Source organism: Mchenga conophoros, linkage group LG15 (assembly GCF_057382185.1).
Source record: "Mchenga conophoros isolate Kocher_MC1m ecotype Shallow Benthic linkage group LG15, M_conophoros_male_GT1.1, whole genome shotgun sequence".
Classification (NCBI taxonomy): Eukaryota; Metazoa; Chordata; class Actinopteri; order Cichliformes; family Cichlidae; genus Mchenga; species Mchenga conophoros.
In genome coordinates this window covers 38,803,926-38,905,692 of record NC_140540.1, presented here as the reverse complement: position 1 = coordinate 38,905,692, position 101,767 = coordinate 38,803,926, and the positions used below count along the sequence as shown (strand labels likewise).

Here is a 101,767-nt window from a genome sequence, read left to right as displayed (position 1 = left end):
GCCCGGAGCTTGTCTGTCCTCTCCATCATTCAGCAGACCTCCGTCCATCTGCCTGCTGTGAAGCTTTATGAAATAAAAGTTACTAGAGGCATTTTTAACTAAAGGGACTTCCTAAGGCCTGATTATGGAACAATTACATTTTTACTCCTCCCTGTTACATTTCCTCAAGTGACAGGTCTCAGACTAATGACTGGGAAACAACTAATGAGATGTAACAAAGCAATTGCTGATATCAGCAGTGGATATTAATGTCCTCAACAACTGGCTCTGTCTGTGGAAATGGCTGGGAAATGTTTATTGAATTTTATTTGATCTGACAGTGTTGATGTTCAGGCCATGTGATTTATCTACTTTGTTGTTTGTTTTTTAATAATAATGAAGGTAATAATATTGTAATAATAATAATATTGTAAACGACCCTATTGCTCAGCTATACTGATGCTAGTATTCATGATTACACAAGTGCTAAATATGCTAATGCTAAATATACACTCACTGGCTGACTTATTAGGTACACTTTGCTTGTGCTTTTGCTTTAATTCTTTGTGGCATAGATTCAACAAGGTGCTGAAAACATTGATCAGACATTTTGATCCATGTGATGACATCATACAGTTGCTGCACATTTGTCAGCTGTACATCAATGATGAGTCTCCCACTCCACCACATCCCAAAAGTGGATTAACTGTGGAGGCCACTTGAGGACAGCATATTTTATGTCACGTTTTAAGAAACCAGCTTGGCAGGATCTGAGCTTTTTGGCATGGTGCCTTATCCAGCTGGAAGCATCCACTAGAAGATTGGTACAGTTGATCACAAAGGGATGAGTATGGTAAGCAACAGTATTCAGGTAGGCTGTGATGTTTAAACAATGCTCAGTTGGTATTAATTGTCCCAAAATGTGCCACACCATTACTCCCAGCCCACCAGCCTGAACCACTGATGTAAGGTACATTTTTCCACTCTTCTATTGCCCATGACAATTCTAGACTCAGTTTCCTCATGCTAGCTGACAGGAGGAGAACCTGGTGTGGTCCTCTGCTGCTGTAGCTCATCTACTTAAAGGTTCAGCGATACCTTGGTTTTAACAAGTGGTTACTTGAGGTAAAGTTGCCTTACTTTCAGCTTGAAACACCCTGGCCACTCTCCTCTTGCTTCTGGCATAAACAAGTCATTTTCATCTGCAGAGCTGGCTATTTTCTCTTTTTCAGACTATTCTCTGTGAACCATAGAGATTGTTGTGGGGGAAAGTGCCCCCACAATCATTCCAGAATTTCTACAAATGCTCAGACCAGTTCATCTTGCAGCAACAACTGTGCCACGTTCGAAGTCACTTAAATTATTTTATCTCCATTCTGTTGCTCAGTTTGAACTCGAGCAGGTTGTCTTGACTGTGTCTACATGCCTACATGCATTGATTTGCTGCCATGTGATTGGCTGATTAACGAAGATTTAAGCAGGTGTGCTTAAGAAGATGGTTTATGCATTTATATTAGAGATGGCACGATACCACTTTTTTATCAGCAATTTCCTAATGTTGTAAACCTGCTCAACATTTGGCAATAAACCCCTTTCTGATTCTGATTCTGATTATGTCTGATACCGATATCATAAATTTGGATATCTGCCGATACCGATATGAATCCGATATAGTGGTTTTTAATCGATAAAACTGTTTTTTTAATATCTTGCTGCTTTTTGTACAAGTTCATACTCAAGTTAAAAAAAACAAAAACACTAAAGCTATTCTGTTATACCTGTATGTAAAAAAAAATACACTGCACCCAAAATATTTCATAGTTCAGCAATACTGATCAATCTAATAAACTTAAACCTACTCCATCCTCCCTATTCTGGTATTTTAAAGAGTACTTAGCAGAAATATTAAGCAACCTAACTAATAGGGCTCTAAAACTCCCAGCAAAAAAAAAAATAAAAAAAATAAATAGGGAACCACCCCGCACCCTCCACCTCGTGATGCTTAATCGACGTAATCAACTTTAATTTGATGCAGTGTGAAAAAAATGCACAAAAATAAATTATTTTTCAAGAATAATTAAATAGATTCAACAGAATTGCAGACTGCACAGATGGTATCTTCCCAAAGGAAAAAGTACTATAGCTTACTAGGGTATATTAGACCTAATAGTTACTATATACAGTAATGGACTTCTATACATTTTACATCAGATTAAAACTTTGGGTGTAAGATTCGGATAATTTTTTATTAAAAGCTAGACATTTAAAATGAGAATAAGAAAGAAAAGTATGTCTTTGTGCCCCCTTTTCCCTGTTAATGCCCTATCGGCCCCCCTGACTAAACTTTGCTAGATCCGCCCCTGCACAGTTACCAGCCATCAGCTGCGTAGAAAAAGATCCTGGTGTAGAAAGTAATATTAAATAAGTTCTAACAACAGCTGATCAAGGTTAAAAGTGCTGCTGTTGTTCAGCCGCTGGTTTCCTCTTTCTGGCGCAAAGTGGGCCAAAAACAAAGAAGAGAGATGGACTAGCGACAGAAAAGCTGATCAGCTGATCATTGATCAGTTTCATGATTGAAGTAGCAGCAGGAGAGAGAGAGAGAGAGAGAAGAGGCCATCGCTCCATAAATCGGTTGTTAAGCTTAACGCGGGAATGCTTTACAAACATTCAGAGATGAACTTACACACTTGCTTTACTTCTCTCTGGGATCACTTCCTCGGAGATGAAATGCTGGTTTGGTAGCGAGGCTACAAATCAGAGGCGGAGCCAGACATTTGAAACACCTGGGGCTTAGCCCTAAAGGGTAGTATGCATGTGGGATTTTTTTTTTTTTTTTTTTTTTTGGGGGGGGGGGGGTGTTTAGAAATGACTGAAAGATTAATAGGCTCTGTTTTGAGTTTTGTTCAATAATGAATGACTTCATATAGGGAAAAATATATATCACATGTGCAGGACACCTTAAACTAGTTTTTTAATTAAGCAGCAAGGCAGAACAAAGTCGGGGGTGTATCAAGACACGAAGACTAAACCCCAATTCAACCAGACCCAGAACTGATCCGGAATTAAAACAAGACTACAAGAGTTCAAAATCAGGACTACTTAGGACTTAACAAAGACAGAACCAGAATCAGAACTAGATGATAGTAGCACTAAAAATCATCATAGACCTGCACTACACTTATTTTTTTAATTCTACCAAAGTCCACTATTTAGATTCACAAAAGTTTATATAATTATTTAGCCTTGTTGTGCAAAAAAGCCTGCATAACTTAATAAATATAGAATTTGAAAAATAACAAACCTAAAAAGAAACACTAGGTACGAGATACACGAGTACCTATGATACGGTGATACTTTTGGTAAACAACCATTTGACTAACATGTGTGTCTCACCTGCTCTTCTTCATCTCTGTTCTGTCCTCATTCTCCATCTCCCTCTCTGTTCCTCTCTCTCCCTCTTTGTGCTGACAATCATCAAATATACAGTTGAAACCACATATTTATGTACTCTTCAGATCAAAACACAAACACTTTTTTAATTGTAAGATCAAATCAAACTAAATGTTTATTTTTTTAGATTGATAAATATAAAAAACATATTTGTTAACTTTAAGGGTAAAGAGAGAAACTATCTGTATTTCTTAATTGCAAATGGCACCAAATTGTATTCAAACTTGAGCCACATTTATGGAGCTCCACAATTCTTTTCCTGGTGTTTTGGTTGACATCTCTTGATTTTCCCATTTCAAAGAAACAGGCTCTGTGTTTTGCCTTATATGCATCCACAGGTGTGCCACCAATTTACTCACATGGACTCTACTAACCTATCAGAAGCTTCTTCAGCTCAGAATGGAATCGTCTGGAGTTTCTTATTAATTAACAAACTTAGTGTACATGTACTCCTAAATTGGATCAAAGTGATAAAAAAACAGAAAGTTCTGTCTCTCTTTATTCTGACATTAAACTAATTCAAAAGATATTTCAATATTTATCTAACAAAAGTTTACTCTAAATTGATGTTGTACAGTAAAAAAATTTCTCCCTAAAGTGTAAATATCTGGTTACAAATGTGAATATCCTGCTGTGTACTGAAACCCCTCTTGTTTTGCATAGAAATATACTGAACAACATACAAAGCATAATATATAAAATAACATTTACCAGAGTTTTTTCTTTGAAAGAAGCCTCTAATGTCCATTCTTATATTTCAGTACATAACTGAAACCGATTTAGTCGGGGAGGGTAAGAACTGAAAATATGAAATAAACACATGTAAGCTAAGACTCTTAAAAAAATTGCATTTGTTCGCTTTTCATTTCGCCATTTGTTGATTCACTTGAAGAGCAAGTAACGTAATATGGGTCAAGTGATCAGTTTGATATCAATCTTTCGTGATTCACCGTCATATTTACATTATTTATACGGTACGAATGATTTGCTTTGGTACCTGGTCAAACTTAAGCTCTCCTTAGTATGGCTGGCTCAGTTTCTCCAACAGCGCACTCACAGGCAGCAGCTGCCCCGCCCCCTCGCTCAGTCGCTTAGTGCCTGAGCTCGGATCATACCAATATCAGGGGGGATTCACGCACAGTCGTAAATTCCCACAGTGTGCACTATGTGCTTCGAATATTGTGTGTACTTTTTCTTTTATACAGTTGTCAGCCAGACATCTAACTATGAAAAATTACACTCCAAAAGACCCCGGGCTTCTGACAAAACAACCCGGGCTTAAGCCCAGTAAGCCACCCCCAGGCTCCGCCCCTGCTACAAATACACACAGCCGCTCTATCATGTGACCACACTGCTGCAACGTGCTACGGTTATGAGCCGAGTTACGCCATGTCACAAGTTTTGTGAGGTGCTTTTTTGATATTTAATGGATCGATTACATTTTTTATTTGTCTCCGATATCCGATCCAGTAATTTACGTCAGTATCGGACCGATACCGATCCGTAATATCAGATCGGTCCATCTCTAATTTATATATCTGCAATAGATTTGTCTTAACTACCTTTGAAAAGTGAATGCACAAAAGCTTATCGAATATTGATGAATATGGAGATATCCCATGTATGTAGCTGTATAAGTCTTCAGATCAGTCATTGCAACCATAGTAACAGATTGACTTTAATTCTATATTGAAAAAAATCTGTCCTGAACCTTTCTGTTGGAGACTTGGCAATTAAAACTTTTTACCATCTTAAAAATAGACCCAAAGACAAATTGTCATTTAGGGGTCTGATGCCATTACAAACGCTGAGCTAGCATGGCTTGATCTGGGCCTCATGTCAGTCCCTTCTGAGGCCAAAAGAAAACAACCCGTGTGTCCCATATAAAAAGGTGGAATTTTGTTTGCAAAAGTGATGAAGAGCCTGGATTAGCACATCTGAAGCTGCAGTGGGGAGAGGATCTTTCTGTTTTTCTTGGCCCTTTGTCAGCGACCACTCCACTGCAGAGCATGCAAGGCACTGAGTGATTCGATCCTGCAGAACATTTTGTTCTTTGAGAGGTAAAATAATTTCTTTCTCATCACATAAAAAGAAAAAAGAAAACAAAAATATTCAGGAATTAGAAAAAAACATCAAATCACTAGAAGAAGCCTACGCGTCCCACCAAGATCAGGAAACATTGAACAAAATACGCAAAACTAAACTAGAATGAAATGAGATAATTGATAAAAAAACAAAATTCTTAGTACAAAGACTACGCCTACAAAATTATGAACATGGTAATAAATCCGGTCAATTTCTAGCAAACCAGCTAAAAACAAATAAAGAAAAAACAACTATATGTGCTGTTCAAGATTCATCTGGGAACACAATATATGAACCGATACAAATAAACAACATTTTCAGGGATTTCTATAAAACGTTGTATTCACCACAAATAAACCCATCTAAAAAAGAAATTGATCAGTTTTTGGACAACATAACTCTTCCAAAATTATTGGACACTCAAGCAATGGCACTGGATTCACCACTGACACCAGGTGAACTCCAGGAAGCCCTGATAAGTATGCCCAATAATAAGGCTCCAGGTCCAGACGGCTTTCCTGCAGAATTCTACAAAGAATTCTGGTCGATTCTAGCACCAGTTTTCTACAGAACGTTGTTGGAAATTAAAGAAAAGGGCAGACTTCCATCAAATATGAATTCTGCAAACATTAATCTCCTGCTAAAACCAGGCAAAGACCCTGTATATCCCTCAAGCTATCGTCCAATATCCCTTATAAATGTAGACCTTAAAATAATCTGCAAAGCTCTCTCAAAGAGACTGGAGAAAATAACCCCCCTCTTAATTCATCCTGACCAAACTGGTTTCATAAAAGGTAGGCACTCATCAACAAATACACGTAGATTACTTAATTTGATAGACTACTCATACAGTAAAAACCTAGAAACTACAATATTCTCTTTAGACGCAGAAAAAGCATTTGACAGAGTTAACTGGAAATTTCTATTTGCAACTTTACACAAATTTGGTTTTGGATCCTCTTTCATAAACTGGTTAAAAATATTACATAATTCCCCAACAGCTTGTGTTAGAACAAATGACCAGACATCCTCCAGCTTCTGTCTCTTGAGGGGCACCAGGCAGGGATGCCCACTCTCCCCTTCACTGTTTGCAATTTTTATTGAACCACTAGCAGCAGCAATTAGACAGAATTCAGTAATTAAGGGCATAAAATGCAAGAACGTGGAACATAAAATCAGCCTTTATGCGGATGATGTGTTACTCTTTCTCCAAAATTCACAAACCAATATCTCTGGGGTGATTGAATTGATAAACTCTTTTGCAAGAATATCAGATTACTCAATTAACTGGTCAAAATCTACAGTCCTACCGATTAATTGCTCCTTCCATAATTCCTCTTCTACACCACTGCAATCGGGAAATATAAAATATTTAGGTATTAATGTTTCTCCCAAGCTTGCAGATCTAACTAAATTAAACCATATCCCACTTTTAAAGAAGGTAGAAGATGATCTGGCTAGATGGAAATGTCTACCCATATCACTCATAGGAAGGGTTGCCGCTATAAAAATGATGGTCTTACCAAAAATAAATTATTTATTCTCAATGATCCCAACTAAACCGCCACAAGATTGGTTCAGATCTCTAGATTCATGTATGTCCAAATTCCTTTGGAAAAATAAACCCCCACGTATAAGCTTAAAAACACTACAAAAGACCAAGGATAAAGGAGGACTAGAACTGCCTAACTTTCAGCACTACTTCTTAGCCAACAGGCTTCAGTTTATCTCAGGATGGCTAAAACATACCCTCTTAGATGAACCTTGGCTAGATGTAGAACAAGCACTCTGCAATAATCTAGAGATCTCAGACCTACCATTTATCAGCTCAAACATCCAATGACATGAATGCTTTAAAAGCATCAACATCAGCTCTTCTCTGACAGCATGGTGGGAGTTTCTAAAATTGACGGCGTCTTCATTAATCCCATGCAAACGTACACCTATCTGGAACAACCCTGACATATTACAAAACAATAATATGATAAACTTTTCAGATTGGAGTGGTAAAGGAATCAAATATTTAGAACATATACTAGAAGGAACAGAATTTATTTCATTTGACGGACTAGTTACACAATATGGGATCAACAAGAAAAGATTTTTAGAATATCAACAAATTAAATCCATAGTAAAAAAGAAATTTAAACCGGGTCAAGTTGAACTACAAACACCACCAAGTGTGGTTCAATTTCTTACTCTTAAAACCCCCAAATTACTATCCAAAATATACAGAATGCTTTCTAAAACAGACGAATCAATATCACTTCCTATTGCAAAATGGGAAGCGGATTTATCAGCTAACTTAGACCTAAACTTCTGGTCTCAGATTTGCTTAAAAACCTTTCATCTAATCAGAAATCCCAGTCTTCAATTAATTCAATACAAAATATTACATAGAGTGCACTATACAGGTCATCGGATGTTCAAGATGGGCTTTACGTCTACCAACAACTGCTCACACTGCCAAACCAATTCACCGGACAATTATATCCACGCTCTTTGGTTCTGTCCACCAGTTCAGAAGTTTTGGTGCGAGATATGTGAAGACTTATCGAAGTGTCTGAAATGTAACATTCCAACTTCCCCCTTAGTGTGTTTGTTGGGCAGCTTAGATAATGTCACTTCAGAAAAGAATATCGCCCATATGGTTTTCACTGCCCTATGCATAGCCAAGAAAACAGTCCTCATGAACTGGAAAAATAAAAATAATCTTAATTCTAACCAATATAGAAATTCTCTATTAGATTACATTAGTCTTGACACAGCCTCTGCCACCACATCAGATCAATTGCTCTGGGCTCCTTTGATCAGCTCCATCACCTAGTGGGGGTGGGGGGTCATAGTTTGGTCCCGCCTTCACTGTTGTGATTGGTGTGGGGGTAGGGACAGGCTTAGGGCGTCGGGGGGTTCCCCGGAGGCATCTTCCTTGGGGGGCTCAACCCGGGGTAGCGGTCATGTCCGGTTAGTGGCTCTGTTGGCTCTCAGGTGACTGTTTCCTCGTGGCCGCGTGCAGCGGGGCTAGGGGAGGGTCTGTGCTGACGGACGTGGGTTACTGACCTGGTAGCCTGGCTGCCCCTGGGTGGGTCCGGGATGGGCGTGAGGTTCTGGGGGCGCTCCGTCTCTGGGCTGGGACCCGGACTGGGCCTCGGGGGCTTGGGTCCTGGTTGGTGTGTTGCCGGGGTTGTGGGCGGGTGGGTGCATGGGGGCCCAGCCCTGGAGCAGGGTGCCGCCGGTGCATCGAGCCACCTGGGGGGCTCTTCAACTGGTGGGGGAGATTGTCACAGCTTTCCTCTCCTCAGGAGCTCCCTCTGCAGGAGGGGGAGATACAGGAGAGGTGGAGGAAGATCTCAGCCTGGGTGTTTATTGTCTTATGTAGTCTGGAAGATGAGTGGATGGTGGGGTGGGTGCAGTTTTCTCTGTGGTGGGGTTGGGTGGACTGTCCCGGGCTCTGTGGGGCCAGGAGGCGCTGCTGCACTGGGCCCCGGTCTGGATGGGCCTGGGCCCCCTTTCCCTGGCGGGTCGCGGAGTATGGGGGTGCCTACTGGGGTCAGCGGGGGAGCTGACCCCCTCCCCATCTCCAGCTGCCTCCCTCTTCCCGCTCCACCACAACCACCCACACATGCAGGACCTTGGAGTAGGGGTATGTCACCAGGGTGCAGAGGAGGCTACCCCCCCCCCCCCCCCCCCCCCCGCCCTCTGTCCCCTTCTGGCTGCCTCTGCCTCAATTTTATCCCACAACTTAGACATTCACATTACTCACACTCTCATTACACATACATATAGGATCTTGGGGGTGGGCACGATACACGGAATCCAAAGTACCATCAGGGTGTACACCCCACCCCTGGCGTCGTTGCCCACCTCTCAATTTTGAATACACGTAGACATTGAGGGCTAGCAGGAGGGACCATGCGCTTACCTGCTGCTCTCTGGCAGGTAGCTCCATGCCCCCCTGGGTTTTAAATGCACCTTAGAACACACATGCATCAACACTACAATGAGCGGGTGGAGGGAGGTTTGGAGTCTTCTCTCACCCCCATTCTCTGCGACCTGCTGGAGCGGGGGGGCTAGGAGGAGGAGTTGGCCGTCCGACTGCGGTCTGGAGTGTGGGGCCTTCCTGCTGCTGCGGAGTCGGGGCGGTCTGCCTCCCCCCACCGCAGGAAAAAGGGTAACACCACCTGGGTCTGGGTGCAGTTCCCCCCTCCAGGGGCAAGGGTACCTAGACCCGGTTTGTAGAGTACGCTTGGGGAGTGTGATCGTGTGTACAGCGTCTCTTTATGTCTGTCTCCACGTTGGTTGAGTGTGGAGTAAGTGCATATGAGAGCATGAGGGTGGGAATGGATGTTTGTATCTGTGTGTGCCTGTATTTCTGTGTCTATATGTCAGGTTGGGTGTCAGGCGCCACCTCTCTGGGGACATCTCAGGCCCTCCAAGGTTTGGAGGCCTATCTCCCCCTACCACCACTTCCCCTGCCAGTGGCGGACTCCCTCAGACATCGGTGCGTTGGTGGTTCTTTGTGTCCGGGGATGGGCGTCCAGGTAAACACCGGCTCACTCCTTGGCGGCCGCTTATCGGGGCCTGGAGCCTGAGGCTCGCTCGGGCCACTTCGGAGGTGGGGTGCCCCCGGCCTCTCGGCCTGGGGCTCGGTCACTCAGGCACGGCTGGCTGCCGGCGGAGCTCACGGGTGCGTCACTGCAACTCCCCCTGGCTTCTGCTCCGCGGCTGCTGAGTGAGCCCTCATCTGGGACTCTCCTCAGCTCTTTCTGGGACAGTGGCGCGGCTGCCCCTCTGTTGGTCTTCCTTGGTCTCTTGTGTTCTGGGGGCCTCTGGATGTCTGGAGTTTTGATCTCCTCCATACCTGCTTCATGCCCTGGAGGACGGGGCTGTGGCCCCCCCACACCCTCTAGCAGATCATTAGATGAAGGAACCTTTTTAAAAACAAGCGCGTCCATGCTCACAGGTGTACACAAGGGTGATCACACCCACAAACTACACCCTTTTTGGCTCCTACCTCAAAGCACACTGTGTTCTGTTGATCTTATGTGCTGCACAATAATGTTTAATATTTGGTATTTACTGTCATATTCCCATATATCATTGTGATGTTGTTTATTCTATTACTCTTGTTCTCTTCTGCTTGTTTTCTTTTTTCTTTCTCAGCAGGTGATCCAGGTGATTGATATATGCATTTTTTTTTCTCTCTGCCCGTTCTGTTGGTTTTTGTCTTTTGCCCTTCTCCCCGTCCCTCTTCTCAGCTGTTTCTTTCCCTCTTTCTTTCTCCCCTTCTTTCCCCCAGTCAAGTCTGTCCCGTATTCAGTAAGTGAAGATAAAATAAACAATAAAAGGTCAATCAAATGGACCATTACGGCAAGGCTGGGATGGTCAATTTGGTAAAGTAAATCCGTTAGGCATCTTTGTTTGCCTTTAGACAACAATTCTGATGGCAAAAGAGCCAAACGGGACAGGCAAAAAAAAAAAAAAAAAGAACATTTTTTTTACCTTGAAATTTGGCTAGCAAAGGGGGGAGGTGAATTGCACAGGAGTGACACAATAGTTGAAGTGCACAAGTGAGGAATAAATCAGAAACTAAATCTTCACTCATGAATACATGGTTGTTACTGAATAAAGGATTATATAATCGTGGGTTGCTGAATTTCTTTGTCAAAGGAGCAACTGATTTGGTATGTGTTTTACAAATGGGGTATATGAACTTAAGTTGTGTGTTCACTGCTTTTGGCAGGAGAAAGAATTATCTAGTTTTTATGAAGCTTGGCTGAATTAGGGATTAAATATGTCAAGTTTGGATATCTTAATTTATTTTGATCAGTTCTTTGTAAGCCCCCAAGATTTATGAAGTTGCAAAAAGCAGAAAGCATTCAACATGTGCTCAATAAACACAGTGAAATAACTATATTTGTGGCTCTCACCTGGTTTAGTGTGCGCTACTATTCATGACAATATCATGGTGAAGTTTAGTGCTAGACTAAAGTGTTAATGCTATCTTATTTTAATAAACAACACTGCCACACTGTCATATGCGAAAAACTAGGGTGGCACTAGGGGTGGCACATGCCACCCCACGCCACCCCACACTGTCATATGCAAAACTAGGGTGGCACTAGGGGTGGCACATGCCACCCCCCGCCACCCCACACTGTCATATGCAAAACTAGGGTGGCACTTGCCACCCCATGCCACCCCTTTAGATCCGCCCCTGATCCACAGAGCCTTTATACTCTCTTCTTACTCAAAACTGACCAAAGCAAAAATACTTTAAACAATGAAAGCTGGAATAAGCAAACCTGCTCTGAAAACTATGTAGAACGTAAAACAAACAAGCAAAAAATACAACGAAAAAGGACGATGAACAGCTGACAGAGCAGATATTTGATACCCCGAATCTCGGGAAACTCTAAAACTCTTACTCTATTTAGCAATAAAGCGTTTGATGGTGTTGGGATTCAGAGATTCTTTTATTGCTACCATATAATTTGCCTTATGAAGAATGTATTAATAAAATGTTTCACAGTATCATTTATCAGTAATATCTCTTACAGGGTTTATATTGCATTGAATATGTCTGTCATCACATTGACCTTTCTATTTTTACAGGTTGAGTTCATTTTATACACAATGCATAAATGTGCTTGGTTAAGAGTTGATGTTCCATTCTAGAAGGTTTTAAGCTTCACTGGTGAGAGTGTCCAGATGATACATGTTGAGAGAAGATGAGAACATAGCAGGTTAATTGCATGCATGCTTACAATACACATATTAATCTAGTAGCAGGTTTGAGTGAAGGCCTAAGCGTCTTCTACTTCAGTTTGAGACTGGCTGCAAAAGTACTCTACTTAGGGATTAATGACGAGGGTCCATTATTAGCTCTCAGAAATGCTAAGACCTGAAGTTATTACCTTGAAAGGCAAGTAATGTAGAAAGGAGAAGTTATATGTCGGTGTAAGGTTATATGTACGTGATGAACCCTTGTCTGCACGAATTGAACTTTTGCCCGTCTGTCACCATGTATTTTTGAACTGTATTGACGTAGGTGTGATATTTTGTCCTATAAAACCAGAACCCAATGTATTCTTGTCAGAGCAACCCATTCCGTATGCTGACGGTTGGTTGTTCTCCTGTGATAATAAAACTCATCGTTTGATTGCACTTTTCCGGAGCCTCCGTCGTTTGTTGTCTGGTCTAAAGTTGATCGATCTTGCAACAATGGCTTTCGTCATCGCTTCTTCTTGAGAAACTCTAAAACATTTTCGTAAATAACCAATAAAAAATCTGTACTTCCTCCTTACACTGATATTGTGCGTACACTGTGCTGTGTTAGAGGCATCACTGACTCCTTGCTAGCCCAGCATTATTTTATTTATTTATTTATTGCGTTCAAGGCTATAGCATGAGGCAGCGTTCCCTTTGCAGCTGTTATAATATTTTCTCTAAGGGAAAAGTGCTCGTCGCTTACTTACGTGACGTCACGCGAAAAGATGGACGTCACTTCCTGCAGTCAGACAGCCAGTTCAGGCCAGTTCATCGTTGCTGTAGTACTCGGTCTATCCCATTGAGCTGTCAACACACTGCAAGCCTCCTCTGCCGCGACAACATTTTTCTAATCAACTTAGCCCGTTTTCTCCGTCAGCGACGTTTTTCATCAGATAACAGCTACTTTCTTCTCAATATGACTCGAAGGTGATCTTCAGCGTGTCCAGGTGGTTCTGGGTGAGTGTCTTATAATGAAATATCTGTGCGGTTTTGCCTTCATCGCTGTCACCACCATCATCATCATCACCCATGTGTCTTTCGTTATCAAGCGCGGCTAAATGCTAAAAGCGGTATGGTTCTAGCTGATGCGTGTGGAGACGTCAGCCTCATCCTTCTAGCAGCACGGGTGGAGAATCACCACGGTTGCCTCTGAGATACAGTTTTCCTTTTGGCAGCGATTAAATTGGGAAAACAGCTCAACAGTGGAGGATACCTGGACGTTGTTTTTAAGCTAGTCAGGCTAACAATGCAACTTGGCTAATGTTAGCCAGCTAGCAAACATTCAATCATGTCTTCTTATCTGCCCAGACCCACCTAAGTGGATACCTGGGATTGTAGCCAGGATTGTTCCCCCGGAGTAATTTTTCCATTTTTAATACAGATCAGTTTTGCTGGACAGCATCCGGTCATATCCTTTATGATACTGACAGTACGTAGTGACAGAAAATCAAGAATTTTCACCCTTCAAGTTGTAAACATGTGCATGCCAGTTGCGCAGTTGTGATGAGCCTTTTGATCTGCAGAAGGCTTTTTTTCTTATCCAGTTATCATTTCGTTGGCATAAAAAGTAAATCTGAAGACGCTTTAAACTGTTGGGCGTACAGTTTAATCTAACACACCTGCTACATTTCATCCTCGAGTAATTTGTAGGATTGGAAAAGTTAATACACCTGCAATAACTACAGCGTATGAAAACATGCTAATAAAATAACTTTGACTAATGTTTGATAGCATTTAATCACAGGTCTTGTGAAAGGCTTCTCGTGGTAGCTGCATTGAGTAATATATATATATATATATATATATATATATATATATATATATATATATATATATATATATATATATATAAATATTTGTAAATATTTGTAAATATTTGTAAATATTTGATGTCTTTTCACTTTAACAGAGCCAGTGTTATCTTCAGTATCACTACAGTTAGTGACAATATGAACGTTGAGTTGAGTGGAGTAATATCCATTCCTCTAGATCTTCTTTCACGTGAGACCTTGAGCAATATGGGATTCAGATGTAAGATGAATTGCATTTATTCATAAAATTTGACACTATTGGTCTGTAAATAAGATAGGTCTGTTCAGCACTTAAAACTATTTTTTGTTTTAAACTGGATAAAGAAGAATTGAAGAACTAAGAAGCTAACTTGCCCTTTTACCCTTGGACTTGGCTCTTCTCTGTGAGGGAGCTTGAGGTCTTGTCGAGCTGAGCACTTGAAAGCGGTTTAAATTAAGAAGTTTGGTGCCAGTATTCCACTGTCCTTTGAGCCAGTGCCTGTAGGGCTTTTACAGGTGAGCTTGAACACATCAACCTGTGATGGAAGGCCTGCCAGTGTTAATTCAGAGCAGAGATGTCAAATATCCTGACATGGTAAAAGTCCTCTCAGCAGCCCAGCGCTGTTTGATGTGGGAGCCTCGGAGCAGTGTGATAGAGAAACGCAGCTTTCTACTGCTGGTATCACAGTTTGCCTTCAGTAAGACCAGAACACTCAAGTTCTCAGCAAAAGTGAGAATGCTTTCAATGAAAATAGGAACAACTGCAAAATTTAACAGACCAGTGCAAACCTGAGATTGCAGTGTCATGTTGATTAAGACTTTTTAAGGCTTTAGGTAGCAAAGTGAGGTCATAAAAACACCGAAAACATCTTGACAAACATGCGCTGTACGACCTTAGAGCATTGTTTATCAGGTGTTATTAGGCTTATATGGCAGAGCTTATTTGCAGATCGTGACTGTTGCTTGCTCTTATCAGCACCCGTCGGGCTCTTTCAGCATAATCAATTGTTACAAGTGATATGAGTGGAATCTAGATACAGTCTAGTAGAGTAGGTCTTCTACTAAGTTATAAGTTGCTCTTTGATGCATCTATTGGAGTATGAATGTGTGTGAATGTTAGATAAAAAGCACTTGTTGACTGAGTTGAGTAAACCATAGATAAAAGTGCTTGTATGAATCGGTGTGAATGGGTAATGAGGGAAGTTATATAAAGCACTTTGATTACTCAGAGTAGAATAGCTCTATAAAAGAACCAGTCTGTTTATTCAAGAGGCATCTTCTAATGATAATTAGATCATTGGTTATATTAAAAGAATATATAAACTTTTTTTTTAACTTTCCTTATACTGGGTTAAAATACGTAATGCATGTTAACAGCACAGTTGTACCACTAATCCACCTTGCAGTAGCGGAGCCACGCACTTATATTGACACAGGGGAAGTTTTGGGTTTCCTAAACTGATGTTTCATAATAAGAAACAACTGCTGAAGTCGAGCTTTACTACCATTACATGGATGAAATGCTGAATGACACTTGGCTCCTTTGCTGCTGACACACTGTAGCTTTAAAAATGACCTGTAATTCTACCTTTTACTCTGTTAGCTTGTAGCATGTAATCAGAGTACCTACTGAATATACCAGACGTTGGCAGTCCAGCCCTGTGACTTGGCAGACTGTGGCTACTGTTTGGGTTATTTTCCTCACTCGTTTCTCATATGAGGATAGGAAAGTGTAAAAAAGCTGTCTTGGTGTTACGACCGTGTTGAAAGAGTTAATACCTAATTGAAATTGTGTACTAGTACACACCTCTGTAAAGTGAAAAGCACAGTTTCAAAAAATTTTCCTGTTAATCCAAGATCATGCGGTCAGACTTGAACTTTAGCATACTTTTGATCTTGAGGATTAAAGTTTTTCCCAGGCTTTTCCCTCTAGTATTTTCTTTCCATAGGAAAGGAAACCAAGCTCTCTGTCTTCTTTTCTTTTTTGTCTTTCACCGTCTGGAGTCATCCCTTGAAGTCCGTTTTCACCTGACACAGATGACGATGGCACATCATTTCAGCAGCTCTCTTCACAGTTTTGTGTTTTTGTTATATTTGTTTCTGCAGTAAGGTGCAAGAGTATATGATGTAAGGTGATCTCACCTTTAACTACCTTTAAACTAAGCCAGTTTTCCTAGTTTGTCTTGAGACCAGTTTTTCAAGCTCCTCGGCTGGACTTTTCTTCGAATAACATGGAGAAGTTGTAACAGTTCTTCTGTGAGTTTTAGGTTCTGTGACTTAGGTAATTCCTGACAGAATTCATGATGTTGAGATAAACAGATACCATCTTTTGCAGGACTTTTTTTCATGTATTTTTTAAAACAACTTAAGCTGTGTGTTTCTGGTTGATGTCTTGCAGCTGAATAAATTTGACATGGCTTTCTGGTGTGATTGTTGCGATTATAACCATAACTAATGTTTGGATTTCTTCAGATTCCTTACACAGCTATCATTATTAATTCTGTTGTTCATACATGGGGAGACTCCTGATCTTTCTTTAATCGCATTAAAATTGAATATGAGCACGGCAGGTATGAGATAGAAGAGTTACTGTTAACATTTTGCAACTAGTGATCAGAGTTGGTGTTACTGTGTCGTGGTTATACTGATGCCTTTATACGTGCCGATGAACACACTGAAATCATTTCAAGATTTGTATTGAATAAATGAAGCATTTAACCACTCAAATCCTTCTTATTTTCGATAAGTTTTAGCTTCAGCACTTCAGACAAATTGGATTCCCGTTCTTAATTGCATGTCGGCCCACGTTTGAGAGTCCGAGTTTCTTTTTAAAGGTCGGGTTTAAAGATTTGAAGATTGGAATGCTCAACACAGCCTCAGCCTTGCAGTTCTTTCTTATTTTCTGTTTGTGTAGGTTTAGGGTTCATGTGGTTTGTGGTTGTGCGTTATAATCGTTATGCCATTGTGATGCTCCCCCAGATTGACAAAATATATCGGATGACAACTTTGTCTATCGTTTTATGTTATACTCTATTGTTTATTTCATGCTGCAGGAAATGCACTGTTTACTGCAATAGTTTTTTCGTTGCTTTAGGTGACAGTTTGCAACAGTCACCGTGGCATCCCAGAGAGACCAGCCAAAACAAGTTGAGGCGCTTGTTCCTAAATTTGGGGCTACCTCTGTAACAAAGTCTGACACCGACTTTGTCAGATGTAAAAAAATAAATAAATAGTACTTCCCATGTGATGATTACATAAATTATTCACTGAATTTACAGAAAAAGTGTTTAGATTGTTTGTTTGTTTTTATCCCAATAACAATATATATCACAAACTGATTAACTATAACCAACAAGTCAACACTTTACATCATTGTTTTTTTTCCATATCTGTGTATGTACCTAAACCCAAAGGATGCAGTAGATGCTCTATGTGCATGAATGGAACATACATTTTAGGTAAAACAAGCAAGTTAAAATTGTATTCAATTATTTATAAACTTATGTTATGTGGTGGAGAACTTTGAAGGCTGTCTCAGGAACTCATTTTAGTCTACACAGGCGAGGAAGGGCAGGTAGTTAAAAGATTTTATTTATTTATTTTTTTAAAGTGAACCCAGAAGCTATAATGATAAACAACATGACTGGCTCATGATGGGAAACATAGTTTGGCTTTAATACCCAATGAGTAGGAGGGGAAGTGATAAAGAAAGCGCATTGAGTTCAGAGTATGATGGCAACAAAACACTTTTTCCTCCAAATGCTTCCATGAATTATAGACTTATGTCATTAGGTCATGGCTCATTGTTCACTTTTTCCTTTTTGTCTTGTGTGTTGTAGAACAGGACAGAAAGGGAAAGGAGTATATGTCTACTCTCATTATTTATTTGTCTCTTTGCTAAGATAAAAATCTACAAAGTGCCCGAGCATTATGTGCAAGCAGTATTTTTAATTAAATCCCACATGCTAAGTGAATCTTTGACCGCTAATCATTTGTTATTGTTAAAAAAGAAAAGAATGGAGAACAAGAACGGTTCTCTGGACGCTTCTTGTATGCCGTGTAAATTTTATGTAAGTGGATATACTTGCATCAAAGAATTTTGATGACATATTTTAGTGTTTTCTAACAATTTTTGTAGTTGGTACAGTAACTAAAAAATATTTCACAGAATAAAAATCCAGAAACATTGGTAGCCCACTTTGGTAGAATTTGTTTCCATACTGGCCATATGTAATGTTCCACTTGCTGACTTTAATGATTGTTTGTATATTAAAGCCATAAACTCCGCAATCAAATACATGCTGACAATATTGTGGTTATATAAGGCACTGGGCTGTGTAAAAGCTGTACAGGATCATAGATGCTTTAGGACTCAAATAGGTGTTCATGATTGAGCCTCTGAGGTTTTATAAATTTATATTAAGTGGATTTTTTTTTTCATCTTACAGAGTTTTTGCAGGAACTCGGATGATTGCAATGTTTTCTCTTGTTTGGGGAAAAAAGATCAACAGCTGCTTAATGTTTTATTTTTTCCCCAAGCAAACATTGCTTATTAATGGCAGATTGATTAGTCTAAGGCCACATTGTTGTCTCTTATTTGATTAGATAAGAGACAACAATGTGGCCTTAGGCTGGGCTCAAGCGATCTATAAATATCTGTGAAGTCATGTTGGCTCCTGGAGGCCTCACACAAGGTCCTCAGTGTTCCAGTGTGAATACTAGTTCCTCCTGTCACTCTTGTATTCAAAGCAGGAGGCATACCTTATCTGCTGAGCAATTGGCTGGTGTAATTCTAAACTTTGGAGTGAAGTGGAAACAATTTCTTATCATCTTGGCACCTGAAGTACTGAGATTCTGAAGTCCCTGGGAAGATGTAAAACTGGAACCTGTTTCATCCTCAACATTTAGTTTGGAGGCCACAACATGCTTGTATATTCTCAGTAATGAATAAATAACAAAACCAAATGAACAGTTTGTCACACAGTAAATCTTTTAATAATTTCAGGTGTAAAATAGGTCAAAAGCTTTTATTAAGATAGGTACAACATCATAATGAATAATTTAAGTTTTGAAACCCAACAGATCCATCTTATATGAACAGACTTCTTATTCCACAGTGGTGGCAGTTTAGGTTTTGGACTAAACTCACATTTAACCCATTTTTATTTATTTATTTATTTAATTCTTTAGATACTTAACTTTAAAAAAAAAAAGAAGAAGAATTGAAGTGTTGTTGGAAAAGGTGGCAATAGGACCAAATCAAATGATCAACTACAATCAAATTCTGAAGCAATCTTTCTGTATCTTGATGAAGTGACAATTAAGGAGAAACTCTGAACAGTTTTGGCTATTTGGTAATATTGGTTTGTAAATGTGTATCCTCAGTTAACCTTCAACCTACCTAAGACTCAGAATATTTGGAAATCAATTGTAATGTAGATTGTGTGATGTAATTTTTAATGTTTTTTTTCTCTTGGATTTTTCCATCCAGGGTTCCAGGTTAGTGTGGTTAGAGAGCAAGCTAACTGTGGGGAAGAGGACCGCCTGGGGCATTTTGTCCCTGGCTCTCAAGGTAGGTGCACAGAAACCTTCAAAAAACATAATTTTGTTAAAAGACTTGTGATATACTCACTCAGTTATGTTGCTGAAATCTGCCGAGGCATGCTTTAATATTAGTCAGTTGAACATTCACGTTAAGCAGTAATTTAGTTATGTTCAACTGTTTGTGGTTTTCAATATCTAATTTATCCACATATCTGAAAAAAATCTTCATTTTAATTACCAGACAAGCAAAGTGTTAATAATTTCCCCTAGGGATCAATAAAGTATTCTGATTCTGATTAATCCCCAAGGGGTCAATTGCACAGCAAATATGATGGCCAGCTGCTGTTTTACTTCATGAATTAAGTAAAAGGAAGGCAACAACGAATACTATATTTTTCTTCTCTCTGTTATGATGCAAAATGTTCTATTGTTACGGCATTTTAGCAAACTTTTAACCATACCCAATTTTCTTATTATGTTGCAATATTTCCATACACCTTATTTATTTACTTTGTAACCATTCCTAACCTGGCAGACAGGAAAAAAAATTTGACTCGACTTTTTCTTAGCTTCAGTTAAGTTGTCACATAGTGGTACTTGAATCATAAATGGGGTCATAAGTCTGGTAAGGTTTCAACTGCTGTTGTCTGTTTGGAACCTGTAATTAGAGGTCACCACCCTCTGTTATCTGGATAGACTACGTAACAGTCTTGGTTTCAGTAACCACATAAACTTGATACTCTGTAATCCTTTTTAGCTGCAATCTATATTTGGATGTTGTGTCATGTAGGGCTGCTCGATTATGGCAAAAATGATAATCACGATTATTTTCACTGAAATTGAGATCTCGATTATTTGACGATATTTATTTAACCCTTTAAGACCTACCATAGAACCAAGTCCGAAGATCGTTGAAAGCCCAGATCGTAATCGTGATTAAAATTCGATTAATTGAGCAGCCCTAGTGTCATGTTATGTCATTGAGGTCATTTTTAACATAGTACTCTATTTTAAAATGTGTCATTTATTTGTCATTCTTCTGTTTGGGGTACAAAACAGTACCTGATTATATTTAGTCATTGATCTAAGGCTTTTGATACTCTTTATCGTGACTGTCTTATGAGGCATCTTTTTTTGGTTTTGGTGGCAAATTGTCTCAGCTGTGTTATACAAGCTGTGGGGTCTGATGGCTTACAGTCCAGCCTCATTAGTGTCAACAGAGGTGTGCCACAGGGTTCTATTGTAGTACCACTTTAATACAAAATAGTTAATGACTCAGGTGTAACCTTTAACGGTCCAAAGCATATAACACCACTCTCTGTTACCAGAGTTTTATGTACAAAAATCTTTGATTAACCTTAAATTGTTGTCAAGCTAAATGCATTAAATAGTTTTAATGCATTCCATTTCCATAAATAGTTTTATGGAAAGATTGCCAAGCATGCTTTCTGCCTATAAATCCTCCTTGATGCTAACTATTGTCGCATTAATTTCTTTTTTCCATTTATTTCAAACTTTGTCTTGGCAAATTTTCTGGGTGTCTCATGAGTATTTTTTTTCCCCACTGTATACATCTTCACCTACACCAGATCCCAAGACTGTTTGGTCCTTGAAGAGAAGGATGTTAATACTGAAATGGGAAAAATGGGTTGTAATTATTAAGCTGTATGTGGGAGAATCTGTACAAGCTTTTAAAATAAGATGAAATGATTCCCGTTAATAAATTAAAATCCATTTGGTCCATGGTAATCACTGGAACTAATTACCTGAGCTTTTTCAAGTCAAGTCAAGTCGGCTTTATTGTCACTTCAACCATATACAGTTAGTACACAGTGAAGCGAAACAACGTTCCTCCAGGACCAAGGTGGTACATGCAACATAAATTTACAACATAAATTAACAGAAAACACTAAACTAGCTAACTAAGAGGCCTAGTTAGCTGGCTAGCAGAGACAAGACAGACTGACCTAACATAAATGACAACATAAATTAACAAAATCTAACTATCTAAAGAAGACTTTTTTTTTTTGTTAACAGACAGCAGACAACAAAGTGCACGTGCAAATGTGCGAACAAGAGCAACAAAGTGACAGTGTGAGAAAAAAACACAACGTAACATAATAATAAGGTTTTGTGATGATGAGTTGAGGTAGTGGAGGAACAGTAAACATTCCTTAGTGTAGCAGCAAAAATTAGGAAGTAAAGAAGTTAGTGCAAAAAGTCCAGTAATAATATTGTGCAAAAGAGCATTTACAGGTTGGTGTGTACGATAGTTTGGTGGTGTAGGTCAGTGTGTTTGCGCTTGTGTTGATTAGTCAGTCCAGTCTCAATGTTTTGAGTAGTTGAGTTAAGCTGAGTGATTTGTGTGTGTGTGTGTGTGTGTGTGTGTGTGTGTGTGTGTGTGTGTGTGTGTGTGTGTGTGTGTGTGTGTGTGTGTGTGTGTGTGTGTGTGTGTTTATCAGTCCAGTCCCTTTAGCTTAAATGTTTCTGTAATGCAATCGGGTTGTGCTTGTGCCTTCCCAATGCATTTCTGGACAGTCATGTGGGTGCTTGTGTCCATGATGTACTTGGGTTGGCATTTCCAGTTATAGCAGAAATTTAGGAGGGAATGTTCTTGTTGTTATGCAGCCACCGCTGAGCGCTGGCTAGGGGGGCTGCTATTGAAAAATACAAGGAAGGGCTTGGTCCTAAGCAAAATATCCCGCAGTATGCCAGAGAAAAAGTCCACCCGGGTGCAGCAGGCAAGATAAGATCTGAGTGTGCGAGGCAGTGATATAGGATAATTGGGTTATACAGGGCGTTGGATGCAGTAGAAGGGTGGCCCTATTGGCACTCTGTCCTGACATATCATACCAGAACTCTCCAGTGATAATTGCTGTCAGAGAGGGTATCCTAACCATTTGCCTGACTTAATACCTCGTTGGATTTGCTTATCTTTGTGTGTACTGATGTATTTTGCTATTTAATATTCAGGCTTGTAACCTGAGTCTAACTTCAGTTAACTTTGACTCCTGTCTATACTGACCTGTATAAGGCTAGCACAGTGGAAGGTAAAGGTCAAGCAGTCCTTGGTTTTTCTTGACTTGATTTTCTTGACTTTCAGAGCTACACCTTCAGTTACTCCACACCCCACCAGTGGTGCCTGATGTAATCAGAGAAGCTGGATTCTCTGATTTCTCCGATTTCTTTTTTACTTTCTCTTGTCTTTTGTGGAATGTAGAAATGGTCAAATGCGGCACTGTTTTAATGTCTGGGCCTTACTTCTTGAAACATTAATTTGCATCTTTGTGTGCCATGTTTCCCCAAGTAGCCCCATTTAGCCCCTCTGGAGTGAACCTGATCAACTGTCTGTAATATTACTTTTTTTTTTTTTTTTTTTACCTGTCCCGTTTGGCTCTTTTGCCATCAGAATTGTTGTCTAAAGGCAAAGAAAGATGCCCAACGGATTTACTTTACCAAACTGACCATCCCAGCCTTGCCGTAATGGTCCATTTGATTCACCTTTTATTGTTTATTTTATTTTCACTTACTGAACATGGGACAGACTTGACTGGGGGAAAGAAGGGGAGAAAGAAAGAGGGAAAGAGAAACAGCTGAGAAGAGGGACGGGGAGAAGGGCAAAAACCAAAAACCAACAGAATGAGCAGAAAAAGAAAAAAAAGAAGAAAAAAAGAAAAAAAATGCATATATCAATCACCTGGGTCACCTGCTGAGAAAGAAAAAAGAAAACAAGCAGAAGAGAACAAGAGTAATAGAATAAACAACATCACAATGATATATGGGAATATGACAGTAAATACTAAATATTAAACATTATTGTGCAGCACATAAGATCAACAGAACACAGTGTGCTTTGAGGTAGGAGCCAAAAAGGGTGTAGTTTGTGGGTGTGATCACCCGTGTGTACACCTGTGAGCATGGACGCGCTTGTTTTTTTAAAAGGTTCCTTCATGTAATGATCTGCTAGAGGGTGTGGGGGGGGCCACAGCCCCGTCCTCCAGGGCATGAAGCAGGTATGGAGGAGATCAAAACTCCAGACATCCAGAGGCCCCCAGAACACAAGAGACCAAGGAAGACCAACAGAGGGGCAGCTGCGCCACTGTCCCGGAAAGAGCTGAGGAGAGTCCCAGATGAGGGGTCACTCAGCAGCCGCGGAGCAGAAGCCAGGGGGGGTTGCAGTGACGCGCCCGTGAGCTCCGCCGGCCGTGCCTGAGTGACCGAGCCCCAGGCCGAGAGGCCGGGGGCACCCCACCTCCGAAGTGGCCCGAGCAAGCCCCAGGCTCCAGGCCCCGATAAGCGGCCGCCAAGGAGTGAGCCGGTGTGTACCTGGACGCCCATCCCCGGACACAAAGAACCACCAACGCACCGACGTCTGAGGGAGTCCGCCACTGGCAGGGGAAGTGGTGGTAGGGGGAGATAGGCCTCCAAACCTTGGAGGGCCTAAGATGTCCCCAGAGAGGTGGCGCCTGACACCCAACCTGACATATAGACACAGAAATACAGGCACACACATATACAAACATCCATTCCCACCCTCATGCTCTCATATACACTTACTCCACACTCAACCAACGTGGAGACAGACATAAAGAGACGCTGTACACACGATCACACTCCCCAAGCGTACTCTAAGCCCCGGGTCTAGGTACCCTTGCCCCTGGAGGGGGGGGAACTGCACCCAGACCCAGGTGGTGTTACCCTTTTCCCTGCAGTGGGGGGAGGCAGACCGCCCCGACTCCGCAGCAGCAGGGAGGCCCCACACTCCAGACCGCAGTCGGACGGCCAACTCCTCCTCCTAGCCGCCCCGCTCCAGCAGGTCGCAGAGAACGGGGGTGAGAGAAGACTCCAAACCTCCCTCCACCCGCTCATATGTAGTGTTGATGCATGTGTGTTCTAAGGTGCATTTAAAACCCAGGAGGGCATGGAGCTACCTGCCAGAGAGCAGCAGGTAAGCGCATGGTCCCTCCTGCTGGCCCTCAATGTCTACGTGTATTTAACATTGAGAGGTGGGCAACGACGCTAGGGGTGGGGTGTACACCCTGATGGTACTTTGGATTCCGTGTATCGTGCCCACCCCCAAGATCCTATATGTATGTGTAATGAGAGTGTGAGTAATGTGAATGTCTAAGTTGTGGGATAAAATTGAGGCAGGGGCAGCCAGAAGGGGACAGGGGGGGGGGGGTGGCCTCCTCTGCACCCTGGTGACATACCCCTACTCCAAGGTCCTGCATGTGTGGGTGGTTGTGATGGAGCGGGAAGAGGGAGGCAGCTGGAGATGGGGAGGGAAGGAAGGGAGGGGCAAGTGACCCCTCCCTGGGGCCGGCTCCCCCGCTGACCCCAGTAGGCACCCCCATACTCCGCGACCCACCAGGGAAAGGGGCCCAGGCCCATCCAGACCGGGGCCCAGCGCAGCAGCGCCTCCTGGCCCCACAGAGCCCAGGACAGTCCACCCAACCCCACCACAGAGAAAACTGCACCCACCCCACCATCCACTCATCTTCCAGACTACATAAGACAATAAACACCCAGGCTGAGATCTTCCTCCACCTCTCCTGTATCTCCCCCTCCTGTAGAGAAAGCTCCCGAGGAGAGGAAAGCTCCTGCAAGATGTGACAATCTTCCCCACCAGTTGGAGAGCCCCCCAGGTGGCTCGATGCACCGGCGGCACCCTGCTCCAGGGCTGGGCCCCCATGCACCCACCCGCCCACAACCCCGGCAACACACCAACCAGGACCCAAGCCCCCGAGGCCCGGCCCGGGCCCCAGCCCAGAGACGGAGTGCCCCCAGAACCTCACGCCCATCCCGGACCCACCCAGGGGCAGCCAGGCTACCAGGTCAGTAACCCACGTCCGTCAGCACAGACCCTCCCCTAGTCCCGCTGCACGCAGCCGCGAGGAAACAGTCACCTGAGAGCCAACAGAGCCCCTAACCGGACATGACCGCTACCCCGGGTTGAGCCCCCCAAGGAAAATGCCTCCGGGGAACCCCCCGACGCCCTAAGCCTGTCCCTACCCCCACACCAATCACAACAGTGAAGGCGGGACCAAACTATGACCCCCCACCCCCACTAGGTGATGGAGCTGATCAAAGGAGCCCAGAGCAATTGATCTGATGTGGTGGCAGAGGCTGTATCAAGACTAATGTAATCTAATAGATAATTTCTATATTGGTTAGAATTAAGATTATTTTTATTTTTCCAGTTCATGAGGACTGTTTTCTTGGCTATGCATAGGGCAGTGAAAACCATATGGGCGATATTCTTTTCTGAAGTGACATTATCTAAGCTGCCCAACAAACACACTAAGGGGGAAGTTGGAATGTTACATTTCAGACACTTTGATAAGTCTTCACATATCTCGCGCCAAAACTTCTGAACTGGTGGACAGAACCAAAGAGCGTGGATATAATTGTCCGGTGAATTGGTTTGGCAGTGTGAGCAGTTGTTGGTAGACGTAAAGCCCATCTTGAACATCCGATGACCTGTATAGTGCACTCTATGTAATATTTTGTATTGAATTAATTGAAGACTGGGATTTCTAATTAGATGAAAGGTTTTTAAGCAAATCTGAGACCAGAAGTTTAGGTCTAAGTTAACTGATAAATCCGCTTCCCATTTTGCAATAGGAAGTGATATTGATTCATCTGTTTTAGAAAGCATTCTGTATATTTTGGATAGTAATTTGGGGGTTTTAAGAGTAAGAAATTGAACCACACTTGGTGGTGTTTGTAGTTCAACTTGACCCGGTTTAAATTTCTTTTTTACTATGGATTTAATTTGTTGATATTCTAAAAATCTTTTCTTGTTGATCCCATATTGTGTAACTAGTCCGTCAAATGAAATAAATTCTGTTCCTTCTAGTATATGTTCTAAATATTTGATTCCTTTACCACTCCATATGAAAAGTTTATCATATTATTGTTTTGTAATATGTCAGGGTTGTTCCAGATAGGTGTACGTTTGCATGGGATTAATGAAGACGCCGTCAATTTTAGAAACTCCCACCATGCTGTCAGAGAAGAGCTGATGTTGATGCTTTTAAAGCATTCATGTCGTTGGATGTTTGAGCTGATAAATGGTAGGTCTGAGATCTCTAGATTATTGCAAAGTGCTTGTTCTACATCTAGCCAAGGTTCATCTAAGAGGGTATGTTTTAGCCATCCTGAGATAAACTGAAGCCTGTTGGCTAAGAAGTAGTGCTGAAAGTTAGGCAGTTCTAATCCTCCTTTATCCTTGGTCTTTTGTAGTGTTTTTAAGCTTATACATGGGGGTTTATTTTTCCAAAGGAATTTGGACATACATGAATCTAGAGATCTGAACCAATCTTGTGGCGGTTTAGTTGGGATCATTGAGAATAAATAATTTATTTTTGGTAAGACCATCATTTTTATAGCGGCAACCCTTCCCATGAGTGATATGGGTAGACATTTCCATCTAGCCAGATCATCTTCTACCTTCTTTAAAAGTGGGATATGGTTTAATTTAGTTAGATCTGCAAGCTTGGGAGAAACATTAATACCTAAATATTTTATATTTCCCGATTGCAGTGGTATAGAAGAGGAATTATGGAGGGAGCAATTAATCGGTAGAACTGTAGATTTTGACCAGTTAATTGAGTAATCTGATATTCTTGCAAAAGAGTTTATCAATTCAATCACCCCAGAGATATTGGTTTGTGAATTTTGGAGAAAGAGTAACACATCATCCGCATAAAGGCTGATTTTATGTTCCACGTTCTTGCATTTTATGCCCTTAATTACTGAATTCTGTCTAATTGCTGCTGCTAGTGGTTCAATAAAAATTGCAAACAGTGAAGGGGAGAGTGGGCATCCCTGCCTGGTGCCCCTCAAGAGACAGAAGCTGGAGGATGTCTGGTCATTTGTTCTAACCCAAGCTGTTGGGGAATTATATAATATTTTTAACCAGTTTATGAAAGAGGATCCAAAACCAAATTTGTGTAAAGTTGCAAATAGAAATTTCCAGTTAACTCTGTCGAATGCCTTTTCTGCGTCTAAAGAGAATATTGTAGTTTCTAGGTTTTTACTGTATGAGTAGTCTATCAAATTAAGTAATCTACGTGTATTTGTTGATGAGTGCCTACCTTTTATGAAACCAGTTTGGTCAGGATGAATTAAGAGGGGGGTTATTTTCTCCAGTCTCTTTGAGAGAGCTTTGCAGATTATTTTAAGGTCTACGTTTATAAGGGATATTGGACGATAGCTTGAGGGATATACAGGGTCTTTGCCTGGTTTTAGCAGGAGATTAATGTTTGCAGAATTCATATTTGATGGAAGTCTGCCCTTTTCTTTAATTTCCAACAACGTTCTGTAGAAAACTGGTGCTAGAATCGACCAGAATTCTTTGTAGAATTCTGCAGGAAAGCCGTCTGGACCTGGAGCCTTATTATTGGGCATACTTATCAGGGCTTCCTGGAGTTCACCTGGTGTCAATGGTGAATCCAGTGCCATTGCTTGAGTGTCCAATAATTTTGGAAGAGTTATGTTGTCCAAAAACTGATCAATTTCTTTTTTAGATGGGTTTATTTGTGGTGAATACAACGTTTTATAGAAATCCCTGAAAATGTTGTTTATTTGTATCGGATCATATATTGTGTTCCCAGATGAATCTTGAACAGCACATATAGTTGTTTTTTCTTTATTTGTTTTTAGCTGGTTTGCTAGAAATTGACCAGATTTATTACCATGTTCATAATTTTGTAGGCGTAGTCTTTGTACTAAGAATTTTGTTTTTTTTATCAATTATCTCATTTAATTCTAGTTTTGTTTTGCGTATTTTGTTCAATGTTTCCTGATCTTGGTGGGACGCGTAGGCTTCTTCTAGTGATTTGATGTTTTTTTCTAATTCCTGAATATTTTTGTTTTCTTTTTTCTTTTTATGTGATGAGAAAGAAATTATTTTACCTCTCATCACAGCTTTCCCTGCTTCCCATAGAACAGAAGCTGATGTTTCGGGAGTGTCATTATAGTCTAAATATGAAGTCCACTCTTTTTTAAAATATTTAATAAAGTCTTCATCTTTAAGTAGTGATGTATTAAATCTCCAGTTTTTTCTTGGCGTAGTATTATTCTTGTGCATTAGTGTTAAAGATACAGGACCATGATCGCTGACAGCTATAGGATGAATCTCAGTGTCTGAAATGTCGTTCAGCAGTGAGCTGCTGACCAAAAAATAATCCAGACGAGAGTAGGAGTGATGGACATGTGAGAAAAAAGTATATTCCTTACTGGTGGGGTGAAGGGAGCGCCATGCATCGCAAAGACCAAAGTCGCTCATATACTGTTTGATTATATTTGTGGACTGCCAATTACGCTGAGTTCCCGCTGTATTGAGCCTATCCATGTCTTCATTTAGTCCAAGGTTGAGGTCACCTCCAAGAACAAGTGTGCCATCTAAGTGTTCAGAGAGTGCACTGAAAAAACCGTGAAAGAATGAGGGATCATCAACATTTGGACCATATACACTTGCAATACATAGCTTTTTATCACGTATAGATAGTTTAATGATTAAGAATCTGCCCTCTGGATCTATAACTGTATCGAGTACTGTGAAATTAATATTTTTATGTATTAAAATTGCTGCTCCCCTTTGTCTAGAATTATAACAAGCTGAGAACACATTAGGAAACTCAGGTGTTTTAAGTTCATTCGAACCTCTAAGAGGTCTGTGGGTCTCTTGTAAAAGGACAACATCTGCCTGTAGTTTTTTGAGTTGGTTAAATATTTTTAACCTCTTTACTCTGGAGCCAGCTCCATTTATATTCCATGTAATGAACCTCAGTGTACCCATAGATGTTTGTGTATAACTAGGGATGTATGCTGTGTGCGTCGCTTAGCCAGGTGGAGAGAATACGTCACTTGTTCATAAATAAAGAGAAGGAGAGAGAGAAAAAATGTGTGGCGAGATGCTCCCTGAGTCGGACTTTGTGTATGCATAGTTACTAATATGAGTAGGCTTGGCTTAAGTGTGTGTATCCTAAACGACTGTGTGCGCTGTCTGACTGATGTAAATGTGCTGCCGTTGAGCGCATGGTGCGTATGTGTCGAAATAAAGGATGTTTGTGGATGAGTATCGAAGCAGGTGATCGAGGCAGTGAAAGGAATAAAGAAAGAAACCAAGGACAGGGGTGAGCAGCATAAAACCAAGAGGGGGAAAAGAGAGGAGGAAAAAACAAAACAAAACAAAAAACAGAAACAAAACGTAAACATTCCAATTAAATCACTGACGGAGAGTGACGGTGTTAATTCTGCTATGAAATCACACTTTAAGATGCGATTTGTTAAACAGATGTTAATGCAAGTTAGTGTGAGTGGATAGGGAAATGGTGCAGCTGATTCTTATCTGGTGTGAGGTTAATACAGCCACGGAGTGATGTTGGGGTCGCGGTGGAGCTGTCCGTCCACGTACAGCCGGTCCACAGCGATGACAGCGCGGGAGCCCTTCTGGATGAAGCCCCGTCGGATTGGGAAGAGGACCCTGCGTCGTTCCAAGATCTCTTTGGGGAACTGGTCGTTCACGCTGAAGTCCGTTCCTTTTAATTCCCTGCCGCGGCTTTTCACATGTTGCTTTTGTTTGAAGTGGCCGAATTTGGCCACGATAGGACGTGGTCTCCCGGCCGTAGCCCGAATGGGGCCGAGGCGATGTACCCGATCGAAGACGATGTTCTTCACAGTGTCCTCCGGCAGCTTCAGGTGGGTTTTGATGAAGCTTTTTACCGTGGTCTCCGCGTCCTCTCCAGCGGCTTCTGGAATACCAGAAAATACCAGATTATCACGCATGCTACGAGCTTGTAGATCGATAACTGTTTCTTTTATTTTTTTATTTTCTCTATTGAGCTGGGTAACATTATCTGTGAGACATTTCACCGACTCCCTTAGCGTGGCATTTTCAGCAGCAAGCGTTTCCACCTGCTGCTGGCTGTACTCCAGGGATTCTCGCAAGCATTTAAATTCTCGGTGAAGAATCTCCACCAAGGACACCCTTGCGTCGAAACTGGACAATCGCTTGTCGATTGACTCCAATATGTCGGCAATATCTTTGCCGGCTGGCGATGTTGAGCCGGGGGAATCTGCCGGGCGTTGTCTTTTCGACGACGGCGTCTCAGGTTTGGCCGGGGAAGCTGCACACGGGGTCTTCTTCATCACGAGATCCTGAAAGCACTGATCGATGTAATCTTGGAGAGTCTCTAAACTCTCCTCGTTGTTCTCCAGGGTGTTGGAGATTATTTAGACAAATAGTGTTAGTTATAAGACTATTGATAAGTGTATTTGGTAATGCTGAAGCTTAAATGAATTTGTTCAAATCTAAACTACCATTTGCTTTAATTTTCCGCCAAAATCTCCGGCGTCTGACGTCAGTTACAACATGAGTCGCTTACCTTGTCCGTCACTTCCGTCACTTACCTCCTCACTCCTTTCCCTGTCTGGGAAATCTTCAAGTAGTCGGAAATCTTCAAGTAGTCTTGAATATCTTTGAGAGGCCAAAAAAAAATGTAATATATCTGTAATATTACTTAGTGACGGTTTGCTGGGGTTTTAAGTAAAAAGTGAAACTGTCTATAGCCTAACTTGTGTTTACAAGCACCTTAGGAATCATTTGACAAAGATTGTTCAGTGGATAATACAGCAAAATTCACATGCACGTCCAAACACACTGGCAATTTTCCTTCTGTACGGGATGTGTAGTCCTCTTGGGAATTGAGAGAGGAATGGAGCAACAAGTTTGATATGGAGTAATGCATGAGTTTGATGAGTCATTCAGACTGTGTGGGTGTATTGACTTAAGAGATAGTCTCAGGTGTACTAAGGTTGAGCAGCTTTTTGGGGAGTGCTGTTCATTGCTGCTGGGCCATGTTTTGTGTGCTACAGTCTACATCTGAATTTGTAATTTGCTAAAATCTCTTTAACCCAATGTAAATGCTGCACGACTGTATGTGGACAGAGATAGGAAAAACAAAACGGTTCACTAATGTATCCATAGACATGTTCTTAACTTTATGTCCATAATGTTTTAATTTATATTTTATTCCAATTTTATCCTTACCAAGTGAAATTAGTTAATGGGAACTATTCTAAACTGACTGGCACATGCCTGCAGTTTACAATTGGCATACGGCGATGCTTTCATTTACATTTGTCTAAAGTGTATTCTGCCACAAAGTGATTCATAATAAGAGAGAGCCACAGAAATAAAGACAGTATTGTTTGAAGTGGCAGCCAGAAAAGAATAGAATAGAATAGAATTCAACTTTATTGTCATTGCACATGTCACAGGTACAGGGCAATGTAGTTTGCATCCATCCAGAAGTGCTTTAGCCATGATATAGATATATTACAATATATATTAGCAATAATATAGATATGTAAGTATATTACAGAAATGGGTCTATTACGGTATGTAATATGTACACGGTATGAAGTATGTTATGAACAGTGTTGGTCAAGTTACTTGAAAAAAGTAATCAGTAACTAATTACTGATTACTCCCCCAAAAAAGTTATCCCGTTACTTTACTGATTACTTATTTTCAAAAGTAATTAATTACTTAGTTACTTAGTTACTTAGTTACTTTTTAAAAACACGATTTACAACCTGAAGAGGTGATAAAGTGATAGATCTTTCAGCCCAATTCTACTTTTTCTACATAATCCATCATACAAAATGTAATCAAATGGAAAAGTCTCTTTTTTTAACTTGTTTTATCAGTTTTAATCTTTTAACTTCATGCATCAAGCAAAACATTTAATTATATGCAACATTCTCTGACTTGAATAAATTAGTTTAACATTTAAACCTATTTTCTACACATTCCAGCACATAAAATAAAATATTTTTTGTGTTTTCACTCACTCTTTCAAACAGATGCAAGTAAAACACAGCAGAAAATAAATAAAGTCAAAGACTCAGCGGTCCTTTTGCTCTATTTTCACCTGTAAAGCAGGAGCAGGGTAGGCGGAGGGTTACCCTGGTGCAGGTGTGCTGCGGTCAGTTGAAGAATCCGCGCGAGTGTCTCTGTGAGTTTCCCATCACGTCGTAGCTACTCGGTGCTTGCTCGGAAGTTTAGGGGTTTTTTTCGCTGTAAAAAGAAGTTTTCTTCCCACGCACGATGGACGCTAATGTTTTTGTCACTTTTTATGGAATCAAATTCAAAGTAAGGTCAGTACTTCCACACTTTAAACGCTGCACGCTCATACTCTCTCCCGCACTCGATATATTATCCATTGTTGATCTGCACACAGCTGCTGTCACCAACGTCGCACTTGCTTACGTCACTGTCATGAGACATTCTCGCAAAAAAATCACGGTTTTAGTAACGCAGTAACGCAGCGTTCCTACGGGAAAGTAACGGTAATCTAATTACTGATTTTGCAATAGTAATCCCTTACTTTACTCGTTACTTGAAAAAAGTAATCAGATTACAGTAACGCGTTACAAGTAACGCGTTACTGCCCATCTCTGGTTATGAATATGCTATAACTATAAGTATGTACAGGCTGTAGTGAGTACAAGCTATGAACAGGATATATATATGAAAAAAACTATACAGAATATGAAATAATGAACTTATACACTTATACAGAAATGGGAACTATGCAAGTTGTAAACAGTTATAGAATTAAAAATTATCGTATGATTATTTACACAGAACTATACAGTAGTGCAGTTAAGAGGCTATATAAAGTGCTAGTGGTTGTGAGTGGTGGTTCAGTCCATGTTATTATTGTGTGTTTGAGGGTACAGTTGTCCATAGTGTGTGTGTGTGTGTGTGTGTGTGTGTGTAGGTGGTTGGTGTGTGTGTGTGTGTGTGTGTGTGTGTGTGTGTGTGTGTGTGTGGGTGGTTGTGTGTGTGTGTGTGGGTGGTTGTGTGTGTGTGTGTGTGGGTGGTTGTGTGTGTGTGTGTGTGGGTGGTTGTGTGTGTGTGTGTGTGGGTGGTTGTGTGTGTGTGTGTGTAGGTGGTTGTGGGTGTGTGTATGTTCAGTCCATGAGTTTAATGTGGGTCAGATGTCAGGAGGCAGAGTTCAGGAGTCTGACAGCTGTGGGGAAGAAGCTGTTCCGGTACCTGGTGGTCTTAGTCCGGAGGCTCCTGTAGCGCCTCCCAGAGGGCAGGAGGGTGAAGAGTCCATGTGATGGGTGACTGGGGTCTTTGATGATTTTCCCAGCCCTTTTCAGACACCGCTTCCTGTAGATGTCTTTTATGGCAGGAAGTGGTGCTCTGGCAATGCGCTGGGTAGTTTTCACGACCCTCTGCAACGCCTTCCGGTCCGAGGCAGAGCAGTTCCCGTACCAGACTGTTATACAGTTGGTCAGGATGCTCTCGATGGTGCAGCGATAGAAGTTCACCAGGATGTCTGAGTACAGGTGGTTCTTCCTCAGAGTCCTCAAGAAGAAGAGGCGCTGGTGAGCCTTCTTGACCAGCTTGGAGCAGTTGGTCGTCCAGATGAGATCCTCGGAGATGTGGACTCCCAGGAACTTGAAGCTGCTCACACGGTCCACAGCCGTCCCCTTAATGTAGATGGGTGGATGTGGGTCAGCATTCCTCCTGTAGTCCACGATGAGCTCCTTGGTCTTCTCGGTGTTAAGCAGCAGGTTGTTTGTGTCGCACCACTCAGCCAGACGATCCACCTCCTCCCTGTAGGCGGCCTCATCGTTGTCACTGATGAGGCCAATCACCGTGGTGTCATCTGCAAACTTAATGATGGTGTTGGAACCATTGGCAGGTCTGCAGTCGTGGGTGAAGAGGGAGGTGGGGGGGTGAGGATTTGTCACTTCAAACTTTATTGGGGGAAAAAAATCCACAAGTGAGATTTCTTTCAATAAATCTAAAAATTAAATATATAGCATGCTCGCAGGGTTAGCGAGTATAACATGTGTATGATCTGCTAGCTAAAAATATATATTCTATAGATTATATGTGTGACTATATGTGTTATAGATTAAAACCCTCCTGTAGTTGCCGTTACTTCCACTGGTCCAAACCTCTTTGGCTTAAAGTGCATACTTTGAGTGCTGGTAAATGTTTTTTTGATCTTGTGAATGATGCAGAAAATCAGCTTCCTTCCTAAGCAATATCCGACCTGCCACGTGGAGCTTAAATACAAAATCCCTGGTCACTTCAGTCAAGAAGATTGCGTTAAGAATATTGATTAAAAAGACAGAAACTTGCTTTCCAAAGTTGTAATTTGCTTTTGACATTTGTCTTTGACATTTGACATTGTTAAGCACTTTACAGGGCTTTGATTAATCAATCTTTAATTTAAACAAATAATGTGGTGTTATCTTGTGACTTGTTCCGACACTGTGCTGTTGAGCTCTCGGTTTCAAAGCCTGCTGTGAAGCTTAAGCTGGGCAGAGACTGTGCGATTTTTTTTTTTCCCAGTCGCGCGATTCAGCTCCTGCTCAAACTGTACGATTGACTCGCAAGGGTTAGAAGTTCATAGGTCACGATGCAGGGTCTCACACTATACGGCCCGATGCTCTGATGTGACCCGAGTGCTCACAGTGTGCGTCCATAAAATGAAGGTTATAACAGAAATTCTGTCGCTCGCTCTCCCTCTCTGTCTTTCACACACAGACACGCACACCACCGCCATCAACTTTGCTAAATTGCTAAAAACATTGATCAGGCAGCTGTGATTGAGCAGCAGTGTAGATCCAACTATTTTCACGGTTGTTGTGGTCGTGATAATTTTGTGAGGCCACATCGAAAAGGCTCGGATCAGCTTGCCATAGTTCTACAAGTTGTGCCTCCGTCGCTTGTGTCCAGATCACACGCTGCACTGCCGTGCTGCGCCATCTTTTTCGCTGACATTTGTGTTTGCGCGTGCGCAGTGTGAGAAACTGCGGTGACACCCTCACGACGGTCGCGAGGATTTCAAACAGGTTTGAAATCCTCGCGACCAAGCGATTGATGATCGGGAGCTGGTCGTGAGGTGTTAATCGCGTCTCGTTACCCCACGTATACTACACGATGCACGACGCACGATGAAGGCCAAAATCGGGCCGATCGCCAAAACGGTCGCACGACTCAAAAATCGGCTCAAAATGGGCCAAAAAATCGCACAGTGTAAGCCCAGCATTAAATGTTTCCCGCACTGTTCACCGTTGACATTTTGTCTGATCTGTTTGCAGTGACTAAGGAAGGGGCTTGGCACACTGTTCTGCAGCATGGAGAAGGAAGACCTCAAGATTGTCAACAAGGGGGAAGAGGAGGAGATGGTATTTTTCATTTCACATATACGCATATTGAAAAAATACCAGAATTGACGTGATCCTGAAGGATCCAGAATCTAATGTGCCCATCAGTGACTTCTTGATGGCTTGCAATTTCTTCTCACTGCTTACTGAGTGTTTCCCTAATGGTACCATAACCACCCTGGCTGTGAAACTGGAGTCTGTTCCCAGCCTGAACCCCAGTGAGCTCACGCTGCTCGACCCCACCTGCGGTCCAGTCTACAGTGATGACCGCTACGCTTACTTTGTCTTCACTGCTAACTCCTGTGGGACTACCAGAAAGTTACATACTGTGTTACCTAACGTGCCATACTGTGCTCCTGTTTTCTCTTTTTTTTTTTGTTAAGGAGCTGCAGGGCTACCGTCTGTGTCGTTGGCGGCTGGCCCTGGTGGGCCTCGGGGTGCTGTGTACAGGGGGCTTCCTTCTCCTGGTGCTCTACTGGATGCCAGAATGGTGCGTCAAGTCCACCTGCACTCGTACCACAGCCCGTGAGGCCAAAGTGGTGTTGCTGCGCTCCACGGTAAGTAGCAAGTAAAGCAGCAGTGAGTCATTATTATTCAAAAAAGAGAAAAATTATTTACTTAGAAAATAAGTTTTTCTATTTTTTTCTCTCTTTCTTCGTATTAAATGGGTTTTTAATATTTGGTTGGAAAAAATCTAATCAAGAAAGGAAGTGGTGGATTTTAGAGATTAAACATTTTATCAACAAACTAATCAAAACATATTAAAACAATTTTGGCTTCTTTTTTATTTATTATTTGGTGTTGCCAATTCATGAAAAAAATGGTAAAGACGTAATTAGAAGTAACTATTTTGAAGACTAGTAAATAATAATAATAATAATTAACATTTAATTTTAATATGTGCAAACACAGTTGTGGGCTTTTTCTTTGTTGTTTTTTTTGTTGATTTCTGTATGTCTACATTATTATTAGGGCCCGAGCACTAAAAGTGCGAAGGCCCTTTTGTATCTGCCCCGTTTCTTCTTATTATTATTATTATTATTCAGGCAAAACAAGGGCCTTTTTGAGGGCCTAAACATGCTCAAAAACTCATGAAATTTTGCACACATGCCAGGTCTGGTGAAAAATGTTGTATTTTAATGGTTTTAAATATGAGCACTGGGAAATGGCTCTACAGCGCCACCTATGCCTTGTTAAATGCAGCCCTACGACCACATCATTTCAGCTACATGTATGAAATTTGACACACATGTGTATCATGCCAAGACGAACAAAAAAGTCTGTGGGCACATTGACACAAACCCAACAGGAAGTCCGGCATTTGGACGTAAAGATGACATTTTGGCTCTAAATTTTGCCATTTCCATGCCTCGAACTTTTTCGAACTCCTCCTTGGGATTTGGTCGTATAAGCTTCATCTTTGGTCAGTGTCAACTACACACCTGGGCCATGTTAAATTGTGGAGCTTTTGAATTTTCGTGATATGGTGAGGCCGTGGCGCCACGGCGAATTTCGATGACTCGCCATGAAAATCTTATTGCCTCTCATTCTGTCATACATTGTCCGATCTGGACCAAAGAGCACACATATGAGCCTCCACCCCTGAACATATTTCAACTGCCACATTTGACATCAAGGACAGCGCCACCTAGTGGGAACAGGAAATGTCATGTTTTACACTTTGGGGTACAGTATTGTGATGGGTGACATCTGCAGCTTCAAATTTCTCCTGGAAAGCCTTAAGGAGTTGGTCTTGGGTTACAGTGAAAACTGAGTTTTCGCGAAAGGGTGTGACCCCGAGAGCATGGCGAACTTTGATGTCTCGCCATGAAGAAACAAATTAGTATAACTCAATGAAATCCAGTCTGATCAGCACCAGACATGATGTCATACCCGCCCTGAATAGATTGATATTCCCATTGTCAGGAATACGCAGCGCGCCACCTAGTGGCAACAGGAAATGTCATGTGTACTTTGTTGTACTGATTTTCACAGGTTCATCGTGGACACCTCAAAAGCGGTGAATATCACCATCAGTCCCTCATGATGCTTCAGTGCGAAAACTGTGACTTTAAACTCAACGGCGCACCCTGGTGGCAGCGCGGTTCACCATTAACAATGAAGTGGCTTTTGAGGGGCTTGGAAAGTTTAAAAAGTCTTGAAATTTGGCGCACACCTCCAATGTGATGAATGCTTTGTTGTTATGTGATCACTTTCCTTGAATAGCGCAAAATGGCTCCACAGCGCCCCCTACAAAATTTCAAATCATTTAACGAACTCCTCCAAAGATTTTCATCAGATTGACGTGATCTGCAGTGCGTGGAATCTGAAGACCTTTGTGATGTTAAATTGCGAAGCTTTTTACGTTGAGGGAAACGGGGTGGTCATTACGGCACGTGGAGTTTCAAACACTCGCCAAAAAGCAGTAATCTGCTGTCACTCAAAAACACAATGTCCAATCTCACACAAAGGTCGCAGGCACGATGAGACTCGAGCTCAGAAATAGTTGTTGTTATGCCATTTGTCAGTAATGTTTAGAGCGCCACCTAGTGGGACGACTATAATCATGATCGAATGAGATGAAATGTTAGCTGGTGGTTAAATGCATGAATTCCATCAATTTGACATCAGATCGGACGTGCTGGTTGTAGGTGTTGGGCGTGGCTCGACGTGCCGGGGTGCGAGGGCCCTCATAACGCTGCTTGCAGCTTTAATTATTATTATTATTATTATTTTAATAAAAAATTTCACATCTGTATTTTTCCGTTATATTAATGGAAATATAGTTATGAGCTCTCACCCCACTTCCCAGTGACTAAAAATGGAGACTGACATATAGAATAATGTTGTTCCTCCTCATAAACGTTGCACTTAATAGGGGGAAATTTGTTGTTACTTAATGAAGCTTCTCAGAAATTCACTAGATTAACTTTGTTTGGGTGGTTTAGGATGAGTTCCGGCGCTGGTTCCTGGCCAGGGTGCGAGTGATGCTTGCCCCAGGGAGAAACCCCTTCCACAGCCTGGAGACCCAGACCACCTCCCCCTCCTCCCCTTCCTCTCCTTCCTCCCTCTCCTACCCCTTCTCCTCCTCTGCTTCCCCACCTCAGGCCAACGGACACACCATTCATCCCTCCGATGGCAGCCCTGCTCAGGAGCTCATCAGAAAATTTGCAGACTACCAGCCCACGCAGGTAGGCACAACACTTGTCTCAACATAAATCTGTAGTATAAACTGGAAATGCACTAAGCACATAAATGAATGTGACTGTCGTTTTTCAAAGTTCATAGAAGGGTTGTTTTATGGACAACAATACAAATATGATTACTTTTGCCAAATAAATCTGTCTCTTATTTTGGTCCCTTCGCTCTTTTTTTCCCCTCAGATTCGCTACTTTACCTTTCATAGCACAAAGTATTATTGGAACGACGAGAAGCAGAACTTTGAGGTTTTAACGTAAGCATTCTTTTATAACTATATAACTTTCAATTTTCACTGCAGAATCCTCTTAAGTAAACTCTTCAAAGGTTGCACACAGCAGTAATGACAAGTAAATATATGACTCTTGCTCTGTATGTTGACTAACAAAAAAAACTTGAGGGGGAGAAGATTTTCATTTTATAGCAACTTGCATGCTTGTTTTGCTTTTGCTGTTGCGGTTATGTGGAATTAAAGTATCTCCTCCAATGTTCCTATTACAGTGGCCTGGAGGATCTGCAGGTCAGCTGCTCCACCCTCCACTCGGAGCACAGCACAGGCCTGACTATGAACCAGCAGGAGTACAGGTAACATTCAATCAAAAGACAAAGTCACTCAAGTTTGTACGGCACTGTAGGTGCAAGGAGTTGTTGTTGTTCAGTTGTTGGGGTTAAAAACTATAAGCCCTGATATTGTAACTGGAGTTAATGAACAGTGGAGGAGGAATATCCACAGTCTCTGGTATTTACACACAAACTAAATACAATTTTTCTTCCTGTCTTTTAGGAGACTGTTCTTCGGAGTGAATGAAATTGCAGTGAAAGTGCCTTCTGTTTTCAAGCTGCTTATCAAAGAGGTAAAAGCAAAGTTTGAGTTTCTGTATATGCAGCATGAATGTGTGTGAGACATCTTTTCATCTTGTGGGTTTATTGACACCTTGCACCAAATATTAGTGAATTAGTTTATTGTGTGGCACACGTATAATAATTTGAGAACAGAAATCCTTTTCTTCTGTCAGAACAGAGTCGTGCTTATGTACTGCTGTCTTGCTACTTTTTCATGTTAATGCGATTAGCTGAAGTAGGTTGTTAATCATTTCAGCGCATTATGAATGAAACTGTGTTTAAAATTTTTCTTTTCTTTTTTTTTTATATTTAAGGAAATTGTACTGGTTCAACATTTTCAAATATTTCTGTTTTCTTGTGATTTCTGGATCTTTCTCCGTTTTTCTCTCTTTGTTTTGTTTTGTTTTATTTTATTTGACCTCTTTGCTTGCCATACCGATTCCTCTCTAAATCCTTCTGCAGGTCCTCAACCCTTTCTACATCTTCCAACTCTTCAGTGTGATCCTGTGGAGTGCCGATGAGTATTACTACTATGCTGCGGCCATTGTTTTAATGTCGGTCATATCCATAGCTACCTCTTTGTACACCATCAAAAAGGTAAGCTCTACAACATCATGAGATTGAATTGAACTCGTATTTCTGTCAGGAGCAATTTAAAGTCAGTGGGTTGAAAATTAGTTCACTTTGTTTTTCTGTAATACTTAGATTTTGTTTAATGAAACTAAATTTTAGCACAGAGCTCTATTAATACAGAATTAATCAGCAAATGTGTGAAAGAAGAAACAGGTTGATTCTTTTTTTCTAATATAAACACTTGTTTTGAAAATCTTCAGCATCCTTGGAATAACTTAAACTATTCAAGTATTTATGTCATATCAGCCACTGATAACGTATCCTTAGATTTACTTATTGTATCATTATGTCAAAACACAATGATGACGGCTTACTTAGCTTTTGCTTTTTTCCCACCTCATTAGCAATGGGGCCTAAGCCCAGTTTGTCCAGCTGTGTTTTTGCCTGATGGCGTTCCCACGATTGTTTTTGTTTTCAGTCTCAGATAAACGTCTTCAAAGGCTGACTCATTTATATGGAACATTACATTAAGTACCACAGAATCAGACGACTGCCTGTTGAAGACCTTTTTCCCCCTCTTATTTCCTTCTACCATTATGATTTATACCAGTGACTAAACTGAGTATCTAATCTAGCGTTTTCAGTCCAACGCATGCACGTGGTTTACTGGCTCATGGTTGACTAACTCAAATGAAAACATCCTTGCAATTCACAGATGTTCATGGGAATTAAAAAGGTTTTTTAATCATTGTTATTTTTCTTCTCTTTCTCCAGCAATACGTCATGCTTCATGACATGGTGGCAGCTCACAGTATTGTTCGTGTGTCCGTATGCCGAGCCAATAATGGTTTGTAAAACTTTTTCTTTGATTTTATCTTTTGTTTGAGATTCAAAAATTATTTTCATAGGAAAAATGCATCAGGTATTCTATATTCAGCTAGTTTCAAAAAGGGATTTCCAATCCAAATCTGACAACGGGGATTTTTCTGCATTTATGCCGAGCCAGACCCTGCACTGGCTGCCCTCTAAATGTCCTCTGCTGTGAAACACTGCAACGTTAGAGTCTATATGACAATAAGGATGGACAGTTTGGTCTGTTATTCTGCACAAAAGGTTCTGTTTGTGTTTGCAGAAGTGATGACAATACCATCACCATCTCAAAATGCATGTCATTAGTTGTCCAAAGGAGGGTGGTTGAACTTGGGTTTAGAGTTGTCAGACATAGCTGTGGGGGCACATAAGCTGTAAGGTACTGCTTATGATGCCTCAGCTTTTTCCACTGCTGCGTAGAGAGGCATTATTAATGAGAGAAGTGCTGAACAAGACTATGAGGCTCTTAAACACAAAATATCTCTGTGGCGGGGCTGCTGCAGGGGAGGCAGACACACCTGCACGGCATCTGCAACTCTGTGCTGACTGACTGTTGTTGTTGTGTGTGTCTGTAAAGGACGACAACAATATGTTGAAAAGAATGAGCGAGTGGTCGGGTCTGCCTTGGGTTTATTACAATCTCCTCATCCCTGTTGCCTATCATGTCCACTGTCTACACTTGGAATACATTTCTCACCTCTCCTGTTTTAGGTATGATGTCTGTATCTGATTGCACACATTCACTCACTTTGTTTCTACCACATATTTCCTGGCAGATATCGAGGAAATTTTGTCTACTGATCTGGTGCCCGGTGACGTGATAGTCATCCCCAGCAATGGGACCATCATGCCATGTGACGCCGTGTTGGTCAGTGGCACCTGTATCGTCAATGAAAGCATGCTTACAGGTTGGTAGAGAAGCACATGTAAAGACTTCTTTCTTCAAATTTTATGTCTTTGCAAGTTCCAAACAGTCTGGTTTTCCTCTTATGTATTTCTGGACGCAGTGCTAATGTCTTTTAATCTTCATTAGGTGAGAGCGTTCCAGTGACAAAGACCAACCTCCCAAACCCAGTGCCAGGGGACAGGGGGGAGGAGGCTGGTAGTGCCTACAACACAGAGGAGCATAAGAGACACACACTCTTCTGTGGCACCAATGTAATCCAGACCCGCTTCTACACAGGCGAACTGGTCAAGGCTGTAGTGGTGCGCACAGGTTAGTTTGGGGGTCTGGATTCAAGTGCTTTAATGATTAATGTGATTGTAATAATCCAGATCTTTTAAAATGAAATGGGGTACTGTTACAGTATAACAGTGAGATTTAGCCTATATGGAGCGATCGTGGCTCAAGAGTTGGCAGTTCGTCTTGTAATCGGAAGGTTGCTGGTTCGAGCTCCGACAGTCTCGGTCGTTGTGTCCTTGGGCAAGACTCTTCACCCGTTGCCTACTGGTGGTGGTCAGAGACCCCGGTGGCGCCAGTGTCCGGCAGCCTCGCCTCTGTCAGTGCGCCCCAGGGTGGCTGTGGCTACAATGTAGCTTGCCATCACCAGTATGTGAGTGTGTGTGTGTGAATGGGTGGATGACTGAATGTAGTGTAAAGCGCTTTGGGGTCCATAGGGACTAAGTAAAGCACTATACAAATACAGGACATTTACCATTTACCATATGTTTAAGTTAGTGACATAGTCTCTAATGAAATCCTTTACTTTACTGCAAAGTGGGAGCTTGATAAAGTTGGCTGGAATAAAATGGTTTGTCAATTTAGAACAACAAGCTTGCTGTTTGATCTATAAAAGTCCGTTTGGTCAGAACATTTTGCCTCAGTTCAAATGACAGAATGAAAGAAAGTAAGGGCCTGTCTCAATATGCGTACTTGCGTTCTCGTGTACTCGTGATACGTCATCAGTCGGAGAGCAAGTACTGTTCCAATTCAAAGTACGCATCAAGCCGAGAAAGCGAAAAATTCCCGGATGTGTTCTCGCTCCGCCCGTTTTATCGCGCATGCATTGGGGCGACCGTGGCTCAGGGGGTTGGGAAGCGTATCTGTAACCGGAAGGTCGCCGGTTCGATCCCCGGGCTCTCTGTCCTGGTCGTTGTGTCCTTGGGCAAGACACTTTACCCTACTTGCCTACTGGTGTTGGCCAGAGGGGCCGATGGCGCGATATGGCAGCCTCGCTTCTGTCAGTCTGCCCCAGGGCAGCTGTGGCTACAACCGTAGCTGCCTCCACCAGTGTGTGAATGTGAGAGTGAATGAATAGTGGCATTGTAAAGCGCTTTGGGTGCCTTGAAAAGCGCTATATAAATCCAATCCATTATTATTATTATTATTGTGTGGACTTGGTACAGCTAAATAACCCAGAATGCATTTCGTCCAAAACGCAGCAATGGCGGACGAGCGCGGCTAAAAACTTTTAAATATTACTCTTTCTGGGTCACAAAATAAACTTTTAAGTTATTTTCAAGCGAGAATGTAGCTGTGTAAACTTCAAATATCTGCTCGATTTATCAAGATATTATATATTTCCAAACGTGCTCTGACGTTTTCGGAGACGTCTGTGACCCGCCAGCTCCATAGCAGACCGCGAGGTCGAGGATCACTAGAGCCGGCGAGAACAGCGGACTCCCGGCACATCGTTTTCAACCCCCCCGCGGTCTTTTCGCTACTCAGGTTAAACAAACCCCAGCAGCTGTCTATTGTATTGAGTGTCCACTAAAATAAAAATAAAAACATTCTAACATCTCACCTGCTTGTTTTTATTAAGTCACACATGTACACTATTTTTATTAATAGATATTTCGCTACTGAGGTTAAACATGATATATAAGTCACTTCGTTCACTTCTAAATGTTAATGTTTGGTTTATTTCAGTGTTTTATTTGTTCCTGAGTAAACCGGTTTGGCTGTGATTAAAGTTAAGCTTCATAACATATTACTCACAGCTAAATTAAGAGGGGACGGCAGTAAAAACTCCGGACCTGTGACATCATCAAGCACGCTGGTGTTCCAGTTGTACAAATCGCGAGTCCGTGCTCGCATTCTCGGCAAGTCCGGACTCGCCGAGAACGCGAGCACGGACTCGCGTACTTGAGAATTGAGAAAGGGCCTAAGACTTAAAAATGACCAAAGATTAATTTTCTTCACTCAGGTTTCAGCACAGCTAAAGGCCAGCTGGTGCGCTCCATCCTTTATCCCAAACCCACCGACTTCAAGCTGTACCGCGATGCCTACCTCTTCCTGTTGTGTCTGGTGGCTGTGGCTGGAATCGGCTTTGTTTACTCCATTGTACTCAGTATCATGAACGAGGTAATGCAGAAAGTTAAAGGAGAATGATCGGTCTCCTCTTTCAGTTTTTCTTTTTCTCCAAAAAATCTTGTAAGATGATTACGTTTTCAGATGGTTTCCCTTTTTAATGCAATACAATTTAATCGGGTTGGTTGAAATGCCTGAGGCAGCTGTTCTAAGAGTGAGTCATCCTCTGTGGCCAGTAGAAACAAATATTTTGTTCTCCAGAAAACTGACAGTCTTCTCATACATTTGTGTATCTCTTAGCACTGAAGAACATGGGCTCTTTGTGAGTTGTCGAGAATCAGGGTTGTCAAACATGCAAACATCTGCAGTTTTTTGTTTGTTTGTTAGGTGCCAGCTAAGACCATCATCATTGAGTCCCTGGACATTGTCACCATAACAGTACCACCAGCGCTGCCAGCCGCTATGACAGCCGGCATTGTGTATGCACAGCGACGCCTAAAACATATTGGCATTTTCTGCATCAGCCCACAGAGAATTAATATCTGCGGCCAGATCAATCTGGTGTGCTTTGACAAAGTGAGTCTCTAATTTATTCAGATTATCAGTTGTAAAAGACGGTGCTTAAGTCACTCTGTAGAATTTTAGTGCCATGTCATATGTAGAAGCAACTGGTAGCAAAGATCACCCCGTGTTGATTCAGTTGAATTTCATTATCTTTTATCTTTAAAGACTGGAACTCTGACAGAAGATGGGTTAGACCTGTGGGGAGTCCAGAGGGTTGAGAATGGCAGGTAAGATGCTCTGTGCCCTAAATTAGTAAACGTGAGCCTATTTTACTGCATGTTGTAGCCTAAAGAAACTAAAAATCTGAAGGTGTCATTTATTTCAGCCACTGATAAACTGTTAAAAAGAGCTTAGAATATACTGGAGTGTATCTGTGTAACATTTCATATCCCTCTAAATCAGGGATGTCAGACTCATTTTACATTGTGGGCCACATGCTGCCCACTTTGATCTTAAATGGGTCAGAACAGTAAAACTCTGATAAATGTGTAAAATTCAGTAACTACAAAATATAAAGTTTTCATTTCATTTTTCAAAGATTTCCAGTGGGCTGGAGTGGAGTCTTTGCTGGGCTGATTCTGGCTCCCAGACCTTATGTTTGACACAGTTGCTGTAAATGCACAAATTACACTGAGGATCTGGGGTGTTAACATTAAATTACATAGACATTTACTAGTCTTTTAATCAACTCGGATGTGTTGTTCCTGTCATGGTTGTTTCAAACAGCTCAGAAGAAATTTGGATACGAGCAGAAACCAAGAAATCTGCTTGTCTCTGAGATTCCCAGTGATGCCTAAAACTGATCATGCATTGTAATAAGCAGTGGCTGGATGATATGTCTTTTTTCTAGTACTAAGGTTATCGTTAGAAAACTGAATTGTAATAGCTCTGAATTTTAAAGGCCTAATCATTTATTTACCAGATAGATTAAAAGTTTTTATCTTGCAAATGCTCATTTCTCAATCAATTTCTTGCACGATCTGATATCCTCGTGTTGGTGTTGTTCCCACATCATCATAATAAATGTTGTTCCAGGTTCAACATTGCAAGTGACCAATCACATTGTTGTGACGTCATACTGTTGCGACTTCGGAAAAAAAACAGCCGTGAAAAGAAAAGTACTTAACTTGCGAGAAACCCCCTCTGTCCTCCGATCCAGCGATTTGAATTCTTTGCATTTCAGGATACTGTTCTTTAATGAACGGTAAGCATTATACATATTGTTCTTGCAACATTGGAATTTCATAATTGAACGAATCGCTTGGCTTGCAGAAGTGTTATGTCACAAGAAGGTGATTGGTCACTTGCAATGTTGAACCTGGAACAACATTTATTATGATGATGTGGGAACAACACCAACACGACGATATCAGATCATCCCAATTTCTTATGACTCCCACAATGTAGTTAAAGGAGTATAATTTAATCTCTCTTCACCGCCCACTTCTTCTGCCTCTCCAGCTTCCACCTGTCAGAAGAAAATGCCTACAAGGAAAATCTTGTCAAGTCCCAGTTTGTGGCTTGCATGGCCACATGCCACTCACTTACCAAAATAGAAGGCCAGCTGTCTGGGGACCCGCTGGACCTCAAAATGTTTGAGGCTACAGGCTGGGTGAGTTCATCTGTATCTATCCACGAGCTAAATGTCTGTAAGGGCAGGCTAGAGTTATGAGACTCATGAATCCATTTTGTGATGCAGTGTCCCCTTTATTCTCCCTTCTGTCAGTATTTAGGCTGGATACAATTTTGCTAAACTGGGCATTAACGCATTATTGCTTTATAACCTGCCACAAAAACATCTGCATGATTCCAATCATGTTGATGGCTCGAGATTAGAAAGGTCCTCTTCTTTTGTACTAATCTAGTGTACGAGTTTTAGATTATATACAAAAGCTGCGCTGTTCTGATTTTTAGTATGTCTTTGGCATGTCTGGATAAGATTATTCAAAGTAAATGTTACCTCTGCCTAAAAGACATGTAAGCATTATTTCAATGTCTTAATGTTGCACATCTAAAAAGCTTCTTGGTATGAAATGTAAACATTTACTTATATTTACCTGCCCAGATCCTGGAAGAGGCTACCGAGGAGGAAACGTCTCTTCATAATCGTATCATGCCCACTGTCGTTCGACCGCCTAAGCAGCTGTTGCCCCCGGAGCCTGCTGTAACACCAGAGCAGGACATGGTATGTACAGCAACCCGGTTGTTAGCAGGACACCACAGGCCTTCAGAGTCTAGAAAAAGTATAAAATTATATGAATATATCTGTCCAGCATCTAAACGTGCATTTTTTTGTGTGTGTGTCCATGTTATTATAACATTAAAAAGAACAGTGTATTTTTACTCTTAATGACTGGTTTATTTGTTGTTGTGTGTTTTTGTTTTTGTTTTTATAGGAACTCTATGAGCTCTCGGTAAGTAGTAGTTGTATTTCTTTTCATGCCTGTCAAAGTTAACTGTTCATTTCATTTTATTTTTAAAAAGAGTAATTTGGTAATGTGAGTATTTGTGTTTTATTCATTTCTATTGTGCCTTTGTGTATAACTGGTATACTTTTAACTCGATTTTAGCATTTCATCTTTCTCTTTCTAATAAACAAATAATTTTATTTTGTTTGTCTTTACGTGTGCATATGCAGGCAGCCTATGAGATTGGTATTGTGCGCCAGTTCCCTTTTTCTTCAGCGCTCCAGAGAATGAGTGTAGTAGCTCGTCTCCTCGGGGAGAAACGTATGGATGCCTACATGAAAGGTGCACCAGAGGTTGTGACTAGTCTCTGCAGAAGAGAGACGGGTGAGGTGTCCAAAATGTAGAGATGTGCATGTTGTCTTACAATTTGTTTTATTTTTTCTTTTATACATTTTTCTACAAATGTATCTTTGACCTGGTATATCCATGATTTTGTCCCAAAAGTAGATTCTGTTCATCTGGAAACTGTTTTCTGATGAGCAGAATCAACTTTTTGGGACTTTCTTCCCTGGATGATTGAGCATACTTCAAGATAATGATTTTGTTGCTCCAAAATTAGTATTTAGTGTTGTTGTTAGTGTTGGTGCTTGCACTGTGAATCTATAATTCTTGGGTTTCTGTCTTCTTTTCTTGCTGTTTGTTACTGATGAATCACTGATTGGCTCTCTTGTTATTGTATTCATTTCTTTGCAGTGCCAGAAAACTTTGCAGCGGTTTTGGAAGGCTACACGAAGCAGGGTTTCAGAGTCATTGCTCTCGCTCATCGGCGGCTCGAATCAAAACTTACTTGGCACAAGGTCCAGAACATCAACAGGTAGTGTACTTTGCATTGATGTAATACATGCATTCTGTGATCTGAATAAGAAAATAAAGGGAAGTGGCTCTGTGTGGAACAAAAAAATATTTTAATGAGAGATAATTTACTGGGAAGAAATGTATGTTTAATATGGGGATTTTGTTAGACACAAACACATTCATATGTCTTTCGTTGAATTAGGGATCACATAGAAGCAAACATGGAGTTCCTGGGTCTCATCATCATGCAGAACAAGCTGAAGCCAGAAACTCCAGGGGTGCTGCAGGACCTTCATCAAGCCAACATTCGCACAGTCATGGTTACTGGTGAGAACATGCTGGTATTTTCCATCATTGCATAACAAATGAGAGGTCACAGGTATGCCAGCAATAGTTTACTCTGCGTGTATACTTTAACCAGGTGTTCCTGTCTAGACTCACTGTACTTGGCTGTGAATCAAATTCAACTTTGAGCCTTAAAAAGAATTGATTGTTTCACAATTGATCCATGGTTTGCACGTACTCTGGCTCACTTTTAACCTGTTTTTTGCAAGCTCATCCATCTCCATTAGCCCCCAAACTCTACTGTGGTGTCACTTAGGGTGAGGTGACACTGAGCTTGTATTTCATCATTCATAATTCATCATCTATCATCAGTCACAGCCAAGCAAACCCTTGGGTAACTTATTTATAACCCAAGGCTGAAGATGAAAACATGACAAGCAAATGACTGAATTGTGGGATGTTATAGCAAAATTAATATCGTAATCACTTTGCAGGTGACAACATGCTGACGGCCATCTCTGTGGCCCGCGACTGCGGAATGATCCCTCCCCAGGACACAGTCATAATTGCCGATGCCCTCCCTCCACACGATGGACAAGCCGCCAAGATCACCTGGAGATACGCTGACAAACCTCGCAGTGCATCCCGACTTCAGGTGAATCGATGGGTCTAATTCTAACACTGGTACAACACACAGGCAGCTGAACATACTTCAGCTAAACATAGCTCGTAATGTCACATATAAATTGAGCAGTATCTTGTCTACTAAAGGAAATGTAAAGGTTTTCAGCAGATCAAATACAAAACAAAGGTGTGTGATCAGATCATCCAAAACCCATTACCTGTTATTTGATTAACATCGATTACAAGTTATAGAAGTTATTTATTGATTAGATAAAATGCAGCAGATTTTAACATTCAATAGTGAATTTCTGTGTGGGTTCAGAACCTTTGTTAAATAATATAAAGATGTCTTTGTTGATTGTTAAAACAGTTCAAAGACTTGAATGTTCCTGTTTTTGTTTTTTTAAATCTCGATGCATTTCTTAAAATTTCTCATACTTTGGAACAGGAAGTGAACATAAGCCTGGAGGATGTCTGTCACATAGATGATCCCAAAAGCCAAGAGCTCTACCACTTTGCTATGAACGGAAAATCATTTGCTGTAATCGATGAACATTTCCCAGATATGCTTCAAAAGGTAAGAAACTGCTCAAACGAAAATGGAACAGAAGTTGCATCAAATACGTCTTTGTTTCTGACTCCTGATTGCGTGCTCTGCTTTATAGCTCGTGTTGCGCGGCACAGTGTTTGCCAGAATGGCACCTGACCAGAAAACCCAGCTGATTGAGACGCTGCAGGGTGTCGAGTGAGTATTTAGTCAAATATGGGATGTAGCTTTGAACTTGTCAAAAATGAGATTTCAACATTCTGTTATTTAACATTCCCATCGTGTGCTGCTGGACAGTTTGTCATTAATGAGCAGCAGAATCAGCTTTTAAGTCAAAACTGAAAGTTTGTGGCATCGTAGCTTTGATCTTGCAACGACTTTAAAAAGCATTACACTGAGTAAAGATTTACTGTTTGTTCTCATGTGCTCGCAGCTACTTTGTTGGAATGTGTGGCGATGGCGCGAATGACTGTGGGGTATGTACACCTTCATCATTTGGACAACAGCTCTCTGTAATGGACACAATCTGACAGCAGTATGTATATAATGCTAACTTATCTCACCCAGGCTTTGAAGAGGGCTCATAGTGGGATCTCTCTGTCGGAGCTCGAAGCCTCAGTAGCATCTCCCTTCACCTCAAGGACCCCCAACATCTCCTGTGTCCCTAACCTCATCAGGTCTGTATTTTTATTTACATGCTGATCCATAAATGAATAAAACGGTATTAAGAATAAGTATCTTATAGGCTGAATTTGCAGTCTGGCAAATATACACAGTGTTGCGACTTTCATCCGTAAATAAAGCCGCGGCCGGCTGAGTTGGTTGTGTCCCTGTGACGCGCCTCCAATAATCCATAATGAGTCGAACTTGTACTTTGCGCATTTATTTTAAGAACAAAACAAAAACAAACATTTGCACTTTCAATCAATTTACAACTAGCGCATGGATTAACTGGTGTGCCAAAAAATGACGTTCAACAGAAAAGTTTGCCCACAAACCACTCACCCAACACACCTGCTGCGTACACCGACATCAGGTAAATAGACTGTGACCACACCCACATACCATCACCTGAGACGCAGGTAAAGCTATACACCTGTGCCACCAGAACAAAAAAGGAAAAACATAAACATTGACTTTGGCTCTTACACACAGTGTCACACTATTATTCAAATGTTTTGAGGAGTTGAATTTGTTGTTCCGGGAGCAATTTTTTCCCCCAGTTATGTTGTTAAGACACAGTTTGCTTTGTTTTTGCAGGGAGGGCCGTGCTGCTCTTATCACCTCCTTCTGTGTGTTTAAGTTTATGGCCCTCTACAGCATCATCCAGTACATCAGCGTCACTCTCCTCTACTCTGTACGTAAAACTGCCTGCTTAGTTAGATGAGAAATCCAGTGAATTCAGATTTTTGTCATCTGTACCGTGTTGTTTTTGGTTTTTAGATTTTAAGTAACCTTGGCGATTTCCAGTTCCTCTTCATCGACATTGCTATCATCCTCCTCATTGTCTTTACCAGTAAGTACAACTAAAGTATCAAGGATAAGCGATATGTGTGTTTATTTGTTCTGAATGTAATAATCCTCACTATTCACTCTGCCCCTTATCAGTGAGTCTGAACCCAGCGTGGAAAGAGCTGGTGTCCCGTCGTCCTCCATCAGGTCTGATCTCAGGGCCTCTGCTGTTCTCTGTGCTGACCCAGATCCTCATCTGCTTGGGCTTCCAGATCTGGACATTCCTTTGGGTCAAACAGCAGCCCTGGTACAAAGTTTGGACGCCACTTACCGAGTGAGCACTGACTATTACTTCTAATGTGTAGCAGACAAATACCCAAATCAAATAATAACTTGGTTTCATTATAAGTTTTAAACGTTGTCATGTTATTGTGTTCCACATTTTGTTACATGATGGATTAAATTCTGCACACAATAGAATTTAATCCACCACAATGAAATTCTTGCAAATGTATTAAAAATCGAAACAAATATATAACCTGTGCATAAGTATTCACAGCCTTTCCCGTGACACTCAGAATTGATCTTATTGTTTCCACTGATCATGTGAGATGAGCTTCAACTTGATTGAAGGCCACTTGTGGCGAATTCAGTTGATTGGGGATGATTTGGAAAGGCACACATGTCAATTAATAAGATCCCATGTGTCAAAGCGCAAAGCAAGCCAGGATGTCCGAGGAATTATTTGTAGACCTCTGAGATGGGATTGTATCAAGGCACAGATCTGGTGAAGGGTACAGGAACATTTCTCCAGCACTGAAACCCAGTGAGCACAGCGGCCTCCATCATCCATAAACTGAAGAACTTTGAACCACCAGGGCCTTAGTCAGGGAGGTGACCAGATTTGCACGAATTTCAAGTAACGTTTTTTACTTTGTAACTGTGGGATTTGTGTGTATAATTTTTGTGTTGAAAAATGAATTTAATCCATTTTGGAAAAGGCTATAAGATTCTGAACATGTGAAGCGCTGTGATTACTTTCTAGATGCAGTATAAAAGGACCACAGAGTGAAAATGTTCTTAATGACTTCTCTGTCTTCACACAGTGTCTGCAACCTCACATCACACATTGAAATGGACTTTGAAAATGAGACAGAAGAGGACGAGCACAACATCCAAAACTATGAGAACACCAGCCTCTTCTACGTCTCTTCCTTCCAGTATCTCATTGTTGCTATTGTTTTCTCCAAAGGCAAACCTTTCAGGCAGCCGAGCTATAAGAATTGTAAGAAACTTTTCCCTAACGTGTGTGTGTGTGTGTGTGTGTGTGTACGTGTGTGTGTGTACGTGTGTGTGTGTACGTGTGTGTGTGTACGTGTGTGTGTGTACGTGTGTGTGTGTACACATATATATATGCCCTAAAAAGTAAACTCTACAATTTTATTTGCGTGTTTTCTTCACAGGGCCTTTTGTGCTGTCTGCTGGGAGTTTATATGTTTTCCTGCTGTTCATCTTGTTCTACCGAGTAGACGTCATTAATGGGTTTATGGAGGTGGGAAGACATTAAATGCACACTTTATATTCTTTAATGTAGGATACAGCTTTATTTATCACCTCAGGCTCCATCTTTTCTTGGTATTTATTCATGTAAATGGAGATTCTGACTTTGTTTTTGACTTACTGTAGTATTGCGCGTGCATAAAGCTTTAAGGCAGGGCTGTCTTGGTAAGACTAACTTTATAAGTTTTTCTTGTCGCTTCATTGACGAGTGTTTCTCTGTCTGTGTAGATTGTTTGCATCCCGTTTGAATGGAGGCTAAAACTTTTCCTCATCATCTTAGTCAATGCTGCTGTGTCTGTTTTGGTGGAGGTAAGATCCACACGTTCACACTTGGGTAACAGCTGATGTTTTCCCCATGTTCAGATTTTGTTTTCTCATGCAGTGTGCTCATCTTTATCTCGTTTAACTGGACAGCAAGATCAGTTTTGTGTTGTAAAGCAGAAACGGAAAGAAGCAAAGTGTGAGGTTTTTAATAGTTAACCGTTTAAAGAATGTGACTTTATTTTGTTACAATATGTGCATTTGTGGGTATTTTACTCCACATGTTTGTCTAATTAAGGATGCTTTTCAGAATTTATTTCTGTAAACCTTCACGACACTGGATTATTAATGCCTGCCTGCTGACTCGCTGGAGCAGTATCACTGTTTCTGCCCTCCTTTTAGATGGCTGCCCTTGCATTCACGTACTGCTTAGTATGCCCCCGTAGATGGAGCCTTTTCCTAAACTAACAGTGCAGTTTCCCTTCATCTTTGAAGTGAATTGGAGGGACAAAAACACAGCAAGCAGATTCAGTTTCATCAAGAGCTTGCAGTATTTTTTTTAGACGACAATAACCACGCACGGCCTTCTTACTAATAAGCTTAATTTTAACCTCGCATGCAATGATTAACACTCAGTTTCATGGAAGGAAAGAAAACTGCTATACTTGGTACTTTAAAGCAGTGTGGCACTAAAAATCAGTTGCGCACCTCTATAACAGGAGCTTTGTGAAATCAAACCAGACTCTCTGTAATTCTTTCCCCTGCCCACTGCACCATCCCATAGACCATCATCCTTGACATCGTCTTACGGAAGCTTGTGTTCAGCCGAGACAAACAGGGCAACTTTGGCGTCACTCCTGCCGCCCCGACACCACAGGTTGGAAATATCTGACACCTTTTTCTCTAGCCCTTTCTTTTTACTCTTGTGTGGTGTTCTCTCTCTCTCTGTTCCCACTTTTTTCTACTAATGTAACTGCTAACCACGTGCATGTGCAAAACCTCAGTCTTCTGATCTGTACGCTCCTCCCTTTGTCCCTCTAACGGGCACTCTGGTCAGGGCTTAAAAACGTGGTAACTCAGTTTTATTCAGGCTGAGCCACATGACATCAAATGTTGAAACTATTGCTGGATGTCATAGATTGTTGCTATTGAAGCAGCGCTGGCCTTCGGTGAAGTAAACCCATAATCTCATCATATCTAATGTGTGTAGTTTTAATGTTTTTCTGTACTGTAGGTCATTTAAATAAGTGATATGCTTCCATGCAATAGACATGCAGAATGCTGAGCAAAACATTCATCTACTCTTATTAATAATAACAACAATAATAATAATACATATTTCCCATTGCCTAGCAAGTATGACACACACCCCTCCCCCCCACCGCTCCACCCCCTGTGGTAGTCTGCAGGCCCTCTGCTTGCTGCCCTTCTTAGCATCACTCAACATTGTCACTGGATCTCATCAAGTGTAGTATGTTTGTATTTGAATAGTGAGACCTTAAATGTCTTTGTCAGTGTGTGGTTTCTAAGTTACCCTTTTGTCTATGTTTGTAATGTAAAGATCCTTTGTCTGTTTGTTCTTTGAATCCATGAGCTTGTTTTTAAGGAGAAGGCTCAGTCTTTAAGCTGTCTGTAGACCAGAATCATGCTGAATTTTGTTTTAATCTGCATGCACGCACAGTTGCTATAGTTTATCAGTGTCAAGAAATATGCATATTACAACTTTGACACTATATGAGCATATTTATATTTTGCATGTAGCAGTTTTGTTTGATTTGGCTGTTCAAGTATTCATTAAAAAACACACACAAACTTTGTCTGTCAGGGAACCTTTCTGCAGTTTTACTTAATTGATTATTTTTCATGTTGTGGTATTCACAGGGAGCCAATGATCTGTATGGACACAAGTGTCTGTCCTGCCAGTGTTGCCCCCGCAAGATGAGACCCAAAGCTCGCTACATGCACCTTGCCCAGGAGCTCAGTGTGGACCCTGACTGGCCTCCGAAGCCCACCACTACCACTGAAGCCAAGCCACGCCCAGAAAATGGCTCTGCCTATCAAATCATAATCAACTCCTAGCACCCCACAGCCTGTACTAGCTTATTCAGCTTCTACCTTTCATACAGGAAACATGCATATGAGGTGTGTTCAGTAAATTTCAATGGAACTGTCATGGGATAACTGCTTGCCTTCACTGTTCGTGCTCCAATGCTGTATAGTTTCAGATACTGTATTATTGCGCAAAAAAAATCTATGACACACATCTACCAAATGAATTTACATTGAACTTCGCTCAGTACTCTTGCTCTCTTTGGTTCACCCCCACACACGCTCTCAGGTCGCTTTTTATTTATCGTTAAAGGTGCAATATGTTGAACACCTTACTCTCGAAAAGGTCAGTGTTGTTTTGCAGGGTCATGCAGCAGCTCCTCTGGAAGTAGTGCTGCTTTTACTTTGCTTTTCATTTGCAAAGAAGGATAAGTGCAGCAAACAGCACAAGGCTTAAACTGACCATAGCAGGTTGGGCTCCACTGTTTTACTCCTTATAAAAGAAAAAGCAATCTCTGGGAAGAGCTCTTCCTTCCTTCATGTTAGACTGACGCAGGCTTTATGCAACAGTGACTCAGTGTCTCACCTTGAGATACAGTGCGGTATTACACTTCAGTACGGGCTGGCGCTACCTCGTTATCATCCTTACTTCAGTAGCTGTCATACAATCTTCTGATAATTTGTAAATTTTTAAGCAGTTTTAAGCTACCAGTCTTGTATGTTTCACCTTTAAATGTCACAAATTGAAATCCTCCTTTATTACAGTGTCTTTACTGAAACTAAGCAGCATTCAACTCAGTCTAGAAGAACCATTGAAAAGCCATCAAAATGGTGCATTGGCCCCTTCAAATCAACGTTCAACACAGGTTCAGCATAACCTCGCTTTGTGTGTGTGCAAGGGGGTGGAAAAGAGAGGCCGGGGCCCACTACACTCCAGAGCTAGCCTCTCACATACGTGTTCTGTCAGAAATCTCAGTTAAGGTGTTTAATCCTAATTAAGTTATTCCTTTTATATGATTGTCATAAATAACAAGGTCTGCAGATTACAATATTGACCACAATACTAGAGTTTTGATTAAGAGTGGAATGGGATGTGTAGGTGTTTCAGAGAATGGAGAAGTACGGCGTTGGATAGGATGTGTTTCTCAACAGACATTTGCACATATCTTAGCTGATGTGAATATTGCAAGCTCTAATTGCTACTGTGTAGTGCTCTTTTGCAGCTAATGTAGATACATAGAATTTCAGTCAGCTGTGGGGAGGTTTGCAATTGTATACTGGCTGCATTTAGTGCTTTGTGCAGTTACACACCCATAAGGGGAAGTACCTTTATATTCCTGCTTTGAAGTAAAGACACACTCATATCTAATTGGCTATCGGAGATCATGTTAAACATCTGAAGAATACAGAATTATTTTTTAAATCTACCATCAGATAAATTTGTTCCATGATTTGTTGACCTGCTATAATTAGATGTGACCTGTTTCAAAATCAGTCTGTTCTCGGGAACTTCTCATTTCCATGGTTAGGAAGGTTAGGGAGAGTGTTTTTTTACAAATTGATTGAAATTAAGTGTAATTTATGCCAAGTTTCAGTCAACTTTCAGTCAGGCCATTATGGCTTGGTAAATAATAGGGGGGGAACCTTGATGCTGCAGAAGGATATGATTATGTTTAAAAAAACAAACAAAAAACAGTGAATATTTGATGTACTTCCATTATGGGTTTTTTTTGTTTGTTTTGTCCAAACATGCTACCTCTAAAACAAATGACTGAATTCTCATCTATCTTAACAGTACTGGCATTAATGTTAATATATCATACTAATAGAATTTACATAGAATATTGCATCTTTATAATAATTGTCAGGATCATATGCTGTTAACGCTGACTGGGAACAGCAATGCCTCCGTTTGGCACCTCCCTATCCATCTATACCAGCGGTCCCCAACCTTTTTTGCGCCACTGACCGGTTTATGCCCGACAATATTTTCACGGACCGGCCGTTAAGGTGTCGCGGATAAATACAACAAATTTAAACTAGTACCGGTACTGAAAAAAAAGAAGATTTATTCATAACACACGTGAAAAGACCCAGGAAAACAGAGTTAATGATAAAAACGATAACAAAATAACGCTGAAAACCGATAAAACCCCTGAAAACCATAAATTTCACACCTGAGCCTCAACTCTCGCGGCCCGGGTTGGGGACCGCTGATCTATACTGCTTTGGCCTTCTAGTGCTGAAAATCTAGCAAAGTCGCCTCTACTTACTGTGCTTCTCTCTACTCTTTCAAATTGTTTTCTAGTGTGTAATAAGCTTTATAGAATTATGGGCTGCTAGTGGAACTTTAAATCATAAATATTTTGTTTGCATCTACTGTATGAGCCATGTCCTGTCTGCAGAAAACATGGAAAAACATGCATGAAACCAGCTCTCTATGGCCACGCTCTGAAGATAGTTGATGGTTGCAATGCTAGAAATAGCACTTCAGTTACAAAGCTTAACTATAGAATTAAGAAAGATTAACATTACATTTATGTATTACAAAAAAGGAAAGAATCTACATCAGAAACGGCATGAATCTGTCTGATTATTGTGGACAGCTAACCACATGCATGATACCATATGAATCTAAGCATCTGCATATTCAAAGCCTTTTTAGAGTGGCTCCAAAAAGGCAGAAGTACATGCTTACATTTTCAGTTTTAAAAGGCGATTTCTTCCTATGGAAGACTGATTACAATACTGTACTACATTATAGCAGCTGTGCAACTGATCCACTCGCTGTTTTAAAGCAATCATGAAATGACAAAACCTGTACAAGATGGATGTTTACGCAGCCAAATTTCTATATTACACGTAGCCTGATTGCAAAGAGTCAAGAGCTGTATTTATGCTCACTCCTCTTTATTTGGCATTTACAGTAATACTCCATGAAATGTCTTTCAGACTCACCCCACTAGATTTTGAAGGAGCTGTAAATGATTGAAGGCTCTCCCTAATAAAATCTAATGGGGAAAGTTCAGTCTTTTAAAATGGGTTTCAGTCATTACTGACCAAACAGATGGATGAGAAAGATGAGCATTCTCATATGAAAGAGTATGAAGATTTTTTTTACATTGTGCATTTATAGCCATGGACGTGGAGAAATGGGCAAACTTCTTTACAGGCAGATTAAAAACCAGTATAGGAAGACTGTAGTATCACTTTAAACCAACTTGCACAAATCAGGTTAACTGTATCAGTGTAAGTGTAAAGCACAGCAGGTTGCCTTTCATGAATTGTAGTGGTTCGGTTTCTTCAGAGTGCTCATTAGAGATTATGTGACGCCGTACAGAAAGAAAAACGATTAAAAAGAAACTTGATTCCTCCAGGGGAAAATGGAGCAAATGAATTCTCAGACATCCTAACAGCGCTGTTATTGTCTGACTCTTCTTCAAGTATTTATCTGGTTCACTGATTGTTTTTCTATACAGTGGAAATTGTCATATTAGTAATAATAATGTAAGGTTGCTCCAGTGCTAAAAGCCATTTCAGCAGTGTCTATTCAGATGCATTCATGTGAAAGTTGGGCTCCATGTTGCATAAACCTTTCCTTGGATGCATTGTTCATTATTACTTTGTGCGTAAAGAAGGCTCTATAGATGGGATGCAGATGTGATGATTTGTATTCATGCGAATTCAAAGCATGGCTCACATTGGCATTTTTGTGCTCATTAGCAGAATGGTTAAAGTGTGTCGTCATGTTGACTGAAAGCGATTTGGCATGTGTGCTCTGACACTGGTCACATCCGTCACACGACTTTCTCGCTTTTCTATATTAATTATATATTTTTTTTTCTAGGTGACCTGTGAGGTTAAGAATGAATGTAATGCAAAAAAACCTACAAAATTTAATCCAATGCAATATTACAATTATTGATATTTCCAAAGACTTTTCATCACACTTTTTTCTTTCCAAAAAAAGACTGAGTGAAAGAGAGAGGTTTCATCTGTCCTGTGTCAGTTTCAACAAAGCAAAAGACGGTTTTTAGTGGTGATAATGTTAATAATGTTAGAGGTTGGATCATATATGAGATGTACATTTCTAGTGTGTGCAGAAGAGTCGAAAGTTATAAAAACAATTATGGTTTTTGAATTATCAAAGGGCTGGTGTGTCTTTTTCTACTTTTTTTGGTACTGTGTTACAATCATTTGTCTATTTTTGGATTATGGATTAATCTGTACTTTCACTTTTGTTATGGAGTTGCATTATCTTTGTTTTGGGGGCATAAATCCTGGGCATTTATTTCATAGTTTGAATCGAGTTTTGCAAAGTATGATTAGGGCACTTGGATTAATATCATTTGGGCAAAAACGTGTTATAAACTTCATCCAAACCTTTAGAGTTTGGATGAAGTGAAATGTTCACCATCGTAATTTCAAAGATTTCTCTTTAAAAAAAAAAAAAAAGAAGAAGAAGAAAAAAAAGATCGGTTTCTGTTTTGTTTTTCACTTTTTCTTTGGTTTCTCTTGTGTGTAAACTATGAATTAAATTCTGTCACAAAAAGGGAATTCAGCTGCAGTAGGTTAGGCATCTCTGCTTAGCTCATTCAGAATATGAGCATCATCTGACAATCTTTGTCCTGATCGTCATGTGTATGTATTTTACTTTTTTCTTTTTGTCTAGAGTTTTTTAAACACTTCCATGTAAAGTGTAAATGTAATTTAGCAGAATGTGCATTGTTGTTCAACATCAGAGGCCTGTTGTCATACATACATAGCTGCTTAGGAGCAAAATGTTTCAGTCTCAGCTGCATCATCACTGTGCACTTCAACACAAACAGTTCCACCTATAGATGTGCAAAGTGTGAGTACTACTATTGCTTTTCCCTCTACTCGGGTTTTGCCTTTTACTGTAACAACTGTATAGAAGCAGTGGATCTTATGCTGAAACCTCTATGCTCTTAAACAGGTACAGGACACCAACTGTTCAGTTAGCATTGGCCTCTTATTTAAACCATGTATTTAAAACACACCACCGAATGGCATTTAGATTAAATCTAAATTTAATCTGAATTAAATCTGAGTGAATGAACACTCGTGGATGTCGTTTCCTCAGGGAACTGGGTCTATTTGATCATGTATTTGTTACGAATTAAGAAATAAAAGTTGAAACCCAAACTGAATGGGGGGAAAAAACCCAGTTGATTTAATAACTTTATCACAGCCAATCTGGGTTTTTTGTTTTTGTTTTTTCTTTCAGGGCAATTTATTTGCTGTGCTTATTATTTGCAGGTCCCTTACCTCAGCAAGAGGGTATATGTATTTACTTTTTAGCAGAGATGTAAATTGTTTTTAAAGAATTTTGTACTTTATAATTTATTTCTTATTTATGTTAAGTTCTTTTTCCCTGAGGATTGTATTTCAAATTTATCTTGATTTCTTTCTTTTCAATAAATGTTTTTTAAAGCAACCTTGATGATAATAGTAATTTTCGTGAATAGGATAATGTGAGGGTTGAAATGCTACAGAAAATGAAGTGGAAGAAGATTTAACAAGAATCAACCTGAGCAGAAAATACATTAGCTTGCCTATTTACAGAATTGAACCCCCAAACTGGGATATGGGTTATTTGCATGTAAAATTAAAACATTTTAAAATATATTACTTTTGTTAGTGTTGTGTGAAAGTCTTGAGTCACCTCTCATAACCTATATTATGTTTCCAAGGAGCCAGACTTTCTTTATAATGGGCTATGACTGATTAAAGCATAAAAAGACACTTAACTCAAAGGGTAAAGCAATGCTGTCTGCTTGTAACAGACAACTTGGTAAAGAACCAAATTAAAATGGTCGTTTTAGGCAAGGTGCAAGCAGCCCATCGCATTTTTCTACCTTCTTTTTAGTTGAATCTACGTAAAATGCCGGAGATAATAATTTGCGAGGCATGAAACCGTACTTTTGCATTAACAGGCAATTTCTCCAGAAAATATCTCAGCGTAAAGTGCAGTGTTGGAAAGAGTTTCAGGCCTGTTACTTCTTTTTTCCTCGACTTGTCCTATCTACATCACATAGACCGTATGCATTTTTTTTAAAAATAGGGAAAAATCCAACAAAAACCTGAGATCCGTGTGAGCCACTGTTCATTGAAGCTTCATCTGAAATGGGCAAAGGCTGGTTATCAAGAAGCCATCCTTAAGGAAGGGAAATGGAGACGAAAGCCTGAGGTATTTGAAAAGTTACGCTTTCTGTGCATCTTGTGAATGTAATGACTAAAGAAGGAAGTCATCTAGGATGGTCAAACTTATACTATAGGTGCATGCTCTAGTAGCCTCCGGGGCACCTGTTGTTGTCAATTGACATTACATAAATAACATTGAATTATATTGAACTATAGAGACATTTAAAAATCGAAAAAACACAGTATAAAAAGAAGAAATAATGGCAGCTTTATTTCCTAAACATATGTAGTGCACATTGTTATGGTTATCCCTAAAAACCCCGACACAGATGACGAGGGTGTCATTTGAAAAGAGATATTATTATTATTATTATTATTTATTTATTTTTAACTTTATTTAACAAACAATGAGTATACAACATACGAACAGATGAAGTATACAAAACAACAGAACATTAACACAAAAAGCCAAGGGTAAAAGAAAAAGGTAACAATTATAAGGATACACGCAAAAATTCACATACATATATTGTTTTGAGAGCCTTTTTGTTGGTGCAGTCTGATATTGATTGTATGTACATTTCCACATCCTTAAAATAATGACAGAAATATGGTGTTTTGTTAGTAAACATTTATCATACTTCTTGGGGAACTTAAAGAAACAGAATAAAACATTTTCCCATCGTAAAGAAAACTCCCTTAAAATATGGACAATAACAAAGCTGCTAAATTCTTCCAGAATCTCTGTGTAAAAGAACAGTACCAAAAAAGATGTCTCACAGTTTCTGGATGATCCCCACAGAAAGTACAATTAGTATTAATTTCCCTTTTAAATTTTACCATGTAGTGACTGGCTGGATAACATTTATGTAGAATTTTAAATGAGACTTCTTTCACCTTATTTACAATCAAATATTTATGGGGGACCATCCAGACTGTCTTCCACTTGATATCTGGAACATATCGGTTCCAATAAGATATTATATATGGGAGAGAGACGATATCTTCTTGGAATAAACGACGTATTTTCTTATTTCTGTTACCAAGTTCCTGTGAAAAGCAGATTTTTCCTATTGGTGACTCAGCTGGATCAGGGAGAGTGACTGAGGTAGAGATTGAGCTGTCAGTGTTTTTATATAACATTAAAGTCCCTGAGGGTATGGCACCAAGCACCATTGAGAATTCCTGAACACTGATTGGAAAATTATATAGTGCAATAAAGTCGTTGTAAGTAAGTAGTTGTCCCTCTTTATTAACCAGCTGAGCCACCAATAGGATCCCATTTTGGACCCAAGTTTCCAGGAAAAGTGATTTATTTTTATATAAAATATCTCTGTTGTTCCAGATAAGGTATTTGTGAGGTGAGAAGTTGTGTTTATAAATGAGGGTCCACGCTAAGAAGAAGAAGAAGAGACTGAACAGGGTGATCCGAAGGGCCAGCTCTGTTCTAGGATGCCCTCTGGACCCAGTGGAGGTGGTGAGTGACAGGAGAACGGCGGCTAAGCTGTCATCCCTGTTGGACAACATCTCCCACCCCATGCAGCAGACTGTGACAGCACTGAGCAGCTCCTTCAGTGGGAGACTGCGGCACCCACGGTGTGGGACGGAGAGATTTCGCAGGTCTTTCCTCCCCACTGCTGTCAGACTCCACAACAAAGACTTTAACTGATCAAGCACACACATCCACACATGTGCAATAACACTAAGTGCAATAATCTTTTCTGGCATCGTTGTATTTTTACTCAGTTGTATATAGCATTCGTATTCTATTTTTATCTTATTGTATATTTTTATTCTATTTTATTCTACTGTATATAGTATTTTATTTTATTCTATTCTGTACAGTTGTGTACTGTATTTATTCTTATTGTATTCTAATTTTTGCGTCATAACTTTTGCACTGTCCACTTCCTGCTGTGACAAAACAAATTTCCCACGTGTGGGACTAATAAAGGTTATCTTATCTTATCTTATCTTAAGAGGACCTGCTTATGGAAGGATGAAAGCTTTACAGGGAGTTTCTCAACATTGTAATTACAATTTAAAGTAAAATTAAAGCCACCAAAATGAGAGAAAATATAATATGGTATAAAGTTCCAGATAGAGGTAGGGTTTTTAAGAAAATGTTTAGCCCAATTAATTTTGAAAGTGTTATTTAAAGTAGAAAAGTCTAAGACGTTAAGCCCACCTGATTCATATTTATTCATCACAACAGTTTTTCTAATATAATGCGTACGGTTTTTCCATATAAAATTAAAGAGCATACGGTCAATATCTTTACTAATTTTCTTATCCAGATGTAAGGAGAGAGCAGCATATGTTAATCGGGATATCCCTTCAGCTTTAGTAATTAACACTCTACCTTTCAAAGACAAGTCCCTTTGCAGCCACTGGTTGAACTTTTTTAGGGTTTTCTGTACAATTGGAGTGAAGTTTGAAGAGCATCTTGATTTTTAGTCTTTGGATATTAACAGTCCCAAGTATGTGACTTCTTATTTAACAGCGATATTACAGATAGTATTTGCAGGGCAGTCTTTAATTGCTAGTAACTCACACTTTTTTAGATTTAGGCATAAACCAGAGGCCTCAGAGAAATCACTAATCACAGTAAGAGCTGGAGGGATTTGGTTTGCATTCTTCGAGAAGAGTGTGGTGTCATCGGCTAACTGGCTGATGACGAGCTCCTTATCAGCTATGGTGATTCCTTGTACAACACTGTTTGAAATATTAGTTGCAAGAATTTGTGTACAAAGTAAAAATAAATATGGTGAAATAGGACATCCTTGGCGAATACCACGTTTCAGGTCAAATCTCGGGGTGGAGCCGTTAATCATTTTAATAGAACCATTGCCATTTGTGTATAAGGTTTTGACAGCTTTACAGAAAAACTTGCCAAAGCCAAATTTTTCCAAAGAGTGGAAAATAAATTGATGTTCAATTGTATCAAAAGCCTTATAAAAATCCAGGAAGAGAATGAAGCTATTGTCAGGTACCAGATCAGAGTAATCAAGTAAATCCAAAACCAGTCTAATGTTATTAGAAATGTGTCTGTTTCTCATAAAGCCTGATTGTGTCTCATCAGTAATTGTTTCCAAGACCTCTTTAATTCTGTTAGCAAGTATTAAAGCCATAATCTTATAGTCATTATTGAGCAGGGAGATGGGTCTCCAATTATCAATAAAGAGTAAGTCTTTGTTTGGTTTTGGAATAAGTGTTATGAGACCTTGAGTAAGAGGAGGGAGGGTGTTATTCTCTATACTTTCTGTAAAAATCTGCAGTAAAAACGGAGCCAGGAGATTAGAAAATGATTTATAAAACTCTGCAGTCAAACCGAAAAGAGATATTATAGCAGAGGTACGTATAGGAACCAATTCCCTACATCGTTTATTTTGTCAGTGCTCTTTAGGCGGTGGAACCACTCACCGGAAGTGGACTGTCATTCCGATTGTGTCCTTGTTAGCCGCCACAACGGGCAAGCAAATGTGTGTTGTTTGGGAAGATGAATTAAACTGTACCTAAGTAGTGAATCTGAACGACATCTCCGTGAAGCTGCTTTAACAGCATCATGCTGCGTGTAGGGAGCAGAGCTGCCTGGTGAGTTTGTATTTAATGAAGGAAACAGAAGCCAGGGTTAGCTACGGTGTGAGGCGAGCACATATGAAGCTGCTTCCTCTGACAGCTCAGGACGGCCGACCTGGTTCTGTGTAGATGACAGCAGCCCCATGTCATAGTAAGAAAGATAAAGGACACATATTATAGGAGTTATCACGGCTGTCTACGTGTGGAGTGCGTTTGGTTTATGTTGCCGGTGCTACTGCAGCATAAACGTTACCCTAGCATAAACCGGCTAAAAGTCTAGCTCGGTCGCTGAGTGTGTACAGCAGCTGCGTTATTTAAAAACAAAAACGATAGATTGACAGACCCCTGTTAACTGTGTCTGTACACTTAGTTAAGTGATTTATTGTAATAAACTGGGTTGTTTATAACGTTCAATGTCAAACCTGAAAACGTGTGCCATCTGCTTTCCTGCGTGTTGCTGCAGTCTATTGGGGCTACCTTGAACAAAAATGACTGCTTTTGTAACTGTTCTGTGGAAATGAGGTGTCTTTATTTTTTTCATCCACACCTCATCTCAGCGTGGCCTGCAGGAACCTGGTGGCCAACAACATGGGGGTGAGATTTCGGATACCCTTGCAGAAGCTGCACCCTCTCTCCCGTGCTATCCATCACCGTTACTCTGGAAACGGCAACCCTCAGCGCCCTCCTCATCGCACAGCAGCCCGCTATTTCACCTCCATGTCTCGGTTGCCCATGCGGCCGCCGAAGCCTCACCCGGGCTCTGGGGGCCACGGGTACCAGCAGCAGCGCAACTTCTGGGTGGCTCGCCTTGCTGCTCGGTTGCTGAAGCTCAGATATATTCTGCTGGGGAGTGCAGTGGGAGGAGGGTATACAGCTAAGAAGGTCAGTGTGGAGTGTTGTGCTTTGCTTGTCATGTGAGATGCAGGAAAACTGTTAAACATACTGAAGCGGTGATGTTTTTTTGTTTGTTTATGTTTTCTACCAGACCTATGATGAGTGGAAGGAAATGCTGCCTGATTTTAGTGAATACAACTGGGTGATTCCTGATTTTGTTTGGGAACTGAGCGAACAAATAGATCTTGGTAATTTTTTATTTTTATTTTTATTTTTTACAAACAATAATGATTAAATCCCTCACATTGTTTTCCACCAGCTGTATCATGAGCTGCAGCTCTGTCTTTTCCACCTGACTGTGTTATCCATTTTCACCTGCAGATAAACTGGCCAAAGCTCTACCAGAGATGGAAGAAATAGCCAAACTACTACCCGACTTTGACAAAATTGGGGAGAACTTCACGTTCCTCAAAAGCCTCCTCACCTCTGGTGAGTAAACAAAGCATCAGCATTCACTTAATGCAATTACATATTATTGTAAAAAATAGCATGTGCAGACATCTGAGTGTCAGGATTTAGAATGAAGGTTACAGTAGCTTCACTGAAGCAAACCTGCTTTCCTCTTCTACCTTCTTACCTGTAACATACTCCAAGGGTTGCATTTTTGGTCTCCGACCTCTAAGGGACCTGAGCAGAATGAGCAAGTAGACTTCTGTATCCTGTTACTTGCTGATTTTTCTGCTACACCCTTTCTACCTCTGGTTGTGGTTATTAAATGATTCCTTATTAACTGAACCGTCCAGTAATTGCGATTTTGTTTTATTGCTGACTTTGGTTTCATGGTGTCACCATTTAGATGGGTCCATGTGCAGCATTTATGTGTGGTATTATACCAATATAAATGTATACATGTCTGTTATTTCATGACTTTCATTTAAAAACATTATCTGTACAAACTGATTGTGTAAACTGTATGACGTTTCCTGTGATAAGGAATTTCACTACAGTACAAGTTTGTTCCTGGGAACATGAAAGCTTAGATTTAAATAAAATGGTAAATGGCCTGTATTTATATAGCGCTTTACTAGTCCCTAAGGACCCCAAAGCGCTTTACATATCCAGTCATCCACCCATTCACACACACATTCACACACTTTGTACTAATGAGCCTCACTGAGTATTGTGTAGGAGGCATTTTGACTGGATGAGGATTTGATCATGTTTTTTGTCATCGTACATCAGCATTAATGTTTAAATAAATACTAAATATTATATTCTGCCTACAAATGATGAAGGATCGGTTATGCTTTCATAATGAAAAGGCACTAATGATAACTGTAACATTTATGGCTTTTTTCAAGATGACGCCCATTTGAGGGTGTTCTTATCAATTTTAACAGTTTTCTATTAATTAGCTAGGTCACTTAAAGCTCTGGCACAGCAGTATCTTTGTATTAATATACATCATCTAGCTAGCTGTGTCCCTGCTTTGACCATCATCCCTTTGCTTCTGTCTTTTATGATTTTTATCTTGTGTTGTTCTTCCTTTCTCCTCCCCCCCTACCCTCCTGTTGTCCTCCACGTTCTTCACAGGTGTGAGTTTGGGTAGTGAAGTCAAAGGAGCTTCTGGTCTGCATCTGTTGTTAGGTGTGTAAACCCAGCTCTCAGTAGTGCTGCCCACTCCCCTCTTTTCTTTCTGTGGCTATCTGACAATTGTCTCGCCACAGCACTGGCATGGTGGCCATGATTTTGGCTCTGAAGGCAGTAGCAGAGCATCTTCCTGGGATATGCAGTTAAATGCTGCTGTCATTGTTCAGACTATTTACCGAGTTCAGTAAGTGTAACTATGAGGGTTAAAAGGTCTAATCTTGGACTAAGCTTTGCTTGAATTGGTAGAAGATTTCTCTACTGCATCTTGAAGTCACCCCAAATTCATAGAAACCTTGAAGTTTACCTTTCCATAGTTAATTTAGAGCATAAATTTTTATTTTTTTATTTTTAAGAAAAATCTACAGAAAGGGTCTGGAGAGCTCATAAATGCAGATCATTGTTTTTACCTGTAGTATCTCCCCTTTTCCGTTTTCCTTTCTTTAAACCGGACTGTCCTCGGCTGTGCTTTGTCCTACTGTGTTGTGTATTCTTTGCCTCCTTTGACTTCCACCCTTTTTTCTCACCAGGGTTTTTTGCTTCTGTCATTCTTTCATCACTAATCGTTGGGGCAGGTTTGTTTTGCTCAAACTTATTGTTATTCAAATGGTTGGAAAATGAACACAAAGCTGATTAAGATGTAAATGAATTCTAATAATCAATCCAAACAATTAGCTGAAATTAATTAAATAACAATAATGTAACCCTTAAATGGGTTAAGATTAATAAAGGTAGTTCATTGCACAACAGTATGTGAAATATTTACCTGAAGGGATTCCCACACAGATGTGACCACGCCTTTGCAAGGAGTCATAATAACAGCAGGGAGTGTCTCTGGCTCTTACTCACGCACTATTAACACTTAATGTACCTGTAATGGCTTCAGGAAAAATATTTGTCCATTGATATAATCAATATACTTATTCCCAATGCTACTACATTTTTCTCTGTACATGTTCATTCTGTTGCTTAGTAGAGTTTTCCTTGTGCATTGTCATAACATGTCTGGAAAACTTAATTTCACCAGTTTTGATTAGGTGCCAAAGGAATATTAGAAAATTAAATGTAAAGATCTTAAAGAAGTCAGTTCTTGAATTGCTTTTTGTCCATCTAAAACTGTGTTCCTAACAAGGTATGGAAGTTAATCAGAGTCAAAGATGTCAGCGTCAAACGGATGGAACCATTTACAGTATTTCAGTGCTTCAACATCTAGTCCTAGCTGTGCTAAGTTTTCTGATGATTATCAGACTGTTATACGTTCCTGAATAGCTTGAAAAACTTATGTAGTGCTACATTTTCCAGACATTTGAATTTTAGTCATTCTGCTCTTCTATTTTTCTATCGGGGGTCTTTTAGCCATAGTCACAACTCTCCTAGTTTGAGCTGCATGTAATAATATTTATGTATTTGCATTAGTAATCTTATCCTGGGTTGTTATGTCTCCTCTGATAGAAACTTCAGGTGATCCTCCACTAAATGCCACAGATTCCTCTGCTGCAGTCGCACATGAAGCTGGTGACAAGCAGTACAAAAAGGCAAGTAGATAGAATCTGCTCACACTTCCTAGTTTTTCTTCTCTTTACTCTGACACAGCTTGGTCTCGCTCAGCTCCTGTCTGCTACTTTTCGCTTCAAGGAAAAGAACTATGATCATTTAAATCAAAATGCCCCCCAAGAAACGTAAATGTTAGTTTGTATTACTCGAAAAAATTGTACATTTTTAAATGTAATATGCTTTGAAGACCTGGCAGCGATTGAGGTCCATAGTCTTTAGCAGTGTACTACTTGGGGTTCGTTTTGATTCAGTGAGTTCTTCTGAATGTGAAATGTGAGTTAAACACAATCTTACCAGCCGATACACAGATATATAAAGGTGTAATAGTGAGAACAAAGTTTGTACAAGAACAGTGTTAATTAAAGATGGTAAATTGCCAAAAAGCTGTCTGTAAGTGCTGCTAGAGTAGTTTGATCTTCATCAAAGTTTTAAACCTGTACCTGCAAACTGTACAGCACCAAATCAAAGTGTTAACTGCAAGTTCTTACACACACTGCTGAACATGTGCGAAGTTTATTGACTGTTGTCTCACGTCGGTGGATAGTTGCTTCTTTTAACTTTATTTCCTTATTTACACAGTTATTTCATTTCTGTTGTCCTTGTGCTGTTTTGTATGTTTTGTACTTTGTATGTATGTTTGTTTTGTTTTCTGTTTCAGCGCATCCATGTCCTATTATTTATTTATCTATTTTTACCTTGTTTGTGTCTGCGTGCGTATGTGTGGTGTATGTGATTGTGTATAAGTGTGCTTGTTTAACAGTCTCTAAAGTTTAAAGGAAAGTGACAGCGACTTGGAGTATTAGGAGGTGCTTTTACAAAACAAAACTTTCCTATTCCCTATTTTTTCTATGATCATGGTCTCCAACATGAACAAAACACCACTTTTTATTATATTATTTGCACATTTCACAGAGTGAAAAAGCAAAAGGATGCACACAATTTGACATACGTCATGGTGGGGACTCTTGAACTATTTTTCCTGCTATTTAGTATGCTTTGTGCTTCACCCTGACCGATATCTCAGTGCCTGCTTCGCTTGGTTAATCTTCAACTTCCGACCAGTTGTTTTCAGGTCCATTTAACGTTGTTTTGCAGCACATCTAAACATTTTGGTCAAAACTTGAAACTTGTTTTACAGAAGTTGTGTTATTGAGGAATTATGAACTTCAGGCAAAGTGTTGTTCCACTCATGATGAGCAGATAGCCAAAAATCCTCAGTGGAGCATAATAATGAGCAAATGCAACAGTATCACAGTTGCTGCCACTCGCTGAGAGGCACTGGTTGTCGTATTAGTTGCCTCTTCTGCCTTCAGTCTGACAAAGTTCAGCATCTCTGTGTTTTGGATTTAGGAGAGGCTGACTTTGCTCAGTTACACTGATGATGGTGGCAAGATTAACACAGCCAAAGACTGTGATTCGTTTTAATGACAACCCTTAATTAATACAGTTTAATTTTGACTCAAAAACAAAATAAATCCCAGAGACAAAGACAGACGCCCTCTGCTGTAGCCCTGTGTTGGGTTACTGCAGTGGCCTGTAATGCTGGCCTGCCCCGTGGCCTGCAGATGTTTTTGTTGCGCCTCCTGCCTTTTTCTCACTATGACATACCTCAGCAGGGTCTGCTTGGCGAGCTCATTCTTATTCAGCAGCAGATCCAGCGGCACGAGGAGGAGGTCCGACGGGCCGCTGCAGCCAGTAGTGCACGCCCCCAACCGTCAGAGCCTGCTCCGAACCCCAGCCCCCCTCAACAGTCACGCAAGGTGAAGGTCCAGTCCCGCTTAGATCTGCTCTATCATACAAGAGACTCCTAAAGCTTTATAGCTACAGCACAGATTTAAATCGTTGGACTAAGTAATGTCAGCCAGCGCTACCTTAAAAAAAAAACACTAGAGTAACTTCACACCCAGTGAAAATCAGTGTTTCCTCTCTGAAAGGTTCAAGCCTCTTTACCTCAGCGGTGCTGATGGGCACAATTAAAAGTGTGAAAATAACCACACATGAGTATACTAAACAGTTACTGTAGCGGTGACCTCATAAGATTTTCAGCTGGTGTAAAGTTGGTGTATATATATTTGTTTTTGTTAAACTTGTAGTCCACATAAATTGGCCTGTCAGCAGATTTTATTCCACCCTCTACAGTATTAAAAAGCAGTCGTCTTCTTTGACTGTGTAGTTTGAGTTTGTTTTGCCAGTGTGCTGTTGAAAGGGCTTGCATGGACCACAACAGCTGGGTTTGCTAGAAATGGTGACTATAGCCAGCGTCATTCTCCCACGCAAGTGGCTGGATAATCATCAGCAGTACTGCATTATTGTGCAGAAGCGCTGCATGGAGTGGAGTGAAGCCTGCCGCATGGTGTGAGCTACACTTTTTTTTTAAACTCTCATGAGTGGATCTAACTTTTCTTTATCAATTTACTTCATCAACACGCTTAAGCTCTTTAAGAGCTCCTTAAAGCTCCTTAAAAATAATGAAGCGATCTCTTAGCTTTTCAAAAATCTTTGCTATGTATTGAAAGAATGTAAGTTGAAGAACATTTCTTACCCCTGTTGTGCAGTATAGAAATGGTTTTTAATGAAATAGTTTGGTGTGTCTTTAAATTCCTTTTCTTCTTCTTCTATCATTTGTCCATGTCTGCTGTGCCTCCTGCTTCCTGTCCCACATCTCATTGTTCCAAACATGTTGCATATATATAATATACAAAATAAAATACAGTTTGTCCAATCATTAAAATTAAGCTGTAATGGCAGTGAATTTGTGATTAAGTTCACTCTGTGATTTGTGCCTGTTTGTGAATCATAGTGTGTTGATTGAAGCTGAGCGATGCCAGAATGATAGTATGTGCCTGAAATTTGTGTTCCTCTCTTGCATTAACTTGACTTTCAACTCTCTCCGTAGACAGAATGCACGGATTGAGCCTTTATGATGCCGGTGGGAGTTCAGTTGTTTGAAGGTGTTCTGTGAGAGTCGTGGGGTTAGCTCTTGTATTCAGAAGAGAAAGGAAGCATTAACGTTTGTTGTTGTTGTTTTTTTTTTTTTTTTTCTTTGTCTCTTCTGTGATCTTTAGTCATCTGACAAAGAAAAGATAGACCAGCTCCAAGAAGAGCTGCTGCGCACTCAGGTACAGTAGCTGTGACTTTCTCCTTGCTTAAATGTAAATGTTGAAATGTTTCTGGTTGTTAGTTTTGACACTGCTATTTGTCCATTAGCTAAGATATCAGCGCATGCTGGAGAGACTGGAGAAGGAAAACAAAGAGTTGAGGAAAGTGGTGCTGCAAAAAGATGATAAGGGCATTCACCAAAGGAAAGTGAAGGTGGGTTATGAACATATTAAACACATACAGATTCTCTTTTTCCTGGTCTAGATTTTACTTTAATTGGGATTGCTTTTTCAGATGTGAGCATTGCAGATATCTGGAATATTTTCCAGATAGGTCCCAGAGTGTTGGGCAGTTACATTTTATTATGATTAATATCTGTTAATGATAAAAAAAAGTGTTGCCTTTCATAGATTTAGTTATTCTCCAGCTCTTCTTTGTTGTGACAGCTAATTACTCAAAGACTGATAATTAATTACTGTTCTGTCTCCTTGTGTAGAAATCCCTTATTGATATGTATTCTGAAGTCCTGGATGTCTTGTCGGACTATGATGCCAACTACAACACCCAGGACCACCTACCCAGGGTACATATGAGCTTTATTTGTTGAACATCTGTGTGTTTTTTAAGAAACAACATTTTTGTGTCATTTTTGTGTGTGTTCGTGGGTGTGTGTTAGAATTGATAGCTTGACTCATAAAAATCAACAAACAACTTCCTAAATACCCGAAAGGTTGATTCTGTTAATCAACGAATCAACTTTTTGGGATTTCCTTACGTGGATGATTGAGTGTGCATCAAAACTTTGTAAATATGTTGCCAAACTTGCATTTATTGTTACTGGATCCCAGAAGGCCTTCTGTTTCATTTTCCATTATCCCAACGCTGTTTGGTTGAGCTGTTTACCTTTCCCTGTCTCTTTGTGTGGTCTCACCCTCTTCCTAAACTTGTGCTTCAGGTCGTTGTGGTGGGCGATCAGAGTGCTGGAAAGACCAGCGTGCTCGAGATGATAGCACAAGCCAGGATATTTCCCAGGGGCTCAGGAGAGATGATGACACGCTCTCCCGTCAAGGTGTGTGTGGCCAGTGTGGTTCGCGTGTGTGTGAAAGATTTCATATTTATTTATATGGCCCTTATTTAATTGAATATTTTTTCACAACATGGTCAGAAAATGTCATCATAAACAGGTTTACATAAGGAACAACAAAGATGTTTTTGAGTGTTGTCACACAAGCATTCTGGGAAGTTAAACCAACATTGACTCATTTTTTTAAATACATAAAAACTCTTATGTTGTGTAGGTAACATTAAGTGAAGGCCCTCACCACGTGGCCATGTTCAAGGACAGTGGCCGAGAGTTTGACCTAACCAAAGAGGAAGATGTAAGTGACACAGTCTTCAATCCATCCATTTGATAGAAACTACAACTTCAAGCTAGTTGTTTCATTAAAGTATTTATTGTGCTCTTTCTTTCTGTGTCCCACAGCTGGCTGCTCTCAGGCATGAGATTGAGCTGAGGATGAGGAAAAGTGTGAAGGAAGGACAGACAGTCAGCTCTGAGGTTGTACATATACTAACACTCAGATTAAACATAAAGTTTTTTTTCCTGCAGTGTTTCATGAAATGATGTTTTCTATTCTGTATGTTAGACAATATCCTTGAGCGTTAAAGGGCCTGGCATCCAGAGGATGGTACTCGTTGACTTACCGGGTGTAATCAGTGTAAGTCTATATTCTGCGTATAATAATGTTTCAAATTCCTTTGGCTGTATTAGGATTTCATTTGGGGTTTTTTCTATAATTTACCTTATTTTGATTTACCAATATGTAATAGATAATTTTTAAAAAATCTAAAATTTATTTGTTTTCCTAAAGTGTAGAAGTTGCTGTTAGAGTCACTATTTCACTTTTTGTGAAAATTGCAGTCTTAAAAAGTTATTTAATGTCTTGTAGACGGTGACTGCGGGCATGGCAACAGACACTAAGGAAACCATCTTCAGCATCAGCAAGGCCTACATGCAAAACCCCAATGCAATCATCCTCTGTATTCAGGGTAAGATATGCATATGTTTCCATTTACAGTAATAAAACCAGCACATATCAAAGTGAGAGAAGAGGTGATCTCTACGTGGACTAACCCTCTTGCTCGTTGTCCAGATGGCAGTGTGGATGCAGAGCGGAGCATTGTAACAGACCTGGTTAGCCAGATGGACCCTCAGGGAAAGAGGACCATCTTTGTCCTGACCAAAGTGGACCTGGCTGAGAAGAACCTGGCCAGCCCAAGCAGAGTAACTAGTCTTTGCCATCTAAGAAAATGTTGTAAAATAGTTACTTTATAGGTAAAAGATATACTATTAACAGCTTCGAAAGCTTTATTTTATTTTAATTTCTTAATGTAGTGGCAAAAATACAGGTCTGCCTAATGATTCTTGACACCTAAAAAAAACATTATCATGACATTGTTGTTCATCGTGTTAAAATGACTTCTTAAAAGTGATCATGTTGATTCGTCATGCAATTATTGCAGTGTGATTAGAGCTATTTGCAACTACACCACAAGAGGGCGCTAAATCCTTACAGTTTAACCAGATTTTCTTGGCAAGTCAGCACCTGGTTTCAGAAAACAGTGTGCACACAACAGAATAGAGAATTTCAGTCATATTTGTCTTTTGGTTTTTTTTGCCATCTTCTTTTTCAGATTCAGCAAATAGTGGAAGGCAAGCTGTTTCCCATGAAAGCCCTGGGCTACTTTGCTGTTGTAACAGGAAAAGGTGACGTCCACTACTGTGAACTCCAGCATGCTACATTTATTTTTGTGTCCCTTAATGATGACTTTTAGGTCAATAATGTCACATTTCCATAGAGAAATTTGTTTTAAAATGTTTTATCTCCACTTTAGCTTAACTAAACAGCAGGTGAAGTAGGTAGCCAGGTAGATGACCCTCCCTGTGTGAGGGAAGCAGAAAGCATTCAGGGATGCCTGCTGTTAAAACAAAGAACATGTGCAGGGAATCACAAGGTGTCTCATTCATCTTTGCCATAAGGAAGTCATTGTTTTCTGTGATGCATTCAGAGAAATGCAGTAATGCAAATGCAGTAATTTTTAAATTGCGAACTGGAGCAGAGCAGCAAGCCTTCCTACATGAGCATGACACGTATTCTACTAAATGAAGGCTACATTTAGTACAAGCTTGCTCTCAAATAAAGGCCTTCTGCCTTTGGGCTAAATAAAAGACTCGGCCACTATTTGATAGAAATACATTATGTAACACACAGCATTGCATAGAATAGTCGCTAATTTATGTGAAATTATTTGCTCATACTTTTTATTGCTAATTGCTTGTGTCCAGGAAGCAGTGCTGAAAGCATAGACTCCATCAAAGACTATGAAGAGGACTTCTTTCAGAACTCTAGGTTACTCAGGCAAGTTATACCATCTAATATGCAGCTTCTAAAAGTTCATCAAATAAGTAATTCCAGAGTTGAGAAATAATTTGTGTGCACAACTAGGGACGGCATGCTGAAAGCTCACCAGGTGACTACAAAGAACTTGAGTCTGGCCGTCGCTGACTGCTTCTGGAAGATGGTGCGGGAGTCTGTAGAGCAACAAGCTGATGTCTTCAAAGGTATGACAGCACCTTCAGCATTTAATTTTATCCTATAAAGAACCAATTGATTCATATAGATTGGTTGTTTGCAATGAAACATTTATATGGTCAGATCTGTTTGCAGTGATGTGCATGTTAATAATGTGAATAGGCATGTTAGGATTAACAGTAAAAGGAGTAGCTGATCTTACTCTTTTCAGTCTCCCTATATTGGCTTTCCTCAGCCACTCTGCCATACTTTTCCACCCCCTCTGTCTTGACTTCCAACTACAATTAGTCTAGACAGTCTCAAGCTCATTGCTAACAGCATAAGAGATTTATGGCCATGAGACTTCACATCCCATAGGTCCATTGTGTTGAGCATCGATCCATATCCCATCAAATCACATGCAGCCAGCTTCCATCCTCCATTCTTGGCGCCACCACATCTCCACAAACCAGCAATTAGCCTAATCTCCACTGTGGATAGGGAGCTGTGGAAAGGGGCAAGAAGCTCAGTGTGCTAGTGTGTCTCTGTGTGCATACGCGAGAGGTAAAACTCTGACTTTTGATAAAATTGTGTGATTGGCCCCATCTTCCCTCCTCCCCAGAGACCAGTTAGGGAGAGTAAGTGTGCAAAACCCTCATCCCCTGTTATTAGAGAATAAACACCATCTGGTGACTGAAGGCTGCCGTCATATCATGCTATGTGAGAAAAGGCCAGGCTCTCTCTGTATAGGCTCATTGCTTGATGATGATCGAGATCTGTCAAAGGATGGAGCATAATCTCCATGGTGAAAAAGAAAGAAAGATTTAAGTGTTCAGTTTCAGCCAGGCAGAAGAATGAGCACTAGATAATTTGATGATTAGGGTCTGTTGGAGCTTTATGATGTTGCCGTCTATATTAAAATTATAATGTCACGTTTCATGTGTAAGACTGTTTAAAAATATATTATAGCCTCTGCACACTGTCTCACCTACTACTATTTTATTAAATCACAACATCTCAGACTAAGTGACCCTCATCAGGTACAAAACAGTTTTCATACAATCCATCCAGTCTGAATGCTGATGGTCCCTCTTTAGAACTGTGTGGATGTAATCGATGATAACAGTAGTTGCTCTTTATTTAGAGGTTTTATCACTAAACCAACAATTGCATTACTGTCGTTATGGAAGTTTTTACCAGTTAGTTCTCTTATCAGGATTATTTGTTTATTTCCTGTGGGTCATTCAGGTGTGCAGTGATTTTAAACCACGTAAGATTGAAATTTGTTCATATTGAAGTTGAAAATGTTTGTTTAGATATTCCTTTTCATGATCCCTGCTTTAACCAGCTTCACGATTCAACCTGGAGACAGAATGGAAGAACAACTACCCTCGTCTAAGAGAGCTGGACAGGGTAGGAAACACAAACAGCCATTTCTTTGAACTCTCACATAGTTCTTTATAAAAGCAAGCTTGCTCATTAGTGATGGATATTTTATAAATTACATTTGTGTTTTTAAAAAAAAATGTCCTTAAGAAATAAGAGTTTATTAATATGTTAAAATTGCATAATGTAATTTAAAATTACATTAAAGGTTTTTAATGTAGTATTTAATCTTTTTGCAGAATGAACTGTTTGAAAAGGCTAAAAATGAAATCTTGGATGAAGTTATTAGTTTGAGTCAGGTGACTCCACAACACTGGTAAGTTCCTCTTGAACTAACATCATGATTTATTATTCTTTAGTTGGTCTCACCATCATTTCAGTGACTTTGTTAGTTTTAGTTGTTTGTGAGGTGAATGATATTTCATGTTATGGGGAAAGAGCAGTGTTAAAATGTGCATTAGTACTTAACCAGCCATGAGCTAAAAAGCAGATCTTTGTCTGCATGTAGCTGTATGTGAATACCACAATGAGTAAAACCTTGCTTAAATGAGATCTATGCATGCTGTTGTGGGAATCCCCTGTGTGCGTGGCATCAGTTTTCTCTGATCAATAATCTGATGAATGGCCCATGGACAGGAGCAGGGGTGGCCCTGTTAGCCAGCCAGCAGCCAGCCAGCATTATTGGAAATGGCTCTTATTGACAGTGAGGAGTGCTAGCTGGAACAAAAGGGGACCTAATGAAATATGGCTGTGCGTTTATGATAAATGAGATAAGTGCAACGCTTCCCTGGTCTCAGCGGGATTTGGGACTCGGGGGAATGCTGGGTTTTGTTCTGCGTCGCTGTGGAGAGTGTGGATGCTGTTAGCTTTTAACAGGGTCATAGTATAGATGTTGGAGTTTACAGTCGAGCGTCCCTCTTTGCTCATTGTTTTCCTGCTCCGGCTGACGACTTAACTGCACTCAGCTGGACACCTTGGTCCAAAGCACTCTTTTTGTGTTTTTGTCTGTCTTCTATCTGTAACTAAAAGTGATAATCCAAATCTTCAAGATCTTAACATGGGTTAGAGTTATTGAGCTACAAAGTTTGGTACAAGTCGGCGCACATCTCTTTCAGAACTGACTTGTTTTTTTTCCTTCTTGTAGGGAATCTATTCTACAGAAAAAGCTGTGGGAACGTGTTTCCACCCATGTAATTGAGAACATCTACCTGCCTGCTGCCCAAACAATGGACTCTGGTACCTTTAACACCACTGTAGACATCAAGCTCAAACAGTGGACTGACAAGCAGCTCCCACACAAAGCACTGGAGGTGCAGCACACTTGCTTTATTAGTCAGCTCATATCATGATTCATTCAGTTAAAGTGTTTGTTGTTATTTTAAGAATTTTTTTATTACATTTTGGTGAGTTCACTGTAGGGCTGTTTGATATAACGATATATATCGGATGACGATATAAAAATGTCTATGTTTAATTTTACGCTATCGTTTGTTTCGTGGTGTCGCAAAAATAAACTGTTTACTGCAATATTTTTTCGTTTTGATGGTCACTGTAGTGGCTATATTAATTTCTTAAAGTTCTCTCTTTCTCTTATATTTAATATAACCACACTACGGACAGACAAGCGCCTGTATTTATGCGTTGTCGTTAGCAACAACAACGGTAACTCCATCGCGTCACGTGTCCGCTTGTTTATTTTCCACATAAACCTTTCACAATAAAGCTCAAGATCCTGTTGAGACTTTTCAAAATAAACTGAATCACGTGAAAGAGTATGCAGAGTTTATGGATGAGAAGCAAAAAAGAGCCGTCGGGTGCTAAAAAATAGACCTTAGACTCAAACGTTAGAACAGGCTTTTCCCCGCAGCACGCCGTGTAATAAATACTCACAAAGAAAACGGCGGCCGTTACAACTTATGTCTAAAAATGTATCGTTTCATGCATCGGTTAAAAAACTCGACTCCAGCTACACAACGCCCAGCTGGAAACATTTCACGCAAGTCGAGCCGCCAGAGATTCACAGAATTTACAAAAAAAATGTTACATTTTTGTGATTTATATCGTTATCGGACGATAGATGTCTTATATCGGGATGTGAGATTTTGGTCATATCGCACAGCCCTAGTTCACTGTCATATTCTATTGTTTAGTATTTCTTTTCTTTTTGCTGTGTGTTGTTTTTTTTATGAGTATCTTGACTCTAATTCGATTAACACAGACTGTAGAACTTGTAAAAACAATTAAATCCAGCAGTGGCTTTATTCTAATAGCCCCTTTTCCCTCCTTATATTTTGCATACTTTGCCCCTGTCAGATTGCCTGGGAGACACTGCAGGAGGAGTTTGCCCGCTTCATGGCTGAATATAAAGGCAAAGACCAGGATGACATTTTTGACAAGTTGAAGGAGGCTGTGAAGGATGACAGTATCAAGAGGCATAAGTGGAATGAGAGGGCCCTGGACAGCCTGGTAAACACACAGTAAAATACCCTCACAAGCAGAAAGTGCACACTTGTTTATTGAAGCTCCCAGAGCAGACAGAATTTCATGATGAGATGCCATCAGCATAGAGAATGTAGTCGTGATGCAAAGAAGCACTGATGCTAACAAGTGGAATGTGTTTTTTGTACCTCTGTGTGTGGTTGTGTCAGAGGGTGATTCAGCACAATGCCCTCGAAGACCGCTCCATCACAGACAAGCCCCAGTGGGATGCAGCAATCCAGTTCATGGAGGAAACCCTGCAGTCACGCCTCAAAGACAGTACGTTGGCTATGATAGGATCATATGTTAAAACTCTCCTCGCAGTCTTAACCACACAAAAACATTTGTAGACTTTTATGGTTCTTTGTAGTTTTGGTTTTTAGTTGGAATCACATCAACACAGTTTCAGGTTCTTACTTTTGTCCCAGACATCAGTCACACACCTGTCCTGACCAGGTTTTAGGTGATCATGCTTTTGTGGTGCTTTTGCTGCCACAATGAGGCATGCTGTTTTTTCTGACGTATGATTTAATTTTGTTCTGTTTTGCTCTTTGCTCTCGACCTGCAGCTGAATCAGTAATCAAAGACATGGTGGGCCCAGACTGGAAGGAGAGGTGGCTGAGTTGGAAGAATCGTACACCAGATCAGGTCAGAATTGCAGGATTTCCTCAGAAGTCATAGTTGTGATGGTGCAGTAGTTTTTATAAGGAGCTTTGAAGCTGTGAAGTGGAAGATCAATAAAAGCTATCACCTTACACAATGGTCTAATTCCATCCACACTGTAGAGCTTACATATAAATATGTAATATTTTACATTCAAATGCTCCTTGAAGTGAAGACTTGCTTTTCTAAACCTTGCAGCATATTCGGAATGAAACAAAAAATGAGCTGGACCGCCTGCTGAAGCTGCACGATGAGCACACGGCTTACCTGGCTAATGATGAAGTCACCACAGTACGGAAGAACCTGGAGGCACGGAGTGTAGAAGTTGACCCGATGCTGGTGAGATGGAACGGATTATTCCAAACATTTTTTTTGTAACAGCAATACCTGGCACTTATGTTTGGCCTCTGTTAACTGGTGAAATATTTCCATACTTGCTCAGATCAAGGATACGTGGCATCAGCTTTATCGGCGACACTTCTTACAGAAGGCACTGTCACACTGCAACCTCTGCAAGAGGGGTTTCTACTACTACCAGAGACACTTTGTTGACTCTGAGGTAAGTAGAAAGAGTTGTCTTTTATTTTTTTTTATGTATTTATGCAGTTTCACCTGAGGTCAGGGTTAGTTTGGAAAAAATGTAACTTTACTCTGGGGCACCCTGTGTACTGAAGGCGGAAGACCTAGCGGGTACACACCCTTGATTTGTGTCTGTCCCAGGCCAAAAATAAAAAATAAAAATGTGATATCCCTGTTTGTTTCTGCAGTTGGAGTGCAATGATGTGGTGCTGTTTTGGAGGATACAGAGGATGCTGGTTATAACAGCCAACACTCTACGACAGCAACTTACCAACACTGAAGGTGAGCACTGTGGACTGGGGCTGGGGGCGCTATATTATTTCCATAACAGCAGTTGTAGCTATTTATGGAATAAAGGTAAAACTATAGAATATCAAACCTTCTATTTTTAATGATTTCAGCCTTGTAGTTGTCATTTCTGTGGGTTTGTTTTTCTTGTATCTTTTTGTAAAACCAACAGGTTATTGGCAGGAATTTTACTTCCTCCTTTTGATTTTTTCCCTCCTGGTGGAGTAAGTTGTTCCATCAGTGGTACTTTGTGTGAAACATGTGAAAAATGCAGTGCAGTGAATCTAGTTGCACGCCATCCCCAAAGCTGATACTGAGATCAGATTTCACTGTTGGTTAGAAATGTTTGACTGAAGTCGTCTCTGCACTTTCATTGTTGGGCTTAGTGATTTTTATATCCTTTAGCAAGGTTCCAGTAGTTATCCAGATTATCTATAAAGTAAAGACAAATGTGAGAGTGACAGTCCTTCTCCGAGTCTTTTTAATCATTATAAAGTGTTTTCATAACTTGATTCATCAAAACAAAAGATCGACAGAAAAGTGCATTTCATTGTTGTTGGGCCAGGCATTGATTATTATTGTTTCTTGTGTATCTGTCTCTGTGTCCGTGCTCGCCAGTGCGCCGATTGGAGAAAAACGTGAAGGAAGTGTTGGATGACTTTGGAGAAGACATGGAAAAGAAGACCCAACTCATAACTGGCCGCCGAGTCCAGCTGGCTGAGGATCTCAGTAAGACACACAAACACTTGCAGAGCAGAAAATACACTGCAGATACACAAAGGCTATAAAGAAACACCTGCTGAGTCTGATTGTTCCTATTTAAGCTTCACAGTTCTTAACTCAGCGTCACAGTAGTTTGCATGCTAACCTACTACACTATCAGATATTATATACAGTAATGTGCAAAAGTTTTAGCCAGGTAAGAAAAAAAAATGCTGTAAACAAAGAATGAGTGTTAATCATTTATTTTCATCAATCAACAAAATGCAGTGAATGAACAAAAGAGAAATCTAAATGAAATCAATATTTGGTGTAGCGACCCTTTGCCTTCAAGACAGCATCAATTCTTCTTGATACACTTGCACACAGTTTTTGAAGGAACTCGGCTGAAAACTTTCTCTTTTTTTTCCCCACACCTGCCTAAAACCTTTGCACCGTACTGTATGCATATCTTACTTTGACCACTCAGGTCAACTACGTTATATTAAGCACGTGGATCCATTCTATAAAATCCTAGAGTCATCAGTAGGTGGCAGTGATGCTTCAGGAATTTATATTGATTAGTCCAGTATGGCAGTATTATTGCATTTAAGTTAAGCTAACAGTACAGGCCGGCTAAAAAGGCCTGTTTTCAGTTGCCTAGAAAATAGGATGCTCTCTAAGAAGTAGGTAAAAGCAGACAGAAAATATTTGTAAAGCATTTAAAGCTGTTTCTATTTGAAAAATGTACAAAGACGTACAAATGAATTGTTCAAGCAGAAGAACATTATTTAAAGGAATATTTATTTATATGTAAGCTTATTTTTTACAGCAATGAGAAGTTCAAACGGGGGAAACAGAATAACAGAAAAGACCAGAAAAGTTTTGTGTTTCTTAAAAACGCATCACGTGGAACATTTCAGAACTAATTTATTGAATTAGTAATAGGTTCAAATACATGATTGGATATAAAAAGAGATGCTGAGTCTTTGAGGAGTAGAGATGGAGAGGAGCTCAGGCAATAGTTCAGTTTAATAAAACTGCTTCTCATTTTAAAACTAAAAAGAGTTGGAGAAATCGCTGAGGTTAATTCATCTATATCAGTCGTCATCAAGTAACAGTAGGTTAATATAAATGACAACACGCACCATAGATGCTCTCACATTAAGCTTAAATAAGCAAAGAAATTAAGACATTAGCTAAATAATAGAAGTGTATTTAAATTTATACTTTTTATTAAAAAAAAGAAGCAGCTGTTTTCAGCAATCTGATAAGGGGTAACCACAGCGCCTAGCTCTGCCCGTTTAATTTGGCTGTGTTTTACGTGGTACGCCCTTCCTGACACAACCCCAGAAGAGATTTTTAATCTTGTGCACATAATCTCTTCAACGCCTACTGGGAGTTCCTTTAAATTTTGCACAAGTGTTCACTTGGACTCTAGCAAGAACTGATTATTAATGATTGACCCATCTCCTCCTTTCCTTCTGTAATTTTGAGGAAACTGCTCTTGCTTAAGCACAGATATGTTTTTGCAAATAAAATGACTCGTTCTCAAAAGTAATTCGTACTGATGTTAATTACAAAATAAGACACTCTGTTCCTACAGCGACGCAGTGCACATGTGCTGTATCTCCTCTGTAAGTGAGTTTTGGGAAACTTTTCTCGGGGGTGGACCGATATATCTGCTAATTTTTACCTGTCAGCCTTTTGAAGGCTCTTAATTAAAAGCTGGTGCAATGAGTCTTCTCCAGCATTGGTCTTATTCAGAGAAGCTCTGCTTGCTAAGCAGTTTGTGTTTGCAAAGTGGCACACATGGCTTGCTGCCATTTCAGAAGTATCTGTGACACACACACGAGCATGCGCATGCATAATGACTGTTCCTGTCACCACAGAAGTACACAACAATTTAGACACACTTGCCTTTAAGTTGTAATTTTCTCACATTTAATCCAAGTCAAAGCACAGTGTTAAAACACTGCAAATGCCTGCATGATCTCAGAGTTTAAAGAACAATACGTGCCTCAAATACACACATTAGAGTGAAGTCAGTTTTTGCAGGAATCATTCTCCTGTCAACTTCTTTTAGATTTTGTTGACTTTCATATGTTGCATGTAAGCTCTGATTGTCAAAAACACATTAGTGCTTTTATTACCTTCCATGTAAACAACAGCAGACCACATGTACAGTATTTAAGTAGGCATAGTCATGCTACATTAAGAGGCACTCAGAGAAGACAGAAACACACACGGAGGTTTTTGCTGAGGGTTTTTCTGTCACAGAGCCCCCTCTCCATTCCACACACCGTCAGCCATGTCTAGACCTGCCTGGCCTTGCAAATTCTATAAGGCAAGTGGATCCATAAACTTTTCCAAACATGACATCCCCACTTTCCATCTGGAAAGACTGTCCTCACTAATAGATGTAGGAGTGTGTCTGGAATTTCTTAAGAAACCATGTAGTGTAGGACCACACCTGTGCATGCACACACATTTATTTTGTTTCTTTATGAATTATTTGTAGTGAAGTGTTTACTTCACTCTTTAAATCTGCATCAATACAAGCAGCCATCATTTGGAGGGTCAGATGGGAATTTTGACATCAGGAAAAACAAATCTGTTTATTGTAATTTGAAGGTATAATGAACGTAAATGTAAACAGAATAAAATACTCTGAGTCACCATGAACCACTGACCATGAGATGCAGTTTTCTTTATTGCATTTTACTCCTCATATCTCACTCCCTTCACTCCTATCTCTACTGCCGACTGAAATATAACACCACTTATTTTGTTGTAACTCATAACTAGCATTCCAGCCTAACATTGCAGTCTGCTGGAAATGTACCTCACAGCACGCCGCCCTTTTGCAGCCCTAATTTTACAGTGATGTCAAATTTTTTCTTTTCCTCCTGCTAATAAAATGTATGTTCCAGAGTTTGAGCTTTGTCAGTCTGTCAGGTTGAGTTAGTGGGTGAGTGGAGGATCTGGGTCATTAGCTGTCGGACACTTTGCGCAGGGCATTCGGTGTAACACAGCCTAGACCTAAGTGTGTGGGTATGTGGGTCCTTGAGTCTAGACTGAACCACGTGGCTTATGGGCTGAGTTGGTGACATGCCTCAATTTCCTCTGGGCAAAGATTTCTTCTTTTTTTTTTTTTTTAGTTCCTTTTTTAACTGAAAGGCTCATCATAAAGGTTTCCTTTGCAGAAGCTTTTCACTCGTGCAAATATAGTAACTGGACATGGCAAAGCATAATTAATAAAACCCAACTTAAGCATTCTTAATTAGAAGTATCAGGTAGTGATTACTTTGTACTTTTAAGGACATTTCCGCTGTTAGGAGACCCTAAATCTGTCTTTAGCAACATCAGGTGGTTACTACATTTAAGAACACATGATAGGAATCACACATGGTTCCTTCCGAAACATGCAGTTCTCGACAGGAGAAGATTTTTGTTTGTTTTTTTTGTCTGCATCTGTGTGAAACAGCCTTATTCAATGTAGTTCCATCAATCATGAAATCATCTTTTCTTTGCAATATCGTTTCTCCTTCATTCTCCAGACTTTTTAGAAACAACAGGTCAGATTGCCTCAGGCCCAAACTATGGCCTGACCCCACAGGTCAGCCAGCTGATACCATAGGCTACTTGATCCAGCTATTTTTTTTTTTTTTAACTGGCTCCAACTCCCTGGGTCATTCTGACCCTATTTCACTGCCTCTGTTAAAATCTATCCACCTGATCCTGTCTATCACTTTTCTCCCTTGGCAGAGGGAAAGAAAAACACAATGGGCAAATCTCAGAGGAGGGCTCACCTTCACCTTTATAGCCTCTCCGGTTAGAGAGGAGAGAAAGTGGGAGAGATGGGAGACATTAGAAAAGATAAACACACTTAAAAGCAGAAATGCGCTTCCAGGGGTGGACTGCTGTTAAACTCGTATTTGCCCCTACTCGCAGACAGACCTACGATCACTCAGGTTACAAATACAGGTCAGGTGTGTGCGTGAGGGAGAGCATGAAAACTCTGTTAATTAATAGTACGCTGCAAAGCGGGGGTGTGTGTGTGTTTGTCAGCGTGTGCCGGACCAGCTGTATGGCACAGTGCCGTCTCTGGAGCAAAGCCCAGGCCTAATGTGCAGGCAGAGCCCTCTTAGGAGACCACTGGGCTGTCGCTTGGCTGCTTCATTGACCCTCATAGAAACGTAGTGCAGTGTGTATGTGTTTGAGTGTGTTTGCATGTGTCTGTGCTTGTTAGAGCTACTGTGGTGGCTGATTATAGACAGCGCACTGTACCACATTGTTTCAAGGATTGCTTTTATTTTATCAAGCCGTGAATGTCGTATTTAATGTCGTGAGTTTGCACCATTTTTCTATGTCAGCACTTTGTTTTGTGTGAGATATTTGTCAGTTGTAACACACAGATCTGTTCAAGGAGTTGGTGTTTAATGTTTATGTTAACATTGAGTTTAGTGTATTCATGTGTCTTCATGTGTATTCATGCGTTTTTATACTTAAAAAAAATCATCTGATACTATTATTAGTATAAATGCAGACTCGTTATTTCACCACACATCTGCAGTTCAATTCAATTCAATTTTATTTATATAGCGCCAAATCACAACAACGGTCACCTCAAGGCGCTTTATGTTGCAGAGTAGATCATACAATAATAGATACTGCTTTGCTTGCAGTGTCCACAAATCGAAATCCGGTGTGTAAATGGAAGGTGGAACAGTTTTTTATTTCTTCCTAGAGCCAGTTTGGCTGTTTTGGAACAGGAAGGAGCAGATTCCAGCAGTCACTCCCACATTGGTGGCTTTTTATCTACCTTGTCAGATTGTTGAAGAACGTGCACACAGTGCACTGGTCCCTGAATATATAAATAGAAATGCACATTTGCACCTCCTTTCTACTTTCCCCAAAATATTTTCAGTCCCAAGATTAAAAACTCATATTTCTCCACAAATGGATGGGTTTTTTCAACATACAGTATTACATCCCTATTTATTTATTTTTAATAGGTTAGTTGGCGAGTTTAAAACCTGGTCATGGTTGTTTGTAATAATATATTTCAGATTTGGTCATTACGGTTGAATTTCCAAGTTCCCAGGTGGTATTTTCATCTGCAACGCCCCCCTCAACTCAATTTCCAACTCAAAAAGTCACAGTAGACCCACCAATCCAGTGTTAGCCATCATGGCAGAACTTGAACGTAAACAGTAATGAAACTGCAGTAAGTCTGTACTGCCACTGTTGTGTATTTGTGACTCATTAAATAAGCCATTAACAGAACACTGACTAGACTCTATCTATGAACATGCTGCAGTGGCGTTTTTAAGCACAAAAAAATGTATTGCTCAGCTTTGCTAGCGATGCATGACTACTCTGGGATCTGTTATTTGGGATTTTTTGATTTTTCTAAATGTATTTGATCACTCTTTGATATCTTTTTTGTGAACTTATTGTCTGTTATTCCTTTGTACAAGACTGAGCATCTCTGCTTTAAACGTAAAACTTCTGAATAATCGATTACAGTGTTCACCACAAATGTGTTTGACTGTTTTGAGGAGAAATGATAAAACACATTTAGTCTTTCTTTCCTTTTTTAAAGTTTGAATCCATGTTGACAGCTCATGATTGTCACTACACGGGAAGTTAGGCATTTCACGCTGCTTGGACAACAAAATCAATCAGTCTCACACTTTGGTTGCTGACACATTTTGGGAGGGGTCGATTCAGATGAACACCTGGGACCGAATAACCTTTTACATTAAGTTCATCTCCTCAGCAGCAGGCTCATTGGCTCTGATAAATGCAAGAGCGTGTGGAAAATTATGGATTTGAGCTTTTGTGACACGAGGGTTAGCTGAGGGTCGTGGAATGAAAGGTGTCAACAGAAGGTGCTCTGAAAACAGTGCTAATGTGTGAAGTGTTTGCGTGTTTGCACATGCAGTCACTTTCTCCTTTTTCTCGCGTGGAAGCCGAACACAATGAGGCTGTGGTTGTCTGGGCTTGCTCAGCGGAATGCCCTCTCAGCCTCACGCTCACTTCGTTTCCTTTCATCTCCTCCCCCTCGTCCTCTTTTGAGCAGCTTCCTCCAGAGTGATTAGGGAAGGCTCATTGAGAAGTGCTCCTCTGTTCTCCCCTGCTGTAAGGGATGACGTATCATCTTAAGGTGTTGTGTGCACATGTTCCCTCATTCAGAAGAGAGGGGAGCAGAGGGTGGTGGCATGCTGTTGCTGCTGTTGCTTGTACAAAGCTTTGCGGTGCTTCTGTTGCTTTTCTTTATGACTTTAAGGTCATAATTCATTAGGAATTAATGCTGCTGCTGTTGAAGCTTGTTTAGAATTAGACATATTTCCAGATCTGCACACAAACAATCATTAAAGATGCTTAACTAGCTTTTTCCTCAACTATGTTTTTATGTCAAACTACAATGGCACACGGTCAGAGGTGTCTTTTTATTCAGAATGAGAACATTTACAATAAACACAGCTGCCAATTTCCATGAATAATTTTTAATCTCTGTACAACTGCATTCAGAACACAGCATTTCCACACTCTTTCCCAGCGGGTGTTTGAATCCTCTAGGGCTGCCCTTTGTCACTGACTATATTCATGAAACCCAGCACCTTCCAGATTTCAGGATCTCGGGTTGTCTTTTTTGCTGAGGATGTGGGCCTGGTGGCTTCATTGAATGGCAACCACAAGCTCACACTCTTGCAGCGTGTACCATGGCTCTCAACCGAAAAAGGGTGAGTGCCCACTTCAGGTTTAAATATGAGTTGCTGCCCCAAGTGGACAAATTCAACTGTTTCAGGGTCTTGTTCAGAAGCAAGGGTACAGTGGAACCTGAGATTTACAGGCAGTTCTGTGTAGTGTTTGCAGTGATGTGGCCTCTGTACTGATCTGCTGTTGTGAAGACAGAACTGCCACTATATTGTTTTTTGTTTTTTTGTTTTTTTACGGCCGACCAAGACAATATTACAGATACAAGCAGCAGAAACGGTGCCTGGGCTCAGAGAGAGGAACTCAGAGCTGTTACTCCAGCAAATCAGAAGGACCCTGCTGCAGTGGTTCAGACGTCTGTCTAGGAACTGTCAGAATGTGTGTGGTGAGGGGTTTGAACATGTCCAACTGGGACTCTCCCCTCTGGCATTCCCAGGAAAGGCTGAAGAGATTATGTCCCTCAGCTGGCTGGGATGAGGAATGTTTGAGTTTAAACTGCTGCCTCCACAACCCAGATCTGACTCCCTCTTCTGACAGTGTGAATAAGTTAAACGACACATTTAATTCCTGAGATATCTTAATATATAAAAAATAAATTACTTCACTCTATTACTTAAATACTTTGGTCCAGTATGAATGGCCTTGGGGGAGGTCATCAGTAGGAAAAGCTGTAAAACTTGTGAAAAGTCCAAACTGTATGCCCCTCTTTCACCTTTTTCTGAAGCTTCCCATTGGCTGGATTCATCTTTGTCAGACGAAGTTCGGTATCAGGGCTTTATGTTTGACACCCATGCTCTACAGTGACCAGTGATTTTGCAGACAGACTTTTCTGCACTCCTATTTTTTTCTTAAATGTTAGTCCTCACTTATTAACAAAGCTTTTTTTTTTTGGTCCACTGGCAACTACATAGTATAAAGCTTCTTGTCACCTCCCACCTACTGTGTGTACTACGTTTGTGTTTTGTATATATCTGATCACCAATCAGACGTGTGTAGCTGTTTGTGGTATCCTGCCTTAACTCTAACTGCCTCTGAATGCATCTACACTAGTCAGAAGTGTGGTTTTGTAAACCGGGAGTCTTATTAGTGTTACAAGTAGGTTTTTTTTTTTCTTCCCCCCACAAAGAAGGAAACCTCAGACTGCAGAGTCACTGCCAGATGATTCATTTTCTCCTTGGGAGCATCAAGTACACAAACAGTAGATCTAGAAGTTGTCATAACACTGGCAAATATGAAGCAGTACTTTGTGTATTTCATTTCATGTTGTTTGGTAAATGTTGTGGGACTTACTGCTTTTCTGTTGTGAGGCACAATCAGATATCTGTAAATCCTTTTTGGTTTTTCCACATTTTGACAGCTCTCTTTGTTCACTTGTTCAGTAAAGTACAAGTGAAGAGAGACTAAGATGTTTTTCCATAATATCTGCTTTATTAGAGGGAGTTTTATTTCCCCGTAATATTCGCTGATTGTTGCTGTTGTCATACGGAGAGCAGCCGTTGTTCAGGATGCCTAGCAATCAAAAGGTTGTTGGTTTGATTCCCAGCTCCCCCTCTCCTCCTCCTGAACTCCAAATAGCTCCGTGTGTGTGTGTGTGTGTGTGTGTGTGTGTGTGTGTGTGTGTGTGTGTGTGACTGAATAGTGGTTCACAATTGCGTTTTGAGTGGTTAATAAGACTAGCTATCTTTACATAAATGCCAGCTGATTTTCAACGCGTCTTGTCTTGTTTTTCAAGGTAATTTTTGAAACTGTCTAGCTTGAACTTCCTACCACAATAAAGTGGATTGCTTCTTCAGTTACTCCCTCGTTACCTTTGCTCGGCTTAACTGTTTCTTCAAGTCTCCTTTCTGTTACTTCCAGCTATAATACCATCAACAGTTTTTTCCAACTGCTGTGTATTACTGGTTTCTCTTTCATTGTGCTCTTTCTTTTCTTGTTATCAAAGCTCTCCCACCAGCCAGCTGCCACCGTTTACCAAAGTCAAGACCTGTTTCTCTTTCCACTTTCCCATCATCTGTCTCTTCCCCTTTATTCCTCGCTGACTTCTCGCTTCCTTCCTGCACTCTGGCGCATCCATCCATCCATCTATCCATCCTCCCATGTCAAGCACCAGGAATCTTTGTTTTGCACACACACACTTGTGCACACACAGGCATGCCCATCATATGATTGACAAGCTGTTGTTATTGCTGATCATTAGTCATGAGCATTTGTTTAAACAGGGTTAGACAGAGGACTTAATTACCTTTGCATCACCGTTTAATTTAGAAAAAGAGGAAGAAACGCAAGCAGTACAAGATTAAAAAATTGAGTTTCATTCATTGAAACAGCTTCAGTGTTATTCAGTTTGTTGTTAATCTTTGGACTGCATTATTCAGACCACAGCGTCGTAACACCCGTTTGTCTGCTTGGAAATATCCTCCCTAGATAGAAGATCTGTGAATAAATCAAATGGACTACAGAAGCAGGAAAAAAAGCTGCATGCTTTAGATGACAACCAGGCAAGAGGTGATGATGGAAGTGGTGATGCAAACAAAAAAAGGGGGAAAAATGAAGGAGATTGTGAAGCCATCTCTCATTCCCCTCAGGGAAAGAGAGAGTTAAGTGTGGGAAAATAGGAAAGAGAAAGATGTGTGGTGATGGGAGGGAAAAGCAAGGCTTCTGTTCACATGTTCCCAGCACAGTTTGGCCACCGGGGAGCCATTCCCACTGATCGCCGTGTCACTCACACACATGCACACACCAAGCTCTGACATCAGGTGCTGTTTAAAATGAGGTAATAGGAAAACCATACGCTCTCTCTTGTAGGCAGTTTAAAACAGCACATGGTGTAGTTTTCTGTTTTTGTTTTTTATAATGGATTTTTATTGTTGTGGATTCTGTGTTGCAGTATAGCAAAATAAAAATGTGGTGCAAATGCGAGAGATTTGTTGCCAATATGATGCATTTTGTTTCCATTATACTATTATAAAAGTAATGTAGGATTGATTGGAGAGCTTGCAAGGAAATGGTCCAACTAAACAGGCGCAAATATGAAATCATTAGGTTTCCAAAAAATCTATTATGCCGGCTGGTTTGCATAAGTGTTTTTTATAAATAAAAGGGATTCTCGAGCAGCGTATTTTACAAGAATACTTGTAAACTAAAAGAGGAAACGGTGCTACTTTCTCCATCTTTGCAGGTAAAACACCTGCAGTTCACTAAGTTACCAAGTTTTTGTGGCTCAAAGGTATTTTAGGCGTTTTCTGTCTTTCCGGTGTTATATCGATATAAGGTGTGTGGAGTCCAGAGCAGCTGGAAGCATGTATTTACCTGAGGGTGGAAAAGGGATGAGGAACGCTGGCCCCGTCTTACTTGCATGTGCTTAATGCAGAGTTCATTGGCAGTTAACCTTAGCCGCACACCTGTGGCTGATTCAGTGCAGGGGAGTTTCTTTGAGGAATCATGACAAGATATCAGTTTAGCCAGACTCTGCTTCACATCCCCGGGCTCATGTGGATCCTCGTGATTGATTGCCACTTAGCCTCACAACTGGCCTCCATTTGACTGCACGAGGTGAGTCTCGGAAAACGTCTACTCCTGACGAGCTGTGATTTACACCATGAGTCATGAGCAGATTTACTGTCTCAGACTTGTTTTATAGAATTTCCTGATATATTTTTAATATGTCTGTTATGTACCGTAGAGTTAAAGCCATCGAAAATGCAAATTTATTCCAAATTTGTCCCCAGTTTTACAATCTTTTGCACTAAAAGTCTGACCAGCAGTCATCACCTGGCTCTTTTCAAAGCATTTTGCTGTTTTTATTTAGACTGCCCTTTGGCTGACCCCACGTTTTGACCTGTTCAGACCACTCTGTGTCTTTCCCCAGGTTAAACTGCGTTCTCACAGGCATCTGTTTTCTAGATAAGAGACTCAAGTGCGAGGGCTGATTCATTGCTCTGTCACTGACATGGCGTTAGGGCTGTTGACATACCGGCACTCCCGGGGTCTCCCATGGACCAGTTTCTGTTATAGCGTGACTATCCAGATTTAGTGACAAATCAAGCAATAGCATGCTGAGGAAAATGGCTTTTCTGTTTGTTACATTAAGAGATCAGCTTTCGGAGAAGGAAAGGCCAGAGAGTTAAATATTCGCTGTCCCCACCTACACTATGACCTTGGCAGTCATGAGCTATAAAAAGTTTCTTCGTGAATGATGACAGGCTGGGACAGGAACCAAGCCCCCACGCCACTCTCTCCAGTGGCCGTTCTGCAAACTGTTGCTCTCCTGTCAGAGCGGCATGCGAAAGAAGCCTGAACCTTGGCGCCAAACTCATCCAGCGAAATCTTTCTGTCGCCACTTTTTTCACGACAGCCATCTTTTCTTCACTGCTCCCTCCCTTTCACATTGAATGAAGAAGAGTGACCACATCCCAGAGGAAGGGGATTAGGTTTTTTCCCCTCCTTCTTCACAGTAAGTTGCAGTTCCCCCAGGTCTTTTTCTCTCTCCTCTGTGGTGGCTACTTGTCCAGCAGGGCCACACAGTCTAATTACAGGTCAATTAAAGACTTTTGGGATCAGTCCTTCTGCCAGCAGTTCAGCCATGGCAGGCTTAGGGGTTTCTACAGAGTGAGAGTGAATGAGATATCATTTCATGTGGAGATCAGCCGAGGGAAGGCCTTGAAAAAGAGGATTTACGGAAAAGGCTCCCCTGTCTTTCTTTTAGTCTGCCAGTCCCTCCACACTTGGTAACCCACACACCACCAAGCATCTTAAAGAAGGGGCCTCTGGGATAGAGGCCAGAGGATTATGGGAATATTCATGACCAGATAAAGGGGTGAGCGGTTGAATGAATGTGTTTTGAGGCTCATCTCTTAGGTAAACAGGCGCTTAAATTGAGTTTTAGATCGCTACTCCCACTGCTCAGTGTGGAACAGGCAATGGTGACTCTGTCCACTTTTTTTGTTGCGTTTCCACAGGACGGTGAAAAGAAAGCCTTGTTGTGGCCTTTTTTTTTTTATCCGGTCCTTTGGTAGCAAACAGATGGTAAAGGAGGGAATAAATATCTGTTCCTCACAGTTTCTATCCACAGAAAATATTGGCTGTTCTGAAAGATGCCATTCACATCCACCCGTGTCCTCCTGGGCTCCTGAAAGCTGCTCATTTTAAAGTCGTTAAGCATCCTGCTTTAAGAGAATGGTAAATGGGCTTTGCTCCTTTGATCTACATCTAGTCTAAATAAAATATATATGGCTATTTGATGTACAGCTAATTGAGCATGGCTGCAAGTGGAACTGATGAATTACAGCAAGTTACTTCATAAATCAACGTTTTGCTTTACTGCAAACTCCGCTACAGTCTACCTGAAGCCATTACACTTCATGTATGCTTTTGGTTTTTTTACACGGATCTAACTTTACAAGCAACCAGCCTGTTTTATCAGAGTGCTTTCCTGCTATTCCATGTGTCAGGTGTTTTCACGTCTGTGGTGTTTAGTCTGCTTAAATCGAACTGGTTTGTTTTCCTCTTCGGTGCAGTTCATTTGCGTAGAGGTGAAGACCGTAATCACACTCGGGTGCTAACCAGAACAGCCGCACTGAGACCCTTCGGAGGGTCTCCGGAGCGGTTCGTTTATGGTGTGAACGTGCTCCGACCTCGATCTGAACAACTACCAGGTGTACATTGTAAGTATGAGCTAAAAACAGCTTCTTGTTCTGGGATGAGGCAAGCTAAAGATCTCTATGGGCTAGCAACTAGCTGTAAATGTAAATTCTTCATGCTGTCCAATAGTCCAGAACACAGCACCTGCTTCCTGTGTTTACTTTTGTTGCTCCCGTCCTGACCAGTAAGCGGGCTGAACATTGTCTCTGCGTAAACATTAAGCAGAATCACAGGTAAAAGCTTTAAGTTTACAAACCCGTCAATGAATTTGTAACAGAGTAAACAAACTGTCGGCGTGAAGCCTGTAACCCTTTCACAACATAATCAACCAAACCAGCTCTGACAGCTTCCCTACAGGCCCAGATGTCAGAGTCTTAAAATAAAGTTTGAATAGCATTTGTAATGCAGTAACAAGCCATTGTCGAATATTTCCAAAATATAATGGTGACCGGCAAATTACCGTTTCGCCCCCAAGGCAGCGAAAAAGAGTTGCATTCAGCAGCTCTCTACCACTATTATTCTCTAAATACACCTGAATAGTAATGACATCTACTTAACTTGATAGGAGTTAGATAATACTGTGGTCCACTGGATGAGTGATGGGTTTTCAGTTGCCTCAGCAGCAGGTGTTATAGAAGAGTGGATTTCACCCTCCCAGTGTAAGCTTTCTCAGGCGGTTCGGGAAATTAGACTAGTGTCTTTTCTTTATCGCAAACCCCCTAATCTCACCTCTAGACCACTGCTGCCTCCAGTGAGCTAGCAGAGCTGGTAGCTGGAAAGGATCCTTAATGTTTGACCTGTGCTAAGCAGTCTATATTTGAAATGCTGAAGCTCTATAGAGCACCTTATCATCAGCCACATCTAAACCCACTGCAAAGCTTTGAAGCTTGAGCCAGGGGATTTCCCAAGTTTTTGATGATCTGACAGCCAGTATCCTCCTTTCCTGACACCAGCCAAAACCCCCTCACCTCCCCCTTCACCCCATAACTCCCATCTCTTTCTTCACGTCGGACAGATGTTGCTAATCCCGTTCTTATTGGGTCGGATTGAGTTATGTTGTCCTGTGGTCAGGACACACAGCCTGTGAAGCCAAACTCTGCGAGCAGCCTTTGAGCCGTGCCTTGTTGTGCGCTGCGTGTTCGAATGGCATACCAGAGGTTTAGGTTTCATTCAGCCCCACACCTGCTGCAGCGACTTGTCAGCGTGCACCTCGACAGGCCCCCTTTAATGCCTCCATTAGGTGTTGTAATCTCCCCCTAACGCCCTGCCATTTTGCCCGAGTGTGTTAACGGAGTATCAAAGGCCGGGGATTTTTTTCCTTCGTTTTTTTTCCCTGCCACCTGCCAGCGGTAAATGTGTGGGAAGGTGAAAAAAGGTGGAGGTGACATGACTGTGCAGCGCTTGCTGGTTTTCAAGACATTTGGGTGGTGTGTGCGTCTCACAGCCAAGCTTTTCTGGCTGTCAGTCAGTTTTTCTCAGTTCTGCCTACCTGTGTGTGTGTGTGTCTGTGTTTTTTTGTTTTTTTTTTTTTTTTTTTTAGGTTATTTTTGTAATCCAGGACTTCTCAGCTTTGCCAGTTTTCAGTTTTGTAGGACATAAGTGTGGGCGTGCCTTCATCTCTCCCAACAACTGTTTCTCTTCCCATCAATCAAGGAAAGGATACCTAAGCAGCCATGCTCCCTTCAAAGGGGGGGCTGCAAACAAGCGCCTGAGTGTGATATTTAGTTTCACTGCAAAGCACGCACGCAGTTATCACTTTTGTACTGATGTGAAATGGACACTTTGGTCACTGTTGCTCCGGGGTCCAAGCCTCAGTGATTTATCTTCTTTAAAAGTCTTTTAAAAGCCGTGTTTTCTGCGGCCTGCCTCGTAGGAAAACAATCGACAATGGTTCGTCTCTGGATCTCTTTGCCTCTGACTGATCAATATAGTGCACTGCTAGTTTGTTTTTCAGAGCTCATGTTTGAGTTTGTGCTTGGGGGAGATCCAGACAGATTAACAAGGGTGGCAGAGAAGCTGCGCAGCCAGCCAGCCGGGCCTGGAGGTACAGCTGGCATCGCAAGCCACGGCTTCCTTTTCTCCCGCGCTGGCCCGCAGACTTCCTTCCACCACTGTTTAATCAGCGATTAAGTCCGCTTTAGACGGCTCGCTCATCTCGTGTGACAGTACACGTTGGGTGGAAGGATTGCTCGTCTTACGCAGTCTCAGGACAATAGGAGTTTAATCACGAAAAGAAGTGAGTGACTATTTCTTCAGTAGACCCCCATTGATGTGAAATGTTGTTGTTACGGTGTCTCTCTTCGTGTCTGCCCTGAAGGTACATAGTAATTTTTTTTTTAAAAAGGGGAGGGGGAGCGAGAGCTTTGATGTGGTCCGTGCTAACCGGGAATGGGTACGCAAGCCGTCATCATGATGTGCGAAGGAGGCCTGCCTTGAGGTTTTGCTGTCACTGTCAGAGGGGACCATCTGGTGTATTGGTGGAGAATGTGTTGAAGTGTCTAACTGTAGAGGTATATCACAGGAATGAGAGCAGATTTATTAAACCTCCACCTCATCCTGGTTCTGTTTACTGACATTTTAGTGTTTTCTTAACTGCAAAAGCTGCAGAAATCAAATTCTCAGTTTTTAAAGAAAATTGGCTGATGCACAGGAAATCACAGTAAAGTTCTGCAAGCAAATAAAAGCTCAGTATTTGTCCACATAGTTATAGTTTTTGTATATGTAACAGAGAAAGACAAATCAGATAACTTGTATTACTCAACAAAAGCTGAATTCATTAGCTGCTACTTTTTTTTAACAGTAATGCAGTACGTTATTTAATTACTCGTCACACAACTCATTAATTACTGTTATGTTCCTCACATGTACGATGATCTGAAAGCCAAAGTGGCATAATTACCAGTTCACTGTATAAATCTCAGGTCACATCTCCACACGCCAACACAAATCCCCATCCTAACGAGGACACGTACGTACTTTCTCTTAGTATTTAAGTATGAACACAAAGCCAGTAACACAACGCAAAGATGAACACATTCACAGAGAGACTTCAAAGCAATCTTCACAGTGATTCTACCTTAGAAACATGAACAGGTAGAAACGGAGGCTTAAAGTCCAGATTGGTCATCACTGCCTTTGTTATGTTAAGTTCAGGCTCTGGCTGCTGGGCTGGTGTCAGCATACAGTCAGCTTCAGCATCACTCTGGGTTCTTGGGTCACTCTGTGTTAGCATGCTGTCTGTGCAGATGGTTGCAAAGAGCTGAGTTTGTGTTAGCAGTAATAAATCTGTCAGTAATCACAATAAATAAATATTATAACATCGTCATGAACTGAAATCAGCTCATGTTGTTTTTTACATTCTATTTATTTGCTTTCTGTCTGCCTGACATGCTGATAACTGAAGAACTACTCGACGCAAGTAACAACATAATTGTAACTTTAACCTCCTAGGACCAGGCCATATGTGGACATCACATTTTGGGTTATTTTGACCAAAATACAGAATTTTGCTCTACAAGGCTCTAAAATTTTAAACTAATATCCTCATATGTGGCTCTTATTTTTCTTAAAAATAATGTAAAAAAAAAATTCTGGTAATTCTTTGTTTTTACATTCATTGGGACCCAATGTGACCAAATATCAAAGAGAAATTAAAAATGCATGCCGTGGAAGAGTTCGGGTCTTAGGAGGTCATTTTAATTACTCAATTTCGTACAGTAACATGTTACTTTACTGTGTTATTAACCTCCTAAGACCTGAACTCTTTCATGGCATTCATTTTTAATTTCTCTTTGCTATTTGGGCTGATTGGGACCTGATGAATGTAAAAACAAAGAATGATGTGATTTTCTTTTCTTTTCTTTTCTTTTCACCTCATTTTTGTTTCTGAGAAAAATAAGATCCCCGTAGGAGGACATTTGCTTCAAATTTCAATAGAACAGTGGCAGTATAACATCCTCATAAGTGGATATCAGGCCCTTGTAGAGCAAAATTTATTATTTTGGTCTAGACAACCCAAAGTGTAATGTCCACATACGTGGACGCCAGGTCCTCGGAGATTAAAAAGTATGACGTGTTCCCAGTAATATATTAACTTTACCTCTGTGGTTTCTTTTATTAGTGGAGGACAAACAATTTTAAAGTTACTGAAGTTATTGCCAGCTAATTTTGTGTTTGCTGACGATTCTGTTCTCTTAACAAACCCACCGTTTGCTTCTCTGCAGAGAAAGTTCGTGAGATCCAGGAGAAACTTGAAGCCTTCATAGAAGCTCTTCACAAGGAGAAATAGATGAACCAGGTATTTGTCTCTGTAACTGTCAGCTCCTAACCAAACTGATGCCCTGTTCACTAAACGCAGCCCGTCTTATATTCTTGTTGTTATCAGAGCTCTTGAAAATAAAGTTTGGATCACAACAGAGAAATGCACTGAGCAAAGACGACTCATCTGTAAATGACTGTCTTCGCCCCAAACACTCACCACACACATCATACCCACCCCTCCACCCCGCGGACACCTATGGAGAGACGGACCTGCACAGAGCGATAAGATGAAGGAACAGTTTTCAGGCTTTCTCTGCGATTTTCTTGTAACTTTTTCTTGGGGTGACCAGAGGGACTTCTGTACAGGAGCCCAAACCTAATAAGAAGCTTGCAGAGTCCTGACAGACGTCTGACCGCTTGTTTTCAATAAATGAGTAAATTGTGTACATGTTTATCTCCAACTTTCTTATTTCTTTTCCACTTTACGTTATGTCCTGGTTTTCTTTGTGTATATGTAATTATGCAGGTGTGTATTCACTGATCTGTGTACAGAGAGACCCTATTGCCATTGGCTCCTTTTGTCTCACCTGGTGCTCCTAAAACATGCCAAGTTAGTAGGCTGGTAGGCACAGAACAAGTCTTGGTTTAGTTTGGTTGCACTTCCAACTTAAAGCACTTACCGTTGTCTCTCTGTGCTGCGAGGGGATTCTCCATGCAGGCTATATGTTCCCCTAAATTAGGTGTTCCTTCTGCAACCTGCAGAACATAGTCAATTAATACTGCATACTACTTCTTTGCAGGATTAAGAGGATATGATATACAATATACAATGCAACACTTTGATTTTATTTCTTATTATTTGGTTCTTTTGAAGTTTAATTAGCAAAAATTAAGTATTTGCATACAATTACCTGATTTAGCTCCAAGCTCAAATGTCTGAGTCCATGCAGATCTGTCTATGTGGCGTTTCTTGGTTTGTGCAATACAAAAACAAGTATTCTAAATTAATTAAGAATTAATTTAGAATACTTAAGCATAATGTAAACACCTTACTAAAAAGACCTCTGCAGTTTGCTTGAGGCGCTTTCAGTAAACAAACACAACAGGTTACATAACCTTTGAAAGATCAGAGCTGATATCATCTGTCAGTTATCGCACATTTCTGTGGCCTCGTCTAGTCCATCCCGGTCCAGTGTCCAGTCACTCAGGGTGGGTTTGGTTCCAACCTACACCAGGTTTCATGTTCTTTCGCGGTAATGTTTGTGTATGCAGCACAGGCACGATTGTCCCCTCTTTATGCTGTTGTAGCTTAAGCATTTGATCGCGCACAAAGAAGAAAAGAGGAAGGGAAGATTTTAAATGCTTTGGTCAAATCACAGATTCTCCCATCAGCCACTCGTTTCCAGTCTTTTTGCTCTTTCCTCGTTCTTATCTTCAGCCCCTCTTATCTTGCACCTCCATCACCCACGTAGACATCTGCTCATTGTACCAAGCTGGGAAAACTGTTTATATTTGCCTGAAGGGGGGGGGTGGTGAGACCGTGTTAGTTCCTCTTCCTTCCTTCCTATCTGTACATGGGGAAAAGATAAAATATAAAACTTAATGGGCAGTCGTGGAGCTACTATCATGTACAGCACCTGAACGCAGAACTGTGTAACAGAGTTGTTGAGTTGGTTCAAAAACGTGTTTTATGTTGTAGAAAATAATGTTTGCATGGTGTATCCCATCCGCTGTGCTTTATTTATTAAATTGTGTTTAAAAGTACAAATTGAAAATAAAATTGACAAATAAAGAAATCATTATTTCGTTTGTTTGGTTGTTTCATGACGTGTCAGCGTTAAACCGATGTTTGCAGCACTGGAAGCTTTTTGCAGTTTTGCCTGCTGGTTCATGCTAGTGGCCTCTAACAATGCTACTCAGGTGAGTCTACACTGACATAACAGTTTTATATTCAGGATCCAAAACATGACTAATTATACTATCGTGACCCTCTGATTTGTTTAAGGTACCATCATCAAGATGATTGCTTTTTCTGGGTGACTCGTGATAGCTTTGTGCTGCTATGATTTTCTGAATTACATGAAAAAAACTTTAATAGGTTGTTTTAATGTTAATAGACTAACGGGTAAACTAAAATTGTGCAGTCTACCTGTTTGCATGTGAACATTATCACTGTGAGCTTATTAGCTTGCAGTTTAATCCACAGAGCAGCTGTTCTGGCCATCCAGCAGTGGAGGGGGTATTGTATTAACCAGCACTTCAGCGTCCTACAAACTGCTATTCCAATTTAAATAATCATTCATTTCCTTGGTCACAGAGAAATAAAGTAAATTCTTAGAATCACTAGAACCTCTTGTCATCTCATTCGGCTGTTTTGCTCTTAATAAATTTTCCCAATGAGTTTAAGGCAGAATTCTTTATGATTCTCTTATAATGCCTCCAGTACACTAACTGTACGTAGTTTCCTTCCATTCTTGTCAGTCTTTAGGTGCACCTATACTGCACATTCATAAAAATATCTATTTAGCCAATCACATGACAGAAACTCTAGACATGATTAACTGGAATAACCACTTGTTACAGCCAAAGTATGCAGAAAGGCATCTGTCAGTGCACAGTATGGCAAACCTTGATGCAGATGTGCTACACAGCAGGCTTCGCTCCTGTCAGCTAACAACAGGAAACTGAGGCTACAATTAACACAGAGCCACCAAAACCAGGGAAAAGAAGAAAAAATGCTGCCTGTTCTTCTGAGTCTGATTTCCTACTGCAACATTCAGATGGCAGAATTAAGCATAAAAACAACATGAAAGCAGGATAACCACCATGTTACAAAACTGAGTTTACTGTACTCGGATGGCCTCCACAGTCACCATGTGATGGACCGAGCAGTGAAGGAAAGCCAGGCACAGGTTAAAGTCTTTTTGTTTAACCCAAACACAAACGTGGTTAAATTATGCAGAGAAATCTAAATCTTGGGCCCATAGAAGAGGTCAAAGTAACAGAACTCTACTCAAAAGCTGATGACACCCAATAATACAAACTCAAACAAGCAGACCTGCCTAAAGAGACAAAGGGGAAATAAATGGTGGCTGATCAGCAGACAAAAAACACCCTGATGTTTGGTAGATATTACCACTGTATGGCTGTAGCTGCAGCCATCACACACCAGTAGAGCATGTTTGGAGTGAGGTACAACAGGAGCATCTCATGAAAGATGTCCAACAAAGCAGCAGCAGCTGTGTGATGCTATCATGTCAACATGGGCCAAAATATCTGAGAAATGTTTCCAGCATCTTGTTGCACCATGAAGAATGAAGGCAGGTAAAGGGGATCTAGTCCAGTACCAGCAAGGTGTACGTAATAAAATATTAAGAGTCGAGACTCCATCTGTCTGAACCTTCAGTGTTTGTCTGCTCTGTAACATGAAC

At 40.6% G+C, this 101,767-nt stretch overlaps 3 protein-coding genes across 7 annotated transcripts; 2 read left to right on the top strand and 1 right to left on the bottom strand.

The window, feature by feature from the left end:
• Positions 1 to 13,044: 13,044 nt before the first annotated feature.
• atp13a3 (ATPase 13A3) lies at positions 13,045 to 60,625 on the top strand. Of its 2 annotated transcripts, XM_085248206.1 has the most exons (34): positions 13,046 to 13,242; positions 19,567 to 19,647; positions 35,763 to 35,849; positions 36,212 to 36,385; positions 38,777 to 39,019; positions 39,212 to 39,282; positions 39,528 to 39,611; positions 39,811 to 39,880; positions 40,332 to 40,466; positions 41,217 to 41,289; positions 42,089 to 42,220; positions 42,346 to 42,528; positions 44,459 to 44,616; positions 44,950 to 45,138; positions 45,292 to 45,353; positions 46,588 to 46,738; positions 47,192 to 47,311; positions 47,523 to 47,540; positions 47,765 to 47,918; positions 48,288 to 48,408; positions 48,592 to 48,716; positions 49,169 to 49,329; positions 49,747 to 49,875; positions 49,964 to 50,043; positions 50,279 to 50,321; positions 50,413 to 50,522; positions 51,106 to 51,202; positions 51,289 to 51,361; positions 51,454 to 51,631; positions 52,404 to 52,582; positions 52,761 to 52,849; positions 53,086 to 53,166; positions 53,903 to 53,995; positions 55,000 to 60,625. In XM_085248206.1, the coding sequence occupies exons 3-34, from the start codon at positions 35,799 to 35,801 to the stop codon at positions 55,195 to 55,197; spliced, it is 3,825 nt and encodes a 1,274-aa protein (XP_085104332.1). In that variant the 5' UTR covers positions 13,046 to 13,242; positions 19,567 to 19,647; positions 35,763 to 35,798; the 3' UTR covers positions 55,198 to 60,625. The 2 variants fall into 2 exon arrangements, with proteins under 2 accessions (XP_085104334.1, XP_085104332.1); XM_085248208.1 differs by lacking the exon at positions 53,903 to 53,995 and having other exon boundaries at positions 13,045 to 13,242.
• On the bottom strand, positions 25,626 to 31,334 carry LOC146558866 (uncharacterized). Its single transcript, XM_085248209.1, has 2 exons — positions 31,219 to 31,334; positions 25,626 to 31,104 (listed from the first exon to the last, which is right to left on the bottom strand). Exon 2 carries the CDS (start codon positions 30,774 to 30,776, stop codon positions 29,988 to 29,990), a length of 789 nt encoding a protein of 262 aa, XP_085104335.1. The 5' UTR covers positions 30,777 to 31,104; positions 31,219 to 31,334; the 3' UTR covers positions 25,626 to 29,987.
• A 4,120-nt stretch (positions 60,626 to 64,745) lies between the features above and the next one.
• Positions 64,746 to 100,145, top strand: opa1 (OPA1 mitochondrial dynamin like GTPase). 4 transcript variants are annotated; one of them, XM_085247021.1, is made up of 31 exons: positions 64,746 to 64,926; positions 65,469 to 65,793; positions 65,897 to 65,993; positions 66,127 to 66,234; positions 67,339 to 67,392; positions 68,845 to 68,927; positions 70,563 to 70,706; positions 72,012 to 72,065; positions 72,154 to 72,258; positions 72,542 to 72,628; positions 73,001 to 73,114; positions 73,344 to 73,424; positions 73,529 to 73,603; positions 73,692 to 73,763; positions 73,995 to 74,094; positions 74,199 to 74,329; positions 74,740 to 74,812; positions 75,392 to 75,464; positions 75,552 to 75,667; positions 76,966 to 77,030; positions 77,243 to 77,319; positions 78,148 to 78,313; positions 79,317 to 79,469; positions 79,652 to 79,760; positions 80,050 to 80,129; positions 80,343 to 80,483; positions 80,587 to 80,703; positions 80,912 to 81,005; positions 81,630 to 81,740; positions 98,300 to 98,373; positions 98,461 to 100,145. In XM_085247021.1, the coding sequence occupies exons 1-30, from the start codon at positions 64,898 to 64,900 to the stop codon at positions 98,362 to 98,364; spliced, it is 3,099 nt and encodes a 1,032-aa protein (XP_085103147.1). In that variant the 5' UTR covers positions 64,746 to 64,897; the 3' UTR covers positions 98,365 to 98,373; positions 98,461 to 100,145. The 4 variants fall into 4 exon arrangements, with proteins under 4 accessions (XP_085103147.1, XP_085103148.1, XP_085103149.1 ...); XM_085247022.1 differs by lacking the exon at positions 67,339 to 67,392; XM_085247023.1 differs by lacking the exon at positions 70,563 to 70,706.
• The last annotated feature ends 1,622 nt before the right edge of the window (positions 100,146 to 101,767 follow it).

Bases quoted from the DNA above. Each gene is read 5' to 3' on its own strand.
- LOC146558866 (XM_085248209.1), bottom strand. From the start codon at position 30,776: ATGAAGAAGACCCCGTGTGCAGCTTCCCCGGCCAAACCTGAGACGCCG.
- atp13a3 (XM_085248206.1), top strand. From the start codon at position 35,799: ATGGAGAAGGAAGACCTCAAGATTGTCAACAAGGGGGAAGAGGAGGAG. The intron at 39,612-39,810 runs GTAACATTCAAT...CCTGTCTTTTAG, and splicing joins ATGAACCAGCAGGAGTACAG to GAGACTGTTCTTCGGAGTGA. The intron at 48,717-49,168 runs GTGAGAACATGC...ATCACTTTGCAG, and splicing joins TCGCACAGTCATGGTTACTG to GTGACAACATGCTGACGGCC.
- opa1 (XM_085247021.1), top strand. From the start codon at position 64,898: ATGCTGCGTGTAGGGAGCAGAGCTGCCTG. The intron at 72,066-72,153 runs GTACAGTAGCTG...TTTGTCCATTAG, and splicing joins AAGAGCTGCTGCGCACTCAG to CTAAGATATCAGCGCATGCT. The intron at 79,470-79,651 runs GTAAACACACAG...TGGTTGTGTCAG, and splicing joins AGAGGGCCCTGGACAGCCTG to AGGGTGATTCAGCACAATGC.